Here is a 143,407-nt window from a genome sequence, read left to right as displayed (position 1 = left end):
TGATGTTTTAGGAGCCACAACCAATTTTATAAATACTTCGCAATCTCCAAATATTTGCAAGCAATTAATATTGTGGTCTGGTAAACTAATACAAACAAAGCCATGTTAAATTGTGCTTTCTTTTTAACTGTCTTTTCTGATCCCATGCTACTGTATTTGAGGAAATTGCCACTAGCCACAGGGGTTTGTGTTTGTCACAGGCTATAATTTTCTACAGGAAGTTAAAAGCCTTTGGGTTGGTGAGGCAGGGAGCTCTCTTACTGCCTTGGTGTACAGCACTTTTCTCTAGAGGTCTCTGCCATAAGCAAGGCCATGCTCAAATTGCTTCACTGTCTGCTTTTCCTTTTTGGTTGCTATCATGTGAACTCAGTGCAAGAAATGCATTTTTTGGCATTGGCAGTTGCTCTTACTGTCCTCCTAGCTGGTGCACAAAGCACAGGCAGCTCCTGACTGGTGCCTCCAGGCAGCTCTCAAGCCTCATATCAGCAAGCACTGCCTTCCCACATAAATCCTTTATCTTCCTACTGGAACTCCCTCTGCTCTCCACCACCTCCCAAGCATTCATCACTGGTGACAGATCTTCATTTAGAAGCGTGGTTCCCAAAATTGGTTTACACCAGTATTGCTGCTGGTAGCAGCAGCAGCTCTAGGCCCTGCACTTTGTGCATGAGCAGAAAGAGATGGTCATCACTTCAGACAGTTTCAACAACATGTGAAGTATCTGGTATGCAACTTGTCCAAGAAATCCTAATTAAGACCATTCAGGTCCTGCAGCATTGGTCATCTTTGGCTGGTTGTAGAGAGCTGAGATGTCATGGATCTGCCTCTCAATCCTCAGCTGTGAGCTCTCACTCTTGGTGCCAGAGCTCAAGATACTCTCTGCTTTTCCTGAATCCTTTTAACAAGTTCAGAAACAGGTGACATCTGTCTTGCACATCCCTTGGCATGCAAGTAATGGATCTAATGACCACCCAAGGAGACTTCAAGAGTGGAAGAGGCAACAGAGAGGCACAGACTCAAAACTTTGCAAGAATTTTAGCTGTGTAGCTTCTTGGGGTGTTTCTTTAATTTGTGTGGCTTTTAAAATTTAGGGTTAATTATTTGAAATACAAGCTCAGCAGGCTATGTAATTGCATAAGTCCTTTAGTAGCCTTTGGAAACCAAAATCATTTTGCTGTTAGGTCCTGCTAACCTGGGGAGGAAAATACAGCTATTCTGATCCAAGGAGGAAAATACAGCTTTATAATATCAGGCAATAAAATGAACCTTTATCCTAGCTGAGACCTCTTTGCATATTTGTACAACTTTGCATGATGTTCTGGAAATGTCTAATGTACATAAGCATAATAACTCTCCTGCTGTGTCTCGGCTGTAGGCAAATGGCTCCGTCTCTGAATGGTCCATGCAAATGGTTTGCTATACAAGAGGGGCAAATTGTATGATTAAGCAATTAATAGTAAAAGCTTCACTTTTCCCACTGGAGTGCAACAACATTCAGATGAATGTATTGCTCATTTGCTCTGTGAAGTTCTTTTTTGCTTCTTAAACAGTCAGCACTGGTTGAGTAATCTTTTTTTTTATATATAAGAAAAACAGTTCTGATTGCAGAATCACTGCTTTCTGCAGTTCCATACTGAATGCATCTCAGACTCGTTTCTCCTTTTTGGCCTATGTGTAGAGGAGTCATCAATACAAGATACTTCACAATTACCTCTGCTTGTTCAAAGAAGGCAGTTAATCATGTGATTCTATGTCTTATAAAGCAATGCTTTGTCTTAATGAATCATTTTGCAAATGAATTCTGATGATCCATTGACCACATGGGTTGAAGTGCCTCATGCTGAATCCTGCTGCTGCAGGTGGTAAATAAGGCAAATGGATATATAGGTGGTAGCTGTCTTTCCATGAGGGTATATGATATGGTTGAGGGAGAAGATATTAGCACTGAGGGGAAAAAAGTAATCTTCCATCTCTCACAGTCACTGGTATCCAGAGGTAATTACATGACTGTCTCAATCTTTCCAGTGCCATCAGTTTTGAGAATATGTGCCTCTCTGTAAGAAGCAGTAGAACTTACCTAAAATGGAGTATGTCTTTTTGGCAAGCCATTACTTCTGCTTGGAAGGGATTTTGTGTATTTGACTCACTTGGCATAGGTATGTGATTATTTTACTTTGTTAGATGGTATTTGAAGGTGGTTTTCCAAGACTATTTGATTTGTGAGCTTAAGCAGCCCTGTAACTGGCACAGGGAGTAAATAGACTGGAGGAAGATGTTTAATCTGTCATTGTTATTAATGAATAAAGTAAAATCTGAAGAGAAGAGTGAGGATGGACTCTATTATGGCTGAATTTGGTCTGGTACTGCAAAGTATTGCCTGCTCACATTGTCTATCTCCGGCTTCTCTGGTACCAATCAGAAGTTGAGATCCCTTGCATGTGTGAGCTGAACTACTGCCCACTGTCTCCCAGACTCTAGGCATGACTGCTTCTGATCAATTAATGTATTGTCCATTATTAAAGAATCAGTCATAAAAGCAACCTTTTCATTTTTAAAAGAACTTAAGGTACGCCTGCATGGTAAACCTGCAGCCAATTTAGAGTTTGAACCAATAGGAGCATTCCATAGGTTATTTCTGCTGACAGATGATTTTTGTGTAGGAAAAGCTTATGCAAGATCAGTTTTCAGTTCTGAATCTCATTATTTTAGCCAGCTTTACATACTGACACTTATCCATTTATCTTAACCTGAATCTTCTCACTCCATCTCCTTTCTCTGCACCTCCAGAAGATATTCCTGATCTTTTTGACATGTCTGACCATATTACTTGGACTCCTGGTTGATGTCAGCAAACATGGTAAGCCCTGGTATATGGAGGAAATAAAAAGGAAGGTGGCTGAGCAGCCCCCTCCCACTCTTCACCTGGCTTACAAGACAGGGTTGTCCTAGAGCTGGGAGAAGACACCACATGCACATGTGCACCCATGTCCATGGCTGGCTTCTCTACAACTTCTCTGTCACTTTGAAGGACATGGGCATGCAAGAATTGTCTGCAAGGATGAGAAGGTAGAACAGACATGAAAGGTGGTCGAAGAGGCTGAGATACCTGGTAAATCTCTGTGGACATTGGATGGTGTGACAGTGTTAGAGGTTTTGATTGTGGGGTGACAATAAAACTGTGGCATTGTTAACCTCCTCTCTCCCCTCTTCCCACTGAGAACAGGCAATCAGAAGGGGAAGAAGGACAGAGAGAAGAGAGTTAGAAAAATTAAAAATGTTTTATGAATGCTACTGACAAAATAGAGAAAATAATACAAAATATACAAAACCAATCTTGAAAGTCCCAGCAACTGCTCTGGCAGATGTTGGGCCGGCACCCGAAATCCTGGACTGGACTCTGCGGCCAACAGGGATCCCTTGCAGGGATGACTCGCAAGGTCTTCTCCTGTTGTCAGCCATAAGGAAAAAGGGATGAGATCCTTGTGATCTCCCACTTCTATATGAAGTATACATGTGAATGGGATGTTATACTCTGTCAGTTTCTAGGTCACCTGTTTCTTGTTGCCCATCTTGTGATATGTCCATCTGTGCTTATCAATAAGTTTGCATTCCATTGCTAGGTTTACCAAAACATGTATCTGGTTTTCTGGGAAAATGCAACTAATATGAAAGCTTTAGCTGACAGGCAAATTCACTAAAAGAGAAACTTTTTTTAACAAAACCAGGACAGGTGGTCACTGACTGCATTCCAGAAGGTGAATGACAGCTGGCCAGAAAATCTGGGACTCAAGCTGGATTTCTGCAGAGCTTTTACAACATCCAGCTGAGTTCCAAAGGCACTCATCCTACCAAAACACTGTGACAAAGCTGGGAAAGCCTTTCCTCAGGCAGGCAGCTTGGAGCAAGAGTGTTGCTTGAGTGAAGGACTTGGCCATTCCCCACATCCTAGAAGTGGTGGGCAGTCAGCAGCTGTTGCAGCAGCTGTCTAGGGGTGAGTACTCTCATGGCAGCCAACAGTCCTATGGAGGTCATCTGTAGGGTCCAGGCTATTGCTGCCCCAGGCAACCTGTGCCATCGATGATCTGCAGAGGTGGCCACCTCATGCTGTTGCTTCACCCAAGGAATTAAAATTTCTCTTGGACTGGAGCTGCCCCTATCCCATGGGGATGTCAGATGGCTATCTGGCAGCTCACAGAGGAAGCAAAAGAGGTTTCTCATGACACAGCTCCCAGATACTCCCTTGTCCTTTTTCCAAAGGTTTATTGGTGTCATTTGCTTATATATCCTTGATATGAAAGATGAAAGAGGGTGCATGAAGGGATTGATCCTGTAATGTAACCTCCTGTGGTAGGTATCTCAGTTAGATGGTGCAACTACCCCATCCCTCCCTTGGCACTGAAAAACACTATTTAAGATTTACTTTGAGTAGAGTGACCAAAACCTACATGGGTGATCACAAGGAAGTCCCTGCTTAAGGCAGAGTCTGAAATTGTGTGGTATGTTTTTCTAAAGTGACTATGGGTGTTATCTTCCCATTGGTGTTGTTTTAAAAGATGCTACAGAATCATAGAATGTCCTGGGTTGGAAGGGACCCACAAGGATCATCAAGTCCAACTCCTGTCCCTGCACAGGACAACCCCACAGTTCACACCATGTGTCTGAGGGTGTTGTCCAGTCTCTTCTTGAACACTGTCAGGCTTGGGGCTGTGACACCTCCCTGGGGAGCCTGTTCCAGTGCTCCATCAGCCTCTGGGGGAAGAACCTTTTCTTCATATCCAACCTGAACCTTCCCTGGCACATCTTCCTGCCATTCCCCTGGGTTCTGTCATTGGTCACCAGAGAGAAGAGCTCAGCGCCTGCCCCTCCTGCTCCCCTTGTGAGGAAGCTGTAGCCCCAGGAGGTCTCCTCTCAGTCTCCTCCAGGCTGAACAAACCAAGTGACTTTAGCTGCTCCTCATACAGCTTCCTCTCCAAACCTTTCACCAACTTCGTGGCCCTCCTCTGGACACTCTCCAGTAGCTTTACATCCTTTTTATCCTGTGTTGCCCAGAACTGCACACAGTGCTCCAGGTGAGGCCACACCAGTGCAGAGCAGAGCGGGACAATCACCTCCCTGCCCAGCTGGCAATGCTGTGCTGGATGCACCCAGGACACAGGTGGCCCTCTTGGCTGCCAGGGCACACTGTTGGCTCATGTGCAACTTGCCATCAACCAGACCCCCCAGATCCCACTCTGCAGAGCTGCTCTCCAGCCTCTTGTTCCCCAGTCTGTATGTACAGCCTTGTAGGGCCTGGGGTTTCAGATGAGAAATCCTCAGTGCTGTCTGAAAACCAAAGCCTTTGGAGCTGCTCTGTGTTTTGCATCTGCCAGAGTTGGAGAGATCCATATTCACAGTTACTTTAGAAAATATGGACTGGAATACTTGAAAACGAATTCTTCATCTTTTAATTTCTGGGAATAATTCTGTTGATTTCACCACTGATGTAGAAGTTGTCAGTCTTTCAAATTCATTACTGTCACTGTGGGTAACGTAGCAATGGGAGCACACTAATGCTTCCAGCTCTTACAATGCAAAGAGAATCCCAGCCTTTTTTGAAATACTTGTTTGCTGTGACTGAATTCGAAGAAAATCCCAGCCTTTGGTTTGGGTATCATAATCAGAAGTCTGGTTAAATGATGACTTCAGGCAATCTTTTTCTGCATATCTAGATTGTTTCTAGTATATCACAAATCAAAACCTAAGTAAAGTGTAGCAAGACTTCAAAATACTGTCTTTTCCAGATGTGACATTTGAGCACAAGATGTTCAAATAAATGTTTGGCTTTCTACAAAGATGTCTAAGACATTTGGGATTAATTAAACTTCGTTAATTGCCAAAGACTAAATGGGGAAAAAGAAAACATTTTGTGCAGTGATAGAAAGTTGTTTTGACTCTTTTCCATTACACTAATAAGGTCTAAGTTCCTTACTAAAACTGATGCAGATCTGTAATAATTATTCAGAAATCAATATCTAACCCATATTTATACTGCTCTTCAGGCAAGGGAGCTGAATATTGCTTAGGTACTTTCTGTGACTTTAAAAGATGCCAGTTATCTCAGATGAGTAACCTCAGATTAAGCTTTTAAAAGGCTTACATTAGTCTTAAAATGTATGTTTATCGGTTCATCATTTCAAATTGAAACAAAGTGCAGAGCAGTCTGTGGAAAATAAAGCCATGTTCTGACTGATGCTGGCTGCATCCTGCTAAAATACTTCCTGAAATGTAACAGTAAGTGGAAACCTTTGTTTACAAAACCAAAAAGCTCCTTATTGGGGAGGCATTGGAAGCATCATATACCATTAATTAAATTAGATTTAACAGCCCAGTTGCAGGCATAGAGCCTTAGAAGTAGTGACCAATGAAAAGGAAGACTTTAAGTAAAAATGGTAATGGCAAAGTCTTATTTTGGATTAATCTCTAAAAGGACAACTTGCTACTTAGTGCTTTTAGTTCCTTTGTATTTCTGTGAATAAATTTCTCACTATACTACCCTAATATTCGTTTCTGTTGCTAACACTAAGAAAATAATTTTCTTTATGCATCAAATTTAATGGAGTGCAGAGCATGCTCCAGGGTTAATTATTAAATATAGTGTATAATACAAATGACAGAAATAAAGCAATTTATATGTGGTATTTCTTGTATGTTAAATAAGAAAAATACTTTGGTCATTTTTAATACAAGAGAGAGAATAAATTCAAGAATTAGAGGAAAGAACACAATATTAGATTTTTAAATATTAGCCTAAATTAATGTTAAAGGAATAATAAATGCTTTAAATGCAAATCCTATCTCCTAAATTGCCCCATGTCGCAAAACAAAGGGACAAATTAAGCATCAAAATTTTATCTTGCAAGGCAGAAGGTTTAGAGCTTTTGTCACCAGGCCCCAAGTTGTGTTTCTCCAACAACGTAGCTGTATGCCTGCCTTTGCATGGGTTCTTTGAAGGCGGAAAATGCATCACAGACTCCTCTGAATAAATAATCTAATTGTGCAGAAGAAATTACAGTACTGAATAAATAAAAAGATAGGGAAATGTTTTTATTGGCCTGTGAAGCTCATTAAACCTTGATTTCAAAATCATAGTACTGCTGTGATTTTGTGTTATGACCTCTTCTTGTGACACGAGTCTGGGACTGTGCAAAGAGGAGAACTTCTGTGAACCTAGTTTGCTATAAGCATTCCTGCCTTTGGCAGAGGCAAAAATAATGCAGCGTTTGTTAAAATTGGGATCTGAAAGCAAAAAGCTGATGATAAGACTTGTACTGGTCACCGGCTGTCATTAAACCTTAAGAAGCTAAAATATGCTGATTGAAATTGTAAATATGCACACTGCAAATTAAATTCTGTAGTTACGATGCAAAATTCTGGTGTGAAGTAGAAATATATTTTAGTCTTCCCTGTTAAGGTCCAGGTAACTACTTGCAGAAAGGTGAGCAGAGTGCCTGGTATCTTGTAGGGTGAACTTTAAGACATGCAGATAGTTTTAATTTTGGTAGAATTTCACCTAGGGGCAACATATATTTTGATAATGTGGTGATTCATAACAACCCTCAGAGGGGGGAATGCACATTTATCAGCATGTTCCTCTTGTGCTGTGAATAAATGGTTGGCTTTTTTTGAATGACTGAGGTGGCAGCACCTCCTTAGGATGTGTTGAGCAAAGGATTCTTTATTTTTTCATTATTATTTCCTTACTGCTATTGTGTTACTGTTTGACCTGATTAAAAGTTTGTTGTTGTATTTTGTTAGTTTGTTTTTAAAGGCAAATGTCTGTGGTAAAGGTCATGGTGGGGGAGGAAACAAAGTAGCTGACAAATCAGCAGCTGGCATAGTCTTAAGACGTATAGCCCATGGTTCCTGGTGCCCCAAAACTCATCTTAGGAAGGAATGAGTCAGGTCTTTCAGTGAAGCTGTGCTGACTTCCCTGGGTCCTACAGGCTTGAGAGCTTCTGGAAATGTTTCATGTCTTGGTGGTGTTTGGGTGCCTGTTACTCATGATTAGGTTTCCAGACCGCTTTGTCGTCATTTGTGTTGTGGAGAAATCTGAGAATAAAAAACAAATACCTCGTCTTTTGTTTTTCACTTGAAATGTTTTTACAGAAACCAAATGAGCCTGCTTTTCATTTTTAACTATGGAAGAAGATGGACTTCTCTGAAGGACAGTATAGGATAGCATGAGAAATGGCATGTTTTAGTATTTGCTTGTTTTACACTAGATGAAGATGGCAGATATCACTTGTTTTCACTTAAAAGCTTCCTTCAGTTAGGGCCACCCTTGTTTCAATGTGGACTTTACCTTTAAACAGCAGCTTACTGCATGAAATTAATTAATTTAAAATACACAGTTTGTATCAAGTCTACACAGAATTTTCAGCTTCTTCAAAGGTTCTTTGACCTGGACAGTCTTTCTCTTTCTTCTGTTCTTATTTATATTCAGTCCAGTTTTCGTTCCACTTACCTCACTGCCTCACAGAGATACTGAAACACATGCTATTCTTATTTACCTTGGGCTGTAATTTCTGTATCTTTGTGGGTTTTTTTTCCCCCACCCCCAGCCAGGAAACAAAAAACAGGGTGTGCTGTTAAAGGCAGGAAGGTTGCTTTAAATATCCTGATGGCAGAGCTGTGAGACTTTTTTTTTTTCTTTTAAATAAAGGATAAAAAGGCATGATTTTCTTGAAGATTCTCCAAATTTGTAGCTTTGTGTAATGTTTATTTTAAGTCCCTTTCTGAGTCTAGAAGTGAAGTTGCTTCCAACAACATAAGCAGGACTTCCTCTTCTCCTCTTGTCCCCCTGCTGTCCCGGGGCCTTACAAATAGCATTTTTCCTGTAGAATAAATAACTTCACCAAAATAGATATATAAACTAGCTGTAAAACTCACTCTGTTTACAGTTGAAATCCAACTGTTATTTTGCAGCTGGTCTCTGTAGTTCATGCTGAACCTCACAGAAGGTTGTTAGCTTCTCCAAGTTCCTTGTTTTGCACATTAGTTCCTTTTGAACGAGAAATCAACCTTGTTCCTGACCTTCCTGAATGCTGATTTCTACAAGCAATAGGTACAGGAAGGCTCAATAAAAACAGCTGGGGCTTTAAGGCTTGCAACCATTTGCCACGTACACTTTACTAACTGGAAACTGCACCAGAGGCAGGATTTGGTGTCAGGGCTGGAAGCAGCTCTGGCAGCCACTGAGGGGAGCGGAGGAAGGTGATGACCCATGGGACTGTGTGATGGGCTGCTGCCCCCGTGGTGGTCCCTAGAAAGGTGGTGCAAATCCTGGCAGCATGCCTCTGCTGCTTCCCTGCCCTTGGACAGCAAGGGAAGCCACTAAAATTGGCATGAACCAGAGCTTGGAAATCGCATCAGACAAGAGAGACGTGTGTGGCACTTGTCCATGGTGCAACACCCATGAGGCGCGCATGTCCCCAGGCTGTGAAGGTTGTTAGTTGTTTGCTCATTAATGGAGTCCATAAAGAGTATCTGTAGCTCAGTGCCAGGCTTCTTTTGCAGCCTAATACTTCACTCATTTGAGACAGGTAGCTTAAACCCATGCAATGATGTTTGTGTTGCGTGGTCACATTTTGCTACAGAGCATGCAGAAGAGTTCAGCCTAGCAGAGCTGGTCCCCTGAAGACTCCTTGTCTGTGAGCACAGCTGGGGCCTTGCAGCACTGAGATAATACAAACCAAGCAAAAGCTCCACAGAATATTCCTTATTGTTGCTCTACTAAACTATGTTGCTTTGCTTTTTGAGGTAGGGGAAGAGAAACAGAGACAAGATTTAATGAAGTAATCTGCACAGCACCTTTTGAGGGTGAGTTCAGGATAGAGCTAGCATCTTCATTTAATAATAAGCTGTAATTTCCAAACTATAGGTCATGGTCATAAAAGGTTCATGATCCTAGAGGTGATGTTATGTGCCTAGAAGCATGAATAAGAAGTGTATTTACAAAGCAAAAATTTTGGGAAGCAGCCCTCTATTTCTGTAAGAGCTGCTCTTAGGTTCTGACCACAAGAAAGTGTGGAGACAACTGGAAAATTATGTTGCTGTTCCAGTTCAGGTAGTGTTGTTAGAATATGCAAGACCTAACAAGATTAGAGCAGATTTGCCCTTTAATTTGAACAGATGCAAGTTGGAGTCACTAGTAGATTTGCATCATAACTCTGGTTCAACCCTGAGTCATGCGATTATTTCATTCTGCTACACTCATTTTTGATGAACCACTTTTCTCTTTTTTTTTTTTTTTTTTTTTGTTAGGGTGGGTTAAACAAATGCTAAATCCTCAATGAAATACTTCTCCCTTGTTGAAACTTGAATGGGATATTTTCCAGAGTGCAATATCAGAAACCACCCTTCACACAATAGCTGTGCCAGAAATGGCTTACCAGGAAAGCAGATTGCCTAGGGGTGGGTAACATTAATGAAATGGGCAAGGGGGGGTGCTTTTTAAGGGGTATTTATATTTTGAGGTTTCTTGTCTTGTGACATTAATTCATTTGCATCGAATCAAGCTGGATGTCACATATTTCTTTGATCCAAGTTGTTGAAGTTCCCAGCTCTTGCTCAAGCAGATTGTCATTCCTGCTTTTCATTAAGGTTGTTTCACTATTTTGTGACATAGAAAAAGTGGATATTCAGATTGTGGCTCTCCTAGCTGTGAACAGCAGATGGGATTGTACCTACCTGACTGCTAAAGCAAGTCCAGGACCAGGTAGAGACTTCATGGATTTTATAGGAACCCATGTGTTCAGATGCCTCCAAGGTGAAACGGGCAGGAGTGCAGCACCTACCTCACCCCAGCTGCACAGCAGGCAAGGGGCATTTGCAAAGAATGAACCATCTGTGCAGTTCCAGATTGCAGCTGCAACAGCATCGTAGGAAAGCACTAAGTTGGAGCTTAAAAACAGGGGAAAGAACAAATTTGGTGCACAAAGAAACTACAAGCTAGCTGAAGGATGCAAAGAGGTTCTTAAAAGGGACATGTAGGATTTTCTTGTAATTCTAAGCTTTTAAAGAGAAGCATTTATCCCAGGATGGAAAACAAGACACAGCAACATGTATAGTTGAGCTAGGCTTGACTGTGGTTGCTAATGTGACTGGAGAATGGATCTTTTTTTTTTTTTTCCAGTCAGTGTATTTAAAGCAGAGTTAAAAGGTCTGACGAAAAAAAGCTATTGGAGCCTCGCACTGATTTTCCTTTTACGTTTTACCTGTGTTTAAATTGATTTTGCTTTTTCCCTAGAAATTTGATCCTCCTCAAAGTAGACTGTGTAGCTATAGGAGCAAGACTGCACTGCTCTTGGAAAAATCTGCGTGCCTTTGTGCTTAGCTTTCCTTGCTTTTGCGTCTGAACTGAGCCCCTGACAACTGAAAATATTTAAAGAAGGAAAAATAAACCCTAATAAATGCGAAAGGCATTTGTAGAAAAACACAAGCCTTCGTCCCTCTGTCTTAACTGAAATACCTTAAAAGGCTTGCATAGGCTATACAAATAAACATCAGTACTCCTTCCATCTATGCTCTGTGCATCAGTTTTGAATGTCTTTGCTTCCATTTCGTCTCCTTATTCTTTCCCAAATACAGATCTGCAAGTAAAGTTTCTGTCTGTGTCTAAGCTCAGCAGCTACGTGGTCACATCTCCTCCGTATCATTTTTCCTGTGAACTTTCAGTTCCTTCTCCTTTACTTGGAATAAAATCAAGCACTCTGTTCATGGCCAGACGCCTGCAGCCAGAGGGCCATACCACAGCTCATCTGGGCCTCTGGATGCAATAGGTGAAATGCTATCACCCTACTGGAACAGTGATGAGTATCTTTAAAGTCAGTTTCCTGTAATAGCAACTTAGTTTAAGAGCAGAAAAAGTGCTGGTCTGCTTCACCACTTCTCAAGGTCTGTTTTTGCCATGTAAAGTCAATTGGCTGTAAGCTGTGGACCCGGCTTGGCTTCAAAGTGTGCCTGGCTCCTCATTCACAAACTAAATGCTCTAGAGAGCTGCCAAATTGGGGAGATTATTCTGTCTCGTGTTCTGGCAAGCTGCGACTGCGTGTATCACTTCATTTATATGCTAATTGAGGCCAAGCCTCCGAATAGTCTCCATAGAATATCAGTGTGACTTGGCTCCATCTGTATGGTTGCTCTGCCTTACAGAAGCCCCGGTGTGTGAGCTCTGAGACGGAGAGGGTTTAGTATGTCTTCATCAGTGAAGTCCTGCATCCTGACCCCAGCATTCAGAAGGTGACAATTAAACTCAAGGAGCACGGGTCACTCACACCAAGGATCACCACATTGCTGTGAAGGTGAGCTCATGCTGTTTCTTGACTGGGACTCTCTACATTTCAGCTCTGAAGAGATGCTGATGTTTCTTAGACCATCTGGGCTAACACGAGGTTGCAGAGGGCACGGCTAATTATGGGGACGATGTGTTGATGGGCCAGCTAGGTAGAGCAGCCTGTTTTGTTAACTCCTCTGCCAGCTTGCGTGTGACTGAATAGCAAAAGCTCACTCTCCTCTGGACTGTCTATTTTTAAGGCATAGTAAGGATCCATGCTTTATCAGCCGTTCCTTGAGGAGCACTATATTCCTGTAGAAAGAGCAGGTACAAACATAGGCATTCAGGACTCCATTTCATTGTTTAGGATGTTATCAATTTCAAAAGCCAAGGGTGAGCTACTCAGTAAATGGGATGCTTGCCTCAAGGTGAATTTTATGGGACACTTCACCAAGGGCTACTGAACTTGGGTTGGGAAATACACATGCCTGTGATACAAATTATTTGAACTTTTTCAGAGGGAAGTATTAGTACCTTATGCTTTAAAGCAGAGATGTGACATTGGTTTACGGGCATATTTTACCACTAATCCCAGGGATTAGAGGTCCATACTAAGGTCTGAAATTCCATGTGATATAATTTCCATACTTTTTAAAACTTTATTTTAGAAACATATAAAGTTGTGTTTAAAAAAAAACAACAAAACAAACAAACAAACAAAAACGTTAAAAGAGAGCTGAGCACTTGAAATGTCAAAAATTCCTAGCTGGAAGTTACCTGCATGAATCCTTTGTGGGTTTGCACTGCAGCACAAGCCATTACAAGCAACAGCAGCTCAGGTATAGGAACACTCAGTTGCAAGAGGTATAAGTTTTAAATATGGAGTGCTTGTGCTGCAACACCCAGCCTTGGTCCAGGTGCCCAAAAAGGGGCTCCGTGGCCTACTGGAGAGAGCAAGCAGACAAGGAAAGGCTGTTGACAAGAACAAAAATGTGTAAAATACTCCTGGGCCGAGCGCATGTTCACCATTTTGAAGTAAACTGTCACTTGAAATCAGGATTCACGCCTTGGGCACAGGCACCTGTGTTGTTTCTTTATACACGGAGGATTTGCTCTTCTCTGACTTACAGCAGTGCCCACTTCTCGTCCAGGAAGTGAAGGGTATCAATTCAGCATGAGCTTTCTTCCTCACCTAAGACAGCTCAAGTTTACACCTTGTGTGCAGGATAATTGGCTTATTTAGTGAATGGATTGGCACGGAGGCATCCTCTGCTTCACCTGTTGATGTGGAGTCATGATCTGGCCAGGAAAGGAAGGAAGAGTCATCAAGCCACAGAGAAAGAAAGCAAGAGAGAGCATGACTTTTCTGCCTAATGATGAGTCAGTTTCCTGGGACAGAGCAGTTGTGGGACCTGGTACTTCCCAGAAGTACTTAAGCATTTTTGCAATCTGCTCATCACTCATCAGATAAATCTTCCACGGGATTTCCAAAGCCTGCTCATGCATTCAGTTTTCTTTGTTCCTGTGAACAGCTTGTGTTTGTTTTCAACAGTGTTTTGCCTTCAGGTTATGACCTGTTGGTTGACAAAAATAGGTGCCAGGTGAGGTTCCCGCCAGGGCATGACTGTCAGAATGAAGAATACCACTGTGCTTGTGCAAGGAAGCAGCTCGTTTATTTCCATGACGCTGTGCTCCTTTGTGTGCTCCATGGAGCAGGTCTTGGCAAGTGGTGCTCACACAAGTCTCTTTGTTTTAAGTGGAAAAGCTCCAAAACTGATAATTTTTCCATGTCAAATGGGCCAGAGAAAGGACATCACTCTCTAAGTCAGGATGGTGTTGTTAGGTAAACAGAGATTGTTCCTCAGCCTGGGAAGTGGCCCAGCCTAGAGGTGAGCATTGGGAAGCTGTGCTAAAGGAGATGATTGCAAAGGGCAGGACCACAGTGAGGGATCAGCCATGCCACAGGGAGGAGAGCTTGCTGCTGTGCTCAGAGCATCATCCTGTGCTTCGTGAGGCTCTTGCAAAGGGCAGTGGTCCTCCCTTCATCACCCCTAGGCCTCTGCCCAGGAAGCAAAGGCACTAAAAAAAGCTGAACAAGTTGGGAGCGCCAAGTTGGCACAAGTCAGTTCCTAGGAGACTCAAATCTGAAGCACCTCCAAAAGTCTGGAAATAGTGTATGAACAGTGGAATCCTAAAGGTTTCTGCCTGAGCTCCATTGCTGTCAGTGCTGCAGCTCTCTAATACTGCTGGAGAATGATGCTTGCTCCTTAGCAGAGCTGGAGGTTTGACATGTGTTTATTCCACATAGGAGTAAAAGGACAATTGTTTGAAATGTTACTTTTTTTTTTTACACACACTTCTTTTCTTGTTAACTTAGCTATCTTAATGTCTGCTTTTGGATGCTAATGCATTGCTTTAATTTGTGAACATTTGTTTTGTGGTATCACACACTGACTTGACAAAGGATGCATCCCACTTTAAAGAGGTAGTTCTGCCTAACTTGGAGCAGAGGTTTTAACCCCAGACCTTCTCAGATAAACAGAGTAGGAGCTTGAACATGGGTGTAGCATTGCCAAGAGCTCTCCAGAGTATGAAAACAGCTTCTACTCATTGCCAAAAATGCCAGCTATGACTGAAAGGTAAAAGTTCCCTTTTATTTTTTTTTTTTCCCCAAGATATTCTGGCTATGCTGTCTCTCACCACATTGAGGCTAGCTGACAATACAGGTTAATTTTGAATTGTGTTCCACAAAGTTACAAGTCTACAGTAAAGGAAAATCCAGCTCTTGCAGCAAAGAGAGCAGCCCATTGGCAGATTTAAGTGGAAAAGGGAATTAGCTGGAGAGAGGAGAGTGATTTAAAGAGCAGGAGGAAGAGTGAAAGAGAATGTTTCCCTGTAGTACTTAGATACTACCTCTGTCAAGGAAAAGGTAGCTGCTGCATTTAAATACAGGGCTTCTTTGCTGCAGGAAGATAGCAGAAGGTGGTCTGCAGCTCCATAAGTTTTATGGGAAGAGATCTGTGTTTCCAAGAAAACCTGTTGTTGGTGGGTAGTGTCCTGTTGAATAGTTCTGAGGAACATAAATGTGACGGCTTGCCTGGGTACTAAAAATGTACATCTTGTGATGGCTGGCAGTTGCATGAAGTGTTGCTGAAGGTAGTGGGTGTAACAACTACCCTCCATTTCAGTCAACTGTAAAGTGCAATTAAGCTTTATGGAATAAATAGCTGAAACAATAGGAGACACCACCCCAAAAATGAGGGTATGTACAAAGCTGTTTAAGAATGTACTGTGTAGGTGGAAGGTTTGATAACAGGCTGAGTTAACATGCAGGTGGCTGAATATTGTTCACGTGGAAGAGAAACGAGAAAGGCATCAGATCAGCACACAGAGAAGGCATCAAGAAAGTTGCAGCAAAAATAAATACTTGCTGCCTGACTGAATAAAAGCTGAGTTTTCAGAAGTGAGGCACCTGGAGCTCCGAGCAAGCAAGGTGTTACCAGCTCTGAAGTTCTCACTGATATGTGAGAACTTCTGTTTAAGTAGTTGCTCTGAAATCAGAAGGCTTTGTATCAGAAAAAAAAGCAGTACCAGTTTCTATCATCTGTCCACCTGCCAGAAAGAAATGAGGCAGAAGTATTGACCAGCTCAGAACGTGGCAACCAATGGATCTCCTCGTTACTGTAGTGGCAATGAAACAGGGATCTCCGCTTCCAGCTGTCATTGAGCAGGTAGATCTTTTATAGGGAATGCAACTTCAGATTTCAGTGTAGAAAACATAAATGGACATCAATTAGAAGGGAAAGGCCAGGTCAGAATAAAACACAAACCAAGCCCACCTGACCTAAGTAGATTCTACTGGAGCTTTCCCCATAGGAATATTTACTTGCTACAGAGTTGAATTTAGCAAAGTGAGACTGCACTTAGGTTTGGAGGTTTGCTTTTTATTGCATGATCAGCTTGATCACAGTTAACTTTTACTCATCTTTCTGATTACTACAGTGTCCCCCACATGCTCCCTCAAATGAACTTTACTTCATTATTCATCTATTTCATTGCTTAGAAGAAATCAGATTTTTGCACAGTGTTTGCTTTGTTGACTGGATTTAGCATGTGAATGAGTTGTCTGGCTGTGACAGAAAGGTTGCCTCTCATGTCTTTATTTGAAAAAGACTTTTGATGGTCTATTTATAAGCATGACATTAAGATATTTCTAACGTTATGAGTTTTGGCTGAAACTGAGACAAAGTTCGAGACCATCTAAACAGTGCCTTCCACAGATAGTTCCTCTGGTTTGAAAGTGTCTGCAGGGTCCACGTAATTTCCTGTACAACAGCCTGACTTTTATTAAAGCACTGTCTGAATCTGACTTTCATTAGTGCCATGAATGCTCACTAAGTGTAGGTTTAGGCGCTTCTTATGCTTACATTGCAGAAAATGCAAAGCAAACGGGCTTAAGGTAAAACTGAAGGAAGGCTGTACATAATTGCATTGCATTCTTCTGAACCCCAGCTAGGTCTCTGGTGGTGCACTGGCTGGAGCACTGGCTTTTCTGAACTTTCCAGAATGCATTACCCCATCTTGAGACTTTTGTATGCAGAAATCCTTTCACATGTAATAAAGAAGTTTTTTTTTAGTCAACTTTTGAAGTGAGAGTATACTGAAGGCAATTACTTATTCCTCACAAAATTGCAAGCAGTGGGATGTACTACATGCTGTATGTGGAATAAACCGCCATGGTCATCTAGTCCAGTGCCTCCAAAGCACAGGGTTAATAGCTGGTTAGACCCCAAAGGTCTACAAATCACCCATTCTGCATATGCCACAAGCCACAAAACACTCCCCAGTGCTCTACAGCATCTTGAGGATATATAGTACAACCCATTCAAAGCCACAGACTGTTGTTTGCCACAGTCAGGCTGTTGCAATCATGGCAAACTGGCATTTCTTATAGTGCATCACAAGAGGATAGCAAAGACATCTAAGGCATTTTCAGCATCCTAAGCTCCAAACACCCTGAAGACCTCTAAATGAAAATGCAATAAGTAATTTATCCTACTGCACTCTTCGGCCAGACTTTTGCACTCTGCTGCTATGACATATGCTCAGTATAACATGCACACCTTGTACTTGAGCATGCATGCACATAAACACATTCCCCAGTGATCTTCCAGAAATTACTCTTCTGTCTTTACAAAGCAATTGTGTTGTGTCTTCTGGCCTCTGCAGAGCCAGAGATGAGAGGTGGCACCTTTGTCCTTCCCAAGCACTTCCAAAGCCTGTCAGCAAGCTGCCTGGGGGCTCATCAGCCTTGGCCATCTTCCAGCCCAGAGGCTTATGGTTTACTGCTCTATTTGATCGCTGGGGAAAGACAAAAGCTCAAAAACTGTGTTTGAGGTGAAGCAAGTTTTATGTCTCAACCATCTGAATAGACACATCTGCTGGGACTTTCACTGTTCAGTTGCAGTCGTTTGGTTTTTTTTTTTTTTTCTCCTGCATTTCCTTGAATAATTGGGTGTGAATTGCCAGGAAGACTGCATGAAAAAAAAACACCTTCTGTAATTTCAGAAACAGCTTCATATGTTCAGTATCCCCATATCTGGATGCTTCTGGCGGAGTTGCTCTGCCCTGCTCTCTGTACATGTGAATAAGAGATATAGAGCATTCTCCCTTGCTTTTCTCACCCTCTCAGACCAAAATATTAAACACAGTAACCAAAAAGATATGTGCTATGCAGTACCCTATAGAAAGTAGGTATGCTTTCAAAATGCTTAATGCTTGGTTGTAATTTTGAGATTTCTTCCAGTCTAGGTCTTCATTCACCCAAAGCAGTTGCATCCTTGTTAATTTCATACATGGAAATAGTGACTCTACTAGGGACCAGAAAGCTAATCCTCAAAAGTTAGTTACAAATAAAATGGGTTCAAAAAAAAAGAGAATAATCTGAGGGTAATACTATTCTGATAGCAGGTAGACAAAAGCTTTGCTTCCCATGGAGGATAGACTTGGTCTATTGGCATCCAAGCAGATCAGCAGTGTGACATTTGTTTCTCACAGGAAAATCCTTTCCCTAGGGCACAGACAGGAAATCCAAAATAAGAGGAGGTAAATACCAAAGGGCTAGTGAGGAAAGGGGAGGAGAAAGAACAGAAAGAGCAGTGTTTGCTTGTTGTGTCAGCTAAGGAAAGGCTCAGGAAAAAAAACTGCGTGAGAAGTGGGTGCTTATTTTGATATTATTTGAAGTGCCCTGATTCCAGGATGAACCACTTCTGCGCTGTGAAGCCATAGTGCAGTTTCCTGTGCTGCCTGGTTAGATCTTTATTTACTGTGTTCTTCATTTCCTTAAAAAGCACTGAATTCCTTTGGGGAAAAATTTTCAAAATTCATCTTATCCAACTAATGCATGTGATAGACACTTAAGTTTGTTTGCAGCACCTGTTTTTCTGACTACTGATCACTATGATCCAGCCATTTCTGTGAAGTCCTTGACTGTTTCACGGTAGAAATCTTGGTGCAAACTCAAGTGATCTGGCAGTGGGCTGGGATTTACAGCAGCACACCCGTGTTCAACTCAGGGACCTTTTGCTGATCGTACGTTGTCCAGGCCGACAGAGCCCTCTTGGGCTGCTTCCCTCTGAAGTATGTGATGCTATATCACAGGTATAATGTGGGGTGGGAGTGACAGAGGCTGATTCACTGAGCTTTGCAATTGCTCCCTGAACGCGTTGATGGGAGCTTCTTTTTGGACAGATGCTGTTGCATCTTCTTGCCCCAGAGCTCAGCGTGCGAACCCCGGGCAGCAATGGGTGGGTGAGGAGAGCTAATTACTTAAGGACAAGGAACAGAGTAAGGATCATTCACCTTGTAAAGAAGAGCCACGCAAGGCTCTTCTGTGCGGAGCTATTGAGATGCTCCCTGACAGCGAGACTGTGAACTGAGGGCTCTGAAAAGGACATTCCTCACATCGGATTTGCTGACTTGAGGTTTTTGTCAGCTGGATCTTTGGGCTTCTTGCCAGCCCAGAAAAACTAACAAAGGCCATTTCTTCAGTTGCATATGATCAGGGAAGAAGAAGAGGAGGAGGGAAAAAAATGAGGGACTGTAATATTTTTAAGAGAGAAACATTTTTTCTAGAGAAGTAAAAATGCCTTATTTATATAGATACTCAGCCTCTGGTTACTGTGAACCCCAGCATAATTCTTAAACCTCTGAAAAGTGGCATGGATCTCATCACTTTAATGTAGTACAGATGCCATTTGGCACTACATGGAAAGTGAGGACAGTCTTGAAACTGAACCTAGAATCCTACCATGGTGAAAAGGATGTAACATTAAGACTGAGGGGCAATTTTTTGAACTGGATTTGTATCCATCAATGGCAAATTTATAATTTTTTATATCCAGTTATAAATTAAAGGTTTATTTCCACTTACTCAAACTTTTTTCATTCACTTTCCTAGGTTCTTCTGAGTGTTTGTGCTGTTAAGACAATGCTTATCAGGGTTGGGTGATTTCTGCACCTTCAAATAAAGAAATAAATAGGGTACTCATATTTTCCTATTCTTCAAAACTCCCATTTCAGTTTTTCAGTCATTTAAAAGCTGTCTGACTGAGCTTGGTTATTTCATGGTGCTCGTAGCCCCTGGCCACAGCATATTTGACAAAAATTGAGCTGTTAGATAGCCTTTCCCCCAAAAAAATCCAGTGCAGCTACATATTCACATTCTCTTCCTGAGCTGCAAGCAGACACAAGTGGCACTATTTTAGGCATTGCCAAATTCAATCCAACTTCTCATAAAAAAAAAAAAAAAAGACAACATTTTTAATAGTGAGTATAACTAACTACTGCTGTCCTTTCTCTGTATAAGCTGTTATCAAGTCTTTGAAGTTCTGCCAGCTTGTTTCCATTACAAGGAAAACCTGATACCAGCTGGAATTTTTGGAGTACAGAGGGAGCGATGGCAATGGTCCTGTTGACTTAAAAACTGTGCATGATGTCCTGGGGTTTATGAACGCAGAATAAAGAAACTGGAAACAATTTTCTTTTTATATGTCTCTGCCTTTTTAGCAGTACTGCACCCCTAAAAAGCTCCATCTCTTTAAACGTCTTTCTAATGTGATATCCACTGCAACTTTTCTCATTCTCTGACTTGTTTTCAAGGCTTTTATTTTTCGCCTCTCCTGCCCATCAGTACTTCAAGCTATCAAATGTTCCAGCCTTGTGTTTATCTGCCCCGTGAGAAGCCTCCCATCTCACATAGCGTGGCTTATACTTCGTGTTTCGGGTGTTAGCTTCTGGCGTTTTTCTGCCATCACTACTACCCCTGAGACTCTTTGAGTCTTCCAGTTTGTTTAATGCAAGCCTGGGACTGAGGAAAATGGTTATTAATGCTTTCAGTCTAACAGCTGGCTGCAACTGGTGACATAAAAACCAGCTGCCGTGTTCTGTGGATTGCACGCATCAGTGGGCAGGTAAAGCTTTATCATCAAGATAATCTGCGGTAAGGATCCTTCCTAGTATACACAGCACGCACAAATAAGCCAAAGCCCTGCTTTACCTACAGAACAGGGTACAATTTCAGCATGTGTACTCTATTAAGCTTTCTTTGCATCAATGTAAAAAAATCAGCAATATGTCATGATTTGAGCCATATGGCGTGTGAGAAACAGGTGGAGCAAAAGCTGAGCAAAACACATAGAAGGAGGAAAAAAACCACTTTTTTAATAGCCAAGATAAAGGACTACACTTGTGGCCATCACCCTTCCAACAATCATCATCAGAACAAGTAGTCAAGCCCTTCCTAATAAAGAACTTATCCAGAAAATGGAGGCTGAATGTAAGAAGTTACCCACCAGCATGCTGCATGCTTGAGAGAGTTGCTTCTAACAGTCCTTCAGGGTATGTTAGATATGGCCATGTCTCTGACATGTGGAGTGTTCGCAATCTGCACTTTTTGCCATGATTTTTTTTTCACCTCCATCAGGGAGTTTTATTTCAATGTCTCGATTGCGTGATTCTCAAGCCTGCTAAGACTCTTTTCAAAGTGGTTGCTGGAGCACTTCCTGAGTAAATATTTGTTGAAGTGCTTATTAGCAATATGATTTCCTTGTATATTTTCTGTTTCCATGAACGTTCTTATTAGAAATGTTAACAGAAATGAGAGGCAATTTGCAAAATGTGTTGATATTTCTAGCATAGTTGAATAGGATCGTTTAGTCAGGGTATTTACAATTTTGAGCTTTCTTTTTATTTTCCTTTTTGTTTGACGTCTGTTTTCCTTTCATAACAAGAAAAAAAAAAAAAGTATGCAGTTGCATGTTCCTATGGCGAGTAAAAGCCAAAGCAGTCATCCAGCTGTTAAAATTAGCGTTAGATCTGAATTTTCTATGGATTTCCCACTGCATGGCAGGAAATCAGCTTTCATTGCTGCTTCCCCCTCCTCCCCATCTAGCCTGCTATTAGATTAATACCAGAAGCATGAAGTAACGTTTAACAGAAAGTTGTTGCTTTTAGCTCTGGGAAAACTTGGCAGCCTCTCCAGAAATGAAGGGGGGAGGGGGAACCTGAAACCTCCGTTAACTAAAGCAGAGATCTGAGGCATAAAGAAACATTTTTCTCCTGTTAAACTTCTGAGGTTTAAGAAAGCACCGCTAATGCCAAACTGCTCCTATGTCTAATGAGGATCTGCTGTCAGCCCTCTCCTCTCTTTATGCATTAATGTCCTGGTTCCTACGGGCTACTTTTGTGTCCCCATTTCATATTGCTGCCTAATTTATGCCCTGTCTGCAAAATGTATCACCAAGATAGTGCACTTCTCTTCTTTGTTAGAATGGGTTTGTCATTTACAGGACAATCTGGGGAGCTTGCAACCAAAATGAAGGTTGTTGCTCATGAACGCTGCGATGCCTCCCTGACTGTTTTGAGGTTTCGGTAGTACAAAGGGAAAGGAAGAAAAAAAACAACGTGCAAACAAGGCATTATAAAAAAGAAGCGAGACCACCCCCAGCTTGCTATCTCAGATTTCACAGTGGTCTTTAAACTACAGTACAAAATTACAATTTATTAAAACAATGTGTTAAAGATTGTCGTATGTTAATTTCCTGTGATACTCTGGGATCAGCAAGCATATTTTATTGCTTCCTGTGGGTCTAATCCTACATCAGTCAGTGGGAGTTTCATTGGAAGCGCGTGGTGTCGTGGCCACAGCGGTGCAAGCCCAGGCTGAAGAGCATATCTAGGGCTCCTTCACACACAGGCTGCCTGGGCTGCCGGGAGCAGCGCTGCGGGATGGAGACGAATGCTCTGGGGTGAGCAACCTAGACAACAATATGAGTTTAAATCAGCAGGCTTTACGTGGTCCAGCTCCTGTAAAATAGCGCTTCCAGACCTCTCATATTCCCCCAATAGCTGAGTTTGTTTGTGTTACAGTTTACTGTCATACCATTAGCCAAGGTGTTGCCCCACAAAGCTTCAGCTTCTGGTTAAAACGCAGGGGCCGTGGCCACTGCAGGCTGGGCAGCTGGAGACATGTGGGGCTTTGAATCTCAAGTACCCAAGTGCTTTACTTTCTTTAGAGGAAGCTCACGGTGCCAACAACTCTTCCAGCAGTTTGCAGCCTCCCTGAAGGGGTGGAGGCCACAGTTTCAGCCCCTGCCCTGTCTGCCAGAGGCCCATAGTGTTACTGACGTGCTGATGGCACCCGTGAGGAAGGTGGCATACGTAACAGCGGGCACAGGCAACAAGCTTTACCTGTAGGATGATCCACTGTTATTCCCCAGGGTAATCCAAAATGGGCCTGACATAAAGAGAAAAGGGAAGAATGTGATACAGAATCATAGAACAGTTTGGATTGGAAGGGACCTTCAAAGGCCATCTATTCCAACCCCCTGCCATGACCAAGGACATCTTCAACTGGATCAGGTTGCTCAGAGCCCCGTCTAGCCTGGCCTGGAATGTCTCCAGGGATGGGGCATCTACCACCCCTCTGGGCAGTGGGCACATGGGAGGTGTATGTGCCATATCATGCCTTGCATGCCAACAAGCTTTCCAGGACAGAAGCTGTACTGGCTGCAGCAGCCAGATTCCTACAGCACACATCAGTTAAAAAACCTGCAGGGAGGTGTGGGTCCATCTTTCCCCTTCTCCTGCACATTCTGACAGGAGCTGAACATATTTGATTCTGTAATCCTTTCCCTTACCTCCCTGTATTTTTAGGATTTTGCTGAAGGTACAGTGGGGAGTTTAGATGGTTGGTTGTCACTTGCCTACTCTTTTGGTTTAGGTTGATTTTGCATTGGGCATTACTGCTTCTTCAGGATGTTTATCTTTGGGTTTTGTACATTTTGTCTAAGTACATAAGACAGTTTTGAGTAAGGGCTACACAGGGAGAAAATGGTTATAATTTATGTTTTTCAGTCGCTTTTATTCCCACATCTATTTGGAGAAAAATTTCCCAAAGCTGAGGCTAAAATACATCTCTGCATCTTATTCTGCCCCTATTAATGCCAGAAAGTAGTAGCTATATCATGTCATCCTTCGTGCTGCTAATGGGACTTAATTTCACATTTGGAGGCCATCTGCTGAGAAAAAACCTCTACAACCCTTCTTAATGCACAAATAAAAACTTGTCAGCCAAGGCAGCTTCATGAATCAGTTGTGAAGATATATTTTATCTAAACTTTGTTAGGCGGAGATTTTTCCTTTATGAAAGCCACTACATCAGTTCCAGCCCAAGTGACTCTGGACAGAATGAAGTAAGTTTTGGCAACCATCTATCCTTTTGGTGGAAATGCATTGTTTTACCTCTTTTAACTCTGTACCAATTAAATGAGTTTGACCTGAAGGGGAAGAATATATTTTGCAGGAGGAAGAAACCAAAGGAGTTTATTTCAACACAGAGATCTATCTTTTCACAGATTAACTGTGAAATTAAAGTAGTATCTTGCATTCTTGTGTTCCACACCTTGCTCCCACTGACATTTCATGTGTAACCTTGGACAAATGGCTTAAATGCTTTTAGATTTAATTTCCTACTAGAGAAAGTACTATCTCACTGACATAACCCACCACATTGGTCATTGTTCGATATATATATCTGCATCCAGATTTGATAAAGAAGGATAGGGACCAAAGGAGAACAGGAAACTTCCCTGACTTGGCATCAGAGGCAAATCATAAGGCCCCAAACTAAGGTGTGTATGGGCATTTAGGAATCAGCTTATTGCTTGCTGGCAAAAAAGAAGAGCAAGTGTAAGATGAAGACACCCTTGCATCTCACCACAGAGAGTATGAAAATGATTAGCTGCCTTAATCTGTGACGATAGTTGTAAACCGGTGTAGCTGTGGCATTTGGACCATGTCTTCTGCCAAACGTTTGCCGACTGACTTAACATCTGTGTAGAGCATGGACTAAGGTTTTACCTGTACACCTTGTGCTTGCAGTTTTCAAGATGTTTGTTCACAGATTGTATATCAAAAACGTACTTGTATACAGAAAAACTTTAGTAAGACTGTGGTGAGTTTAGCTGCAGTATCAGAGTTGGCTAATTAAGCCACTTAAGCCACCCCCATTCACAGAAGCATGCTGATTCCAGCAAAGGGAAGCAATTAATCAGCTGCAAAGACAGATAGCCATACATGAGCTAATAGGGTAGTGCTCTTGTGATTTGAAGCAGAGTAATACCTGGCCTGTGTTAGCAAAAGTCCTTTTGATTACTAAAATGTTCTATTTAAAGAAGAAATAGCATGATCTTTCACTGCACTAAATGGACTAGTTGCTTAAATAAATATGGTTACCCTTCCAACAAATCTTGTCTTGTTTATATCTTTAGGCAATTACGGCTACAACATTGCTGCTACTTAAATGAGTCATTAAGAGTTGTGCAATTTATCGACAGAGACATTTTTAAAGTAACTGCTTATTACTAACAGAAAACTAACCACCTAAATTAGTTGAGTCCTCACTTTAATGGTGGCTCTGCAATGCAGCCATACTCTGAGCTAGGCAGTCAGCATCAAAGGAAGAGCAGACCTCACACGCATGCTGCAAATCCAGGCAAAGCCTCACAGGAGTGCAACTAAAACCCACCTACCAGACCTGTCCTTTGAGCTCTGAATTCAGCTGCAAAAGCAGCCAGCACTTGATGATTCAGAGGAATGCAGAACCTAACCGCTTTCTTGCCTTGCAATTACAACCTAGTTAATTGTGTACAACTGTGCAAAGGAAGAGAGTGAGGAAATTCCTTTCTTGACCCTTCCAGCAATTGACTCGTGCCCTGAAGCATGAGATTTGATTACTCATGTAACTTATTTTCCCAAGGCAGTTTCTTCTTGATAGCTCTTGTGTGACAATTTAAGTAAGTTTTGGACCAAGGCAGAAGAACACTCCACTGGTTGAACTTCAGCTTACATTATTTTATTATTATTTGATATACCTCTCTTCTGTGTGCTACATTAATATACATTTAGGTTTTAACTTGGATGACCAGTGTAACTACTGGGAGGGAGTCTTCCATGGGAATGGTACTGATGAATGCAGTCGTGCTCCAGGTTGCCTTTTTATTGTGCAGAGATTCTCAATGAGTCCTAATAATGAAGTTTCTTTCAGTACCTAGAATCCAGCCTGGTACACTGCCTCAAAATGTCTTTGAGGAACTTACTGCTTGCTTTGAAGTTCTGGTTGTGACCATTGTTATTCTTTTCAAGCTATAAACAATTGTGTAGTTTTATTTTGCAATGGCAAGCAACAGCTGTGTTTCTTCACTGAGGCAGGGGTTCAAAACGCTCTGGTGACACGCTGGAAAGCACTGAATCCTTACAACTTCTTTTGTTGCGACATGTTTGTTCAAAAAGAGTGCAAATTAATAATCCATCGGTGTATTGGTGACACCAGTTCAAGGAAGAGAGGCTCAGTCTCAAGCACAGCTGCTCAGATCTCTGTTGTTCTTCTTCTCATCAACCACTCTAGTGCAACTACTTGTTGGACCTTTTTCAGAAGGGGAAGAAGTGCAGGGAAGGAAGACGTTTCACCTGAATTGTTATCTGGTTTTCATGAATAACCGCGTCAGGCCACCAAAGAAGGTCACAAACTATAGACTGGGAACCCAAATGAATAGTTAAGGCAGGAAAGGGAAGAAACCAGACCAGTTTTGCCACCAAAGAAAAGACTGGGTGTAGCTACACCCAGCCATAAACAGGTAGCTTTATCTCAACTGACTTTGTCAGGTTGGGTATTGTCTCTCTTCCTGCAGGCAGCATAAAGCCTGAGCCGACTCCCAAGGGTGGGCCTTGGCTCATTTGACAGAAATGCAGTCATGTCCGCACCTGATGTGGATAAAATATGCAAAGGTGAGGGACCAGGTAGTGCAGTGGTTGTGATTGCATGTGCCTGTTCAGAGGTGACCTCAGTCCTGAAGTGGCTGAAGAGATCTCTCCTTCCCTGTTACAGAAGCATGGCGCTGAAGTATTTTTTTTACCATTTTCAATGCTCCCGATTAAACCATACTTTTTGCAAGCATTCCAACATTTGATTTCTACTTATACAAATTACCATGGAAACTAAACTTTTACTTGCATACTTTGCTTGCATACTCAGCTGCTATCATATGTAGTACACTTGAGGTAGCCATGCAACTGCCATGAAAACAGTTAAAGCCAGTTAGGTGGACTGTTGAACCCATCTACGACTTGTAACTCTCGTGCAAGTTTCCACCATCTTTTTCCTGACTTTCTTTAATAGTAGTGTTGCTGGTTTTGTTCCAACAAGAGTTTTCAGCTCTTTAGTTTTTGGAGTTTCACTTGTTTGCCAATTTTTAAGTATTTTCTACTCATAATATGTCCAAGACAGTATTTTTTTTTGTTTTTAATATCCAGACTCTTGTCTGTTAGACATTCCAGCTTATCAAGTTATTTTAGGGCCTCAGCTATGGCTGGTTTTGAGCACCTCTTGTTATTTTAGAAATAAGCTTTATTCCTTATTTTTCTCTCCTTTGCTGTCAAGAAACAGATGACAGTCACTCAGATAAAATTTTCCCAGTGCACAAATATGAGGTACAGACATATTTCTGCCTGATCTAGCTTTGCTGTCACCTCACCTACTATGCAGAAACTAACTAAAGGAACATTTCAGCCAGCATATCGAAAGTCCTTCAGAGTAACAGTTTAACCACAAGTGCTAAGTTACTCCTTTCATACTATTAGGCATCATTTTCCCTAGGGAGGTTTTTGCAGATTATTACTTACAGTTTTCCCACTTAAAAGGAGTAGGAAGATCACATGAGATGAAGAGAAGGCTGGCTGCTTTTGGCTCTGGCTGTGGCAGGGTTCAAAGTCATTCTCGCTTCTTCCAGCTGTGAGCATGTCCTTAACTCTGCATTTGTTACACCTATATGCTTTTATTTTTTTAACTGCGTGCAATCCTTCTTGCTTGTTCAGTGAACAAAACAGAAGAGCCAGGTTCAACATTAGTAGTAAATGAAGTAATCAAACATTTGTGGGGGCTTCACATAAGAAGAGTGCATCTAGATTCTGGCCTATTAATTAGTCTCAAAAGCTTGTATTTTTATCTATTTATGTGTAAATTAGGACATGAGGCCTTTTTTTTTTTTTTTTTTAATATTCTCCGGTACCGTGACTGTCACTATACAGATTTCAGAATTTAATGAGTTATTACAAAGGTTTTATTGTGGTAAAGTAATGGTTTAAGCCAACTAAAATATCCCTGGGAATACACAAGGCAGGAACCTGATCTCAAGGAACCCCATTTCCCTGTGGTGGATGGGAAAAGTCAGTGATAGCGATAGTGGTTTACATCTGCTGAGGGCCGTGTGAGCTTTGAGTCCTCTGTTGGGACCCCAGCACAGCAGGTACATGCTGCAATCCCCAAATTTCCTCTTTGGGAAACAAATGGGGAAAGGTAGAGCGACAAGGCCACACAGCAGGAAACACGATCGCTATGCAGGATACTCTGGCTCGCTGCCCTGAGCACAGTCCTCCAGGCTGGCTCGAATCTTTCACCACTGGCGTTTTCCTTACCAAGCTGACACTATACATGCACTTGGAAAGCGAAGGTTTGTTATACACACCCTGAGATCCCAGCATCCACTGAACCCAAGGGTGGGATGACACCTCCCCAGAGGCTCTATACACTTTTCATTTTCCTTGGTAACAGCTGGAAGCCTTGATGCCTTTGCCACTGCGCAGCCTCCTGAGCAGGGACCTCTGAAGGGGTCTGGATTGGTGCCCCCAGCCACTTGCCAAACACAGGGTAGGTGAAGCGCGCTGCTTGGGCAAATACACTTTGCCAAGCTGCTGTTGGTTTGTATGCTTGCTTTGGTTTGAAAACACTGCTAGCGAGGTCTGCCTGGGCTCACTAGCCCACTCTCCAGCTTGGAACAGCAAAATGCTGGTGGGTGCAGCTGCCACCTGTGTGCATCCCTTGCTGATGGGTGGGCCTGGATGGGGGGTCTCCTGGGGGCCATGTCTGTGTACACACACACATATACATACATATACACACATACATGCACCTGTGTATTTTTTTTTCAGGTAAGACTAAATTGCAGGAAGGCTTCTAGCAGGTGGCAGCAAGTGGGGTGAGCAGCAGGATACCCAGGTAACTCAGCTGCCCTCCGGAGTCAGGAGGGCAGAGGGCTGCCCTCACTCAAACACGGCTCCCTGGAGATGAAGGGGAGGCAGAGGGCACAGGTAAACGCAACCCCAGCCCCAGGCAAGGAAAACCGTGCCCGCACCCTCCCAGAGCCGCCCTGTTTGCTCAGCTAATCTCATGGCAGGAAATTGCCTGGCGATTCACATTTATGGAGCGTGAAGCGTCCGCGGCGGCCCCTCCGCCGGCTGTCCCCCGGGTAGCGGCCCCGGCAAGACCCCGCTACCTCCTCTGCCAAGCACCCAGTCCGCACTTCAGGTCCCTCCGCGCCGGTTTCCCTCTTTTCCTCCGTCTACCTTCTACCCCCCACCCCCATTCCCGCTCCCCTTCGGCTGCCCCGCTCCCGCGACCCCGGCCTGAGGGGAGCGAACCATTCCGCCGGCGGGGGTGCCCCACGCCCCAGCCCCGCCGGGGGGCGGGCGCGCCCCTGCGTGGGGCGGTGCTGGCTGCTGCGCGGGGGGCGGCTCCCGGCAGCGGCGGGGGGAGGCGGGAGGCGACGCTCACAGCAGCAGCAGCAGCGGCCGGGCGGGCAGCGGGATGCGCGGCGGGCAGCGGCGGCAGGAGGCAGCGGCGGTGTTGGTGGTGAGTGCGGGGCTGGGGGAAGCGCCGTCCTGCGGGGTGGCTGTAGCGCTCCCGGGCGGCGGCGGCTCCGCTCTCGGCTGCCCGCGGGGATGGGGAGAAGGTCCCTCCCGGGCACGCAGAGCCCGGGCTGACGCCGGCTCAGCTGGTCATAGCTGTCCCCGGTCTTTGGCTACTTTCAGGGGAGTTTGTGTCACCACAACCCCCCCACCCCGCTCGCATTTCTGGTGGGTGACTGCGGCTGGGGTCCCGTCTTGCCGCCCGGCTCGGCGGAGACCCGGCAGCTAAAAGAGACGGAGCTCCCCCCGTGCCCCTTTCGGCGCCGGTCGCGTCTCCCTCTTTGTCCGGGTGTTTCTCCTCGGTGCTGGCGGGCGCTGCCCGCGTCCCCGCCGGCGAACAAAGCCGCTGCCCCGGCCGGCGGCGGGGGCGTCCGTGGGCTGAGGAGACAAGGAAGGAACCGCGGGGCTTGGCTTGGCTTGGTTTGGTTTTCCGTCGTCAATCATCTACCTGGTAGTGGGGAAGACGTAGGACAGGGCTCTTTGTCCGCGCTTCTTTGTTAGGCTGGTGGCTTTCAAAGCCTCCCGCGGCGGTGCGACGGCTGCTGTGCCCAGCGGAGATGGGTTTCTCCCAGGGCTGGGCTGGTGATGGATGCTGTCTCGGCAACGCTGGAGTTTAGCAACGAGAATCCGGCATTACGTCTGATTGGCTTGCGGAAATCAAGGGGTTTGGGCTCGGTCTCCCCTGACAGATTTAGAGCTGGTAAGTCACCCCTCGTGTAGCCCTGTCAGCAACCGGAGCCGGGGTGTGTTTTAGTGTCTCCCGGAGCCGCACGCTCAGTAAGTTCAGCTTGGAGATGGGAGCCCTTTTGGAAGGCTACCTGCTGCCCACCAGCAAAAGGAGGAATGGGCTGGAAAGCAGCGGTCTCTTGTCCTCCCACCCCAAAGCTGCCTGAGGAATTTCCCCATGTGCAGAAATGTAAATAGACTGGCTGTGCTTACATAAAGGCTCGAGAGATGGGCTTTCTGCTCCTGCCACTGAGTGCTTGTGTGATCTTAAACACATGGCTTTTGTCACCAGTTCCTTTTCCCCAAAATGCTCATCTTGTCAACGTGTCGTCACGTCTGCGTGCCTTGACTCTGCACGTGCCCGAATCCTCCGTGTCTGCATCTCCAGGGCAGCAGAGTGGACGTGTTGCCAGTCAGAACATGGTGAATATTTCATCTCTGTGCTGCACATTCGCGCTGTGTCAGGGGAAGAGGGAAACAAGAAAGAGGCAATTTTGCAAGTTCTCACATCTGGTGGACTTCTCAATTGTTTTCTTTCTCTGTATTCTCATAGATGTGGTCCCCAATATAAGATATTAACGTGGGAAAAGAAGAGAGATGGGAGGAGGTAAGGCATGGTAGTACCAAATGGAACTGTGAAGGAGGAGGATGGGCTTGGTTTCCGACAGCAGAAGGAAGCGATGTAGGAGAGAAAGGAGATTAAATTATCAGAACATGGAGGAATGCCTCCCTTTGCTGTCAAGGGGAGGGGTAGGCTCAACTAAGAGAGTAACACAGGAGTTACTTTTAGGGTGGTCAGATAATAACACCTTATAATTTCCAGAGCTAACAGTATATTGTTTTGGTTGGTTTACGCAGTTCCTTTTCCACACTAGAAATTTATTTCCCTTCCATTTTGACAAACTGACTAAAATGACTCTTTTGTGTGTCCGTGTTTTTACTGATGGAATGGAAGTCTGCAACCAGGACAGGAAGAGTAGTAATTTTTTCCATTTTTTCCATATCAGTTGCTGTCTGTGCTTATCAGATACAGTTAGCAACTAGCTCCTTGAAACTATGCAAAGATACCAGTTGACCATTGTTTGGAAGGAGCAAAGTCCATCATGAAAAATTTGGAGTATTTTGTCCTTTAGATAGGAAGCAGAGGATGGGTGAAGTAAAGATTGGAGGTACACATTGAGGCTGGAGTTGGATCAGAAGGGCTAAAGGGTTTTGGATGGGAAAATCTTGTCTATCTTTTCCACTTGAAGATTCAGAGAAAAGACGAAATAATGGAAGTGGGTGGGGGAAAGTGCTGGTGATTGTTTATGAAGGAATTAGTGCTGTGTTCACTACACGTGGTGTGTATTCTCTCAATTTTTATTTGTTAAAACAGTTAATTCTGAGGTGTAGTAACTGCCAGTATAGCAAACACTGCTTCTCTTTGAGTTAACTAAACAGGTATAAGATGATACCCTGTTTGGGGTGTTCAGAGCAGATGCTGTTAATTTAGGTTGCATTGGACTGGTGGAACACATCCAAGGTGCCATGGAGATCCAGGAGGAGTTTTCCCCCATAGAAGGTCCTCCAGAGACTGCAATATGGGAATGAACTCTATAAATGTGACCTGGTGTGTTTTTTCGTACTTGAATCTCATGCAGGTGGGGTCAGTTTTTAAGTGAAGCACTTTATTTAACCGCCTTAATTAAATTAAATGGTGCAACTGCAGGTATTGTACCTGTGTTTTTTGCTCAAGGGAGCGCAGTCCTGGGACTTGCTGATAAACGCTGCCCTGCATTTGTGCAGGCAGGCCCATGGCTTGGTAGCACAACAGCCACAGTGGATGCCACTGGAGCTGTCACTGTCATGATGTGGTTTGCCAAGCAAGTGTGATGAGAAGCATTTAGTCTGAGGGCATGCTCACTACCCTGAGAGCGCTGGAAAATGAAGAAGCATTACAGAGCTGGAGGGGACATTTGGAAATATGGGGCAAGCATCTCTGGAAGGAGACAAATTGTGGAGAAATGGACGAAAGAAATAAGAGAGACAGAAACTGTCAGAATAAGTGGGCACTGGAGGGAAGTGATTGAGGAAAGGAAGTGACAGGCACAAAGTGGCGGTGAAAGAAATCAGCACAGAGGAAAGCAGATCATGGGCAGAGGTTGCCTGAGAGAGTGAGAAAATGCAACAGACAGGAAAAAAGTGGTAAGGACATCCAAGAAGGCCAAAAAAAGAAAAAGAGAGTAGATTATGTTTAAAGCTGTTCTGATTAGTTTTTCTAGCTGCTTAGATTTTCTTGGACTTACCTACCTACTGTGTATAGCAAGCTCTCATTGAATTTGTTAGAGGCATCCTAGAGGCAAGTTTATCCTGTCAGTTAGGATGTGAAAGGAGAAACTTTTCTTTAGGGCCTCTCTGCTCCTGTGCAGTGTGAATTTGGATTCACAATAGTTTTTCACTCAACCGCCTTCCTGAAATTTTAAGTGAAGAAAGTCTCTTATTTCCTGGGCTTCAAGACTGATAATTAATTTAGAATTAACAAGATAGCTGGTGTAGAAACAAATGTACATAAATAATTTTGAGTTTTGTTAGGCTGCACAATGAGTTGTAAGCAATCACAATCCACCAGCGACCAGCAGAGCTTTCTGTTTGCCATGTCTGTGTGCAGTTTTTAAGTCTCAAGTTCCAAATCTTTTGAGCATGCTCAGATTTTCAGTATGAAAGAAGTTAATGAAATAGTGACAGAATAATACCTGGGAGTCCATCAATACTGGAGTGAGATGAATTAGTCCCTGGGTCAGATAACTGACTCTTAAGCTTAACTACCAGAACGGTACCAAGACAGAAAAGATGAGTATGACTTGAGGTTGGATTGTCCTCTGCCAGCCCTGTTTTTCTGCATTAAGAAAGGAGTTCATTGTTTTAACGGAGATCTATTCTAATGCATTTCTGCCTGTTGGTGGATTTTGTTTGGGCAGAAAAGAATCAACTCTCCTTCTTGCCTCAACTGATTTCAGTGAACTAGTCCAGGCGCAACAGTGGTTTGTGTGACTGCAAAGTAAGGAGGAGGCCATGTTGTCTATTAAAATAAGGTGCTTTGAGTAAGCGGTCTAATTGTTTGCCCTCCAAATGCATAGGAATGATATCAGATTCAGTGAAATGTGTACTTTACTAGTTTCAATTTCAGGTAAGAGTAGCTATTATGGCACAGAAGTTACAGAGCTTCAACATTTCCACTGTCATTTTTATTTGGACACACTCAGTAGTCAGTGTCTCTTGTGTCAATGGTTTAAATCCCAATTTGTAGTCACCGAACTACAGTATTTACATGGTAATGAATGTTTTCATTTTTGATGTGCCCTTAAAATTGTCAGTTATCATTATGTGATTAAAGTGATTATGTGGTTTCTGTCTACTGGCAAGAGCAATTGATTTTACAGTGCCTACAACATCAGTCCTTGTCAAGGAGAGAATCATGCTTATACAGCAGGACACAATAATTAAAAATATTGTATTTGGGTGCAATTTGTGGAGTAGTTGGGGTAGTTATTCCAGTAAAATAGATGTGGTTTATCAGGGGAATAAAGTTATTTAGGCTGTTTTCTGTTTTTGCATTGCCCTTTTTCTGTACCTTCTCTAATATCCAACATGATAATTTCTCAGAGGAAGAGATAAGCCACAAGAGCGACTTCCTCTGCCGCTCCCTTTTCCACATCGGAAACCTGCAGGATTGCGGGGGAGTGACTTAGTCAAATCTGATTCACAGATATTTGATATTTAATTTATTTGGTGTTGGCGAAGGTGCCATGCTGTGAGCTTTGGGAACTGAAACTCCCTGTGCCCGTAACCAGATCTTGCGCTCACTTGCCTCACGGGGACCAATGCGTTTCAGACCTGTATGGTGAAAAGCCAGGGACTGAGCCGATTTCAGGGCTGTGCTGGCAGGCAATTAGCTGTAGCCTGAGTCCTACTGTATTGTGCTGTGGGGGAGGAGGAGGAGGAAATGAAGAAGGATGTTTAAGGCAACCTTTAGATAACAGCCTTGCTGAGTTGCCCAGTTTTTGGCAGAGATGGCCATGCTCTCTCTGAATTTCCACCAAATTATGTGGGTGCCTTTCTATGATTATATTGTTTTGGTTTGACACTAGGCTTTCAGGGGCTGGGGAAAGATGGATTTGCACCTCAGTGTTTTTAGAGGTAAACTACAGATCCTGGTGAGTTTTATTCTCCCATCAGTTTGAGCCTATTAGGACTTTTGTTTGTAAACAGAGTAAGTCAGGGGAAATAAACAGGCTTGATTTAATCAGGACAAGTACATTGCCCTCAGATTATGCATGAAAAAGGTAAATCAGCTTTGTAATGGAGCAGTCCATTTAACACCTAGGTGTGCTGTACTGTGGAAAAGTTACATCTCCAGGCACCGAAGGCATCAGCACTCATTCACCAAATTTTGTTCAGGGTGGAAAAATTTAGGGGGCTTTCTTGTTTCCAAAACATCCTGGGTTTTATTGTAAAAGCTGAAACAAGTCCTTATCATTTGGAAACCTTCTGGTTTCAGAACAAATGAAGCTTTAATGATGTTGTGCGGACAGTGGCAATGATGAGTTTTTGTCCTTGCCCTCTGTCACATGAGGTCTCATCTCTGTTCTGTGGGTGTATTATGCTGCTGTAGGAGTTTACAAAGAGGTATCAGAGACAGGAGATGCTGGGAACCACTGGTGATGTTTTGCGAGAAGCTGAAAATGAAGAAACAGTGAAGTACAGAAAAGCCTTAAAGGAGAGATGGCCAAATTTGAGAGCTTTGTTTAAAATGGACTGTTTATTTTCAGTCAGAGGAGCACTTTAGCAGTGCCTGAGGCATTGCAGCTGACTCAGTTGGTAATATAAGGGCAAAGTGGGTGCCACAGCAGACCCTGCCAAAGAGAGGTGGCATCACCCTGGGCAGCAGTAAAGAAAGGGGAGAGAAACCATAAGGTGAGAAAACATCACCCTAACTGAATGGACTAAGCACTGGGTAGAACTGTACCTGTGGTTTGGTTGGGCTGCGTGCCCGTGCTCCTATGCTGAGGGAAATAAGTTTTTACTGTTAAGCCACCCTGTGTTATAATATCTCAGAACTGGAATCCTTTGTTTGACTCGCCGCCTGTTTGAGTTGTGAATCACTGTTTCTTCTGGTTGTCAGTGAAACAAAACTTAATTTGGCCTGGGCACTGTAGAGATGAAACATGATTGGTAATGCTGTATACATTCACTTCAGATGACTTTATAAATCCCAGATGAAATCATTTTGCTTCATTCCAGACAAGGCAGAGCGCCGCATGTGCTCTGTAATGAGAGTCAGGCTTTCTGGTTGTTGGATGAGGCCCTGCATAACCCTCATCTGAAAGGACATGGTTTCATGTGAGCAGATAAACTGTTGATTTTTGAGCTGTTCATTTACTTAGTTCATGAATTCATCAATTGTTGATTGTTTATGCTCACAACAGAGTTTTAGAAAGTTCTTCGTCCAAAAAATCCAATTATTGCTAGGTGACGACTTCTCTGATCTCTCATCCTTTAAGAAGAGAGATGTGTAATGAGTTCTCAGACTTGAACCGAAACCGTATAAATATTTAACCTTAAAAATACATTCTTCGTTTTGCCTGTTAGCGAGCACAGGTATTCACCAAACTGAACTGAAGATAGAATTTTCAATTACTTAGAAACCCTTCCCTCTCAGCTATTCTCTCTTTACTGTTTGTCACATTGATTAAGAGGTAACCATCATCTTATGAGACAGAGAGGATGGGATTTTTTTGTGATCTTACTAATGACTTTGACCATAAAGCAGCAATAATAGAGATGCAGGAAATCTAATTATATCTTTTCCTTTCTTTTAAAGCAACACTTTATTCTGTCTTTTAATTCCAAGTTGTCCATATTGTAGTTTTCTGTTTGATGATATGATTACACTTTTGTTACAGAACAGCGTGAGATGTTGAAAGTCACTAGTTTTCTGTGTCAACTTGAACATGTCCTGAAAAGTTAAATTTTTGGTTCTTTTCTGGGGAGCTCTGGGCTTGAAGTACAGTATTTTTAATAGCGATTACACAAGCAATATGCCAAGATGGCAACATAGAGGGGGTTTTAACAGGATTTCTGTCCCAGTCCTTCATGTTTCGTAGGCAGGCAAAAAGCAGAGAGCTGGTTCAACAAGTGGGTGAACTGCTGTTAGCTCTTGCTGGGTCAACTGCCTGTCAGACCCAGCCCTACCGGGGGTCTGCAGGCAGCCCCCAGCCCCACTCCGGGCAAGGAGAGTGCCTGGGATGCTATGCAGGTTTTGAGTTTGGAGGATGCGAAGCATCTATCACCTCTCTGGGCAACCTGTCCCAGTGTCTCACCACCCTCATTGTAAAAAATTACTTCCTTATATCTAGCCTGAATATCCCCTCTTTTAGTTTAAAACCATTAGCTCTTGTCCTATTGCAACAGGCCCTGCTAAAAAGTGTATCCCCATCTTTCTTATAAGCGTTCTTTTAAGTACTGAAAGGCCACAATAAGGTCTTCCTGAAGCCTTCTCTTCTCCAGGCTGAACAACCCTAACTCCCTCAGCCTGTCCTCACAGCAGAGCTGTTCCAGCCCTCTGATCATTTTGTGGTCTCCTCTGGCCCCTCTCCAACAGGTCCATGTCTCTCCTGTGTTGAGGGCTCCAGAGCTGGACACAGGACTCCAGGTGGGGTCTCACCAGAGCAGAAGGGCAGAATCACCTCCCTTCACCTGCTGGCCACACTCCTTTTGATGCCGCCCAAGATACAATTGGTCTTCTGGGCTGCAAGTGCACATTGCTGGCTCATGTCCAAACTTTCACCCACCAGTACCCTCAGGTCCTTCTCAGCACGGCTGCTCTCAAACCCTTCATCCTCCAGCCTGTATTGATACCAGGGATTGCCCTGACCCAGGTGCAGGACCTTGCACCTTGGCCTTGTTGAACCTTATGAGGTTTGCATGGGCCCACTTCTTGAGCTTGTCCAGGTCCCTCTGGCTGGCATCCTGTCCCTCAGTTGTGTCAACCACACCATTCAGCTTCGAGTCATTCACAAACTTGTTCAGGGTGCGCTCAATCCCACTATTTACGTCATTGATGAAGGTATAAACAGTACTGGTCTTAATATGCACCCCTGAGGGACGTCACTTGTCACCAGTCTCCATCTGGACATTGAGCTGCTGACCCTTACGCTCTGGATGAGACCATCCAACCAATTCCTCATCCACTGAACAGTCCATCCATCAAATCCATACTTCTCCAATTTAGAGAAGAGCATTGTGGGGTACCACATTAAAGGCCTTAGAGAAGCTCAGGTGATATCTGTAGCTCTTCCCTTTTCTGCTGAGATAGTCACTCCACTGTAGAAGGCCACTGAGTTGCTCAGGGAGGACTTGCCTTTGGTGGGGCCATGCTGGCTGTCCTGAATCACCTCACTGTCCTCCATGTGCCCCTTTGGAAGAGACTGTCAGGGTGAAGCCCAGCTCTTGCTGCGAGAGGTGCCTGATGGGGTGGAAACTTTCTGTAGGAGAAAGAAATGACCTCTGCAGAGAAACAAAAAGCACTGTAAGGTTGAGACCAGCGCAGGGGGATTCCTGGGGGAGCAGAGGGGAGAGACAGGGCCTGGCCCCCATGGGAGGGCACCTCGTGGGGGGCAGGTGAGAGAGAAGCCAGAGGTCACAGTGAAGGAGCCTCCGTCTGCAGGGATGAGCAGCCGGCTGGCTCCCAGGGCTGTCCTTCCAGGAGAATAAGGTGAAAAAGCATGGCATGGGAAGTCTCTGCAGCCGAGACCTGAAATGTTGCAGCTGTGATGACTGCGGTTAATTAAATAGGTGCCTCGTCTCTAGATGGCCCCAGACATCTGTCTCCATTCTTCATTTGTTTTTCTGCCGCGTTTCTATTTGCTTGTCCAGAGTTAAAGCCCAGAGGACCTACAGATGGTCACCATTAATTTTGTCAACTTGATGCAGTTTTTTGTCGACCTTTTAAAAACAGATGTGTGTATTTAAAAAAAAATCTTTTAATAGAAGAACTCACTTGAGATCTTCTATTTGGATTCTGATTTAATTTTAGCCTTTAGTGACTGGGATTTAATTTTGGTGTTTCTTTTAAGCCAAGTCTATCTTGTAACCTCTCTTTTTTTTTTTTTTTTTTAATAAACTTTAAAGAGTCACTTTGCATTCCTAGTCTGGCTTCTTTGGAACCTCAGAAATCATTGTACGCCAAAACATTTTATGTGTTTTGGATCACATACCTGTTTTTGCATAGGTTTCTTTGTGATTGCAGGATGCTGGTGTTGTGTGGGCTGAAAGTGAGCTATGGGCTTTCAAAAATAAAATCTGTAGGAAAGTCCAACCTTGTTAATGATTTCTTAAGGCAGCCACAGGAATGCAGACAAAACTCGGGATCTGTGACTAGTAACTGCCTTCACAGAGTCAGCATCATAGATATAGCCTTTAAACTAATAAAACAACTGCAGTCAGTTTTTTTCACAGTCTCCATGTTAAACATGGAGTGCCATTTCCAAACATCTTTTACATATTTCTCTTTAAGTTGTCTCTGGAAATCTGACCATAAGAAAAGCCAATTTTTGTCTATATTATGCACTTGAAAAGTGTTCTCAGAATACATTTCTTAACACAACACTTCTTTTGTTACTTTATTTGCAGGTCAAAATTTACCTTGCTAACTTGAATTAGTGTTGTTTTTAACCATCGTGTAGAAGACAAATATGATGCCGAACAGAAGTAACCTCTCCTCCTTTCAGAATGTTGGATCAGGTAATCAAATAATAAAAATGAAGTTTGTTTTTAAATGTACTGAGATCTTTCAGAATTTGTTATTGACTTTGGTCCTTTAATTGTCCTGACATATGGATAAGATCAGTGCTCTGTTTTTATTCCATGTCTAACTCCATTTACCAGCCAAAATAAGGCTGCTGGATACGCTGCAGATAGCCAGCCCTCCCCCATCAGTTTAATGCCTGGCTGGAATAGATATCAGTGACCTCCAGCTAAACAGCTCAGGAAAGGAAGAAAAGGAATGAGGAGGAAAACAAAAAAAAAAAAAAAAAAAAAAAAACCAACAAAAAAAAAAAAGAAGAAAAAAATGGGGAAAATTTCATTCTTTATAGCTCCAAGGTGCACGTACTTTGCTAAACAGAGGAGCCTTGTGCTGTGTGCCGAAGGTGACCAAGGAAAAGCTGGAGCTGACCTGGATGCAGGATGGGTTCAGGGCATGGCATATGCCAGAGCTCCTGGCCCCGGTCCCTATCGCTGCACACAAAGGCAATGTCGACCAGGATGTGTAACGCATCCTCGCATAATCATGAAGTTGTATCCCAAACATTACCCTAAAAATAAACAAGACAAACAAGATCTGGTTTGTGGGAAGCAGCTATGGTTAAGCTAAATACGTGCTGTAGTCCAGTTGGGATTTAACTGTATGATTGTGGGCACTGGGGTGCTGGAACTGAAAATGCAGAAGAACCAGCATAAGGTATAGTAGAGAAAAGTTGAATCTGGGTGGCTTCACATAGATATTGTGACCTTTTCTTACTGGACTTGTTTGCATTTCAAGTACAATGAACCCTTCACTGCTGTGGTGAACAGGTCTGAAAGTTTCCATGAGCTAACTTGTTTTTGGCAAAAGCATCCAGTCTTCGTAGAATTAAATGTGCCCTACTGGTGTTGCGAGGGAGTAATAAACAATTATTAATGTCCCATTAATGTGTCTGCTAGGTTTTTTGTATGGGAGTCAGTGGGATTTACGCAAAAACATTTGAACTTCAGCTGCATTCAAGTTATGATTTGGACAGTACAATTTTGATATGTGATCAGCTTTCAATTTTAAGAGACATTTGGAAGAGGGAAGGAGAAAGAGAGAGGAGGATGGAAACTGACAAGTATATAAGACATATACCTTATGCTTTATAGCTGTACTCTTAAATAACTTTTACATCTTGTTCTTCCTTATAATGCCACTGGTATGATGAATGTTTTATCTTTTCCAGATGATTTTGTCTTGTTCTGAAAAGAGTTCTGTTGAACGTGGGTCATGTTCCTTCTTTTGTTCATTTGAATTTCATCATTGCTGTTGATCAATAGTTGTGAAAACAGCTAAAACACATCAAGTAAAATGTCAAATTATAAGAAACTCCAGTTTCACTGGTCACAGTGATGATGGTCTGATGGAGAGCTCTGTGAAATTACTGGTTCAAAGGCAGCTTAGTTGTATCATCATAACAAACATGTTAAAATTACAGCAAATAAAATCTCAGTCAGCATAAAAATATGAAATACTGTGTAGCAGTAAACCTGAGGCTTGGTTTTGAAGCTGCAAGTTAATGTTTTTGGCTGCTAGCAGAGTTTGTAATTAACACATGCTTAGCCAGGCCTACTAGGCTGGCTAAGAAGGTGTTTGATATTACTTTTTTTTTTTTCCCCCCACCTTAATGCTGACTCCTTTTATCTTCTGCCTATTCAATTACATTATTAATGATGGTTACCTTTGTTCTGAAACTTAGGGGTTTGTTCCTTAAGAATTGAGGAGAATGTGCTGTTACACACGTAGACTTGCCACAGCTGGCATATAAGAAGCCTGTGCACCAGAGGTCTATTGAATAATGCCCCCGATAGTAACGAGTTCTAGGGTTTTTTATCCTGTTAGCAAGGAGGGTCCCAGAAATGAGGACCGACTCAAAGAATGCACTGCCACCTTCCACTAGATACCTGAACCTAGTGATCCTCAATGGAACTGGATCATGTCAGCTCTGGTGGGGGGCAGGAATGCAAGTTTTGTGTCTAGGTTTGTATAATTGTCTGAAGTGGTACTTGCAAGGGGGTTAAAGTATTGCCTCCAAGGATTTTAAAGGCACTTTACACATTCAGCTGTTAGGTTTTCCTGCCGAGTGACAAGCTGAGATTAGGTTTCTCATGAGGTGGCTGAAGTAATAGGTGAAATGTGACTGAGCCAAGAGTAAATCCCAGATCTAACCCTTATTTTCAGGAGCAACGCTCGCTGGCACTGCAGAAACTGACACCTAAGAGTGGCTTATTAGTTCGAAGCATGGCCTAGCACATTCGAGGAGCTGCTGTGCATGTTAATGGTGCCATTCCTACATCAGCTGAGGTCTCAGTGCAAGCCTGCTGGGGGTCCTGTTTATCTCCCGCAGTGACTGACACTGTCAGGAGCTGAAATCCTGTCTCCACTTGCGGCGAAGCAGGACTCAGCTGCAGGCTGGAGCTGCACTCATCATTCAGCAATAACATCCACTACAGCAGAGGCTTTTTCGGTCAATGTCCTCTTCCAGAATATGAATTATAATTCTGAACAGGCTTTAAGACCTGGAACCTTAAACCCCTGTCAGTGTTTCTGATGGTCGTGTGATTTTTGTTGTTTTGGATGAAGTCATGTGGCCTCGTGTCATAGTTCCTTAAGGCTATCTTTTAACTAAAGTGCTCTTTGCAGATTCAGTTACAACTTTGCATTTTGAGAGCACTGAGCTGAAACACCTTGAAAAATGTGCCTCAGCTTTGTACTTTCCCAAGAAGCTTTGCACGACAGCCCACAGCATAAGCACAACTGTGATAAACTCTTCCAGAGCTTTGAATTGAGCTTATTGGTATTTTGGGGCTTGGATGCAGTAGCTGCACAGGTTAAAAGAAGAGGTAGTCCAGAGCAGTACCTTGTCCTCTGTATCCTGAGCCCGGGGAGATGTATATTCAGTTCTTTACTCTGCTCTTAGCTTTTCATCTTCTCTCTGCACTTCACTTCCTCAGCTGTAAAATATCAGCACAGCAATGCTGCTTTACTTCATGGACATCCTAGGAGGCTCAGGATTATAAAGGCTGAGCCACAGAGTCCTGCAAGAGATGGGACACCAAAGGATGAGTTTAGCCTCTTTCTGACTCTGTTGTGGATTTGTAGTGTGAATTTGGTGTTGTCCTTATATCCCTGCTTTTTTCCAGTCTACATCTTCTGCGAAAATGGAGATGGGAGGGTTGTACATACCCTCCTTTGCTTAATGATCTGAGAGACATTTATTATAAGCACAGTAATTATTAGAAAAAGTGTTATTTTCGAGTTAATGTGCAGACATGCACATGGAAGAGGCTGCTTACTTATTTAGTGAATTTTTTTTTCTTGTTTTCTCTTCCTTACAGATTCCAGTAAGATTATGGCAGAGTATAGCCACACACAAAACCAGATGGAATTACAAAATGCTAGTTTGGGAAAGGGTTCTGTGGCAAATTCCCTTGAAAATGGTCTCCAGGATATTATGGAAAACCTCAACCCGAAGAAATATTCATCAACTCTCAAATTTAAAACAAATGGGGACTATGCTGGCTCTTATTTAACCCTTTCACAACCTCTGCCAGTTAAACCCCATCCTTCCTCCAGTGTTAAAAGTGCACACTCTATTACCAAAATTCAAGGAGTCAAGCAGTTCCCCTGTGAAAGCCCATATCTTTCAGAAAAAAGTATGTCTGTAAAGCATTTGGGTTCTGTATCAGGCACGTCTCCATCCCTCAGCGGATACGGTTTAGGAAGGACAGACTTTGATATTCATGCCAGCAGAGAAAACGAAAAATCCCTTGGACACATGGATAAGTTTCACTACTCAAAGTACAGTCAGAAAAACAAATCATATGACAACGTCTACTTCCCGGGAATGCTGGAGACGAGGAAGATCTCAGGCTCTCTTCTGACCATGTGGAATGGAAGCTCGGGGAATGAGCTGATGCTTTCACCTGCTAGCAATTCAGGGGCAGCCAGCATGCCTTCTAGCCCAAAGCAAGGCAGGAGGATGAATGCTGAGGACAGCCTGGCCCTCCACATGAAACCAGTTAAACACAAGGATGTGATGATAGAGAACCTGGGTTCACGGCCTAGGAAATACTCTGGTGGATCTCTAAGTCATATGGGAATGTACAGTCGTTCCCTACCCAGACTTTATAAATCAACGGAAAGCCAGCTGGTGCCATTAAGTTTGCCCCCCAGAAGCTCTCTGGGTAATATTAAAAGGAAAAAACTTGGAGAAAAAGATCTACCTCAGAATGCTTTAGATGCTGATAATTACCTGAATTTTTCTTGCAGCTCAGGGGTTTCACCACATGCAAATTCTGTAGGGAATAATCCCTATGTCAGTTCAACTCTTAATGTTCCTGCAAGCCCTCGAATTGCTAAGAAAATGCTTTTAGCACCTTCTTCCCCATATCTTCCTGATGATTTCGATAGACTTGGACTCTCAGGAACAAGTCCCAGTAGTTCTTTCTCCCCCGTGGATTTTGACCGGTCGTTCTCTGCCCGAAGAAACCTTTCCAATAGTTCTGTGGAACTCGATGATCCAGATCTGGAAAGTTACAGACAGACGCCAAACTCACTGCAAACGTCCATGCGAGAGCGGAAGAACAGCATTAGCTCAATTTCGGGAAGAGAAGACCTAATGGACTATCACAGGAGGCAGAGGGAAGAGCGGCTTCGGGAGCAGGAGATGGAACGGCTGGTAATTTTTTCTTTTCCTCTTGGTTTTTCACGGCAGTTAGCATGCGGACAGTGTCCATCCTGGATATAGCCATCAGGAGGGTACAGCAAAGCACTGTGCTTTGAAATGTATGTGTTGTCTGCTTCAGATGCCTTGTTTATTATTGCAGTCCATGAAGCTAATGCTGAAGTAGTGTGCTGCTGTAACAGCTTTGATAGACAATACCATCTAGCCATCTCAAAAAAAAAGATGTTGGAACCCATGTAAACTGTGTTTGGTCATCCTGCGGGCTCTGTTAAAATGTCTAAGTACATAAAAACTCACAAATTGCACTGCAGGAATCCAGCACATTTTGTTTTAGATGATCGTACTGTTTTGTGGTAAGTGGGTAAAAAAAATGAGTCTCCGCTAGAAGCCGCTTGGAGCTTTGTGTGCTGTGGAGTCAGGTAAACATTGCTGTGGGTTCAACATCCGTCACCGGAGTTTTGTCTGCTTGGTTGTAGTTTTTCCTTTTGAGTATTTTCATTAAAGTATAGGGTTCCTTGCTTCTCCCCCTTCTGAAATGGAGAGTAGGAAAGTGACAGAGTTTCTCTCTTTGTTTCTAATCAACATAAAGCAGTGCATACTGCTTCAGCTCAGGATTAAACTTGACAGTAAAATGTAATTTATATATTATTAAAACAGCTTTTGGGTAGGAGAAAAATGGTCTTCAGAATACGCAAAGTGTGTTGAAACTCTTCCATATTTAAACTTTCCCTGAGAGTACATTTAGTCTTTCTTTGAGAAAAGTTTTTGCAGTGGCTGCAGAGTCTGTCTCACCCTGTTAACATCCACTCATATCGTACTGATTTTTATTGTCCACATAGAAACTGGGTTCATTAGATGGACCAATTTGTATTACTGAATCTTAGATTTGAGACATTAATTTGAAATTTGTGTGCTTTAATTCAAATCTTTATGGTTTTGAGCAAAATGGGGATAGGATGCTCTTAAACCTGTCTGGTTTGCCTACAGACAGCGAGAGCCTGCAGGGGAGTCCACTTCCCAGGCAGGTGAGGGGGAAAAGCCGTGGGGAGGTGGGATGCAGGAGCAGCAGCTGCCCATCAGAGACCACCAGCAGTGGTCCGGTGCCTGTGCTGTGCCACAGGTCTCACCTGCGAGCAGGTTCAGCTGTAGGACTGTAACCCATTCAGGTCCCTCCCTCCCCTTCCACCTACATCCTTGATGCAAGTTGGTAAGGAGCCTGTTACACAGGCAAGAGCCTGCTTTTTCAGAGAATCATTTTGGTTGGAAAAGACTTTGAAGATCGTCAAGTCAAACTATTAACCTATCACTGCCAAGTCCACCTCTAAACCATGTCCCTGAGAACCTAATCCATGCATCTTTTAAACACCTCTAGGGGTGGTGCCTCAGCCACTTCCCTGGGCAGCCTGCTTCAGTGTTTGACAACCCTTTCCATGAAGAAGTTCTTCCTAATATCCAGTCATCCATAATCCTCTCAGTGCTGTACTCAGTAAGGTACATACTGTTGGTTTGCAATATGTGAAAATGTTCATCTTTACCTGCTTAGAGCCAGGGCTGTAGAGTTGACATGCAGGTGCGAGGGGGCGGCGGGTCCTGCTCTTCTACTGTCTTGGTGGGTGTCAGGGCCTGTGCCCCCACCCTGCCTTGCCCTTTCTACCTCCAAAAACCTCTGTGCGCTGCCCTTGAGGCTGCAGGGGCTGGGCTCCCCGAAGCAAGGAGGGCCAGCTGTGAGGGGAAGTGGCTGGACAGCTCAGAAAAGGTTCCAGGGCTTTATGCATGCAGAAGTGGGGAGCATTGGCAGAAATGTGTTGTTTCTCTTTTCTTCCTGCTTCTTTCACCCTGCCTTTCCTCCACTCCCTTTGAAAACCGCCGCTCTTCTCCTTGGCCCTGGAGTTCTCTGTGTACAAAGAGGTGTTTGCTTCTTATCAGAGGGTTTTCCAGACAGTAGTGCTGTAAAACCTGAGATAATCAGTCATAAAAGACAACATAGTGGAGTGTATTTGTATTTCAAAGAGAGCAGCGCTGCATGCTTTTTTTTTTTGTGTGTGTGTGTGTGTGTTGGAGGATGGAAGGGGTTGTTTTCAGTATTCAGTAAAGCTAAAAATTGTTCTGACTTTCTATTTAGATATGACTGTTTTCCTCCTACCCCACTATTTATTTTCTTGCTGGACAATACTTCCTTCAAGTCCCCTGATTATTTAAAAAGAGCATTTGCCTACTGTTTTGCCAAGCATGTTAAAGTTTTTGAAAAAATAATGAAGTTTCCTGTGTTGCATATAATTTGAACATGAAGGAACTTCCTCTTGCCTTGTTGATCTCTGTTCAGGATCCTGCTCAATACTTTTTTTCCCCTTTTGTTAGAGTTATCTAGTGGAAGAGTTGAATATCAGGACAGTGACTCCTTCCAGTGGTTTGAGAGTCTGAAAAATGCCATAAATAGGTTTTTAAATCTCTGAGAAGAAGGAATATATTAAAAAAAAAAAAGAAAATGCACATGAGTTCTTTGAACACTAGGGTCTATCCTGTTTTGATTTTGTTTAATTTTTGTCCTCCTGGGTGGATCTCGTCATGAGCTTGTCCAAACAGGGTCTTCATATATCCAGCCTGAGCTTCCAAAGAGCAGTTTAGTCTCACCTTGTGTCAAGTGAGATGGTCAAAGGTTAGAGATCCAGGTCTGCTCAGGTCTCCCTTTTTTTTTTTTTTTGGGAGACGGGGGAAGGTGTGAATGAAACAAAACCCAAGCACTCGTGGATAGCAAAACTGTGTGCTTTGGGTTTTCAGTGCTGGTTGAAAGTTCAGATTGAGCAGCTGGTAGGTAGTTGCAGGGGAACACAGTCCCTCTATGCACAAGTGTCAGCCTCTCTGCTCCTGAAGCAAGGCAGGCAGAAGAAAAGTGTAGGACTGCTCAGAGAATTCCATCAGAAACAGAAGCCTCCTTTCTAGAGGATTAGACTGCTCCATGGCCCAGGTAGGAAGTGGAAAGCATCTTTGTTTGCACCAGCACTGCCCCTGTAGCTATCCTGCTGGCACAGAGCAGTTTTAGGGTGTTGTGTTTGATACCTGATATTCACTTCTGGATGTGTGGTGTTTGTTTTGTTTAGGTTTGCTTTTGTTTTAGTAAATATGTGCACATGCTATCTGACCTAGTATCTGCCCTTGGCCTCATCTATTTACTTTCACTTTTTCCTTTTTATTTTCCATATAAATTATTCTATGAGTTTTATCAGTGCGTAGTTTGCTTTTTAAGTGACAAGAGGTTCCTCTGGAAGTTTGCATTTTGAGCTGCTGCTACTGCCAAATGATCTGCTGTCATTGCCTAAGGAAGTAAACAGAGAATTTTAAACATGGTGCAGATAGTGAAAATACACATTGCAGGGATTTTTTTGGAATGATTTAAATGTATGAGTTGTAATTCAGTCCCATGCACCAAACAGAAAAGATATGCACGTGCTTGTGTAGGATTTGGTGTTTCTCCCTCTCTCTGTCCTTTTGGCTTGCCTTTTGTGGCTGGGTTTACCCGCACTAGCTGTGAAGACTGGTGTTTTGCCAGCCTGTTCCTCTGTGACTTGAGGAGCCAGGGGGAACCAGAGTTCCCATTTTACTGAGTACTGGGAACCGGTGGGTGCTGGGGGATGGCACAAGGTTGCTCCTGGAGCTTGCACAAGCAGCGGGGTGGTGGGTCACAATCTGCTGCTGCCTCTTCTCCAGCCCAGCTGACTGGACATTGCATCTTAGCATGGGGATGTTTACACAAGCTTTACTCCAGTTTGCTATTACTGAAGCTGGCACAAGAGCCTTACAAACAAGGAAAAAAAAAATATCACCGTGATCTAAGAATATTTAATGAGATTCAGTTATTCAGTTTTTCATTATTATTATTATTATTATTATTATTATTATTATTATTATTATTATTATTATTATTATTATTATTATTTTTAAATCTCACTCTTTTTCTCCTATCTGAGATAAGAGCCCAGCTATGGTAGCTTCAGGAACTGAAAGGCAGTCTTTCTCTTCAGCCCATGAGAAGGCTGGAGGTGGAACAGCACAGACAACATAGTCAGATATATATTAAGGCCATCTGTTTTCTTTGATACCTGCTCATATGAATAGCCCTGAGCTTGATTTTTTTTACTGCTCTATTTTTAGGCAGTACAGTGTATTTCCTCTAGGTGGTGATAAGTACTTAAAAATTACATATGCAGTATCTGTGTGATACCTTCCATAGTCCCACTGTCTGCACAATCTGTAAACATAGCTTGTTTTACTAGATGCAGGAATTGTGCTGGAAGAGATTTCAGCTTATACAACCGATGCCTGAACAAGCAATAATAAAATTCAGGGAGCTTGTTCCGTAGTCTACTTTTTCGACAGTCAGAAGAGTATTGGATTTCATTAAGTTTATTCAGCAAGTAGGAAATAATACAGAGTATCCCTGCGCACGGTTTTCATTCATTACAGTTTAGTAATATGTGCTCATGTGAGGGGAAAATGAAATGAAAATACTTTGGAATTTTCAAGGTGGTAGTGCTTTAAAATTATAGTTAATAGAGCTTATGTAAATCTCCCATACAGCTTGGAAAAACCTCATATACATGTTTTATAAATTTATATTGGCACAGTGTCTTTTTATATACCCTTTAAACATAAAGTACCCAAGCTGTATGTAAAAGTGTAACTGACTTACCTCTTAAAGGAATCCCAGCCAAGTAGACAAAGGCTAGATCAAGGCAATTTTTCCCACCACTAGTATTTGACAGTCTCTATAGTGTTACAGAATTGCTACTTAACATCAGTTTGGTTTAGTACATGAACAAGTGCCATATAATAGAATTAAGAAACCCCTCAAAATATAACTAATACTGATGAGTCAATAAATTTTCAGAAATATTCAGTTTTAGTTATGTTCCAAAACATTTCTGTGGGATCTTTAATAATCCAAAGCATGGATTACATATACTTGGTTATTGCAGCTATATGTTTTATGCAAATGAACAATATGGGCCAGGAAGAAATAAATTTCAGGAGACCTGTTTGCATTTACAGCACTTAAGTTTGGCACCGGAGCTCTAGTCTTCAGGCTCCTGCCCTCAGCCTGGGGTGTATTAGAAGGGGGTGGTTAGTAGATCGAGAGGGGTTCTCCTTCCCCTCTACTCTCCCCTGGTGAGACCACATCTGCAATATTGTGTCCAGTTCTGGGCCCCTCAGTTCCAGAAGGACAGGGAACTGCTGGAGAGAGTCCAGTGCAGGGCAACAAAGATGATTAAGGGAGTGGCACATCTCCCGTATGAGGAAAGGCTGAGGGAGCTGGGTCTCTTTAGCTTGGAGAAGAGGACACTGAGGGGTGACCTCATTAATGTTTACAAATATATAAAGGGTGAGCGTTAGGAGGATGGAGCCAGGCTCTTCTCAGTGACAACCAATGGTAGGACAAGGGGCAATGGGTAGAAACTGAAACACAGGAGGTTCCACTTAAATATGAGAAGAAACTTCTTCTCAGTAAGGGTAACAGAGCACTGGAACAGGCTGCCCAGGGTGGTTGTGGAGTCTCCTTCTCTGGTGACATTCAAGACCTGCCTGGACACCTTCCTGTGTCACCTCATCTAGGTGTTCCTGCTCTGGCAGGGGCATTGGACTAGATGATCCTTCGAGGTCCCTTCCAATCCCTAGCATTCTGTGATTTGAAAGGAGCATCCCCATAGGTACTGCAGGGGGAAAATGGTACTGCTTTGAACAACACTGATATTTTGGAAGCCAACAGTGTTTCCTCAGGAGCCCAACACGTTCCTGCAGAATCGGCAGCTAATTATGCAGAAAGTCCTCTGCTCGGTTCCTCCCTGGAGTCTGGCTCTACTCACTGACACTGATCTCTTCTGCTTTCTGCCGTTCCATTTCTTCTGTGCCTGCTCCGGGAAGGTAAGGACGAGGTGTTCCAGCCTGGTCCCTGCACCACCTGTCCCCTGCTCCCAGTGCTGCCCCGGGCAGGTGCCTCTGCTGGGAAGGGCTGCCGCACATCACTGCTGAGAGACGAGCGTGAGCTACAGCAACTTCTTCTGGATTCCCTGCTTCTAATGGTACCTTCAGGGCCAAAACAGTAATTATAGCAACAGCCAGGGCTGAAGATGAGAAAATAAATGAGGCTTGAGTGAGAAACTGATGCAAACTGGACAGAAAGGGAAGAAGAGTTGGGCGAGCTGTGATAAGACCCAGTTCAAGTTGCGCTTTAAAATAAACTTCTCAGTATCTGGCAGATGTGAAATCACCAGCTCACTAGAAATGCAGGAAGGAGCGAGAAACTTTTCTCCTGCCTCTTGTCAGTGGGGTGCTGGATAAAGAAAAAGAAACATTTGGGTGTTTCTGCTGCTTTCCTCTTTGGTTTCTCTGCCTCTTTCCTCCCCCATCCTTTTTGACCAGCTGCTGCTCTAAGCTTTTGCTGTGAAGCTGTTTTTTTGCCTGCCCGTGAGGTTTTTAAAGAGCAACAGTGGAAAAGTGCTGCTGTTTGATAGCTGAAAAAAGCAACAGCCTCTTCTTCAGGCAAAGGGAGCCCTGGCTGCACAGACTAGCCATAATTCTCATTAGTGTCGGTCACAAAGGACAGACTGCACATGTATATTTAATGAAATCTGGGGTTATCCAGTTGCTAGTGGCACTTATCTAAAAAGCTTCCTGCTTGCCACAGCTGATTAACCAAGTGTTGTCTTAGTATCTAGATACAGCATCACTTCTCTGCATTTGTAAAATTCATATACGTGACATACAGCAGATGAACAAATCCAGGAGTCACTGATAGGTTTTCTGTTAAAAAAAAGTGGTAGGCATTTATCTCTGCTATTTTGGAATATTTTTCTTTACAGTGTGCCAGGGAGGTCTCTTAATGTCATTGTTAATCAGTAACAGAGGAGGGTTATTATCCCCTTATCCCACCCTTCTCCTTCAGCACCTAAATTTGCAGCCATCCATAGGTGCTGTGGAGCTTTGTCAGCGCCAGGAGTAGTGAAACTGCTCAGGCAGAAAGTGCACAAGACCTGTGTACCCCTTTCCTTAGCAGGTAAGAGCTTCACTGAAAATACATGGATATGTTTTAGTTTGTTGGAAAGGATGTTTTATGGTAAAATTCACTGAAAGGCTTTCAAGGCTTGATTTAGCACCCCTCCCTCCCATCAGAGCCGATTTTAAATCAATTTCCTTCTTTTGACGTACCTTTTTTTCCCCTCTGCTGTGTTCAGTGTTGCAAGATTATTGACTGGATTTTCCATGTGCTACTGCTTTTGCACTTTTCATTGCAGGGGTGCTTTCCTTGCTCGCTGCTTGACTCAGAAATTTGTTCTGGAAACAGTTAAATGCAGGTGTGCTGGAGCTGGGATGAGTTGGCCAAGATGAAATGATGAGAATAGGGCGTATAAAATAACCACAGAGCTTCCTGTCCATAAGCTTCTTGGCACATGTCAGAATAGAAGTGAGAGATATCTTTATTTCTGCCATGTGTCTGAAAGTTCATCAGGATTTTTTAAGACTGGCAAAGGTTTTCCAGCAATTTTTAAGCTTTCCTGAGCATCTGAGACTAGCGGAAAGAATATATATATATATATATATATATATATATATATATATATATACACACACACACACATATTTTTGTTTGTTTGTTTGACTGCTCAGCAAAGGGCAGGTTTGCAGTGAGAGCCCCTGACCTGAGTGCTTAAGCCAGGATGAGCAGCAGCTGTGCTTTGAAATTTGCCATTTCCTATTATTATTGAAGGGATGGAGGCTTGGCAGAGCCCTATATCCCCTGTTGTTGCAGGGAAGGATGGGGCTCCATGTCCTGATGCCATGTTTCCCATCCATAACCATTACGACGACTGTATGAAAGGGCCCGGCCCGGTGCCGTCACAACAGGGAGAGCTGTGTAATTACCGGTGATCCCAGCCAGCCCTTGCACAGCGCTTTAGGAATTGGGATGCGTGGCCAAAAGTCTTAGTAAGAGGGAGGATAGTAGCGTTGGAGGGGTAAGGGAAGAGGCTTAGGGTCTGGCAGTGGTTGCCTGGAGGGAACAAGGCTTTGGGGAGTTATAATTATGTCGATCATTTGGGGTTGAAGGATGCCTGCAGGATCTGCTGGACCCATTTAGTGGAAAATACAAGCTTGCAATTGCTGCCCCACAGCTGCTCCGCTATTCCAGCAGCTTGTCCCTGCTGCTGCCATTACAGGAGGCTTCAGAGGAAACCTGCAGTGGGAACCTGGAAATAAGCTACCTGAAGGCAAAATTTCTGTCTCGCAGCGCTCTCTCGGTTGGGTAGTGCTTGGAAACGGATGGGTTCAGATGGGGTCTCCAGCTCAGAAATGCAGCTCTTAACTGCGAGTGATGTGGGGTGATGTGAACGTGTAGTGCATAGAACCGGGTAATCTCTTGGTAGCTGTGTAAAGGCTGAGTGCTTGTAAACCAGTGTTAAATTTTCATAAAACTCCAGCGGCTTTCTGCAGGGAGAGGGCAGGCAATGCATTGCCTGAGCTGCTTTGCCTGAGCCTTGGTATCACTTGCTGCTGGGCATGGGGAGTGTTGGGACTGTCAGGAATAGCTGCTTTGCAAGTCCTGTTTGCGAATGTAATGCCAGGTAGAACTTGGAAAGTGCATATGCCTGCAGTGGCTCCTGGGGAAGGAGGCTGAGGATTTGGGGTTTTTTGGCTTGCTTTTTCAATGCTACTAAAAATAAGAAGGATTTCCTAGAAATCAGAAATGAGATCATTAGTGCCGGTATTAATGCCAAGCATGGAACTCTCACAGTGGTCTTTTTTTTCCAGCAGAATTTTGAATAGGCTTATGGTAAGCAATTTTTTATTCACATTGTTTTTCTTCTTTAGCAAAAGAAACATGAAATTACATAAAAGCATGACCTCTTAAAAATGAAAGAAGTTTCCTCTGAAATAAAAGTTACAGGAAGCCATGCATATAGTAAAATAAAACAAATGTAGCTTTCTGATACTTTTTATAAAGTATCATAAAGATCTAGAAATTCTTCAGGAATTAAATGTTTATAGCAACTTGGAGCATGGCAGGTAAAACTGGCACAGCCATTCAGATTCGCAAGTCTGAAATGTTAGTATGAATCCATAAGGGAATTTGAATTAACTGGTAAATAAAGATTTCTCTCACTTTTATTTATTTTGACATCTGTTTATTTTAGATGTGATACCTCATTTTTCTGTTAATGCTCCTAAAACTGTGTGTTTCAAAATGTGGACTAATTCTCCACCCCCATCCCCCATAATAATAAAAAAAAGAATAAAAATTAACAAAATATCAAAAAAAGTCAGAAATTAGAATCTGTGATATTTTGCAGCTTGGTAGGAATATAGCATTAAGTATGAAGTGGAACAATTAGTGATTCATACAGTGAGCTCACTGGACCTGTATACATACAAAGGAGGTATGGTTACAACAAACTGAATAATCAATATTAAAATTTTCTGTATTGGAAAGATAAATAAGTGTTAGGGCATCTTATTTAAGTAGCTATTCATTTCTGTGAAATGTACTTTTAATTTTTTAAGTTCTTCCGTATTACTTTTGATATTTCATCTTGCACTGTAATTTATGTGTCTCTGTTTACTATCTCTAAGCGCTAGAGGTGTATGTAGAACTGGAGGATTTCAGTCCTTCACGCTAAAAAACAAACAAACAAAAACCAAAACTACCACCAACAAAAAAAACTCCCTGTAAAAACAGCAAACTTTTTTGAACTTCACCTTTACTTTAGGTCACATGTGATGTTTAGTACTGTTATCTTTTTTTCAAACTAGGAGCGACAGCGGCTGGAGACAATCCTCAATCTGTGCGCAGAGTACTCCAAATCTGACAGCGACCCCGCTGCAACTACAACGGTTGCTGATGTTCAAAAAATTAACAAAGAACTCGAAAAACTTCAGCTCTCCGATGAGGATTCAGTGTTCGAAGACTCCCAGATGAATCTGGAAACGAGGTTCAGAAGCCCCTTGAAGTCATCTGCAAGTGATTCGGATTTCTCGGAGCTGAGCAGCCACAGCCGTGGCACTGGTGCTTTCCTCCCCTCCCGGGCTCTGAGAGTTGACGAGCATTTCGGCGAAGGTGCAAAGCCTCCACCTTTCGCTGCTCCTGGCTTCCTGAAAGATGCCACCGAATCATCCTACCTAAGCATCACACCAAAGGTAACGTTCTGTAGGAGGGAAGAGCATCATCCAGGTTCAACTGCTCGAAATCCTCCTCTAGGAGTCAGCTGTCCTGATAGGGACTGCAGTTAGGATGGTTTAGGTGTGAGAATTAATCTCAGAGTTCATACAAGTTAGCAGCCAGCAAACAATTATTACATCTTCTATGGAAGCTATTGGTACTGGAAGTTGTTGGGGTTTTTTGTTTGCCTTTTTTTTTTTTTTTCTCTCAGAGATATGCACAGTTCAGGAAGATTTTTAGGATTTTTTGGAGTGAGAAGGATTTACTTCAACAATCATAGCTACTATAACAAGGAAGGTTAAATGAGGAAGGTTTCAGGAACCTTGCTGGGATGTAGGAGGGAAGGGAAGCTGTGCCATCTTCTCCCAGCCTGAGGCTCCTGTCTTCTGTAAGAGGAGGATGTTTTCTCATGAGCAAACCAGAACAGTTGCACGGGAGGTGAAGAGGAGTTGCCTGAGCCAAATTTACTGTCCTGTTCCCTTTCTTGGGGCTGGACCTGAGCCACTTGTGAGATAAGCTGTCACCTCTCATGGGCTGCGTGGTGGCTGCCAGCCTTTTGCTGCTCTGACCCAACTCCCCCGTTTCATAAGCTGCAGCTTGTTTCCTGTGTACTTCAAATTGCTGTTTCGTTACTGAAGGGAAACTGCACTTTAAAAAACGAGCTAACAGCATTCCTTACAATATCGCTCAGCTGGGGCAGCAGCAGCCTCCTCTGGGCTGGGACAAGGACCTTTCGTCATCTTGGGTCAGTGCCTCGGCTCTGATGTGCCCACCCAGCAAATCCTGGTGACAGGCAGTGTGTTAAAAAACTATATTCATAATAAGACCAAGCAAAGCCATAAAAGCAGGATTCTGTTAAATGAATTTGCACCTTCAAATATTCTTTGTCTCTCTCCTTTTTTGTGTTATCTACACACGGTATGAGCTTCAGCAAGTTGTACGCCTAATATGAATTGTATTTAGCCTCTGCTTAACTTGCACACTTCTATTGACTATAAAGATATAAGTATGTGTAGAAGAGAGAGGTGTGTGTGATAGATTCATAGAATTGTTTAGGTTGGAAAAGACCTTTAAGATCCTAGAGTCCAACCATTAACCTGGCACTGCTAAATCCACCTCAAAGCCATGTCCCTAAGAACCTCATCTGCGCATCTTTTAAACATTTTATCTTTTAAAGGGGTATCTCTCTGGAAATCTGTCTGCTGATGCTTTTGGTGTTTCCATGTTGAAAAGGTAGTAAGACATTTCACGTACAAGTTGCTGAGCTCTTGCATTTCTTTCTCGTTTGTTTCTTCGTGTAAATAAGAGATCCTATTTTAAATCCTTATTAGGAAGTGGAAATCGAAGATGCTATGTCAGCATTATCCAAACAGGACACCGGACAAAAAGAGGCTTTCCTGCTGGGATTACTAAAGCTAATCGAGGAATACCATTCATTCATTCATTGTAAAGGGCGTTCTGCCTAGCCCTTAGGAAAAACAATGAAAAGCAACTGTGTTTATGAGACACAGCTCATTGTTTTAAAATATCGAGATCAGATTTGTTCAGGATAAAACGCCTGCTCTCAGAATAGCCGCTCAGTAGCTGAGCTGAGTTTCTTTTGAGCAAGGCTGTGTGGTCCAGTGGTTAATGCGACACCATGTGCACAGCTCACTTCTAATTCTGACTGGGGACAATGAGCGAGCAGCCTCACCAGAGTGATTGGATCACAAGCCCCTGAGGTCAGACAAGCATGAAGAATACATTGGAAACTCAATACTCTTTGATCTAGCTTTTGCTGGTATAAGATCAGAGGTATTTTCTTAATAATGTCATTTAATTCTTGGCACAGTCATCTAATAAGTAAATGGCAATGAAAATAGCAACGTTAAGGCTATTGCTTCCTCAGTGCTAACTGGGGAGACAGAACCAACTTTTGTCTCTGTGTTACGGAAGCTGCCCACTTTAATGGCTGGTTACAAAAATGCTCTACCTCCTGACTTTTATTATATGAACAGCTGAAATTTACTTAAAAAGTGTCTTCACCTATATGTGTTATTTTTATAAGGGAAAAATAGATTTTTTACAACTTAAATAGCACAGTATGTAAAGTATTCGCAGAGATTAGGTTTTAATAATTCCTGTAGAATGAATAGTATTTACTGGTAAGTATAGTATTTACTTCCAATGCCTGGAAGTAAAGTATCATGTTTATTTCTCTTGTACACCTTCTAAATATAGAAATAGCAATATAGTGGACATGGAGTATGTAATGGAGTCAAAACTAGCAGTACCATACTTGTCTAAAATGAGCAAGATATGAAAGGGGAAAGGAAAGACAGAGTTTAACTCTTTTTTTCTAATGAACCTCTTGTAATGTGCAACTGCAGATACCAGAATGCACAAGTGATGAGCAAAGAGGGCAGGAGCTTGTTCGACTGGAGGAGGAGCGCATAGTAATACTAAATAACTTGGAAGAACTTGAGCAGAAGATCAAAGATTTAAATGACCAGATGGATGAATCCTCCAGAGAGGTATGAAATATGTTTTGGTTTTAAATGTCTTGCTTGCTACATAGCGTAAGTCTGATGGGCTCAGCAAGTGCTTAGGGAACTTGTGGATGTATGTAGCCTTCATATTCTCTGCTTTTTCACCAGGATTAGGCACAGAGTCACGGACCTGGCAGTCCCCTACTATGAAGATTATTTTTCCCCAGCTGGGAGATGGATGTGATACTCAGATTAGCCTTTCCCAGCTGTAACCGTTATACTCCTAAGTGGAATTAGAACAATCTTGCTTGTTTAGTGGTCGCTCAATTGATCTAAATACCTTGTGTCACTGGGGAGTTTTATAGTGGTATCTCCTGTAACGGTTTAAAGATAAAGGAAGTGAGACAACTTCCTTTCAAACCTCCTTGGCTTTACAGTGGCAGGAGTATGCTGGCACCCTCTTGGCTTCTGGAATCTCACAGTTGCAGGCTAAGCTGGCCAGGCATTTGGGTTGTGCTTACTCCAATTATCAGCGACAGGAAAGAAACAGCTGTTCCAGAAGGGTTTCCTATGGAGCCGGCACACAGGGAGTCGGTACAGTATCATAGCAAGGGGAAGCACAGAGAAGAGATAGAAAAGCAAAAAGTTTTGGGAAAAAGAATCTTCAAACTAAAGTTGGTTTGGACTTTGTTTTGTTTTGCAGTATTTTATGTTGCGGTTTTACTTTTTCTCCAATTTGTGATCTCTTTTTAACTTTTGTGGCAGTAAACTTTTTTTTTTCCTCCTCTTTTTAAAATGTTTCTCTCTTGTGAAAAATCACCAACTCACTCCCTTTCCCCCAGAAAATAATGTGTATCAAGATTTCTTCTTAATCTGGACTGCTTCTGAAAGATGTTTTGTGTTCCTAGTTGGATATGGAATGTGCCCTTTTGGATGGGGAACAGAAATCTGAAACAACAGAGCTGCTGAAAGAGAAGGAAATATTGGATCATCTAAACAGAAAAATAGCTGAGCTGGAGAGAAATGTTATTGGTGAAAAGACAAAGGTAATTGAGTTATTTAAGCTAGCTGTGTGCTCTGTTCCCTTTCATCTTCAAAATACATTTCTTTGATTAACATGTTGATGGAGTTTATTTTATGAAGTACTATCTTTAACTAAATTTACATGATAAATATCGAAGAAAAAAAACTAGTTGTCTCACCATCATCTCCCTGTAACAGTCTTGTTTCCCAAGGTATGCTTGACGAGCAAAATATAGTACACTTAAGTAAAAAGACCTGACCTACTGTGAAGATATTTTTGAATAATGAAAAATCCATACAGGGCTTGGACTTGGATTATCTGTTGTTTAAAAAGAACAGTATTAATTGAACTGTTCCACTACCTTCCATTGCAGGTGATATGTTTTGAATTGAAAAAAAACAAAAGCAGCTCTGGTTTCAGAAGATGGCTTTATTATTGTATAGAATTATATATGAGACATCTGTCAAGTATATAATTTTAAGGCAATTATGTTGGTTTATTTTTTTGGTGGCTGGCAATTTTAGTACTGCAGAACAGTCTCTCTGTGATTAAGTCCAATGAATTAATTAGTTCTCCGATAAAGACAGATACTTAATTGCTCTCAAATATGCAGTAAATATATATAACCATATATTTGCAAAACAGGATAGCACTATAGTAAGATTTTAAGTAGAGAAATGGAAAGGGCCTGCAAGATGAAGCTGTCACCATGCAAAAGGGGAGCTCTGGTTCCCCACAGCAGCCTCTCTGCTGGTGTCTGAGACGGGCAGTTCCCTTCTCCACAGGGGATGAGCCATCACCAAGAATAACTCAAGGTCAGGAAGTTTTTCCAGGGCTTTCAGCCAGTAATATTTCCTTTTTAAATTTTATCCTCTACCTTATAATTTAAACCTGTCACTTGTGAAAATACTCTAGCTAGTCTCTCCGCCTCTTCTTTTTTTTTTTTTTTTAAGCTTTCCAGAAATATCTGGAAGTCAACTGCATTGTTTGCTTTTGCTTAGACAAGCTGTACATTTTTAGCTCTTTCACAGTTCCCATTTAATTAATGCCTTACAAGCTTGCATTGTTTTATTCTGAGCTCCTTACCTTCAATTTCTCCCTACCCTGTCATGAACCTAAATGCTCTTTTGCGGCCGTGCCCACCCAGCCTGTGGCTGGGGAGGAGGATGGTGCTCCCACCTCTCTCTCCTGAGAAGTGGTAGCGCACATCCAGTTTCTGCATGAACTTCCGTGGACTTTCCTGCCTGTGCTTTTCCTGGTTCTTGTGTATCCTTCCATGATCCTTCAGCTTTCAGTGTTGCCTGTGATCACGTTTTGAGTTGTCCATGAAATGTGTTTCGTACCTGCTTTGTAGTATAAAGATGCGTTTAAAGTGGGTAAGAGCAGATAGGGTGGTGCAAGCAGATACCTTCCAAAAGGATGCTGCTAGAAATTTTGTTTGGTACATGGTAACGAGTAACATATCCAGAAATTCAAGAGAGCTTTTGCCTTTTGTATTTGTTCTCTAGCAGCCTCAAAGTTCCATGAAACTAATGCAAATTATTCTAAAACCAGTATTTTGTTTAGATTTCCTTGCAGTGATATGATGGAACGTTAGTGTGTAGCAGTCAGAAAATTAAAATGTCAGGTCTAGTTTAAATTTTCGGTTGAACTAGAACATGGAAAAGAGCCTAGAAAAAGCACTTTTGTTTTGAGTGAACCTGCCTTTTAAATACACTTTTTCAGTGTGAAGAACAGCACTAGTCAGATCAGTTACAATATTTTACTTGTCTTTTGTGGTTTGTTATTTTTTTTTAACAAACAAAAAAAATCCATCTGTGAGTGCGTGCTCTAGACTTAAAGCTATGGCTTTACTGAAATTATCTTTGTAGAAATAAACTCTTGGGGACCCCACAGGTTTCGTTCTGGAAGATGTCTGAAAGCATTGTCTAAAAGTGAAAGTTTAAAAAAGAAATGGGAGACAAGCTTCTCTTCTGCAAACAGGCAAAATATAAAGTGACAGCTGAAGCGTTCTGGAGAAAGTAGTGTCAGCCAGCAAAACAGGTGGTGCTCATCATGTCAACAAATGAAACTTCTGTCTGACTTGAAACAACAGTGTTTTTTTTAAAGCTTGATTTGTGTGTCTGTATGTTTAAGGTTGCAGGCCTGCAGATCTGATCCAAGATAGGCAACATCTTGTCTCTGTACTTGTACAGGACCAGAAAAGGGGTGCTTGGGGAAAAGTGGCCCTTGTTGCTGAAATAGTTTGGAGCTTATGACCTCTTCAACAGAATTAAGGCTCAGGTTTTGGCCGATAGTCTCTACCCTGTTGATGGGACTTTTTGTGGTGTTTCTTGCAAGAACAAGTGTCCCAGTGTCCACACTGTGGTCACAGTTTCTTCTAGCTGCCTGAATATTTCACCCCTAGTGATACTGGTGGTTTCGGTTTTGGTGATGCTTCCTGGAAGGTAGCTGTCGGGTCGCATCGCTTGCACAGTGGTCACATTTCTGTCAGGATACGGCAGTGACACCTGAATGCACTGCATGGTGTTGTCCGGAGGTGAGAAGGGAGGTTAATTTCACTCACAAGGCGATGCTGAGGCGTTAGTGCCGTACATGATGGCACTTGTCTCTGGAGTGACTTGAGCATCTCCCGGAATTTGCCACTGATCTCGGCACCTGTTGGACAGGAAACCCCTGCCTGGCTGTGTTTCATCCTTACCCATGCACCTGTTTGAAAAGCTTGTGAAATTCTTGAAAAGAGAGGTCATAAACTACAATCTAGTTATTAGGCCATGTTATGTACTTGAAATAGACTCTAGGTGGAAGCTCTTTTACTACTTCCAACCTGATTCTTTGATTTTTTTTTTCATTAAATTTTTTTTAATGCACAATTCATTTAGATGAGGACACCAATTTTTGCCAGCTTTTGCACAGTCTTAAAACCACAGCGTCTAGCCCTTGAAAGGCAAGAGAATCAACTGGAAAACACACTTGAAGGCAGGAGATTTGTGAGTTCAGTTTCAACACCTTGCTTGTAAATCAGGGATGGAATTTGAGGGGCACGTTATGTGTGACATGGTACTTTGCATTCTCATCTTGTTCAAGTCCTATGCTCAGCCCTGTATGAACATGTGGCAGCACTAATGGTGAGGAAGAACAAATTAATTGGTGGGAAAGATAATGTAGCCCACGCCCTGTGATGAGTTGAAAGCATTTTCCCTTGCTTTTATGAGTATGCCACCACACAAATTGTATGGAATTAAGCAATTAGTGATGATTTACTTAGGTTTTGGAAATGAGAGCTGTGAGGCATTGCCATTTGGAAAAGAAGATGACAGAGACTTTCAGCATCGTAGCAGGACTGGGCCTAGTTCTGGGTGTGGTGCATCTCTGCCAGGTACAAGTGCTGACAGGACTTGGTTGTCCTGGCTGGGGTGGTGATTTCCAGAGCTGTTTGGCATGGCCTGTGCTTTCAGCTGTGCTGGAAATCATGTTAGTGTGCGGAGGAAGGTCTTCTTTGCCTCCAGGGTCGTGCTTCTTGAGTACAGCTTAAAATTGTCTCATTCTTTCTGGGTTTTTTTTAGCTACCATGCACTACATGTTTGGTTTTATCCACAAAAAAGGTGGCCAACTATGTATTTGAATAGCAGCATTTAAGCTATGAGTTGCAAGGTTCAGTTATGCAGAGGCAGCCCTGGTAAGTTACTAGTAACACAATTTGAGAAATGTAGCTTGGAGTTTTCCACGAAAGAGCTTTTCTACAGATGTTGACAACATTACTTTGTGTACAGCCTGTTCTGGTGAGAGGCAAGCAGGGCACTACCCAGAAACAAGCAAGCAGGAGCCAAATTCCCTTTTCCCCACCATCCAGCCCAGCTCCAAGTTATTACAGCAGCAGTCGTTCATGTTACTGTGCTGTAGGTGTACAGTAAAGATGCTGTTGTTTCAAGTGGAGTAGCATCTCAGGTCCACAGAGCTATTTACAACTATGACTTCCTCCCGACGACCCTTCACTCACGAGACTTGGTTCAGGATTGTCATTTGTCCATAAGCAATTAGGATAAAATCGTATTTAGCCGATTGGATGTAATCCAGATTTGCAAAGTAATTTTTCTTCCTATAATGCTTCCTTAGTCTGTGAAGTTTTACAACATGCGGTCCAGCATATGTGGAGAAGGATGCTTAGTGATTTACCATCTCTGATGTGTCCAAGTTAAAGCATGAGGCTGAAAGCAGCAACACATCTGGGGAAAAAAAAAGAAAGGATAATCGAACATGAATAAATAGGAATAACTGAAAATGAGTAATGAATTCAGCAGGAGTGCTGTGGGAGGTAATCTTAGCTAAATGGGTGTTTTGGCAGAGAGCTTAAAAACAATTACTGATGCAAAAGTTTAGACTGCTTTTTCAAAGGGGGAGGTTATTCTTTTTTCTTCTGGAGGACCTTTGCTTGGTGGAAATTGGCCTTTGTCATGGTGGAAATACATACTCTGGGACTTCTCAACCTGGGTTTCCCATCCATCTTCAAGAGTAGGAATCAGGAGGAGCTGGCAGCAGAGAACTCATCTTTTTTTTTGGAATACATTTAATTTTGTCCATATATTTTGTATTTTTCAGTCATTAACAGAATATCCCAGATACACAAAAACATTTGAAGCTCAGGCTCTTTGCTGAGTTAGTACTGCAAAGACTTGCAAGAATTGAGTCAAGGAAAGAGCAGCTGTTTGATGAGTCATATGAACGGGGACACCAGTAATCAAAGTTAAATATACTGGTGGTCTCTGCCCGATCCTTTCTCTCCTGGATTTAAAATTCCTGCTGTTGTTTATCCTGATGAATCTGACAAGCTTATGCCCCATAGCATAGCCTTTTAAATCTTCCCTGGTCAGACTCCAGGTCAGCAAGATGTAAGCAGGTGTTTTGAATGGATGAGTTACTGTGTCTAAAACATTATTATCCTCCTTAACATGTGATACACAAGATTAGGTATTTTAAAGAATACTTGCATCCACTGGATATATCCACATAAGGATATCCTATAGAGATAACACCGATGAGGAAAAATATGATTATGAAGGGGAGAAAAATTTGAATTCAGAAGCTTTCTTTTAAAACAGTTGTGAGGGAGATAGCAGAATGGTTTGTGCCACTAAGGAAAATCATCATCTAGATGTTGAAGACTATACATATTTTTTTTCTTCTTCTGGTTTGGATGGTTATTTCCTCCTCTTCTACATGCATGAAGGAACAGTGCTATAAAATCAGGGTGGTTTTTTTGCCTCCCTATCTGTTCATGAGGAAACACATTGCAATGGTTAGAGAATGAGCTTAGAAATTAAAAAAAAATTGAATTGTCTTACAAGCAAGTTAATGTATGCAAGTATTCTAAACTTTTTTTTACTCACTGCAGAGGGATTGCTTACTCTGGTTTAAAGTGCTTTTTAATATTAGCTTTATACATGCATGTGAAATAAAACTGTTGAGATCTCATACGGATGCCATCACTGTATAGAGTCTATTATATAGCAAATTAGTTGTCACTCATACAATAAAAACAACTATTGTGAAATACCTTTTTCTATCATATTACACTCCTTTTCGTATGCCTGGCATACTTTTTTTTTCCTGTTAATGGCTTCTTTCTTGAAACACCCATGGATTTAGTGACAAAAAACTGAATTGTGATGAGTTTTATGCTTCTGTCCTGCAAGAGATCAACGAATGAAGGAAAGAGTAGTCTGAAAAATATGGAAGAGGAGCAGGTACACTTTGTGCACAGGAGGATCTGTTCCATTTCATCACAGTTGTATGTGGTCTGATTTCTGTCAACTGTAGCGTTGGAAATGCTTTTTCTATTTGCAGGAGTGTTGGAAGAGTTGGTAGACCCCAGGTTTAACACTTTCCCTAAATGTACCATTTGCCCCTTTCAGCAAGTAAACACTGAAGAGCAGATAACATTTCCTAGTCTGCTTTCTGTTAGGGACTAGACTGTTTGCTTACAAGTTCACAGCAAGGGTTAGGCCAACTCCATCAGTGAGCTGTTCAAGTCAGATTTTCTTGCTCTTCCACTTATTCTCCGTAACATTTTGCTGAATGGACAAACTCTGTAGCATCACACCATTTCCAGGTAGAAAGGAATAATTTCTGTAGTCTGCTCTTTCTCCTTCCCTTCAAATTTTTGCAGTAGACTATTTTGGAGAAGGGGAGGGATGTTCTTTTGGAGTGTAAGAGGAGGAGGTTTGGCTAGAGGTAAAGGCATGAAGGTGAGATGGAGGAGCTTTTCAGAACAAAGAACTGCAGGTGCTTCTCCCACCTGTGAGAGTTGTGAGACTATTCCATACTGAGAGACAGGGTGTGTCTGTATGAAGCCTGGTGTGGGTAATGAAATGCTGCTACCTTATAACATGCTGAGTTGTAGGTGAGCTTGACTGAGGAAGATCCTGGAATATTTCAGACTGGAACATCTAAAGTATAAGAGCCTGTTGGATCGGAAGGCATTCAGTATTTTCTTTTTTCTTTCTTAATTTATTACCTATAGGTTTCTTTGCAGTTTACTTTTCTTTATGAAAACAACACATACATTGCTTTTTGTTTTTATTTTTGGGTGAGGGGAGCTTGGGGAGAGTTGGAAGGTTGTAGAGTGAGCCCAATTCACCTAGCCATGCCATCCATTTCACAGTGACTTGGTAAAAGTAGTAGGTTTCTTGCTTTATTTTTTTTCCAATTTGTATCTGGATTTTTGAGAACCTTTCTCTGTTTCATCTGCATTTGCTCTGACTCATTTCTGCAGAGTCTCCCAGTTTATGCAGGAAGGTTGGTTCAGAAGGCACATACACATACAGACACATGCCGCTGTGCAATTTTAGCCTGCCTGCCTCCAGTAGCAGAATGCGATGAGTGACAAATTGAAAAGTAGGATGATTTCTCTGCAGAAGGGGTGTGTGGAGCTGCCAGGGTTTTAAGTAGCAGTATTGATCAGGCATAGGGCATCCTTAACCACAGGAGACAACACTGAAGCAATCAGTCTCTTTCTTCCTGTTGTTGCCATTCTTCTAAGGGCTATGATTATCTTTAATACAGTCCTTTTCTGTCCTCTGTGTCCTCATCATCTATGTGATGTGTTGGATATATATCTCTCTTTGCCCTAAAATCAATTCTACCAGATCTAAAGGTTGATTTACTTTTGTGACCCATGTTGATCACTTGTGGTCTGTGTTCATACCACACATGCTCTGCTGGCATCCTGTGCTCTCATGGGACAGTGTCGCATGTCAATTCTTGCTACTGCCATCCTTCATGATATTCAGATATCCTCCAAAACTGATCCAAGCTGTGCCCCAGCATTATCAAAAACCAAGTCAGTCCTGCTCTGTATCCTAGCTGACCCTGGGTTCATTTAACATCTGTCTAGAGGCAGACCACAGGGCAAGCTGGGCAGTAGGCTTAGACCAGATGTTATGCTTTATTGAGCTGTATTGCTTTTCTCTGGAAACAGCATGTTAAGAATTCAGCCAGACTACAGTTAACACGACTCTGGATTCAGCGCTGGGGCTGGGAAGCGGTTGTCTGCAGATAAATGTTTAACAAGTACAAGCTCACACGGTTGAGATGAGGATGAGCAGCTGGAGCTCAGGGGTTCTTTTCACAGCTCTGCTATGGGCTGCTCTTGAGCAAACAGCTCGCAGACTCAGCCGCAGGCCTGGCTCAGCAGTGTCTTGCACTGAGCTTGCAAAGTTATTAATCTTTCCCTTCTAAAAGAACTTGCCTTGGTCCATTTATAGAAGAGACTGTATGAAAAAATTCTGGTCATTCTTATATTTCTCTAAATTACTTTTGTGAATTAAATCGACTTTACCAATGCAAGCTTAGAGATGTCAGCAAACTTAACTCCACAGCTGCAAAACATCTAACGCCTCTCATTGCTGAAAGTGGTATTTCCTGTTAAGACTGCACATTTTGAAGGGAGCCAGTTTGGTGGGATGTTAGCACTTCCTATGCTATAAATAGACCAGATGAGTATCACTTTCAATCTCAGAGGAATACATTTCTCATTTCTTGAGGGAAGTAGCAGTTCTCTCTGGCAGGATTCTCAGGGAGTTTTATACTTGCTGATGATGTCTCCTCACACTCGAGATTCAACTTGCTTGTTAATGAATGAGCGTGCTTGTTGCAGTGTGTTGACATTTAGAGAACTATTAATAGCTTCAGAGGGAAAATACTGCAGCTAATGACAGAAACGTCCTTGCTGCTTTAGATTGCTTGGTGGGCAGAAAAGGACAATGTGGCAGACCATAGGATGAATATTAAATGGACACCAAGGTTTATGAGAAGGTGAGCTATCAGTTTATTCATAGATTTCCTTTTGTGTTGGAAGTAAGGATGACTTGGCAAACAGGGTTCCTTGGGGACAGAGATCTAGAGGTAGCCTCTCAAGAATTGCACGTGTCTCACTACAAGACAGACATTGAGGTGCTGGAGAATGTCCAGCAAAAAGCAACAGAGCTGGTGAGGGGTCTGGAGCACAAGTCTTATGATGACTGTCTGAGGGAACCGGGGCTGTTCAGCCTGGAGAAAAGGAGGCTGAGGGGAGACCTTATTGCTGTCTGCAACTACCTGAAAGGAGGTTGTAGCATGGAGGGTGTTGGTCTCTTCTCCCAGATAGCAATAGGATGAGAGGAAACGGCCTCAAGTTGTTCCAGGGGAGGTTTAGATTGGATATTAGGAAAAATGTCTCCAATTAGAGGGTTGTCGAGCTCTGGAACAGGCTGCCGAGAGAACGTGTGAGGTCACCATCCCTGGAGGTATTTAAAAGACATGTTGATATGGCACTTAGGAACATGGTGTAGTGGTGGACTTGGCAATGTTAGGTTTATAGTTGGACTCGATGTTAAAGGTCTTTTCCAACCTAAAAGATTCAATGATTCTCCCTCATTGTGCAGCTTGCACATGCTACATCCTTCGTATTTCTGAGCCCTGCTGCTGCTGTTGTTGTAATGCAGAGGCTAGTACAGGAAGTCCAGGTAATTGAATATGCTGGCTCAGTTGCTCATATTTACAAGCTTAAAAAAATAAAATACTCTTGTGTTCAGCATTTTGTTCATCTGATTATATGAGTTGAGAAGCTGCATGTGTAAATGAAAATAACAGAGCTGGGAATTTGGTTGATATTGGCCTTGAATGACAGTGCTTCCTGTTGTTTTTAAACACTCAGAAAATGAAATCCCAGCCCCTTGATCCCACTCAGGTGTAGAGATAAAACCATAAAGAAAGCAGGCAGCTAATATGTGTTTGTTACTTTGCCTCTGCCATGTGTGCGGGTTTGAGAACCTCGTCAGGAACAGCAAAGAGAAGGTTTTGGGGAAAGACCATCCCACAATTTGAAATGGCAAGTCCTGTATCCTAACGTAAGTGTCTTCTCTATGGCAGGTGCCATCAGGGTGCTGCAGAGTGTCCCATCAAACAGCACTTGCTGAGCCATGCATTTGATTTTAAAATTACATAATAAGTGGGACTGCAGAGAGGACAAATGAGTGGATACCGTGGCAGAATCGAGCCGTTCTTGGAGCACCCGAAAGAAGCTGAATTTTTGGGGCTGACACTGATAATTTTTGAGTGTTAAGGGAGTCAGAGACCATCTGAGAGGAGATGCATAACTATAGAACAAGCAGTAAGAAAAAGGAACTATATCCGTGTGACTGCAGAAGGTAGCAGAACACTGGGCTTCAGGGACTCACTTGATTATTTATGCCTGGCCTGTCAAGCATTTTTTTTTTTTCCCAATTATTAACTGCTCAGTTGAAGAAAATGCATCTGCTTTGTTGGCCAGTGTAGATGCAAGTAAAAGGCATTGAAAAAATTCTTCACACTCTGATTTATTCATTCCCAGACTTCAGTCCATAGATAAGCAATAGTTTACAGGGTAGTTTTAAGTGGTCTACAGCCGTTCTTCACAGCAGTGAATCATGCAGTATTCTATTACAAAGGTTTAAAGGTTAAAGGCTTTTGAGGGTGAGAAGCAGCGTGTGGAGTACTGCTGCTCCAGTAGACCTTGAGGAAAGCTGAACTAGTTGGAGGAGAGCAGGGAGGTCAAGGAGCCCCTTTTGATCCTCCAGAACAGGTTACAGTTCCTGGATCCTGAAGCAAATGAATTAATTTGCTAAATCACTTGGTGTTTCTGCTGTAACAGAATTTCCTGGCTGAGTTACTTCTTTATAAAGCTCTGTCTTGTTCTGATTTTTCACTGCTTGTTAAATGTACTTACCTGTACAGAGGCACATAGGCAAGTAATTACTTCTGGGATGATCTCTTTTCCCCTCACAGCCAGACTACAGTCACTTTCCATCCATTTTCCTTTCTAAAAGCTACTCTCTTATCTCTCCTTCATCAGTTACCTCACTAACATGGCTACCATTTGCTCTTTGTTTTGGTAGGTTTTTTTCATTCTTTTCATTATGTGAGACAAGTGTTTGTGCAGTGGGTTTAATGGCACCATCCAGGTGTGGGTACAAAACAAAGTGTTGAGGGAGAGAATTAATCACCGCACTAAAATGAGTAATGTTTTGTTTTGATCATTTTGCATCTCGCCATTGCATTTCAACTAACAAGAGGTTTCTGTCTTTCACCGACATGCTTCAACTGTTCGTTAAGGTTTTGCCACGCACTGTCATAATCACTAACTGCTTGGGTTTTAAGGTAATTTTCTTTATTTTCTGGTTCATGCTTCAGGAAAAATTAAAACTTGATGCTGAGAGGGAAAAACTAGAGAGGCTTCAGGAGCTTTACTCCGAGCAGAAGACGCAGCTTGATAATTGCCCTGAGTCCATGAGGGAACAATTACAGCAGCAGCTGAAGAGGGTCAGTAGCAAGTTTCAAGATTGCACTTTTTTGTTGTTGATTTTTTTTTTTTTTTTAAGAGTAAAGTGTAATATATTCTGTTTCAAGTATCCAACAAAGTGTCTGAACATGTTTGCAACTTATACTTACTAATAGTCACAAGGGTTATGTTTTTTTGTGGAATGCTTGTAATGGATGATGTGTGCAGTGGCAAACGAGTAGAGTTTGGCAGATTAGAAATAATTTTGTGTTGAATGTTTTTAAAGTGTTGGGCCACTTGCCTGTAATTAGCCGCTTAGGCCTGCTAGATGGTGTGGAAGTGGTTGTGATGTTTAGATGGATGGTGGATCATCGCTCCTTACCTGTGTGAACAAAGATAGGAACTGAACTTTGGTCAGTGGGATCAGCCATTTTAGCAGCACTTTCCTGCCTCTATAGTTTGATCCTGTTGTGGTGTCCCCCTCCTTTACAGTGCTGTAAACAGCTGTCTCAGTGAAGCCATGGATACACTGAAAAAAATAAGTTATAACTTAGATGTTAGCCTGAACTGTCCTTTGCAAAATTCATTTTGAACATTATACCACTTACTAAAATAGCTTTGTTTTTTCCTACATTCTCTAAAGTTCCACATTGGTATCATAACCTTTGCATAAGGTCTAATGGCAACTTGATTTTATTTTGTTTTATTTGCAACTGGAAAAGCTACAATATTGTCTGTGAAAGTACAGTTGTTTTGTGTGGGAAGATTTATTATTCATTAATGTTATATGGGTTCTACAACACATAGACCTAGCTTTAGCTGGGGGGGCAAAATAATTTTCGAAGCATCAGTATGGCAAGCTCAAGAGGCCATCTGAAAGTCAAACTAGGTTGCGAGTTGGTTTTGTGTTTGTGGGTTGGTTTTTTGTTTGTTTGTTTGTTTATTTTTTTCTTTTATTTTTCTTTCTTTGTTTTTCTCCTGGCTTGAGTTTTTATATCAGGAGTAAGGTCTGTAAGAGCAGTGACCAAAAAAAGTATTATGTAATCTCTCATACATATTAAAAGGAAGGGAAGCCTTTCCTGTGCAGTCATGTGCTTGAATGTATAAATTCATGAGAAGCTGTAGTCTTGTTGCTGTGGGATGGTAGTAATTTCTTTTTCACTATTGGCTACCAAGACGCTTCTAGAAATCTTGTTTGTTGTTTTTTTGTTTGTTTGTTTGGGGTTTTTTGTTTGTGTGTGGGTTTTTTTGTGTTTGTTTTTGTGTTTGTTTTTGTTTTATTTTTTCTTTTTTTTTTTACAGTTGGCTTAATAATGATTTTGAATTTGAAGGTGGGACAAAACTTGAAATGTAGGGGTGCAGTTAAATGCACAGTTGGATCTCTTGCATTATTCCAGGCACAGTGTGGTGAAGGTCAGCTGAGGCTGCTGTGATTGAAGCAGTACAAGTTATCACTGAATTAGTGCACAGCATCTCTGAATTGGATACCAAGTGTGAGAGAGAAGTTACAAAATTACTGTATCATACCCAAAATATAGAAAATCTCTTCTTCCCTGCGAATCAGCCCAGGATTAAATATCTGAGTTTGCAGCAGGTTATGTTGTGCCACTTTACTGCCAATGCAGTGGATGTGAAGGTGATGAGTTCCCTTATTGCTTTGTCTCTGGGGCTTCAGTAACTCCATAATTTGTGCCAAGGGGAGCGGGCAGATGCTTTCACTGTGGCAACTGCCCATGGGGTGGGTCTGGAGTTTGGGTTGGGGTGGGCAGTGGGCAGCTGGCACCTTCTGGATGTGTCTTCCTGTTTGTATTGAATAAACGCCATCTCTGTTGGGCTGGGAGGACACTTCATCGGAGATGGGTGAAACCTGGGGGCTTGTGGAAAGCATTGAGGGAAAACATTGATCTCCCTAATGGCTTATTTACAGTTAATTAGCACGCTTCATCCTTCACTGTTTGTATGAAAGCACCAAAGCTTGTTTGGTCTCATGTGCCTGAGTTTATTATAGAGATGTGCATAGCACGAGAATGATAAAGATGCCTGGATTCCTGCAGAGAGCTGAAGAGACATTATCCAGTGCTAGGAAATGCCTTACTCTTCAGATAAAATTCTCCTAATTTTTGCAGATGGTGTGGACCCATGGACTTGCCACTGCATCCTGAAGTAAAGGCCATGTTCTCTCCCACCAAATTTTCTCCCGTGCCATTACAGAAGTAATGGAGATGTTGGAGAAATTTATGGTTTGGAAATCCAATAAAGAATCATTGTGTCTATGGTTTGTTAATCTATTATAAATTACAACATTTTGATGTCCATTGATTTTTAATAAAAGGGAGGGAGTATACTTGCTCCTTGCTTCAGGAAGCCGTTGGCTATAGTGAGAACAACTATTCTTCTGCTGCTGAGTAGCACGGTGAAGACTCGGTGGGCACCCCTCAGAGCCAGACCTTGTGCCCCTACCCTTGTGCCCTGTTCCTGTTGGCTGCCCAGCCCCTCGGTCCCCATGGCCCTGCCTGGCTGCCGATCACACTGCCATGTGCCTGCGGCCGCTCCAGAGCTGAGCTACTACCACCCACCCTGTGGAGGGCTTTAATTTGAAAATGGACTTGGTTTCAAATTAGGTATAGGTGTGTTTTTGTTTTTTTATCTCCAGTGGACACAGTGGTACCAAGTGTGGTGAAATTCTTGTGCATCTCACAAAGAATATAGCTTTTCATGAGCCGAACTGGCTATCACTTGCCTTTTTGGCTATCATTTACCTTCTCTGAAATTTGTCTCTTCTTCTGCTTCAGTAGCAATTAATTTGATATGAAATAGCCTGAACATGTTGACTTCCATGGCCCATGCAAAACTTGTTTGTTTTGAATGCTGAAGATGACCAGTTGGTTTGAATGAAGTATTTTTGTGTTGTAGGTAACTTCTTTCTTGTAATTTTTATCCCACGTCTTTGCTTTTGATCTCTTAATTATCTCCTACAAGTCAAAGGCACATCTTTGGAGAATAATGGGAAGATGTTGGTGTTTTGTATAGTAACTTTGATTCTTCAGTTTCTGCATCCTGTGTCTTTCCCTGGAAGCACATTGGAAGCTGGTTTTGAATGCCTTTATAGAGACTTATCTGCTTGTCTCAGTCACTAACCTTTGCCTTAGGTCAAAATAAAAAGTTAATAAGTTTAATCTGCATTTCTCTAAAATGATAAATTGCTTACAGGATGTAGGTTTTCTTATTTGACAAGTTATGTACAATGTGCCTATTTTAGAGAGCCTTAGCATTTAATAATATTGTGATTATTAAAAACACCTCTTTCTTCAGAAGTTTGGAACTTGTAAGTAGGGATTCATGTTACAAATATATGGGTATTGCGGGAGGAAGATTAGCATTCAATTCTTGTGCTGAAAAGCACCCTAAGTTTTATCTTGACAACCATAAGTGGAAGACAGGTGTGTTGTTATTTCTCAGGTCTTCAGCATTCAACCTCCTTTTCCTGACAAAACCTGGCCTCGGTCCAGGGGAATGCATAAAAGGGGGCTGACACCTTTTCTGAAGTAGCAGACTTACTGCCTAGGGTAGATGGCTAGAGTCTTTAATTGTATATTTCCACAGGGAACAATTGTCAGATCCAGAGCAACTGGTATGGTTGGACATCACAGCTGATGTGATGGCAGTGTGTTGATAGCACACAGCCTCACATATCTTTTGTCTCATCTGCATGTCTGCTAATAAAATCAGTGCTGGTACTTGGGTTAGACCCGGAGAATTTCTGACTGTGGTTCAGACTCCTTTGTTTGAGTGTGTATTCCCAAAATTGATTAATTCAGTGTGCAGTTCTCTAGTGTTACTGGGATGATACTTCCTGTCCTTTTGGGTTGGTAAGCAGGTGCTGTCCCAGTTTGGCACATGATGACCTTACCAGGTGGGTTCAGGCTTTGGTGGTGCCTCAGCAAGGCTACAGCAGAGTCATCTTAAGAGGCACCAGCTTGATATGAACTCTGCAAAGCAGCTCCCTCACTGTGATGGTGCTTCGTCTTTATCAGCGGGAGGACAGTAGGAGTGATGGAGAAAGACACATCGAAAAACAATAGCCATATTTTCTCTCATTATGACAGTAGTTAATTAAAAGTGTTGAATTCCTGTTTAAACATGTTGTACAAGATATGTAAATGCATTTTAGACTGTGATTTTTTAAGTACATCTACTCTGGTGTCAGTGAAAGCGTGATTACTAATTTGTCTTTCTTTCTTTTGCTTAAGGATGCTGATCTGTTGGACATAGAAAGCAAACACTTTGAAGACCTGGAATTTCAGCAGCTTGAACATGAAAGCAGGTTAGATGAAGAGAAAGAAAATCTGACACAACAGCTCCTGCGTGAAGTAGCTGAATATCAGCGTAGCATTGTCAGTAGGAAGGTAAAAGCACAAACAACTTGATTCATTTGTTCTTTATTGTTGAGCTTAAAGGAGATGAAATGGATCTATAACCTGTCCGTCTGTAAGAAATAATGTAAATCTCTCCTCTTTGAAAAAACTTTTGCAGCATAGCAAAGGTGATGGCCCAGTAACATCCCACACAGATCAAATCATGCTCTTCTCCAAAAGGAAATAAATCAATAAAGTTCCATGCCCTGTTTGTATATTTGCATATGAAAATTAAAACCTTTAATTTGCTACAAAAAGTACCCAAGTGTTGTTTTTATTTCTTTAAGAAATGAGATTTGCACACTCTGGACAAAACGACAGTTATTTCATGCTGCTGTTTGATCTTGATGTTCAATGATTTTGTTAAAATAATAATAGAACACCAATTTAAGAAAATACCTTAATTTTTATAATCACTCATAAAGGTCATATCTCAACCAATTAAATACCAGTTTTTCAGAGATCTGAAATTGCATCTCTAAACCAGTTCTATTCAGTATATGGATGCTAGTCACCATATTATCAAAGAATGTACGCAATTTTTCTTTTGTTTCTTGAATAAATTGTCTCTTTACTGTCTAAATCTTATTTAATTATCTCCTTCAGAGCAGTAAGCTGTTTTGTAAATACTTTATTTTCTACTGCTTCACTCACATGGATGGGTGAACTCTCATGAATAGGATCCTTGCTGCAGGTTGTCTTGTGCTTTGAAAATAAAACATGTTAAGTTGTGATTATTTTCTTTTTATACTAGGAAAAGATATCTGCTCTCAAAAAACAAGCCAATCATATTGTCCAACAAGCACAAAGAGAACAAGATCATTTTGTGAAAGAGAAAAACAACTTAATAATGATGCTGCAAAGGGTAAGTATTTATTGTGTTTCAGATATTTTTAGTGTGTAATAAAAGAGCATTTCATAGAATAAAAGAACGTAGAACATGAGAAGAGCATCGGTTGTGCAGAAGCTAGCAAATAGGTAATAATGTGACAGTCATCTTTTGTATCCATTAACCTTTAAAAAAATATTTTGTAATTAATCAGCAGATTTCGTAGGAGAAAACATCAGTGACATTTGATAATTGACAGGGTTTTGGAGGTGCCTCCTTTCCAGAGGTCTCAACCCACCCAGGTGCTAAAGCTTCTGCCTGTGCTCCCTGTGTGGTTGCTGGAACCGCACAAAGAGAGCTTAGATTTTTGGCTTGTAATAGCCCAAACGAGGCCACCAGATGAGCTACTTTGCATCAGCTAACATCTGGCTAACTGGAAGCTGGCATGAACACTTTGCATCCATTTTATGTTTTGCTTTTTTGGAGCACAAGTCTTATGAGAAGCAGCTGAAGGAACTGGGGCTGTTTAGCCTGGAGAAAAGGAGGCTGAGGGGAGACCTTATCGCTCTCTACAACTACCTGAAAGGAGGTTGTAGCATGGAGGGGGTTGGTCTCTTCTCCCAAGTAACAAGTGATAGGATGAGAGGAAATGGCCTCAAGTTGCACCAGGGGAGGTTTAGATTGGATATTAGGAAAAAAATTCTTAATGGAAAGGTCTGTCAGACATTGGAACAGGCTGCCCAGGGAAGTGGTGGAGTCACCATCTCTGGAGGTGTTTAAGAGACATACAGATGAGGTTCTTAGGGACATGGTTTAGTGCCAGAGTTAGGTTATGACTGGACTTGATAATCCTGAGGGTCTCTTCCAACCAAAATGATTCTATGATGCTGTATTTTTAATCATGAGAGAAATAATGTTTAGTTCATTAAGGAGAATCAGCATTTTCAAAGTGCTGGAGGAAGACCTATTTGATTTGTCTGTGGTTATTAAATAAAATCTTTCACTATTTTTCATTCTGTATCTCCATTTTTTGTTCAATTCTGCTGTAAGTGGACGAAGCTGAAGGTCTACTGTGCAGTTTCTGGCCTTCTATCCCAGCGTGTTACTTTATACACTTAAGAAAATGGCTAGCACTTATTTTCAGTATGTGGCTGTTGGTATTTAACATAAACTATCTGGTTTTAACAGGAAAAGGAGAATCTCTGTAATCTGGAAAAGAAATATTCCACACTTTCTGGAGGAAAGGGATTTCCTGTTAGTCCCAATAGTCTAAAAGAGGTAAAGAGATTCACTGCTTTTTACTTGACCATAAGTAACGTCTAATAACACTTCATTCAAAAGCACTATAGTATTTAGTGAAGTCCTATTAATACAAATCATTTTGAGATGTGATGAAATTACTTTGTAAAGTTATTCATGGAAGTCCAAATGCATGGGTGAGCAAAAATAGCTTCTCTTGACATTTTCCCAGATGTGACTAGTATTGCCTTAATCTCTTGCCCTGGAAAAATGATGTTTTTTATGTGGGAGGAAGGGGTATGTGGAGGGGGGTGTGTAATTTTCTCAAAATAGGCAATTAAACCTCATTGAAGTAAAGAAGAATGAGGTCCAGGAATAACTCTGTTCAAGTACGAATATGGTTCAGTCTTATTTTTGCACTGTAGATTTTACCATTGCTTCCCCTCCTTCATTCTAAGGCTCTGCAGTAAAGCATGACAACTGTACGTTTTGATCTTTTAAAAAGCATTGGAGACTTCACGCTACCTTGTTTCTTAGATAACTATTGAGCTATTTGTTTAACTATTTTGAGTAGTTAAGAGTAAAGGTGTAAAATATTTCTTGCTGAAAAAAATGAGTTGGTTTGGGTAAGGCATGATGAGACCCAGAGTTTACCTGCAGCTGTCGAGACTTCATAGGTTTGAGGGCACCACTTTAAGCCTCAAGGTCTGCGAGCAAGGTCCATGTAAGGTAAGCCACAGCCCATTGCACAGATTCGGTCAGCACATGTGATATTAGCATTAACTCCCCATATTTATTGACTTGACTTGATGAATCTGCAAACTCCAGTTAAACATGAAGTTATAAATGGAGAAGCAGAAGATGTAGCATTTAATATACACTGACAGGTATCTATGGCTGCTGCATTAACTTCTGCTTAAGAGGTCTGATGGGACTTGCCAGATCTGCTTGTGTTGAAGTCCTGAACAAGGTCTGAACCATCTAACGATGTAGGTGTCACTGTGGGAAGTTGGGATCTTGAAGCCTAAAGCAACCACATGTCCTCTCAGCACCTGGGAAATGTGATCTTGCTTATTGGGCCTTGGAGTCCCTGGTGAGCCTGGGTGGCCTCCAGCACATGCCAGTGGGGTTGAGCACCCTTCCTCCCTGCACGCCACATTGCAGATGCTTAGACTTCCAGTGTCCTAGGTTGTGCTCTGACCTGGACATCTGACCTCCCACGAGGTTATCTGGCAAGTCCAAGCTTCATTGTTGTTCTTTTGAGGTGGATCCGTTCATTTTCTCACTAGAGAGTGGGTGATCTCTCAGAGTTTTGTCTTTGTATCCATATCATGGTTTGTTTAATCACAGTTATTTCAAAATGCAACTACATTAAGTGATCCTGATGCTCTTTTTATTGAAATGGATTGTTCAGCAGCATTGTTCTGCTCACTGTAATGGAGTCAAGTTAGGACTTACTCTAAGGTAAATGAGAGAAGGAACAGCATGGATTATCTGTTTTAAACTCAGTGTCCCCATAGGCTCTCTCCTATAAACAAAAAGCCTTCGCTTGCCAGACATCGTTTGTCTTGGTTTAGTTTTATTTTTCTCTGACTGTTCAGGCACCAAATGGTGCACAGGCTGAGACAGACTCCCCGCACGCAGGAGCTGATTTCACCACGCAGTTGCTCATGTATCAGTCAAGTTTGTGGTCCGATATTCCCCAGCCTCTCCTCTCCAAAGCACGTTTGTGACTCTTCCATCCATTGAGATGCTCACTCCCCACATGCACAGCAACAGAGAGTAACACGGCCTCACGTAAAGAGGCAGGATGCTTATCCTAGTACTTAAATAACTGAAGAAAATCAATGCCGTTTAAGAGTTCAGCATTGACAAAGATGCCTAATCTGACTTGAAACCATTTATTTGATCTAAAGTAACAGGGGCCTGAGCTAACGCATAGTGAAGTCATTAGTTGTTTTTGTTTGGTCTTTCAACCCGTGGTGAATCCCCATTGAGGTTGTGAATCTGAATGTTTTTCATATAATGATGGAGGTGCTTTTATCATCTATAAAAATGGATGCAGTGTTGCATTCATAGGCTTGCCAAGTTTTAGTTACTGGCGTACTGTTACTACAAGATGGTTAAGCAACTTTTATGTTTAATCGCACTGGACTCTACTGTAATATGGCCACATGTTTTGAGAGGGGAACTTCAGGATCTTACCCAGTCTCCTCATTTAATTGTTTATCACATGGTATCTGAGTCAAGATTTACCTTGTATTTCTAGAGTGCTGTGTTCACAATTTTTCCAAAATTGTGTATCTGCTTGGAATACTTGATAAAATACATTGAAATTATGCTAACAGATAACAGGGTTGGTATTTTTTCAGCGTGCATTCTATGATCAGTGCTAAATGTATGCATTTTTTTAAAAGAAGAAATATTATAGCGGCCTGTGGCTTCTCTTACTGAATTGCCGAAGTATACATACTGGCATGTCAGTGTGCTGGTACAGTAATAGAAACACAGCCCCATCAACACTGTCTCAATTTAAGAGCAGTGTACCATCTTGATTTAAATAAGTGTATTTCTGTCTCATTTTTATGACATTGCTTCAACAGCGATTTATTCTTCCTTTTGCATAGCTTAGTAGTCTATGGATAAGAAGTTAGGTCATTTGACTTTTTACAGTCTGGCATCCTGTACACTATGGATTAGAATCCATTTTTTATAAATAAAATTTATTCTGTTAACACCAGAACACGTGCAACAATTGTTTTCTGCTATTATATCTCAAATCTGCCTGCATAAAGCTTCTCTGCAGGCAGAAGCAGCACACTCTGATGTTCATGACTGTTGGGCTAACACTAACAGCGTCTTACCCTTGTCTCCTGGTGACACCTCAAAGTTAGAAGTGACGCTCAGACAATGCAAATGGAAGGTGTTGTGTCAGTGTAATTTAGAATTGCAGTGGCTTGTCCTTATGTAAGTTATTCCCAGTTTTGACAGTCACTTTGTTTACTCAAACTAGGTTATCAGGCAAGAAACAAATCAGGGTAAGTTATTTTATTTGAACATGGATGAGCAAAAAATTAAGAAAGAAAAAGATGGGTGAACAAGATTTGTTTTTTCTTTTCCCACAATCTGCTTTCCCAAGAAAGAGCCACATAATTTCTAAAGGGTATCTACATTTTAGTGAAGTCTTTTGGTCACTTAATGTACATTTGCTTTTTGATCACACAAATGTATTTGTTTAAATGAAGAATAATTTTCCCAATTGAAGTATTCAACATTTGATAAGTTTGATCATTTTATTTTATTTTTGATGAAGCATTTCAATGATAACAAATATTTGGCTGTATCACTCTAAACTAACTTTCATCGTACTGGATACATTAATACTCTTGCACGTCTTTTGGCTTTTGCTTCTTTTAACTTCTGAATTCCTCCTTTTAGGGCTATATCAGTGTAAGTGAAATTAGTGAGCTGTATGGCAATTCCACGAATATATCCCCTTCCACTCAGCCCCCCACAGATGCTGAAGCAGTTGCCACTGAGCCTTCCACGGCTGTGCTGACCAGCCAGCCACAAAATAAAGAGGTTTGTTTGAGAGACATTTCCCTTTGTTTGCATTGTTCTTTCATGGCTGCCTTTTTCTTTTATTCTTTTATACATATATATATTTTTTTTTGGTAATTCAACATGTAGCAAATTGACCCTAAGGCAAACTGCCGTCTGCCAGTTACGGAGTCAGAGAATGATTTAGTAGTAAAGCTGGGGGACTGCTCCTGTTATAAACTGTCCTTGATGGTGTAGATGAGACTTCAAAGGCCAAAAAACCTGAATGCTTATGACCCAAGCAGCAATAAGTGACAATCTTTGCCTGTCAAACACAATAATGTAATGCACCTTTGGAGAAACAGTCTGTGGACACATTTAATGATTACACGTTCAATGGTGCTTAGGTGTTAATTTTGTATATTTTGTAGCTTTTTTTTTTCCTGTGTGGTAGTAGAAAAAGTGTATCTTGAATACCTGGGGAAAATGGGCAGCTTCTACTTATCTTTCATGAAGTCTGTCCAACCTGTGTCTTCTAGCTTACTCTGTCTTTTCCTCGTTCTTTGTGACGCTTTGTCCTTTGACATTGCCATAGCAAATTTTGATTAAATCTCCTTTTAAAGGAATGGAATAGTCTTACAAACGTAAAGACACCTATCTTTGTGTTGCAATAAGGCAGCAACAGGTTTAGAATTTGACATTTCTGTGCTGCTTCTGGTAGTTAAATATACCTGGAGAGTTGCAATATAGCACATCTCTTTCCTGCTAAATGCTCCAATAAAAACAGTGCTAAAACTGCAGCTTGTATGTGCCGTATCTCTTGAGCAATTCCAAAAAGAAAACTCTGTGTGTAATTTCTCTTTTTTCTATAAAGCTAAGATCACCTCTCTGTTCTGGATTTGTGTTTCCTCACTCTCTTTCTCCTCGCTCTATTGCTCAACTTCCATCAGTCCATTGGCCTGAGGTCATGGCTACTCATGTAGATCCTATTCCTTTATCTGATACACCTCCACCTCTGCCAGCTAAGAAACACCGCAGGCAACAACAGGTAACAGATTCAAAGCTGATAACTTGGGCTTATTATTTTTTGTTGCTTTTGTTATGGTGGCCATGAAGTTGATTTATGTGCGAAGTCATTAGAGTGATATGATAGATCATTAGTTGATTGCTCTTTCAGAGCATTTGCACTTAAAGGCCTTTCACATATAAAAATCAACACAATGCATTATAGAACATTACTGAACAAAAATTCTCCTTATATAAACAGTCCAGAGGCAAATACCAATATTTATGGGCCATTGTAACTGTCAGAAGACTTGTGGCAATGAAATAGAGGTGGCTGTATTTGAAATCCTAAATTTCTCATATACATGTGAATAATGCCTCTCAAAAGCTACATCAGTTTTAAGCCACCAATTCATTGCAATAACTTGTACATAAATGCTATTCTGTGTAATTGGATTCTACTTGTACTTTAGACTTGAGTTTAAAAAAAAATTGTATAGGGACTTGTACACTAAATGTGCACATGAATGTAATGTATTTTCTTAATCGGCATTATTTTAATGTTATATTTGTAGAAATGCTGGAAAGCATTGTGAAGCAGGAGGTACTCTGTGTTTTAGATTTTGTTCTTTCTGGTGAAGTTCCCAGACTATCACCTTCAATATATTCCATATAGAGCATAACTGAGCAAGTAGGTCAATTCATTTTGTCAAAACCGTGTAACAAATTACATTTGAAGCATTTCAGAAATCTGGAAGAGCGAAAGAAGCAGCAGAAGGAATGCATGTACATGAGCGATACTTTACCTCGCAAGAAAACGAGCCCGTCTGTCTCGCCACACTTCAGCAGCGCTACTCTGGGACGAAGCATTGCATCTAAAGTACGTAGTTGCATGCTATTAACAGCCTTCTGAAGTCTATATAAGAGCCTATATTATGTTAGAGGTAAGGCTGGGTAGCACCGTAAGCATTACGTAGCCCCCAACGTTCACATCTGAAATTGACTTTGAAAGAAATTTGAGTTATTAACACACAGTCGTATCCAGGAAGCCTTCCATCCACCGGGCCTTTATTATGACCTCTGGAAATGTGGTGCTGTAATTATCTTGCATCTTGATTCCTGTATCTCAAGGATTGTATTTCCAGGCTACTTTAGTTTGAATTGATTGCAGACACTCAACGGGTTGTTTTCCTTCCTACCCAGGGCCTGTAAATGGTAGAGTTGTATATAAAGTGAAAATACTCTTTATTTCTGATGTGGTAAATCAACAAATGGCAGCAAGGTGGAGATATTACTTTTGGAAACTTTTTGGTCCAGTAGTGACTGTGGGGAAACTAAAATATGCATGGCTGATCGGTATGACTTCACATTGTTACCCATGACAAAACAAGTTACCATTAGTTGCTGATATAAAAAAAGTCTTGAAGTGTAGTTTTAAGCACATATTTACAAAATTTCCTGCAGGGACATTTACCTCTGGGACAGAGCAACAGCTGTGGCAGCGTGCTCCCTCACTGCCTGGCAACCATGACCAAAGAGTCAGAGTCGAGAAGGATGCACAAAGGTAAGGCCTTTTTGTTTGATTCAGTGCTGTTAAAAGTCAGTGTTAATATTTTTTCAGAAAATAAGTCTGAAACTGGTGTTGCTATAATCAACAGGGCTGTAAAATAAGAGTTTCCTTCTTGGTGGAAAAAAAACAAGCTCTAAGTGTAATTTGGAGATATCAGAAGTCAGGATGATGATGTAGGTGCACATGTAGTTCTGAGGTACATGGTCACCAAATATAATGAAGTAAACAAGAAAAGTGTGTTGAAAAATACGCATTGGGTTAACTGCATAATTTCTGTGAGTGATTTTGAGGCAATATTTTAAAGATATTATGAGTTGCCCTTTTTTTTTTTTTAATAATTCTTTTAATGATGTGATCTTAAAAATTTTTTTTCATGGGCATACGTTTTTGTCTGGACAAAGTAATTGCCCAGACAGATATTCAGTATCATGACTTACCTTTGAGAATCTATAACCACGCTCTTGTCACCAGTCTTATATATTTGGGCTACAAAGTAGGAAAGGAGGGAGGTGTTTTACCATGGATTGATAGCTGCACTTTTGTAATATGGACAAGACAATACTGGATACAAAAGCAAGCTGCATCTTTAAAACATGAGCTTGTAGGCTGTGGCATTCTGTGTCTGTTGTTTGTCGACTTGAGTCGATACACTTAATTTCTGCTTTAATGAGATCCATTATTCGTAAGTGTCCCATCTTCAAATGCAGTTGCTTCAGTGCCATCTGTCACTTTCTTTTCTTCCCGGCACCTGCAGCGTTGTTATCAGTGTAAGTGCCAGGGGTCCTGATGTAGAATTGCACTGACTAAGCCTGAGCTGAGACAGGATCCATCCTGTTCCCATAGGACTTGTCAGAGCTGGCAGCTGTTAAAGGTCAAAGATCCCATCTGAGGTCAGCCATACGCACCAAGATGACTCAGTACAGGGCTGGAACGAGCTTGTTGAGAAGGGATCATGACTCACTACGTTCACTTTGTAGTGCTGATCCAGTTGTGATTTGATTTTTTTTGAGCTTTAGTTATGCAGCAGGCCTTCCACGAACCTGCCATGTTGTGACTAACTTATCTTGATGTATTTCGGATGCAATACAAAAGGAGCTTCATGCTCAGCTTGGAAAGCTTCTTTGATATATTGCATTTGCAAGGGTGGAATTGCTTGCAAGTACATTCAGACTCCACATTGTGCAGAAAATGCTTTGTTTCAGTTTGAAAATCAGTAAGGTTGGTTTGGCTAAACTTTGACAAGAGATCACATGTTCCACATCTGAAATATTTCTGCCAAATAGCTGCAGAACAACATTAGTGTATGATGTAAAACACAATGACAAAGTGTTGCCAAGCCTAATAGAGCCAAAGAGTTTTAAAAATCAATTGATCAGTTTTCATGTTACTTTTTTTTTGTCAGCATGCAATTAAGAAAATCCTAAGAGTATAGGTAGATTTCTTGACTTAAGAGTGAGAAAGGAGAAAAAAGAAAAACAAACAAAACCACACACACACACACAAACTAAAAAAACCCAAACAATCCCCCCCCCAAACAAACAAACACCAAACGAACAAAAAAACCACCAACAAACGAAACTAAACACACAAAACAAAACTGAGTTAGGGCCTGGCAAAGAAAAGAGGCAGGGGAGAATGAAATGTATTTGTTAAGGCACTTGGTGCAGTACTTTGTCATATGCCATGAAAAATCATGTATGCTATACTGCCTGCCATACTAGACAATGCCCATTATTGTTTGAAAGATACAATAGTTTGAATGGAAATTCCAAGTTATAAGGAGAGCCTTACAGGATTAATTCATACCAGGAAAGAGGATGGTTCTAGAGGGCCTATCCTGAAACCACAGCTTTGTCAATGAGAAAATGACGCTGCTGACAGGTGCTTTACTTGAACTCTCACAGAATTTGCAAAGTGAGAGATGGAGTCAAAGCAAAAAGGGCATAGGAATGCAAGGATTATTTGGGGCTTGGCTGCCTCTCTTAGTAAATAGCAAAGGGTTTATTCCCTTTGTGTTCAGTGTGGAGCTCTGTGAATTTCTTGCTTTTGGAGGAGCTTGAAGAGTACAACTGCTTTCTCTTGCTCTGAAGTGCCATGTTTAACTTGGCAAGGAAAGAGATGTCCAAGTCAGGTGGTAAGAGGCAGATCCTAGAGCATTTCGGTCCAGCTGTACAAAAGGATGAGGGCGTGCTGGACACATGATCATCCACACTGTATAACTGTCTGCCCTGCAAAATGCTCTGGGCTGCTCGCTCCACGAGAAATGTGGTTTTGAAGGGGGGCAGCCCTATGTAAGTGACATAGCCCCTAATCCAGGTACAAGCAGGGAGGGACCTGTGTTCAGCTCGCTGTGATTTCTGGTTTCCCCTTGCACGTCATACCCACGCTTACTGCAGGGAAGAAAAACAAGCTTTTCTTCCACAAAGAAGAGGAAAACCAAGGTTGTCGTCCAAGTCATGAGTAATGGACATGCTTTTCTGTGGGTCAGTGAGATCTGGGAAATGTTTTGAACATGGTGTAGTATTTAAACATACCACACAGTACAACTGAAATGGAATACTATTGTCAATTAAAATTCTGAAATATTATGTGGCTTCCACTAAAATTGGCAAGATTTGAACCTGTGTAACTAACATTAACTTTAGCAGACGTCCTTTAACACATCGTTGAAAACTAAGCCAAATCTCATGTCACTGGACTTGCTTGGCAGTGTTCTTTTATTCCATCATTGTGATAAATGTTTATTAAAAAATACACTGTATTTCTTACAAAAACATTATTGAAGTAGATCGGATTTGCCTTTTTGGACTAAGCGAATATTTTGTAGGAGTAAGATTTTTCTATCAAATCAGTGGAACTCTGCAAATGTATGGATACTGCTTATACTGATAAATACATGCTCGCTTCTCTTCCCCTTCCAAAAATTAGTTGTTCAGCTAAAATAGGCGTTGAATATAGATATAATAAAAATGGTTCTTGACTTGTCCTGTGTATTGAACCACTGCTTGCTTTCTTTGCATTTCTTTTCCCACCTGACAGGTTTTTCACTCTGTCAGTTTTCTGTGTTCAGGGTGATGTATTGCAAATGACATGGGGGGCTGGAGTTACTGATACCCTGAGCACAGAGCTGCACCAGGTGCACTGGAGCTGGGTGTGCTGGGCTTGGTGGAGATCCAGGATCTCACATGGTCAATGCCATCTCATCCATTCTGGAGCACTGTCCCACACACTGCCATACAAAGAGGAAGGATGATGGCGTCCTGAAGCTGTATTAGTAGCTTGCTGCGGTCCCTAGGGCTTACAAGCATCGGGCAAACTTCTAGGCCAGATGTTTTGGTATGTTCGTATAGATCTGAAAAAAAGTATATTCGATGGTGCCTGGAGGAAGAAGTGGCAGCTATTTTGAAGATATCCTCTGAAAATCATCACTAAACTAGTAATGGTATAAAACAAGTGTTCTCTTAATTTGTTTTCTCCAGTTTTTCTAATTTCAGTCCAAGAAGGTAAATGTAAAAGTCTGAGAGGAAAAATTCTTAGTAAAAAATGAAGTCAGGGAGATGAAGAACAGCTACTTCGGTTTGAACATGCATGTCAATCTCTTTGTCTTTGGGCAGGAACAAGTAATGTCTATGAATAAATTTTAGGTCAGATCCACTACGAAATATTTTAGGAAAGATTTTTAAGTGCTTGAAAGAAACAACCACTCTCAGTAATCATAGTCTGAGTTAAGAACAACTTACAAAATGTTTAAGAGGAGGCATCTTTGATACACATCATTAGTGGACAAAGCTATTTCTTAGCAGGCCTTTATGAGTTAATTTTGAATGACTTTATTTATGAATTCAGCTCCTGTTTAAATGGTTCTGTAAGCAAACCATGTTAAAAAAAAAATAAATTAATAAACTGCTATTTGGTCTAATCTAGAGATCTCACTTTGCACAGGTGGAAGCCTGGCCCCAGGAAGCCCCCATGGGGTGCTGGGTGCCCAACGCCTGCGCAGGGGGAGCCAGGAGTGAGGAGGGGGGTTTGGGGTTCGGTCCCATTGATTGCAGGGGGGAGTCCAGGTGGGAAGAGGGAACATTGAGCTGGGAGTTGGCATGTAAGAGCAGACACAGCACTGGGAGCGAAACTGGATATTTGGATATTCGGATAGAGAAGTTGTATGCCAGCAAGATGATTGTTTGTATTCTTTCTAAGCTCTAAAAAACCTGCCCCAATATACTGAGGACAAGGTATATATGTACAAATTGCAAGCTTTTCAAAACAGTTTGCCTTTTTTTTTAAAAAAAAAAAAATGTTTATTCTTTCTCTTCTCAAACTCAGGAAAAGCCAGAAAAGGTATGAAAACATCCCTTTACCTGGCATTGTCATGTTTGGAAAAAGTACTGATTGCATCAGCACTGTCAAGTTCTTCCAAAAATCTTGGAAAACTTTTAAATAATTGTTAAATAATGACAGCACTTCTATTTTTTTTTTCTTTTTTGGCTGCTGTCAAATAAACTGTCACAATAAAACTTGTGGTAATGCTAATATCTGCGGAGCTACAGCTTTGTGCAGGCCTAATTTTTTGCTTCTTTGCTTATAGCCGCACAAGTAGAGCAGAAAATTTAGAAATCTTTGCAGATCTCTGGGTGACAATGACAAGGTAGACAGACTTGGGCTTCCTACTTTGGCATGTTTCCATACAAAAAATGTATCCTGACACGTTAATGTCAGTCTTTGAAAAAAGAAGAAAGAATGGAAATAAAATAAAATGTTGTAACGTGATCTTTTTTTATGAAGTGCTATTTTTTTCATACACTTGACAGTGCCGCTTTTAATAACAGTTTTCACCCATAGTTAGTTCTGACCCTCACCATAATTTTGTGGCAGCTAATCTGTTTTTTGTGACTCTGCGATAACCCTTCTGGATTTTTAAAAAATCCTATGGCTTTATGGCTATGTGCAATATTTTGCTGAACAGTGTGGCTGTTAACAATGTTTACTGTTTTACTGCAGAGAATACAAGCCAATGCAACAAGAAACATTTTAACTCTTGTATCAGCTTAGATGCAGCTGATACAAGTCTTGGCTTGTGGGAAACTTGCGGTGAAGTGCCATATCTTGCAAGGAGTCTTAATATTTTTGAGTGCGTGCTCTGTGAATGGGCGCCTGAGCAATTAAAAATCCCTTAAGCAGGAGCTTGTGCCCGCACAGTGTGTGAGTGGGGCTTTGACAGGGGCAGGTTGGTTGTGATCCTCCCTCTGCGTTGGTTTGCAGCCGATCCCGAGCTTTGAACCACCTGTTACAGCATGAGGAGAAAATGAGAACATCACGTTACGCTTTGTTTCTATGAATGCATCCCATTTTGCAACCTAACGACTGTGTGTTTCTCGCAGTGTTTAGTTATGTTTGCACGATTACGTAAATTTAACTGATTAATGTTTTGCTTAAAAATGAGTTCTTTATCTTCATGGGAAGTTGACTTTCCTTTAGGAGAGCGTTTGTTAAACTGCTGTGTTTCTCCATGGCCTTTTAGATGGGTTTGTTTTTCAGTGAAATATAAGATACGGAATTAAGATTTCTGAGTAGTCAAGGTTTTGCAAAGGACTCAATAGAAAAACGTGCATTTCAATTTCTTTCAGTAATTTATTTTTTTCCTTTCTTTCCATAATGAATAACTGATAACCATTTCACAGGAGCAGTTAATCATTCCAAAGGTTCAAGTATGAAAGGTAATTGCTTATCTGCAATAACAGCAGCATTTTCCATAATAATGGGGAAAAAACCAAATTGCACGTGTGAATCAGTAACACCCGTGTTATGTGATGCTGTTATCCATGACTGCTGAGGTGGATCTGTGTCCCTTTTGTCTCTTTTACTAACCAGTGCAGTTGAACTTCTATTGAAATTTAGTGTTTGTTCAAATGGCAAGTAAAGTCCTATTAGTTCCTTAGAAACCAGCTTTAACTGTCAAGGAGAAGCCTTTGTGTGGTACAGAGGAAAGTGAGGAGGCAGGAGTAAACTATTTGCCTTGGAAATGCTTTTGTAGGGCATGATTTCCTTAATAATATGCTTTAGTTATTCAGCTTCAGTCATGCTTTTCAGATACCTTTTTGAGAATATTATAGGCTTTCCAAGGTAGAGCTGCACTTTTTGGTTCTCTGAACTGGGACTCTTCCCACTCCAGCATGGCAAAAAATACCAGACAGTAACTGAGTTTATGCAGATAGAGAATGAGAATAAGGCAGGAAAATATTCCCACTTTAAGCATATTTTCCTGATATCAGTATCTTAATAGCGTTTAGTAAAAATTTTTACCTGGACTTTGTACATTTGTCTGCATTTTTCCTGTGTCTGTTTATCTTGAATAATGGAACCTCAGTGGTGGTTTTCCTGTATGGATGGGAGGTTTTCATGTCATCTAACAGCCCTTCCTAATCTCCAACTCTGCCATCAGCTCAGATTTTGGGTCAGGAGTGTGCAGAGGGTATTAGAAACTTGACTGAGTATGAGAACTGTGAGAAAGTCTCAATTCTTGCATTAATTGAAGGAAGAGATGAGCAGTGCAGTTGCATTTGTAATCACATAGATTAAACAAACCTTAAAAGGGCACTGGAAAATAACTTCAGCAGTTAAAATGACAACTGTTATTCTACTCTCCTCTTTATCAGGCAAGCTCAACAGCCTCTCTGTAAGTCTGTATAAATACCACTGCGTTTTTTTACAAAGAGCAATGGAGACATGAGATAAAAATAATTCTGAATAAATATTTTTGGAAGGAGATGTAGATGAAGAACCCTGTGTTCAAGAAGGATGGCTTTTCAGAAGGATGATTTTGTGGAAAAATAACAATGCAAAAACTTAAATGTTGCATAAACCTTATTTTTCTTTACAGACATTGAGCTATAGGGATCTGCTTCAACCATGCAGGGTGAACTGCAGTTTTAAAACTCCATTAAAGTACTTCTACACTACTAACTATGATGATGTGACATGCAGCCTATATTATTTCAGCTGAAACTTAAAGTCCCACTTGCAGTTACCAGAATGCAAAGATCCCCAAACAGACAAAAAAATAATCCACATAAAGTAAAATCAACCAAACAAGTACTCAAGACCATTGAATATCAAGACTTTTTTTTAATGTAATCAGTGTCACTTCTTCTAGATCCTAGAATTTAGCTGCATTGCTTTCCAGATTAGGCCTAATTTTAATTTTAAAATGAAAATTTCATTCATTCGAATTAATTTTTGTAATACACATTCAAGAATATATATTTTAAATCAGCCATACTAATCTGTGCATATTTGTGTCCATCATAGATAAAACAGGCATTTAAAGGTTTTCAGTTATGATTAACTTGTGCAATGAACCATAATGTTGTGCCTCGGTCAGAGTGCAGTTAAGACTGAGATGATGATGTTCAGAATGCTTCTGCTCTTCACGCGTTATGTTCGGGTCACAAAATTTCTGTGTAAAAGAAATATTTTCTCTGTACTCTGTAGGGTATAACCATCAGCGTATCTGTGAAACCCAAAGGCAGAAGTCTCCTGAATTCTACAGCAGGACAGCATCCGAATCAAATGTGTATTTGAACAGTTTCCATTACCCAGATCGTAGCTACAAGGACCCTGCCTTTGATACACTGAGCTTAGACAGTTCTGACAGCATGGAGACAAGCATATCAGCATGCTCACCAGATAATATTTCCAGGTAAATCATCTTTCTTTCTGATGTTCTAATGGTCATAGGGTTGTAATGAAAAAAGAGAAGACGTACATGTTGATGCTACGGTAATGTGAATGGTGGTAACTGGTTAAGAAAATGCAAGATCATTAGACTGGCATAATATTTAGTATTTGTGTAGCCCTTTATCACCAGGTTTAACTATCATCTCACCTGCTTATTTAAAGATGGAAAATAAAAATATGGAGAGGCTAAGTGATGATGTCGAAGGCCACAGAGGAATCGCTGTCAGTCCCAAACTGAAATTACGAAGTTGTCAATGCTCTTTCAGAGTGGGTCATACCTGAGATTCCTGCCCTGGTCACTACAGGGGAGGAATTTCCTGTGACAGGAAATTTCTCGAAGACATCTGCCGGCCATGAATACACTTGTTCTGCAAGTCCAGCACGTTAACTTACTAGAGCCTTATGCTGAAACACTTGGGGCTTTTCCAGTAGTCTCTTCTTTGCCCTTCCCTCTGCCTTTTCTGGGTCAGTAAAAACGAAGAGATGATACTGAAAGGCTCAGAGCCCTCAGCTGCTTTTCTTATCCTCAGAGGCTGTCAGCTCAGACACCACTCTTCAGATAAAAGCAACATCAACGATCTGTGTTTGAAAGAAAAGTCCAGCTGAGTCTCAAAATTGTGTGCAAACAATTTTCTTCCGACAGTCTCGTTTTAGTGATGGTGCTTTCATTTCTGCTCACAGCCCTTCCCCAGCAGTTTCACAAGCCTAAGTGGAGGCTGATAACTAAGTACAACATTGTCACGGGATTAAGAACTCCTTGTGAACAGGACAGCTTTTTTAGCTAGCATGTTGTGTTTTATTCGGCATCTGTTTCCTGTAACAGGGTGTCAGCCCACTGATTTCCTCTTGTGCTCTTTATCGGTGCAATGTTAAGGGTTTCAGAAAATACCAATGGCCCTCATTCTGCTTCCTGGTTATTTTTTTGTTGTTAGTTGGTTTTGGGTTGTGGGGTTTTTTTTGCTGTAGTTGTTGGGGTTTTTTTTGTTTGGTTGGTTTTGTTTTTGTTTTTTCCCAAAGTAAAAACATTAGGACTCAGGTTTTGAGGATTTCTGTTTTAAATAGATACACAGTTGGCAAGTTTCTGATAGCTGGAGACAAGCTGGGAATTAACTCTGTCTCTGCCGTGATTTAACATGGCAGTGGTATGAAATCTGTCTCTCTTTGACTTGCCACTCTGACCATTTTGGAGGAAGATGGCACGTGTCTGAGCTACCTTGGGGCCATCTCGTAAGTGGAATCTCCAGCCCAGATGGGGGACCCCCAGTGGCTGTTTAATTTCAGTGGTGCTGTTTGCCCTTCTGCCTCCCTCTGGCTCTTCTGCAGCTTCCAGCAAATGCTGGAAGTAAACAAACAAAAGCATCCCAAAACTGGAAAAGGACCCATTAGAACAGATCTTTCAGTTTCTCATAAGGCAAACTTTGTGGGAAAAAAAGAGTGTGGACTGATTTTCTTGGTAAAACTTGGAAGATAGGCAGTTAATTTTCCTTGACGAAACTCCTCTTATGCGAACTTAATTCATATTGGTTTAGATGGTGTTCAGGATTCTTTTCTAGCCATATCTGTTTTTAAAAGAAAACAATTTATGATGCTTTGTTCTGACTCATTTGAAATATCTAAGTTATATTATGCCTTGTATAAGCTGAGAGACTTTTGCTGGAAATGCATAAAAACTGTCTATGCTCAAAGTACAGAAGAAACACAACTGCTGTAGGCATTCATCAACTCGCCAAATACTACTTATTCCAAGGTTCATTAGCAATTTATTTTTTTCCATAGCTGAGGTTTCAGAGATTGTGATCTTCTGCTATTCATTAGTTTCTGTGAGCAGGATAAGCAAATGAAGGATGAATGAATTTAAGATGAAGTGTTAACTAGTTTAATATGGAAAAGTCTACAGAAATCAACTATCTTCCAGGTTGCTCAAATGACTTTTAATTTATAGCCCCATTGCTTTTACTGAAGTTTTTGGTCCAGATTCTCTTGGCCCATCAACTAACATTCTTTGGCCAAACTAGTTGTAGGCCTAGTTTTAGAAACAATAAGCTTTTAGAGTTCAGATAGATTTCAGAGGGATTATACCTTGTCTTCAAGCTTAGGTTAAATGAGGTCTGTTATTTTTAGATTGTATTGTATCCTCTCATTAAACATATGCCCAGTACCAGACAGAGAAATGTCTTCTGAAGACTGTGACACTTCTGACAAATATCCTGGTCTTAAAACCATCGGAGGCATGCTCAGAAAGCGAAGGATGTTGTTCTTACATTTTTCTTTTCCTTGCCCAGGACACCTATTTGGACTGTTTCCATTTACCTGTGTCCCTTCACAGTTGGTCTGTGTGCCATTAAGTAGCATGAACCAATCTGCCGCCTGACACCCACTTCCACTCGAGTGCTCAGATAGCATTTTCAGTACAATCCCAAGTCAAGTTTCTCTCTGCCCTAAACATTTTAATCCATTGTATTTCCTTGTGTTGTGCTTTAGTCTAATGGCATTATTAATGGTACTACAGTAATGTTTAACATCAACTGTTTTTCTTGAACAGCATAAGATGAAAAATAAAACAGAGAGCATGCCATGGAAATCCCACAGCTGAAATGGCTGTTAAATTGAGATGAAAAAAAATAAACTGTATTGGACAAAAGACACAAAAAAAGGGACAGGCCAAAGTGATAGCTGTGTTGTGCTGGGCCAGGCTCTAGCACTCTGATTACCCTTGTTACTTTAACTAGTAGATCCTTCCTGACACTGTTCTGTCACTGAATGGCCTTTATGCCATTACTCTTACTCCTCCTTAATTTTATCGAGTATTTCTTGAGGATGAGCTCAGTGAGACACAAAACAGACCATCTATAGCCAGAAAGACAGGTATATTCAGCTGGCTAGTAATGCCAGCTCTCAGGATTGGTAGTGTAACCACCTCCATCCATATTCTGTTACCTGGGAGAAGATGACAAATCACGGGGGACTGACAAGATGCATTTTCAGGTGCTTGAGTTAGTTTTGTTAGCGCCTACTGCACTGAATTGGACCCAGATCAGTATCAGTTCCATTCTTAAACTGTCTAATGTTGGACTGTAAAATATATCTTTAAATACCAAGTATTCTTCTAAATAACTCTGATTATTATTTTTTTTTTGGTGCAGTGCTAGCACTTCAAACGTTGCGAGAATAGAAGAGATGGAGAGACTTCTGAAACAAGCGCATGCTGAAAAGACTAGGCTGCTTGAGTCCAGGGTAAGCATAATTTTATGAGCAAAACTAAAAGTGGGCGTGTTAGTTAGATAATATACTCCTAAACGCAACATTGGACCCTAAAATAGTTTACACCTAATAAACACTTAAAAAATTACCTCCCTCCCTCTAGTTTGGTCTGGTTTCACCCTCATACTATGTTTTTGATCCCATATGGAATAGCTGCTATCTCAATTAGTAAGTTAATGGCAAAATCCCATCAGAAGCAAGGTCAGCATTGCTCCTATACCTGCTGGGAGAGCTGCTTAAGAAGAACCTTAATTTCTAGAGTGGTAATATTTGCAATTCTGATTCCAATTATCAGTCCACTTTGCTGGATGTGTATCTCTGGCTACTTAAGAGGCAAAAATGGATTTAGTCCTAGCTAGAAATTATATTATCAGCTATAGTTTCATATATATAATTGAAGTTCTGCCGGTACTGTGGTATTTAGGAACGGGAGATGGAAGCTAAAAAACGAGCTCTGGAAGAAGAGAAGCGCCGCAGAGAGCAACTAGAGAAAAGACTGGAAGAAGAAACTAGCCAGAGGCAAAAATTAATTGAAAAGGAAGTAAAAATACGTGAGAAACAAAGAGCACAGGTGAGATGTGTTGACATGAAATGGTTTTTTAAGTGCAAGACCTCCCCTTAGTATACAGAAGGGAGTGTGCTTCTGCCAATGGTAAACACAACTGCTTTCAGTTGAACAGATTGATATAGTATTGCTGAGGTGTAACTGTGTTGCTAAGAATATGTTTGGGCTCTTGGAAGCTTAAGTAGATGTTTGAGTATTCATCTAAAGCTAAATAATTGGCATATATATCTATTTAGTATGTTATATCTATAAAGTATAAATATTAATCCTATAAAGTGGGTTACTGAGTATAGGCAGAGCAGAATTTTTTAGCCCGGACAACAGAAATTTGTGTGTTATTTTTATAAACCATTGCTGTTTTTCTTTCTTTTAGTGCATAAAATATCTTGGATTATGAATTGTCACTTCCAAATATTGGACTGGGGAAGAACAAAAAAAAAAAAAAAGATAAATAAGTTTTTCTAGTTCCACATCTACTTTAGAAAGGAAATATTTTTTTTTCCTAATGTTACTGGGATTATAGAATATGCAAAACATTATTTAATTAAAATACTATTATCTCCTACCTTACTTCTTGTTAGGATTTAGAGGTATCTTGAGCTTTATTTAGGCTTAGAGGTCTCACCTGTTGTTTATTCCACCACAACTAATAAGATCTACATGGTACAGCAAATAGACTAGGAAGTCATTTTATCATTAGTATAGTATAGCAATACGATAACTCCATCTTAATATATGTACCTGAGTGCAGAAGATTCCATATAATATTCGAATATCTTTCTGCTTTTATCTGCACTACCTTTTCTAAATCTTTGTTTCATGAGTTATATCTTTTATGAACATTCCTACGTAAGGTGCCTTTCTAATTGATAACACTAAATTAGAACAATAGGACAACCCCAGAGAAACTTTAAACTGTTTCTGCTTAAATATATCCATTCCTTTGTTTTTATATAAAATGTTATTGCCAAATGTTGAATTTTATGCATGCGTTACTTGATGCCTTCTTTTTTTCTAAGAAATGTTGATGACAATGAAAGTATGGTGCAAACAATGATGCCATGCTTATATCTTTATCCCATATTGGAGCGTGCATGTGTTGTAATAGAATGACTTATCAGTTACTGCTAATTGGCAGACTGAAGACTGGTCTGGCAGGAAACCAAAATGTACCTGTCAAAAATAACTAAGATTTTTTTTGTCAACTTTTTTTCTTTCTTTGGTACAGTGAGACCGAATTTCTAATGTATTTATTTTTTTAGCACTTTCTGACACTTAGAAATGTGAACTAGGGGAAGGGACTCCACCTTTGCACTTGCCAAAGCTGGTGGCAGCTTGTATCATACAGGACTGCGTAATTTTAGAAGGGTGTTAAGAACTCTTGTGGGCAACACAGCTCCCATTGCACCAAGAGGTTTTTGAGAATGCAATGAAGGAAAGTCCCTTGGATTTGTGACTCACACTGGGAGTTAACAGGCTAACTTTAGGCATGGAGCAGATTAGGTTTTCCAGCTCACTGACTTCTCTGGAGTTGGAGCGGGAGAAGATGCTCCTTTGACAGGTCACCTAAATTCAGCTTCTGTTCTGAACCGTCCTGTGATGTTGCCTATGTCTGCCTTGACTGCAGCAGAAGACTCGGGAGACCCGTCTTCCATGTTTGAAATGGGAGGGGGTTGTGCATAGACCCTTCAGGCACAGAAACAAGCATGCTCCCTCAGCTGGCGGAGGTGCCAAATCTCTACCATCTCCTGCTCATTGTCCCGACTGATGCTGTCCAGGCGTGATGCAGAGTCTGGAACTGCAACCAAGAATGGGGCACCACATCCTGTGCTGCTTTGCTGCCTCTCGCAGAGGATGCGCTTCAGCTCTCTGCACCATGTTGCCAATCCCAAAGTAGATGCCACATTTCATTCATTCACAAGAGAAATAGTTTGCTTAACATCACGCAAATGTTCTTACACTCCATCTAAAGCAGTAACACATATTTATGTTTAATGTTTTCATTCTAAAACAACCTTTCTATGCTGTGGCCCCTGTTTTACCGGCTTATCAACTGATGATTTCAAGAAACTCCTGTGCTCTAATCTGACTTTTATAAAGTTATCCAACACTTTGTAAAGTTCCAGGTTTTAAGGATTTTTCTTCTAAAGAAAATTAGGGCTGCAGCAAAAGCTTGCTGTTTTTCTACATTCATTCTTGGAATCTGTGGGCAGTTTGCAGTTATGACCTTGCAGCAGAAAGAATGAAGGAGAAGTTAAGACTTCCGTTAAAAATAATATTTTCTTTTCTTTACTGTAGGCCCGTCCTTTGACTCGCTATTTGCCCATTAGGAAGGAAGACTTTGATCTACGAAGTCACATTGAAACAGCCGGTCACAACATAGAGACCTGTTACCACATCTCCCTCACAGAGAAGACCTGCCGAGGCTTTCTAATTAAAATGGGAGGAAAAATTAAAACATGGAAAAAACGATGGTTTGTTTTTGACAGAAACAAGAGAACTTTTTCTTATTATGCAGGTAGGCTGCAGGATCACTACTATGGTACCTCTGTCCCTCTATTTTCCTATCAACCTCAGCTGAGTTATGAACCTGTAAGGGAGTCCTGAATAAAACTTACATTTCCATTTCATCAGATGTTTTACACAGACACTTAGAGCTTGTGCCATCTCTTCACTATAGTGTTCAATCCTAATGCCAGGTAAAAGAGAAAGGAGCATAACAGACAAAGGGAGAGATGTAGATAAGCAAGAGTTAAAAATGGAAGATCATAATTTTCCTAGTATGTACAATAATGGATCCACAATTACTTCCCCCAATGACAGAATGATTTCTTGTACCCTTCATACAAGAATATAATTTATTATACTTAACATGAAAATGAAATGAAATGCTTCTGCAGTCCTGTTGCTTGATGTCCTGAAAAGTTTTTCAGGAAATTAAATATACAGGAGTAGACTTTTTGAGTTTGCCATATTTTGAGAGCCTAATGAATTTCAAATGAACAACATGCAATACTATAAAGAGTTCTCTGTACACTAGATGATGTTATATGATGTCTGGAGCCATTATAAGCATTATGTTAATTGATTATCGTAGGGTAGATCCAGAAATTTTGAATTTTAGAACATGTGTCTCTCCAAGTAATGTGCAAATATACACATGGTTTGACTTCGAAGTTTCAGAGGAAGCCAGAAAAATTACTTTGTGTTCTGAATATTTATTGTTAGGAGTGGGGAGACAGGGCCATACATAGGATGGTCATTGCTAAGAAGCAGAAGAAAACACTGAGTACAAAAAACACCCGAAGAGTTCAGTTTCCTTTTACGACATTACTGCTTTCCAGCAACTCATAAGGAACTTAAAATTGATGGGAGGGTTATGCATTGCTCAGTCCATCTTTATAAGACACATATTTGAATTCATTACATCAATTCCTTACATACCCACTAAATATTTCTTACTAGTTCACAGTAATACTATGAAGAATGTGACACTTTCTGTTTTGTTCTTAACATCTGGTTTATTGGTTAGCAAGGCCTGTAATATACAGTAGTGTTCCATCTGGTACTGATTTTTTTTTTTCTTTTTAGTAGTTGTGCTAATAGTTAACAGTTTTGGTTTTGAGTGCAGTACAGTTGCAATAATGCAATTTCAATTAACAAAACTTTTCATAATGTCTCAAGGATGCCAGCCAACAAACATAAGTTTCATGAGAATTCTGTACCAGCTGCACAAAAATGCAGCTGCTTGTGTGAGGATCCATCTAGATCTTGATATAGTAACTTCCAAAATAAATATTGATGCTGTAAATTCACAGTAATTGAACTCTAAGTGAATATACTGGTATATTGTTTTACTTCTCCAAGTGTACTGAACAAAGAATTTACCCTAAAGTCTGACAATTTAGTGCAGTGACTGAAGTGTGTGCGCTTTCTGACCTGAAGCCACAGGGAGCTCTACAAAGGCCGTTGCAATGGGAGCTTGTGTTTATCTGAAATGTTCTTGTAAGCAAGACCTCAGGTGGGGCTTGAAAAGAATTGGATCACTGCTTGCTTGTACTGCATAGACAGTATATGTTGTGTGGTACTGCATTTAGCGTAGTACAACGTGTGCTATAATATCAGAATCTTGTACCTCAGTACTTGTACTGGTCCCCTGGGAGCTGGCAGGTAGATTCCCAACACTATATGGTTTGGTCTCTGGGATTTCTTTTTGCCATCATATGAAGCTTTTGAAATTGCCTGCAGCTACCAATAGGATGTAAACTGACTTTCATGAGTGTTCAAAATGACAGCAGAATCTCTCATGGGACTGATAGAGATGTTCTGCATGACTGTTCACTGTTAAGGTGAGAGTAACTTCAGGTCACAAGGCATTATATTCCCCTAACAGAAAACTAATGAGAGTGGAAGGAAGTTTGCCCTTCAGCGTCACATGCAGTCATGATGTTTCTTAACACCCTCTGGGATTATTTAACAATTTCTCTTCCACTGCAGGAAAAGGGAGGGCACTGTAGATGCCCTCTGTATCTTTTCCTTGTGAAACATTATGGTTGCGACTGTTAAGATGTTAAGTTCACAGTCTTGTATCCTCCTTTCCCAAATGATGCACCAGCTAACGCTGGGACAGAAGGCAGTATCAGAAGATGTCTAAAATAGTTTAGAATTGACCCCCTGAAAGTGACTGCTTCTTTCCATTGCCTTTAAAGGGATATTAAGTCAGCTGTGTCTCTGTTGTAGATGTCAAAACTTAAGTGAGAAGACTCCCACCCTGTATTTCAGCTTTGCTGTGGTGGGATGTTAGTGCCAGAAACACAGTACAGCTGGATAACAACCCGCTCCTTGTGAGCAGCCCCCTGCAGTAGCTGGCCATGCAGGTGTTCTGATGCAAATGGGGAGTTCCCTTGCACAACAGGGGCAAATTACCTTGGGTGTCAGAGTCAGAGACAATTATGAATCTGCTGCTGGTGTTCAGGAACTTTTAACCCCCTATAAACCTTTCCATCTGTCAGAGCTCATAGAAGCTTGACTGAAATCTGCTACCCTCACATTTGAGTAATAAATATCAGCTTGAGACTGAGGGAGAGTATTATAAATGGGAATAGCCATTTTTCTAAATAAGTACGAGCACAGATTATGTTCTAATGTAAAGCTCTTGCTATCAAATTTTATTTTAAATTTGCTTACCATAACAGTTTTCCTTTGAAGGTAAACTCTAGGTTTTACCTGTGAGCTATATGAAGTCTGGCTGGCTTTCATGGAATTGGAAGACTGGATGTATCTCAGAGACGTCTGTCCTTCTGTTGGCCAATATCGGCCATAATGTTCAGACACTTCAGTGATGACAGTGACTTGCAAATAGATTAGGAATTTGCAAAAGCTTTATTTCCTTGGAAACAAGGTGGAAAAGAAAGTAACAAAACTGACTAACTACTAAGAAAAGTTGAGGGTTTCTGTGGGATTTCATAAGCAGAAGTGGTAATCCAGTTACTTTATCAACTGAACATATATGAAAATGCTAATTAAGCTTGTGCTTCTTGAAGTACTTTTAGTTATCAAGTAATTTTCTCTTTTCTGTTTTAGACAAACATGAAACTAAGTTAAAAGGTGTAATATATTTTCAAGCTATTGAAGAAGTCTATTATGATCACCTAAAGAATGCGTATAAGGTAAACTTCGTTATTGTTGTTCTGAGTATTATATAGCAGTACCCAAAGCATTGTAGCTGCTCTAAAGTCAAAGGGAGGGCTGACTATTAGGAGGAAAGACAAACAAACAAACAAACAACCCAATTACAACACCACCAACAAATCATAAAAGCCTGGAGCAGAAGAAAAGGAAGATGAAGCCAAATCAGTGATTAGCGCTGGGGTTTTTTTATACTGATGAAAGCAGAGACAAGTGTGTCTACCTGTCAAGTGGGATTTGCTGCAAGGAATTCCTTAGTTCTGTGATGAGACCTCTGAAACCAGTGGCTTTAGCATATCAAGGGATGGCTGTACGCAGCTGTCACAGGGAGGGAGTTAACTGCTGCCCGCAGCTCATGGCACCCCCTGCCTCTCACCTGTAATTTAAATGAGCTGCGAACAAACTGAATATATCCTTGGCAGGTGGATTTGTGAAAGCCAAGGTGGTTTTCACCACTGGACAGAGCAGGGGAGTAAGTTCTCTGGGCACGAAACAACAGTTCGGAGCCCTATGCTGTGTAATAGTCTAGTAGAAAGAAGTATGTTGTGAAAAGTGTTTATGGTGGATACAGACACTTTAAACACATCTCTGCTTCCAGTGCTGCAGTGTAGGACACAGTGATACAGCATTTGGCATTTATCTTTCTCCTTCACCCCATTGTAAATCTCCCTGTAAGTAATTTCATTTGTGCTACCAATAAATGGCTTTACTTCCCTTCTTTTGATACCCTGCTTTCTGTTTTATTTCAGAGTCCCAACCCGTTGCTCACTTTCAGTGTTAAGACACATGACCGGATATACTACATGGTGGCTCCTTCACCAGAAGCCATGAGGATATGGATGGATGTCATTGTCACAGGCGCAGAAGGCTACACCCACTTCATGTTATAATAAAAGGGGGCAAGAGGGCAAAATGCAATAAAGTAACAGATGAAATTAGCCATATGTAGTAAAATCTCAAAAGCCAGTGAATATTCAGAAATATCCTCCTTATGATGTGCACCCGAAACCTCGGAATGAGATGGTTTTACAAATGCATTGAAAAGGGGGGCTTGTTACTTGTTTTAGTTGATCTTTGTAGGAATGAAAGAGCTAAAGCTGTTGAGAGAATCCTAGTGCTCCAAAATGGATAATCAGGCAATTAAAATTACAGCATTTTGAGTAAATTACAATTTTCTACGAATTCTCTTATATGGAGAATATCTTCAAAGTCATACTAAACAGTTTACAAATGTGTGTGTTCTCAACAGTATGCAAAAATTCTAATAATGGAACAAAAAGGTGTAATAAGCATATATTTTAATATGCAGCATTTGGCATTTATAGATTATTAGGTGACTTTTTAAAACTTTTAGTGAATTATTTTATAAAAATATAAACAAAAAAGCATCCCTAAGGTACACACTTGCCTTAGTAGTCAAATATTACAACAGAGCCAAAGACTTACACGATTCCCTTATCATAATGTTTTCATATTGTTAGTTGTACCTAACTTTCTGGAAGGGGACAGTGCCAAAACTCTTCAAGACTTTTAATGTAATTAAATTGTTATGATATTCTGTGTGTTCAAACACTCAGTGACACCAGCTGCATGTTTGAAGTTTGCATCAACAGAAAAAGAGATGCTCAACAGAAAAAGGATAGCTTTATAAAGATGCATTTTTCCACAAGGATATGAAAACACATCTGTTAAATTCCTCATAAAGTGAGCTTTTTTAATCTTCCCTGTTGAATATAATGAGCTGATACTAGGCCCTACAGCAATTTTCTTTTCTGTAGTAAGGTCCCAGCGTGGTTCTGACCTTACTCTGTGCCAAGTTAACACTTTACTGAAACCTCTCAAAAGTCGGTCCCCTTGAAGCCAGCATCAAAATCTCTACCTATGCCAAGATTTCAGCCCCAGAGGGTTTTTTTGAAGTGTATATCTGCACAGAATAATGCTCAAAGAAAAGAAAAAGAGGCAAGTTCTAAGCGTTTACACCAAGCAGTGTATGAATAAGAAACGCTGAAAATTTTAAGTGGCAGAGACTGAGATTCCTAAAGCAACAAAAATACCAAGGGTGCAGTGGTTTCCCATTTTAAAATGACTTCCAAGCCCTTGAGTACTATTGCAAAAACATAAATTATTTAATTGAACTGGACCTCAAAAGAGTATCTTATAATATGACTTTAAAGAGGTTCTATTACAGTATTCAAAACGTGCTATGTGGTTTGTGTAATAGAAGAAAGCACATTAGCCATTCTTTTTTCTTGATGACAAGTTAATGGGTTTTGATGGAACAAATAAACTGAGAGCAAAATAGAAGTACGTTGGCAGAATAATTTTGTTACATTTTTTAAACCCTGTATATGTAATGAACAAGTTGAATTTTTCTGTGGTATACACAGGTGATATGGTTGCTCTAGCAGGACAAACATCAGTTTTGACTTGAGTCATGAAAGAAGGGACTGTTATTGCAAGAAAGTTGTTGTAATCTGTGCAGATCACAGCTTGTAATCTAATGATTTAAAACACTATGAGAAATAAATTGCCTTGGTTTATATAATTATTATTTTCCCTGATGTATCTTGATTTTACTCCTAAGTATGGTTATAAAGGTTTTCTAATAATGATTTTTGTATCCTGCATGATGCAATGAAGGCATTTCAATAAACATTTTTAAAAATACACTTGTTTTAAATATTCACTTGCTGCTTAATCTTGAGGCATTTCTGCTTGTCTTTTAAGTAGTTGTATACAGTTGTGCATGCAATTTTGTATTTCTTAGTAATGCTTAATCTAACAATTCCATGTGTTTCCCCATAAAACAGAGAATCATGGAATTGTTTTGATTGGAAAAGACCTTTAAGATCATTAAGTATAACCATCAACCTGGAACTGGCAAGTCCACCTCTAAGCCATGTCCCTAAGAACCTCAACTACACATCTTCTAAACACTTCACAGAATCATATAATAGTTTGGGTTGGAAGGGACCTTCAAAGCTCATCTAGTCCAATCCCCCTGCAATGAGCAGGGACATCTTCAACTAGATCAGGTTGTTCAGAGCCCCGTCCAGCCTGGCCTGGAATGTCTCCAGGGATGGGGCATCAACCACCTCTCTGGGAAACCTGGGACAGTGTTTCACCACCCTCATGGTAAATTTCTTCCTTGTGTCTAGTCTAGTTAAAAACCATTACCCCTTGTTCTATTGCAACAGGCCCTCCTAAAAAAGTCTGGCCCCATCTTTCTAATAAGCCCTCTTTAAGTTACTGAAAGACTGCAATACTGTCTCCCTAGAGCCTTCTCCAGGCTGAACAACCCCAGCTCTCTCAGCCTGTCCTCACAGCAGAGCTGTTCCAGCCCTCTGATCATTTTTGTGGCCTCCTCTGGTCCATGTCTCTCCTGTACTGGAGAGCTGGATGTAGGACTCCAGGTGGGGTTTCACCAGAGCAGAGGGGCAGAATCACCTCCCTCGACCTGCTGGCCACACTCCTTCAGATGCAGCCACGGTTGGCCATATTAAAAATACATATATAACAAAACTTACACTTCGTTACAGTTTGTACCCATACATACACAGGCAACCTGGAGTAGCAGGGTTTCCAGACCAGGTCTTACCAGCCTTGCGGGGGCCTCCCCTCTCCAGAATACACGTGCACCCAGGGAAACGCTCATTAAGTGTTTCCATTGGCAACACTTTGGTTTTTACCCGGCAAATAAGCACCCGGCACTAATCACACCGACCAAGGTCCCCCGACGATCCCCAGCGTACCCACCCACCACCGCCTCACGCGGCGGCGCATGCGCGCTCCCGGCCCCTCCCCGGGCAGGCGGGAGACGGAGCGGCGCATGCGCGGCAGTGGCCATGGCGGGTGCGTGGAGCAGCTGGGCGCGGGTCGGCGGCCGCCGTGGCTCCTCGGCCATGGCGGTGTTGCTGTTGCCGCTGCGGGTGGCCCTGGGGCTCCCGGGTAAGGGGAAAGGCCTGGGAGCACCTGCGCTGGCACCGCGGTGCTGCTCGTCCGCCGCCGGCCTGGGAGCCCGGGGGACAAGGGCGTGTTTGTCAGTCAGTCAGTGAGCGGGGAGAGGATCCGTGTCCGCGGCGGGTGTCTGTGCCGTGTGTGTCTGCACCGTGCGTCACGGCCGTGGGGGGGTGCGTTTGCTCCCCTCTCCCGCGCCATCTCGCTCGGGAAGGGCCCGGCCGCGTCCTTCGCTTGCGGGTGGGGACGTGACGCTCCGGCCCTCGCCGGGGCACGGCGTGTCTGACCGGCTTCTCCTCCCCTGCCGAGCCTGCGGGGGTTGGGTCGGTGTGTGTGCACCGGCGGGGCAGGTGCTGCGCAAACCTCTTCCGGCTGTGTTTAGGTGGCTGTAGGCGCCGCCCGTCGCCGTTGCTTCCCGAGGAGCTGGAAATGATAAGAAACAGGACAGTTTGCTTGCTGGGATGCAACACATACCTGCTGTGCGGCTTCAGCAGGCACCTGAAAAGCTTTGCTGGCATCTGCTTATGATATGGTCCTCAAACACATAGTGCCCCATCTTGCTGTTCCAGACTCAGTGCATGTCTGACCTGTTGAGTTTATTCCTTCCTTTAAATTTGAGAGGCATCAGCTCTTCTTGATGAGGTAATAAACTTCATCTGGGGTTGCTTGATGGAGAAGTAGAACTTGCCACTGAAGGTACACATTTTGTATCTACATAAAAGCTTGAATACAGGGGTTTTTGTTTTGCTTTTTCTTTCCTTGTGTTTGGAATGACAGTATGCTTATTATAGCAGGTTGTGGAGTGTGCTGTTGGGTGCTCTGAGACTGGGCTAAGCAGTAGTTCCTGCTGGCAGAACTGGTGGCCTTCTTGCTACTGTAGCATGGCCAGTTGCATGAAACGAGGTGTGGACCACGTTGAATCCAATATCTGCCAGGGCTGCATTAATTTGCCGCTGCTGTTGGCAGTGTGTGGGTCACAGCACTGGAACATTCCCAACATTGTTCAGAGGATTTCTTTGGCTTTGACTTGTAGCACTGATCGCAGTCACAGTTGCTTTTGACCATAACACAATTAAATTGCACAGTGACTCTGACATGACAAAAATTCCATAGTTTTAGGCAAGGGTCCTGTGGTCTTCTTTAGCTAGCTCCTTCTGTCTGTAATTTGCCTTTATAAATATCAGCTGCTACCTTGCACCCTTCAGAAGTGCTTTCCTGCTCTAACCAAGGTCTTCCACTGAAATCAGGAGAAATTACTGGGTAGCTGCTCAGTTGTTGATGTTTTTGTCTGTCTAAAGGGAAGTCTGAGAGCATGGCCGCAGTGACCCGTGCCCTTGGATTGGCTGGGGTGGGTGCCTTAGGGTTTTGCATTATTCGGTTTAGGATCACTGCTGGTGCACTTACAGTAACTTGTTAAATGTGGAATACTGGTTTGTGGAGTAGCTTAGACAGTGGTTGTGTCTTGTAGCTGCAGTTTAAACCCTGCCTAGTATTGAAACAGTTTGAGGGTGCCCCCAGATTGCTGCAGGGTAGAAAAACAGTGACATCAGACATGGTCATCAGGGCCTAAGAGGGAGACAAATACTCCTGATTATTTTTTGAAGAACTTCAGCACTTCTTGGTGTATCTTCTATGTTACTGGCAGGTGAAGAAGTGAGTGGCTTACTGATAGAGACACACGCAAGCCACAGTTTGGATATGTCTGAGTAAATCTACCTTTACTATGGCATTTATTCCCCTTTATAATAATTGATGTATCAGTAGGATAAAGAGCTGTCCCATTGTTTCATGAAAGATGTAACGGTTTTAATCAATAGTTCAAATGATATAATTTCTGTTAGGAAAGTGCCGAATACTAAATGCAACCTGTGTCTGTTATGCATCCACATTTACTCATGCACATTCAAGTTTAAAAACAAATAAAACCCCCAAGATTCCTTGAATGTTACCTCTGATACTGAGAAAACAGAACTCAAAGCTGCAGAACAGTTAGGTGATGTGATACTGTTGAGGCCTGTTTTTACGGTATTTATCCAGTTGTTATGCCACTAAGAAGCCCTGTGTATTATTTGGGGTTGCATATTTTTTGTAACCTGCTACTGTTTTACAGCTAATCTAAGAATTAAGAGTGTCGAAGTCTTAAAAGTCTCAACCAAGATTTCAGTTTAACAAATTATTTTGCTGAGTGGTCTAATAGAGTGGACTAAGTCATCATAAGACCACTCTGCCAATCATTTGCCCTCACCCACAGCAGAAGTACAGTTGACTGCTAAAATTAGATTGAATACTGTAGCAGCTATTGAGATTCAGCATAGTTATTCATTACTAAGTGTTTCCTTACTTACTCTTTCTTGTGTGAAAGCAACTCCATTTTTTTGATGGTTATTAAGGTGAATAACAGATTCCAACCTAGGGTTTGCTTTCCAAATGTGTCTGGTTTGTTATCTTGAAGTAAAACAAAATCATGTTAAATTTATGCTGATAGGAAAATTTTTCTCTCATGTAATATGTTGCAGATCTCTTTGATGGAAGTTGTGCTGAACAATCTTTCATTTTTTTAAATATTTGCAAAATATTTAGGTTTGCAAAGTGTTATTTCATTCTGGATAAACAGAAAAATATGAACAGTGGAATATGTGACCTCTCCAGCAAGAATACACCAAACCATGTAATGGGACATCTGTGCCATATTTGGAGATGCATAAGAAAATCATAGCTCTGCAATGGTCAACTCTGTTTCTTCTTGTGGGTTGTGTTTAATATGTTGCTCTGTATTTACAGAGAATGTAGCTTTACTTTATATTGTGTACTTCATATCTGAGAAAAAGCCTGATGTTAAGATAGCGTGGTGTTAAAATTACTTTTTTTTTTTTTTCCGTGTTCCTGGCAGTAGTCTTTAACTTAAGCAGAAATAGCTGTTGATTGTATGATGAAAAAGGCTAGATGTTATTTATTTCATTTGGTTTTAAAAGTGCTATTTTTGTTTTATGTTTATCATGTTGAAAAAGTTAGTCACAAGATTCTTTCCGAGTTCCCACTTTTGAACTTCCCCATTGTACATCTCCTTCATAGATCTTGTGAATCTGGGGTTTTGATGCAGCTGCAGTTTTATTGTTCAGGTTTAATTTTAATCAAAAATTTGTCACCTCATGTGCTTGTAAACTTGTCACTGCACAGAGTAATTTAGTCCCAAAATTATATTTTTTTTGAAATTCACTCTGGAAAAACAAAATCAAGCTAAGCAGATGAAAAATCTCCCCATTGCATATAAAATGAGTAAATATATTCAAGATGGTATAAAACATGAGGACAAATGAAGTATAGGGGGTCTTAGCATTTGGCTTCAGTCAACCACTTTGCTAATTGCTGAATGAACTCCTTATGTGGTTGGCATTTAATGATTTGAAGATGAATCACAATCAGTGTTCCCTTTCAGGTTGATCAATACTAGTTAATCATTAAAGAATATAGGAGATACCTTTTTCTTTTTAGCTGTAGTATTGTATTTTCACATAATATGCCCATATTTCCTGAATCCTAGTTTTATAAAATATTAGCATTTCTGGCAAGGTTATAATGATGATTGTGCTAAATAGCTCTTTTCATTAGTTTGCAGGCTGAAATCGTCCGTCAGCTTTCTTACTCGACCAGATCGACCAAATCTTGCATATCATAAACTAAAAGGCAGGAATCCAGGGGTTATTTTCCTTCCAGGCTTTAATTCAAATATGAATGGTCAGAAAGCAATGGCCCTTGAAGATTTCTGCAACTCTCTAGGTCACGCCTTCATCAGGTACATTTAGGGGATTGTTCTTGAGAAAATGGAACTGGTGTCATGGACTGGGGGAAGGGGTTTTAATGAAGATATCTAAACTTTGACGTTTGAATTGGAATGCATGCTGTGCTTAACACAAGCTAAGAAGCGCCTTTCTTCCATTTAAAACATGGGCTTTCTGTTTGTAGCGAGACTGAGGTAAATCAGGAGAATGTAATCTGAAAGGAATTCAGAATATTCTCTGATAAGTTTCTGTTAGTCTAGCCAGTGCTGTGTGTTAAGGGTATAGGCACAAAAATGAAAAAGAAAGGACCTGGAGTTCAAATTTTTAAAGTTACCACTATAAGCAGGCTTCTTAGCTGCCAAATCTTATTAAGTTGCCTGGTATCTTCTGTGGTTTTAGAGGAACAGGCGTATGCTTGGTGGTGCTCTCCTTTGATAGACGAGGTTGAATGCTGAATTTCATAAGTCTTCATATTTGGGTGTACACAGAGAATCTGTACTTAAAATACCTTTAAAATTGAAGTACTTTGTGGGTTTTGTCTGTAGGGGCAATTTTTTTGTTTGGCAAATATCCTGATAAATTTGGATATTGTTATGTCAAATGATAAGAGAATGCTGCATCACTTAGTTTCATTTTTTGTGTTTAAACCTCTTTTCACGTGACTTCTGATGCTAGTGATATGCAGGACCAAGTAAGAAAATATTCAGTGTTGTATCTTGTCGCCTGTTTAATTTGATTATATGGTAGTGTTTAGTTAGCTTCTATGTTGCTGTAGACAGTCCTATGACTTTCATTTTGATGGTTACTTTTTCAGATTTGATTATACAGGATGTGGAAGTTCAGATGGTAAATTTGAGGAGTGCACAATTGGGAAGTGGAGAAAAGATGTTCTCTCTGTACTGGATGAACTTGCTGATGGACCACAGGTTGTATTTTATTTTTAAATATAGAATGCTTTTTGTTCTTGAGGTAGAACATTAATCAAGAATATGCCATAATAGCTCTGGGCAACAGTAGCTTCTATTTAACAACTGATGCCTGCTCACTTTCAAGCTGAGTCTTTTGAGAGGTCATATTCATAAAACCTTTTTTGCAAGCAGGTACATCACAGATTCATGGAAACATGGGTTTTGGCAGGAGCTCCTGGAGGTCATTTATTAGCATCTCCTGCTCAGAGCAAGGCTGTCATCCCAGGGAGTCTGAGAGAGCCCCATGATGGGGGTCCACCTCACAGGTGACAGGGAACTGTTCCACAGCCCTCTTCATGGAAAATGTGTCGCCCTCCCACGCTGATGCATTAATTAAAGGATTTGCAGGAATGTTACAAGATACTCTATGTGATAAAATAGTTTAAAAAAGAGCATCAGCAGAAGCAGCATTTGACTTCTTCAGTTACTTTAGAAATGACTGTGAGAAACTTGTCACGCCCTGCAACCTGGAAATACATAGTATTGTGTTTAAAACACTTGTATGATGATTTGCTTTTGTTGACCTGTTTCACTCCACTGAGCCTTTACCATGTGCATTTGTTTTAAGAAGGAAACATGAAGTATGTATGTGATACTGAATTGTTTCAACTCTCGTTTTGTTTACAGTGTTTCAGTCTCAGACAGCAATAACCAGCCATGCCAAACAAAATGAATAATAAAATACCAGATCCTGTGGTGCTTACTCAGGCAAAATTTCCACTGGAGGTCACAGCAGTTCTGCCTGGGTAAGGACAGCAGGATTATGCCCAAGGATTAAGTAGTTAAACAAAACAAAAACTGATACTTTGCAAAATAAATTGAAAAACTAGCTGTTTCCTGTAAAATAATATTTTATTTTCTCTCTTTTTCAGATTCTGGTGGGCTCCAGCATGGGTGGATGGCTGATGCTTCATGCTGCAATAGCACGACCAGATAAGGTAGCTGCTCTAGTTGGAGTAGCTGCAGCAGCAGACCATCTTGTAACAACTTTTAAGAAGCTTCCCATTGAGGTAAATGGTTTTTTGTGCGATCTAAAAATCCATCAAACATTTAAGAAATTATTTTGTTCCAATTGTACTTTTCCTGCAAGTCTTCCAGCAAGTTTTCTGTGTTTGTGGTAGAGGTAAGCTGAAAATCTACATTAATCTACAAGTCTGCAAAAGACTGTACTTCTATTGCGAACATTACATAGAATGTGTTTATATTACTGTGGCATATAGGACATGAAGTCAAATACCTGCTGTTCAGTAGTCCATTAGATTTCAGTGTTGAATATCTCATATTTGCATACAAATTGGATCCTTGTGCTTTCAAGGATGGAGAAGTAGTTGCTAAAATAATTGAGGTGACATTGGATGGGATCAGTCTGACACAGGTTGCGTGTGTAGAAAGGGAATTCTTCAGATTAGTGTATTTGTAAAGACTGTAAGATTTAGGTGGTGGAAAATGTCTTTCTGAGTTGCTTCTTTGATGATGATCATGCCCAGTCTTTGGCCAAATAAATTAGGTGTTATAATGTGACAAATACATATGCCAATAAAAAACTTAGACTTTAGAATAATTAAAATATTTTCCTGTTTTGTTTTTTACTAAGGCACTTTGTAGTGTCAGTATTACTACGTAAGACTAAGGTAAGATTCTGGAAAAGCAGTATTTAGACACAGGTATTGTGGCAAAGACCGGAAAGACTGATAACTGAAAAATTTCTTTTTCCTAGGACTGTCCTTGTTTGAGGTTCAGTGAACTGACTAAAGCCAAAGAGTCTTACTGTTCATGGTGGCTGTACAGCTTTTCCTTCCTGACAGATTCTGACTGAGAAACTTAATTGCACTGGTGTTTCCTACGTAGCTTAATTTGCAGCAGAGATGTCTAGAGTAGCTTTTGTGACATGGTAGGGGGTTTGTCTTCTCAGATGCTGGAAGGCAAACAGGACTATACCTTCTCTGCTCATAAAAATAAACCAAGTGAAATTTTATGCCTGGGGAAATTTTACTGCATTTAGAACAAAAATAAGTTGAGGCACTCTGAAAAACTTGAAATATCTGTTTTGTTTATTCTTTGCTCTCTTTTTTATAGGTACAAAAAGAAATAGAAGAAAAAGGTGAATGGAAGTTTCCAACAAAGTATAATGAGGAAGGATATTACTCCTTGAGATATGACCTCATCAAAGAAGCAGAAAATCACTGTGTGCTCAATAGTCCTATTCCTGTAACGTGTCCCATACGACTCATTCATGGCATGAAGGACGATGATGTCCCTTGGCAGATCTCTATGCAAGTTGCTGATCGTGTTTTGAGCAAAGATGTGGATGTGATCCTCCGCAAAACTGGCCAACATCGGATGAGTGAGAAGGAGGACACAAAACTCCTTGTGAATACCGTTGATGATTTAATTGACAAGCTGGCAACACTTGCATAAGCTGCGGTGTAGCCTCAGTGCAGGAACTCTACACCTGACTCTTTTCCATGAGTAGCAGAAACCCTGTTCTTAACAAGATGCTGCCAGGCCGGTAACTGTCACAGTAGGAACTGAGCTTTATCTGCTCTTTCCTTACCTCTCTTTCAGAAATACAGATATTTTATTAATGCTGCATTTGCACAGACGGTCCAAAGTGTGAAGGAGTGCTGCTGTTGTGTTAAGACCCTCTCCTTCACCACTTAAACTTTTCTTGCAAGTTTCCTACACTTCTGTACTGAAATGTTGATTCATTTTTGTTACTATTGGCCTGTATGTTGAAAGTTTAATTTCCCACATCTTTGACACCTTTTCAGTATTTTCCTTTTGCTGTAACATTCTCATATCCTATGTCTGAAACTATGTGCACAAGGCAAAATTCTACTGAAGTGTTTACTAACATCATTGTTATTAGAAATACTGAATAACATGAAGCATAATAAACAGATTTTGGATAAATTATTATATTGTTCTCAACTATTATTAAAAGGTGGAAGGCACGCCCTGATGTGCTTGAGGTACTACACAAGGAAGAAGTTAAATTCTAAGAACACAGGGCATCAAAGTGCACATAGAGCTCTTTTATCTGTGCTTGTTAGTAGGGTTTATGTCCTTGTCTCTGGGCTGTCTTTTTGTAAGTTGTGGGTCTGCTATTAAGGGAACAATAATGTAATTTTGGTGCAAACTGAAACTGGATCAATACAGTGACTCTTTTATAGTAACTCTTTTAAAGGGGGAAGTACAGCACCCTAGGGCATCTCTGCCTCTTTTCTGTGACTTGAGAACTGTAGGTTAATAGAAATAGTGTCTTCTGGTGTTGGGAATTTGAGGTGTATGAGTGCGAGCCTGAAAACTCGTAAATGAACTTGATGGCTGGATCCTTCTAACGTAATTCCATAGAATTTAGTAGTAAATGGATTTAATTGCAAATGTGACTATTGCCTGGGTTTTGTCCAAAAATGTGCTGCCATTTACACACTTGAGAGAGAGAGAGAGGAACTTAGGTGAGAGGCTGAAACTAGTTCAGGCTATCATTAATATGAAACATCAGTCAAAAGTATATAATTGTTTCTGACTTCAGTATTTTCAGTACTAAATAGCACCACTATTGCTACCTTAAAAGACTCAAGCACCTGGGTATAGGGTTATTTCTAGAGAGTTTGTCATTTTCAGTGTCAGCGTTGTCAATAGGAGTACACTGTGAGTAGAAGCTTGTTGTATAGAGCTTTACTGTAGAGGTAGTGGTTTTTAATTAAAAAACAAACAAAAACCAAACAAGCAAAAACCTAAAGCAAAAAAACAAAACCAATAACAAAACAAAAAAAACCCTAAATTTCAGATGGGTTCATGTGAAGTACAGTTTTGTTTTAGCTTCAATACTGCAAAACCCAGGAAACCATGATGTAAAAAATTTGAATTCTGATATGAAAGTAAAAAAGATGGCTCGAATTTAGATGCAAAGCTTCTAGTCCAAGTGTATCTATTCCCTCACTTGATTAATCTAGCTCAGGATACTTGTTTGAGGAATTACAACATTCTATGGAATCTTGTTTCCAAATATTTCTGTTTCTGGAATAGACTTTTCTGTCTGTATGAATATGCAATTCACTACTTTATTAAGCTTTAAAACCTCTTGAATGTGTGTTTTAATGTTGAAAAAATGAGCTCCGATAATCTATGCAAAAGTGCTCAGCCACTTCATTCCTGAAGGCTGAGCTGTGTTCATGTTTATGTATTGTTAAAGAGTTGTTGTCTTTATCTGTTTTCATGTGACTTGCATCTGTTAAAACCTGAAAAAGACATTTTGTGTGGTTTAAAGACAGTCAAATCAAACTTACGTTACTTCAATTTTTTCTCTCTCACCTATGAAGATTTTTTAATCCACTTTTGACACATCTCTTAGATTATTTTGTCTCTTAATGGAAGAAAAAGTTGAAAAAAAAAGAGGAGTACAGTAATTCCAAAGTAATTAATTTTAATTAAGGCCCCAAATTACCTCCTGTGATAGATGTACTTTTTGTTCATACGTATTAAATTTATTTCAGTAACTGAAAAGTTTTGAGCTGTTTTTTTTTTTTTTTTAATTGGGAGTTATAAACATTCCATTAACTGTAATATTTCAGACATGGAGAAGTCTTTAGATGTCTGCATAAACTGTAGCTCTATATTTCTCTTGAAAGAGCTGCATTGTATCCATTCAAAGCTTCACCTTAGCCTTTACTAAATAATTGATATTTTATGGATAAGGTCTTTTTGTTACAATGCCTTAGAGCAAGATAGCTGACAACAAATGTGAAGGGGAGCAGCTGCATGAGCAATTTTAAGGCTTTTTTTTCTTGTTTGGTGCTGGTTTTGTTTTGTTGTTTGTTTTGGAGTTCGCTTTTGTTTTGTTTTTTCCCCATTCTGCTGTAGAACATCAGATGGGAGAAGGCAGCATAACAGGATTGACACAATTGTTGAGTATACAAAACTGCAGAATCATTTGCTCAAGCCACAGCATTACTGAAACTTAATCCTAGGGAGGTTCTTTTGTTATTTGTGTGTGCCACTTGTTTTGCAGTTCTGTTTTCCTTCTCTACTTGCTAAATAGAAATGAGTAGCATTTACATTACAAAAATTGTGATATACAGCGCAAATTCAAAGGAAGAGACAATACTTTCTTTATACAGACAGTATTCCAGATGGCATTTTGAGATTCTGTGAATGCCAGTGCACTGTTCACTTACAATTTTCTAAATTTAGTCTATATTCCTTAAATATGAAGAGGCGTCTTTGAGGTAGACCTTATGCAGTCAAACTTTTTCCTCTAACTTTGCCACAGTAGTTCCATTGGTGTTTCTCTTTGCAAGCATGGCATTTTCTTTGTGTTCATGCTGAAAATTACCAGCATTTTGATGATTTCCAACTTGGCATGTTCAAATGCCTGAAAGAAGGTGTAGATGATAAGCAGGGAGATTTACATCCTACCTGTGACTCGCTCTTGACCTATCAGGAAGCTTTGACAATCTCGAATAGTGTTATATCTGCATATTAGGGTGTCATTCCAATTTTACTCAGCACTATGTTTTGTCCCTGGAGTTAATGCCTGTGGCATCTCTTTTGTCTTTTCCAGTTGATGCCTAGGGAGTGAATTATTTTCAATATTAGTCATGTTTAAAAACAAGTATTTCTTTCCGCTGTAGAACTACTATATTAAATTAGTATATTGCATGGTTTTGTAATGAATCCTTATGTCCTTTTTAAAAAAAAAAAAATAATAATTTTTTTTGGGGGGGACTTCTAATTCGCTGCCCAGCGCAGAATATGCTGTGTGCATATCTAACCAACAGATTCTCAACAATAAGTTTGATTTGCAGGAGATGATCAGTGTCTTATGCTTTTGAATTTAGCAGCTCCTTCTTGTGCTGCCTGGAAAGGTTGGTTTTCTCTGGATACCTCAATCTACACTTAAAGATTTTCAGTTGCGCTCTTCACTAAAGTAGTTAGTGTTCTCATAGCCTTTCACTTTTGGCAGGTCTGAAGGTGACTTCTGGGCTCATCTGTCACTGTGTGTAGTACAAGCGTGTTGGGGCTGACGCTGCTGTCGCAGCACAAGGAAGCTCTGGATGGTGACCGAGCAACTCAAGTGCTTCTTGTGTTGGTTTTGATCAAACAATACTAGTTGAATAGGCACCTTGAGGTACTTATCTTGTATGTAATGCTTAGACTACATAACATTAACTCCTGCTGAGGAGTTATTCAAGTTTCATGAGTAAATAACAAAAAGCTTTTAGAGCTGGGCAGGAGGTTGATTAGCATGTTATACCAAAGAAGCAGGTAACAGTTTTGATGAAAAAGGAACAAAAGCATTACCAGCTGACCGCAACTGTCTCTAGTCCTTAACAACATTTTCATTTCAGATCTGTCGCAAAATCAAACTACTTGAGACAACTTGTGAAACAAACAATTCTGCTTTCTAAAAAAAGAAGAAAAGGGTGAGGCTTGCTTTCCTATGTTTGGGATTAAACTCTCCAATAGACCAGTATGTTGAAAGAGTTTTGGATGCCTGTTCAACTTGTTTCCTAATAAACAAGTGCTCTTATTCTGTGTATATTGAGCTGTTCTAGTCAAGTATTCTATTCATTCTGTCTCTTTTGTTGTTGGGCTTTGTATTGCACACTTCAACTTGTTTTTTTTTTTTTCTTTCAGTTAAATGGTATTAAGTATTTCATGTAGTTTCAGTTTAGCTAACTTATTTTCTCTTGCATCAACACTAAATACAAACAAAGCAGTGTTCACAAAAAAACCCTAACTGGATAGGCCTTAGAAGAACTGCCTCCTGCTGTTTCATTTTTATGTTAATTTTGATTATGTGCTCACTTGGACACATTGTTGTTCATTGGGGCTAAGTGATTTATGGTGCCATGCTTTTCATGTAAAATCAACATGCGCTTAGAGAGAAACTTTCAACCAGCTCTGTGTCTGCAGCTGCTCAAATGTTTTCAATGCTCTTGTCATAGTGCAATACAGAATTAAAACCTTTTCTGAACCGGTGCCTTGGTCAGAGTCACTACATTAGGTCTGTGCTTGTCGTTTCTCCTTGGTCCCTGTCCCCTCCTCTGGGGGGAAAATAAAAAAGTAGGAGGGAAAATAATGTCCTGGGGAATAATGAGATTTGTACTTGTCAGTTTTGTGTGTTTTGTTTTAAATTATGTTAAAGGCTTCCCTGGAAATAGAAGAAGGTTATGTGTTTCACCCGTCTTTTAGGGTCAGTGGTCTCTGCTTTGAGCTGAGGTACAAATTCAGTTAGATATATGAGAATGCAGAATTTCACTAAGGCTTGGTGAAAGCTCAGCAACTGTGTAAGGAATGCACACAGAAACACCAAAAAATCAGTGTGCACTCTCACCCTTCCATCCTTGTTCTCAAGCCCAGGAGGGACAGGAAAGGCAGAGGGAACTTAGCTCCGTTGTATAACAGCAGGCAGCTTCCTACAGACACAGTTTTAATGCTGCTGTGCATGTTGGTTTTCTCCTGGCAGGTGTTTTCTAGGGGAAAAGGTTACTGTTAATGGCTGGGAAGAAGAAATGGAGATGAAGGACAAAAATACACTGCTCACAGATTTACTGCTTATAGGTCAGTTTACATAGCTCAGATTTACTTGTGACTATAGGACCTCATCACTCTGCAGTATATATTTGTCTAGAACAGAAGAATGTTAGTTACAGCCTTGGCCATGTTATGCATAAATCTAAATTACAGGACCTATTGCAGTCTAGTTTCAGGCTTAACCTTGTATTTCTCTTTGAAGTCCTGCATATGTATGTTATATGGTCCAATGCTTCTATTCTATTAAAGAGAAATGAGCATCCTCCATATGACACAGTAATTGTAGCTTGTGATCTGCTCACGAGTGAGGAATAAACCTGTTCTCAGCCTGGTGCAGTGTCTTGTTTTGTGTTTGGCAAGGAGCTTCGGCTAGCTCTGCATTTATATTTGGAATGAAGAGCAAAGGACAGCTGCTGAAACTTCCAGTCCCTTGGTCCTGAAATGAAAATCCAAATTTAAAATGTTTTTAGGCTAGCACGTGAAAGGTTGTGTTCTTTTTGGGCCTCCTGACCTGCACCACGTTGTCCACTTTCCTCCCACGTGGCAACATGAGAAGGTCACTGCTGCCGGTTGGGGTGGAAGCAGGTGCTGAGGTCTGTGGTGGAGGTATGCTGGGCAGCAGCACGCTTCGAGGTTGCAGTGATGTAAATGGCCTGTCGGGACTTTGGTGCTGGGAAAGCCATCCCTGAAGGACACTGGACAACAATAACAAGCAATTGGACAATGCCCTCGGACACATGTTGTAAATTTTGGGGTTGTCCTGTGCAGGGACAGGAGCTGGACTCCATGATCCTTGTGGGTCCCTTCCAACTCAGGACACTCTATGATTCTGCTGCCTGGGATAAGGTCTGGGCCTCAGGAGAATCCTCTCCTTTGCTTCTGTGTTGAATGTGGTTTGCTGGCAGAAGGTATGACAGGGTGTGCTGGTCCTTAGGACAGTAACTGTAGAAAATGTCCCAGACAGCAAAGCTAAATCCCTTAATCATAAGAAGCAGCGTTTATTTAGTTAGGGGGTTTGATCTTGCTTCTGTGTTTGTAAATCTTGCTGTCTGTTTTGACCTATGTTTCAATAAAAAAAAGATGTTATTTCTTTTCTGTTCTTCTGGTAAATGTGTATTGCAAAGCAATACAAGGTACTACCTTTCAAACCAAGGTAGTTCTGTTTTTATTGGGGACACATAAAAAATTGATACAATGAAATGTGTTGGTTTTCTTTCAAAGAGTCTGTCAATCAAAAGATCAACACGAGAATTAAAATGCACAATTTACCTCCAAGGTCATTTTGAATATTGGGAATGCGAGCGATTATAACTACGGAAATTGGTTTTCAGTGGTAAGTGATAACTGTTTCTGCTGGCAAGCTGCCTAGAAGGTGGTCAAAGACTTATGAATCCCAGAAACCCTTCTGGTCATGGCAGCCTTAGGAGCCACCATGTTCTGCAGACCAGAACCATTCTGTTCTGTCCCACAAATAGGAAGGTCCTTCCTTCCTGAATTAATTTGCTTTTAATCCCAAATTTGAGGTGTTCAAACTATGAACTTGCTTGGGGATTAACATTTTCAGAGCTGGCAAAGAAACCCTTTTGCAGGTGAGAGACAAGATACTTCCTTAAGTTAGCACTTTTTGTCTTCAAGGCTCTCTAGATTTTAGATTTCAAATGAATGGGGAAGTCAGAATTTTTAAAATTAATGTTGACCCCTGTTTGCACAGTTAAAAAGATGGCAATATTCCAATAGCCTTGTTTCCCCAAGTCTGACTGGTTCTCTTGTGTAGAACATCTCCACCTGTCTTACGACAAGCCAAGGCCTTGAATAAAACCAAGGGTCTGCAGAGCAATTCTGGAAAACGTGGCATCACAACACAGGCGTATATGAAAGGATATCTTTCAGCAGCCCTTCAGAAGTTTCTTTGTGAAGGCAGATGCTGTAAACTGGTTTACAGCTTTGGAAAAGTTCTTTATGTTGGTTGTTTGAACTTAGTTATGAAAGGTCCATTATTGCACAGTGGCAGACCTGGGAAATGGAGCCTGGACTTCCCAGTTGTTCTAATTGCTGGATAGCTTTGTCTGATGGGCCTTGACCCAGCATAGTTTGGAGACAGTGCTTTGGGATGGCTGAAACACCAAACTCTGAGGAGTGAATTGCCAAACAGTGAATCTAACAAAGGGTAAGGGTTGCTCTGTAGCAGGATAAGTTTTAATTTTAACTCTATGTTCCAGTCTGAAGACACTGAAAGCTATCAAGTTACCCTCAATCTAAACAAGTGTAGTGAGCTAATTAATGTTGGTTTTGTTGTTGTTGGCAGCATTTCTTTATAGATTTACGATGATTTTAACTTAATAGGGTAATATTGTCATTATCTGAAAGCATAAGATGAGCCATGGTGCTTACAGGCATTAAATCCCACTTCAAGTCTTCACGTTGCATCTCTACTTATTAAACAGAGTTGTATTTTTAGTTGTTACATCCAATCTTGTGTTACCAAGAAAAATAAGAGGACAAAATCCATTGGAAGAAGCAGGTGAAGTGCTCCAATAGTAGCACTTTTGCTGCTGAAAACCTTTCTAATCACCAGGCTTTGGTATGCCTCCATCCATCAGAAGGAACTTGAGTTCCTTCAGTTCTTTGCTTTGTAGCTGCATGTACTTGCCATTTCTTAACTTATGGTTTTGGTGAGCTAAACAGATAATCCTCCTGAGGTGATTACTGTACAGGCTCTCATTTTCAGTCCTGTGGTTACTGGAGTAACTATTTGAACTTCGTTTTTCATATTTTTCATACTTCATTCTTTCACCGCTTTTTCCGGAGAGTGATCATCAAAACTGGATATGATATTCCTATTGCTGTTGCACATACCATGTTTTATTCAGCCAAGTCCTTTCATCACAGTGTCACCCAGAGTCTGTGCCCACCTTCTCATCTTCTGTCACCTTCTGCATTTTTTTTTTAACATCTGCTGTTTCATAGGACAGGGTGCTACATTCTGAAAAGCACTTTTGTGACGAAGGCTGGACTTTGGCTGCAGTGAGACATGTTTTTGCCTGCTTTCAGGTAGACTGCTTTCAAGGAGTCTTCTTTATCTTTGTTATCTACTCATCGCAGCATGAATGACGTGGGATTTTTCAATTATGGTCATATTATAGGACCTACTAGTTAGCCAGCTTTAATCTCTTTAATGTGTCATGTTGTTTCAGAATCAGTTTAGTTTGCTAATCAACATGTCGTGCAGTAACCAACTCTGAGGTATTGCAGAGCTTTTAGTAAATTGCATCAACACTATCACTTTTTAAAAGAAATTAATTCCATTGTTTTCCCCAGGATTGATGACACAGTAGCAGCCTTATGATTTGATTACTCGTACTTTGGAAATATTGGTTAGGGGGCTGGCATTTTTCCAATCCTCTACAGCTTTCCTGGTTTTCAAAGCCTTATTAAAAATTGATACTGATGGCCAAGATTGCTTTTCAGCTTTCACAGTATGGAATGGTCCCTCGAGAACACGTTACATATCCAACATCTGTGAAGGGGCAGACCTCTGCTCTGCAGCTTAGGAGAGTTAAATTACCCATCCCTGCCCCCAAGTTAGGAAACAGGGTCAGAGGCTGATGCAAAGGTGGGCAGCTTTCATGAAATCCCATTGCTAGTGAGCGCTGAACACCCTGGTGTGACCATAAACAGCCAAGCCACCTGGGCAGCTCCCTTCCAAACAGAAGAATGCAAAAGGATCTGAAAGTAAAAAATAAAGCTCCTTGCTCTTTGTGGGACTGGCCAGAGAGTGTTAAGGCCCAGCCCTTAATTGCTTGTATGGAGAGGGCGCCACGTTCATGTACCGCCTTTTCCTGTCGCACTTTCTCTTTACTCCTTCTCTGATCTCCAGGCTTGGTTTGCAGGCTCCGTTCCTGTGCGCTTGCTGTGCCTTCAGCAGCATGTTCGCTGGGACGGAAAACGCTCAAGCGGCGGCCCTGTCACGTAGCATGCTCTGAGTTATGCAACCAAATATTTCATAGAGTTTTAAAACTACCAGTGCAAAGAAGAGAAAGCACTGAAATGAAATGCCTGTGGAGGACAACAATGAATTGGGTCATCTATTAAATTTTTCATCTCTTGAGTCTGCTCAAGCCCAGCAGCATCTGAAGCAGTATAAATCTGAGAATTCATGGTCTTAAAATGAGAAGGTAATGAATGAAGAGGCCATTATGAGATGGATATACAAGGAGCTGTATTCCTTTTGCCCTTTTTTTTTTCTTTTTAAATGCAGCAGAAGGGCTTTGGTTGGCAAAGCTGACTGTGTACCCACCTCAGGTTTATCAGCCTCCTTTCATATCAAGCTGAACATGAATCATTTGCCAATTTCATAGCAGGGTAGGTAACACAGTATAGGTGAAAGACATTTGACAAAGTCTGGTACAACTCAGAGAGGAGCAAAATGATCTTACTTAGTAAAGGATAAATCTGTACAAATCAGACCAGAAGAAAAGTCCCTTGTCTTAACTCTCCTTCTCTCCCACCACTGCAGTGGTATAACCAAATTTAAACTACTGTACAGGGGCATAACTCCCTTGCTATCACTGGAAGTATGCTGACTCATACCAGCAGAAAATGTGATCCTTGTCCTTTATAGTAGATTTGCTGGTTTTTGGTATTTTCCCCTGGGTTTTAGTGGCTCAAGTTGTATTCTTGCGACACTAATACACTATTTGATAGCCTAATACCTGCTAACGATAGGGTGATAAAATATTCTACTACTTGTCTTCTCTTCCTTGACTTTTCATCCAGTTGTCCCCTTGTTGAAACTTTTTATCAGCACTTGAACAGGAAAGAGGAGAAATTATTTTTCACGCTCTAAGCCTGTTAGCATCATGATGCCGAACAGGGAAGAAAGAGGTTTTGCTTCTGCTTTGTGCTGAAAAATAAACTAGATGCGTAGTAATTTATGTTATCTTGTTTGACAGGGTGAATTCTGATGTTTTTAACACTGGCACCGGGATGCTCGGTGCAGTTTGGGTTAGTGCAGATGAGGTGGCGTAAAGCTGAGCCTGTGGGGTGAGCAGCGCATGAGGAAACATGCACGGAAACAGGCTGCAGATGGGCGAGATGAACAGGCTCCCCGGGCTGTGTCTGAGGAGGTAGGCCGCTTTAATGGCTCTTAGCAACGCCCCTGCTCTGACCCTCCTCGCGTGTGAGGAAAATCAAATCAATACACTGCTCTTCAAACCACGATGCTGCAGCAGCAGCAGGGCATTGTGGCAGCCTTCGGCTCTTCAATTCATTAAGGCTTTTCAGTTCGCTGATCTCTGGATATCCATCCCTGCACCTCTGCTGAGGGAAACCCTGACTGCATCTTTAATTGGATTGCCTGAGCTCCCATGTACAGCCGTCTTCTTATAAGAAAGTATTAGGTAGGCAATTTTAAGGTGCTTTTGGATTTGCAGGCAGCTTTAACATTGATCTGGGAACTCTGTTGTGTTCTCTGTGAACAGAGCAGAAGCCTCTCTTTAAAAGCCTGCACTGTCCTAAATTTTGCTTGTCTTCTGTTTTTGTGGTTGGGCAGGGGGGATTTCTGGTTTTTCCTTCTTCTTCTTTTTTTTTTTTTTTTCCCCTTAATGTTGTAGCTGATTTGTGCTTTTGGAAAAGGATATTCCCTCGCTGATCCCTCCCCTGTTCTGCAGAACAGCTATAACCGGTGCCATGCAGTTACTTTGAGTGTTGATGAACATCTGTTCAACTGTCTAACGTATAGGGCAGGCTGCTCACTCTTTTATTCTTCTGTTTTCTGGTGCTTACTTCAAAGCTGAGGATCAGGACTCTCTGCCCACTAAGTAAATTCTGCTTTGGTTCCAGAGATGGCTAACAGAGGACCAAGCTATGGCTTAAGCCGAGAAGTTCAGGAAAAGATTGAACAGAAATATGACCCGGAATTAGAGTCTAGGCTGGTGAACTGGATTATTGTACAGTGTGGAGAACAGATAGAGCACCCTCCTCCTGGAAGGCAACATTTTCAGACCTGGCTGATGGATGGAACGGTAAGTGTTTTGTCTGGTTATGTACTTGTATGTGTTTGTATGCACAGTGTTCTTATTTTCTGTCTTCATCTAGCTAAACTGGTCTGAGCTTATGGTCAGTGCAGAAATGTATATCTTAGTATCTGATTTATTTCTTTTTGACCAGGAATCTAAATCTCGGAAGATAATTACTAGTGCACTGGGAACAGTACAGCACTTATGATTCTTATGAGTCATGCATATTATGTATGAGTATGATTCATTCCTTCAGCACCTTTTCTCATGCAGTTAAATGAGATCTATTTTAAAGTCAGATGAATACTTTTCTCTTTAAGAAATAACCGGTGTTGACAGGAAAAGGTGAAGAGACACAGAAAATTTGATAGATCGGATTCTGTCGTAACTGTTTATTTTGGGGAATAATTCTGTAGATAAACCATTGTATTCCATTGGTTTATTGAACAACATGCAGATGCTGCTGTTTGCAGTGGGCTGTAAGAATACGCTAATCATTGAATCTCTGCCAAAGTGACTTTAACAATATTTCAATTGACATTGCTTATTTTTTTGGCTTGGGCATGTGGTTTCTTCTCTGTCAGTTGTTACGTAACCTTTACCAGTGATTGCTTTGTTGTTTCCAGCAGATTAGGATTTACGTGGTCTGGCTATTGCCATCAGTTGATGAAAGCTTTAATCCATTTCTGATATACTTTGATTATTATCAATTCACTTTTTTTGTTTTTAATTGAAGAAATTATGTCCCTGACAGAAACTGGCCAGGTCAAAAACATTTTGCAGCATCATTTCTTGTGCAGAAATTGCCTTCTAGTTTGGTGCCTGTTTTCTAATTTTGTTTCTGTATTTATCTCTCAGCTGTTATGCAAGTTAATAAACAGTTTACATCCAAAGGGAAATGAGCCCATTGCAAAGATCTCTGAATCAAAAATGGCTTTCAAGCAGATGGAACAAATTTCTCAGTTCTTAAAAGCTGCTGAAATCTACGGAGTAAGAACAACAGATATTTTCCAGACAGTGGATTTATGGGAAGGTAAAAATAATAAACTTGAAGTCAGCTTGCAGTCTTCATTTTACTTGCTTTGATGTTTTGTAATGGTGCATTTTGTCTAAGGCATATTCTCTAATGTAATTATCTTTTGTTTCTGTTTGCCTTACCTCATTACCATGTTCTTCTGGTGGTGCATTATCTCCTCTGAGGGATTTATATTGCCCTGAGGGCATAACGTAGCCTTTCCAAGCTCATGTGTTATCCAAAAGCCCATAATTCTCATAGAAATCCACAGACCTAATAAAGCAAATGTTCCCTATGCTAATTATTTCCAAGTAAATAGCTCCTAATAGCAAATATGGAAAACCTTTATTTTCTGTTAGCAAGATTTTATTGCAGTTTTCAAATCATAAGCAAGGCTTAAATTAGAGCTATAAAATGCATTCCCAGGAGCATTTATGCTTCTGTGGATCTTATGAGGGCTCATTTATGACTAGCAAGAAGCAAAACTCACTGTTAACACCATGTTAGCTGAGAATCTCTCTAAGGATACAGTCTTTTTAGGGAGGTCACTATGGCAACAGCAAAAAAATTCAGAGTGCCCCTGTGGTTTTGCAGTAACCCAGGTCAGGGCTATCTCCATCCCATGCTCGAAGTGGAAACTGCGTGTTCCAGCTGCTGAAGAGCTGAGTCACTTGTGCATTTGGGTGGCTGGTTTTGCCCACTTCTGTGGCGATGCATCTCTTCCTGGTGCTCTCACCAAATACACTGTATATCCTGCATCTTTCTGGATGAGGTGATGAAAAACGCTTTGTGTGAGGGCTCAAAACAAGGACAGCTGCAGGGTAGTGAAAGGGTCAAAAATCTGCCATGAGAATGACAGAGTGGAAAGAGGAAAGCCATCCATTGAGAAAGCTGGTCATATAGTTTGTGAAGGAACACACATGGAGCAAAAAAAGTGGGGTCTGTTTTCATAGGCTGTTGGAATATGTGGAAGAGATTACTCCTCTGAAGGACAGCTTGAGGAATGGAATACCAGGGGATTCTTTGCAGATGAGTTAGAAGGGAAGGATATACTGGAGTTACTGGGACCTGTAATGTTCTCAGAGTGCCAGATTTGCTTGACAAATCCTACCTTTGGGCACGAGGGCAGGTTTGCTTCTTCTAGTTCAGCCTTTAGGGTTTCATCCAAGCTACCTTTAAATATCTTAAATTAGGGGATTTTTTTCTTCCCTGAAGTAACATCTTCCCCACCTCAGCCTAGCTGATGCTGAAAGAGAAGCCCCATCTATCTTGTAAGGGATGATAATAGCTCATTTCAGATGCTGTTCTTTGCAGTCTTCTGCATCCCATAAGAGCTTTGCACCATACAAATGAAAGTACAGTACATTGATCTTCAGGATTTAAAGAACTTGCTTTGAAGACAAAAAGCTCCTAATGATGGTGGCTCTCTCCTCATTTATCTTCTTTTCACACACCACCTTTTTGCAAGAGAAATAAGGAAAAAAAGCTAGCAACTTCCAGAGGACAGGAAATAAAAACACAACCCACAACCTAAGAAGGAGACATACAAGACTTTTCTCCGCTGTTATTTTAGGATTTCCCAAAACTCATCTATGTCTCCTCACTTTCCCACTCCCTTTTCATCCCTCCTGCTGCTCATTTCAGAGCTGAGATGAAAGAGTATGTCTCTCCAGCAGTGAGTCACTGCAAGCTTTTTGTGTCTAACCGTAACTCTGACCTCTAGCATCTGTGCTGCTTCAGGGCTGAACCGTCTGAACCTGGATGCATCAGCTGGACAGAAAGGACAGTCTTTTTTTCATTATTTCATAATTACAGCACTCCTAAGCTCCAGGCCATAACCTCTTTAGAAAGAGAGGAGATGTCAGTGTATGTTTACAGGGAAAGAAAAGTATGTGTGACTGAAAAACAGCTTTTCTCTGGTGCTAATTGTTTTCCGAGAGCTTTTGCCTTGAAATTCTTAGTAATGATTAATGAAAATGTTTTAGGATGCAATCTGCTGTTGGCTGTTTCAAACTCACTCAGTCCATCTGCTGCATTTTTCTTTATCTCTGCACCTTCTCGATCCAGGAGAAGTATCGCCTCTCTTTTGGACCTTTATTACATAAATGTACTGTGCTGAGTAGCTTTCCCTAATCCATGCCTAAGATATTATGTTTCGCTGTTTTTTACAGATGCCTCCCTGGTGTATTTCCAGGCAGGCAAGAGGCAGCTGTACTTCTGGCTACTTGTTCAGCCTTTACAAAACAGCATTTCAGGAATACTCTGCAGAGCAGTTCTCCGTCTTTGGGTTTGACCCTTCCCCTTTCTGGACCTGGAGAAGAAGGCTTCCCTGCCAGCTTTCCCTTACCATGAGAAGGGACCAGCAGCCCCTTCTTCCTTGTACAGGCAGTGCCAAGATCCTCTACGTGGCTGTGCTAGTCCAAGCACGCTGTAGAGGAGACTGAAGATGCAGAAGAAACACTGTCAGTGTGGGTCCCTGCAGCAGGATTTGGGGAGGCTGAAGCTGGGTGCTGGGCAGGTGGCTCACGTGGCTGTCAATGAGCAAGGACTGGAGCAGAGGGAAGGCACTGACCACAGTTTTCTGCAGTGCCAGAGTCAATCCTGACTTCAGAGAATGCAGATTATCCCTTCTGTCAGGTGGCTGCAGTGTTAGGTGACTTTCTCAGTAGAGATTTAAAATTTTCCGTGGCCCTTTTACGCTGACCACCGAGCCCCTTGTGTCCTTTGCTGGAAGAAGGCAAATGTCACAAGACCACACGGATTTGGGATCTTCCCTCACCCGCAACACCCCTCATATGCAGCAAGGAGTCTCTGTAAAGCAGGGCCATGCCCGTGGCTTTGTTTTGTCCCGTGGTGCTTGGCTCCCACTCGATCTGTTTTTCCTCTGCAGCGTCTCCCACTCACCACTGCCAAATAAAGTGGAGCTGAGTGCAGAGCGTGGGGGGCTGCCAGATGGCTCCCCCAGCCCATCCTCATACTTCGCTACCCGCCTTTTGTTTCTTTTTTTTTTCCCCCTGTGCTTGCTGTCATTATTTGCCTCATTCACTTTTAAATCTGTCTTCACATCCCTCTTCACCCCAGTCAGTCACCGCACTCCTCGTTACACGGGAGGCATCCCAAGGACGTTGTATGCGGCATCTGCTACAGCATATGGTACATCTGCTGCTCCGGGGAGCTCAGGGTGCTTCTGCCTCGTGCTCCTCCATGTGCGCCTGTGGACATGCCTGTGTGAGAGGTTGGCTCTTCAGCTGCCCTCTTAAGCAAGGACTCCATCTGATGCAGTTTGCATTAACATAAAATAGAATAAAATGAGTATTCTGGATGGCTGACAATTTATTTTCAGAGCAAATGGTCCCCCTGCAGATAGGATCGCCATAAACTTTAATAGGCTGTGTGACAGCCACAGCTGGAAGTTGCTAGATGTTTTCAGCTTCAGGGTGTCTTCGTTACCTCAGCCAGTGTGTTACACATTTAGGTTTGTGTGAACTGAAGCCCCGAGCTGTGTCTGCCAATAATCAGGGTGATGCATAGCACAAACGCAGAATGTGCAACACTCCAGCTTGTCTACAGCAATTTGCATTAATATTGGTCAGCTGGAGGTATTTCTGAAATCTGTTGTCATGATAATGTCTCTAGTATCTCATGTTTTTATGAATTACTTATCCCATGTAAAGAACTTCTAGTCAAAATCTGCTAACTAGGTACATGATTTTAAGAAAGAGGAGGAACTGGAACAGAAAGAAAGGGAGGTGAGTCACAGAAACACTTATGGAAGGATTTCAGAAGAAGAGAGAGGCAAAAGCCAGATTTTCAACAATTAACCACCTCACACAATTGGAAATAAGTGCTGTAACTTATAGTCTGTTTGGTCCTGATGTCTTTATGTTCCTTGCCCTTTTTACTAAAAGTGACAAAGTGCAGGAGAAGAACTAAGAAAAAAATGAGCGATCTTAATTTTTTTAAAATGTCTGTCTTGTTTTGTTTTGTTTTGTTTTTAATTCACTGAAGGAATCAACAAAAGCTGTTGACCAAAAAGGAAAATTCATTTATTATCTTAATTTTGGAAGGATAGACAGGAAAAGGGGATAACATTTCTAAATGCAAACCTCTATTGAAAATGAGCCTTATATTTCAAAGGAGTAAGTTGCCCTCTTGGAAACTGGCTGAATTTTCAGCTAGGTGAAAGGTGTACCTCTAAGCAAGTGTTAGGCAAGTTCACCCTTCCCAATACAGACGGGATAAATTATCCCCTGGGAAGCTTTTCTCTCTCTGTTGTTAATGGGGGAAACCTAAATAACTAGTGATGACCAGATTTGTAACTTTTACTTGGCTAAAGATGAGATGAGCCCTAACTTTTTGAAATGAGGAATGAAGTGAGGTAACATAGGGAAAGAGAAAGTGGAAGGCTGGTGCACTGGAAAGCAGGAACTAAAGGTAGGAAACTGCAGAGTGTCAATTTTTGGCAGTCTGAGAATAGGAAGGATTTGGGAGGTGATTTGATGTTAAAATTGAGAAGGACTAATAGAAGTTATCATCTGCACAGGAACTCTGCAGGACTGCTATGAGTTCTGTTAGCACAGGGACTGACTGGAAATGCCAGGGGTTAAAAGGTGGGATCAGTCTTATCAGTTTACAGGTGAAGAAACTGAGGCACAGCACAGTTATTTAACATATTGTTCTCCTTCACCCATGTTTCACTGAGTATATTACTGTTCTTTGTACACCAAAGTGACCTCTTCTTAGGAAAAAAAATTGCCAAAAGGATTATATAGAAGGACTTAAAATAGTATGTGAGAAAGCATTAAAATAGCCAGAGGCCTGGAAATATCTGAATTGTTAGGTTTTATTTTAACACTGTCCCTTTGATGACTTTTAATAAGCTGTTGCATGCCAATACCTCCATTTCAGTAACTGTAAAGTGGCATTTATTATGCTGCTAATGCACTTCTTCAGGGGAGTTGAGGGAATTAGTTAATGAATTGGATAAAAGTGTTTATCAGTGTGCCAAACTATTTGTTGTGCAAGTATTTCTTATATTAATTTCACTGTCTGGCTTTCTAGGGAAGGACATGGCAGCAGTGCAGAGAACCTTAATGGCTCTAGGCAGTTTGGCAGTCACCAAGGATGACGGCTGCTACAAGGGGGATCCATCCTGGTTTCACAGGTAAAATTCAAACCACAGCTTCCCAGAGCTGTCGTCAACAAAGAATCTGGTAGTGTTGTATGCCTCTAGGCTTTAAGGCACACAGCAGCATCCTGCTCCGGGAAGTTTTGTAGCATATCCCTCTTGTTGCATGAGAGGCCCACATTGGTTGCTGAAGAAGAGACGTTATTTTCTTGTCCACTGACCTTATCCCTGACTCCCACTCCTTGGGAGGATAGCAATGAAATTCAGCCACCAGTTTTGATGACATTCATCTATTTAACGGCTTCAGCTAATCCTCTATATCCATTTATGAAGAAAAGGGAATAAAAATGGCAGCAGCCGTGCAAATATGGGTGTCATAAGGGTAGCTGGTAGAAAAGGTGTGCCTTTGCCTCACATCCGATAACAGATGGGAAGACTAATGAAGACAAGGCTGTCACAGATGTCCGCAAAGCCCCGTAAAGTGACCCCTTTACTGAGCAAAGAGACAACATGAACCCTCTTTCTTTTTTTTTCATCAAACCAAAAATGATTTCATTTCCTTTTCATCTTTTTCCTTGGGGAGTACTACTTCTCTGTGAAGAATTCTCTACCTTGGCAAAGCTGTTTATTTGCTCTGAAAGTCCATTTGTTCTCGCTGAGAAGCAGGCACAGGAAGAAAAGGAAATCCTCCCACAGTTAGCCCTCCTGCCCTACAGGCACATTATTGACATGAGATTCTGCCATCCGAGAGTATTTCTTGTGCTGAAATGTCCGAGGCATGCTAGCAAAAAGAGTGCTGGCTGCTCGTCTTCAGTTTCCTTGAATTTTCTGTTGTCTAGGTGGCTCAGCAAAAGCAAAACAAATTTCACTTGCTTTGTCTTAAACCTTGAGCTGCTTTCAACTGAGGCTAAGGGAGACTTGAATTTTAGGTGAATAATTGCAAACTCCTTTACATTCTTTATATGAAATTAGTTTAAATTAACTTAATACAGTCCACAGAGAGATTTGTATTTATCGAATATAATTGGGCTTAAAATCCAAATCCAGTTACAGGCTTTAATATAAACCAGACATGAAATCTCTATGACCCAGACAGGCTTATTTGTTTTATGTAACTAAAACAAAGTCTTACGTGGAAAAATTAATTTTCATCTAGACTCTGAATTGTAGGTGGGAACAGTTTTCATTGGCATAAAGGAAGATGTGATCATCTCCTTTCTCCCCTAGCTGTCTGTCCTGCCCGTGCTGCTTGGATAGCCAACCCATATCTATCGCAGCCCCTAAAATAGAATTTTACAGCCACTGCCTTAAGGAAAACTGATGTTATTTCTATACGGAAATATCATATGGCAGATCAGGAGCTGTTTTCTCTGTAGCTTACCCATCCCTTCAGGCAGATCAAGCTCCCTCACTGCCACCCAGTGTTAGTCATAAGTCAGGGCTTTCAGGCCTATTCTTAATCACCTTAAAATAAACTGAAAGAAGTCAAGATTAAATGAAATGAGAGCATCCATCTACAGTGACTGGAGTACCATCACATTTGAGCTGAGCCATTTAACTTTCCATCACCAGTGTCTCACACGCCCAGTCCCACCAGGCCTGATTCCCCCATCCTTGTGTGCGCCAGCGAGGTCCATGGCCCTGCAGCTGTTTGTTGTCTTGCGGTTTGGCAGCCACAAGCACTGGTGCAAAGTTGGCAGGAAAAGTTGACAGATCCGCACGGTGGGCTCAGTTTGCAGCAAGGGTGCTGCCAGGTGATGGCAGACAGGCCAAACAGAACCTGGAAAAGGGGAGACACGGAGGAGAATAGACTTGCCCTTGCCAATTTTCCTACATCTCTGTTAAGGCCATTTTCACCAACCTAAAAGCAAATAATAAGTACATTTTGTTATCTTTAAGACTATCATATACTAAATGTGGTGCTTACAATGCTAACCTAACAAGATAAGATCCAAACTATCTATGTAATCAACTTGTATTTGCATATCCAGACCTCGCTTTGGTCTCTCTTTCAATTTCTGCTTTGCAGTTCTCATTGTTTTTCCTGTTCAGTGTTAACTTTCCAATTTTCTCTGAAATTACACCACAACACAGCTGAAAATTCTGGGAGGAATATTAAAAAAACAGAATGCATTCCTGGGATTTTAATCAAAATAAAGGCAGATACAATGAACCTGAGATTCAATTAGGTAATGGGAGTAGTTCTAATAACATCCTCTCTTGGAGATCCTGGCAGTAGTTCAGTGTCTGTGTAAGGATTCTGGAAAAGAAATTAAGCAGCAGTGAGAAGGGGTTACATGAAGTTCTGCGTGCCTTCTGGCATGCTTTCTGGCAGGAGCTGTGTGATCCTGTGATGGGCTTCTATAAGTCCTTGTGTTAGTCTGTAACACTGGAGACCCATTCTGAAAAATGACAGGTCAGTACTGGTTTTCTGTGGACCTTTCTGTTTTGCTGGGCTTCTGTGCAGATGTGGGCTCTTCTGCAAAGTCCTGAACACCCTGAGCCTGGCAAAGAGTTTAAGTGCTTTTTTGGACTCGAGCCAGGGTGCTCAGCACAGTGCAGGATCAGACCCTCACAGAGAGGATCATGTTGATAGTTTTCAATCACAGCAGGCACCTAATCTAGTGTTCTCATCTAGTGGTGGGCTGCGGAGGAAAGGGGAATTGTAACGCAATGCCATATTGCAGGTAACCTGATCGCAGGACAGACAGACACAGCAGGCAGAAAGATTGTACCTGGGTGGGAGTCAAGTCTGGTTGATTGAAAGGCACTCTCAGTCTGGGGCTCTACTGATTCTTACAGCTTATTTGGCAGCCACAGACTGATCTTTCTCCCTTGTAATTGATTTATATAAATGAAAAATTAAGGCGAACAGCTTCTTGCAAGGCCACAGAGTACAAACTTCTGTGTTTCTTCTGAACTGCCACTTTTGCCCTTGGTGCTATTTTCAGGGGAAAGTCTCCTTTTAAACTGCAATGAAGGTTCATTGACCTGAAGGGCTTTTGAGACTGGGGACACCAAACAAATGTGGTCAGTATGTTTTGACAGAAGATAAAGGACTGTCCTATAGTTCAGACACAGGTGCAAAGGGCAAAGTCTATTGCTTAGAGGAAAGATCTGGAAATGGCAACAGAGCAGCTGTTCTGTCCTGCCGGCAACCATCATCCACTCTGTAAAACTGAGCAAGTCACTTCTCTGTCCCATTGTTTCTCTGGGTACATTCAGCTCTTATTTACTCCACTGAGTTAAATTATACCAATTTGTATGGTTGCTCTAGATGGATATCAACTTGTATTACAGCACAGTAAGTGCCTCATTGATCAGATCCCATGGACTACAGCTTTTAAGAGCTATAGGGCTTAACACAAATTAATCCTATCATGAGTGTTATATACACTACTACATAAATATTTTACCTGTCATAGCTGCTGGGAACATCCCTTGTGGTTAAGGAATAAGCACTACAGTGGAAGTCTGAAGTGTTGTACGTTTGACTAGAGCATTGCTTCTAGCTGCAGGAGAGCAATTAGCCCAGCCAGTATTGCCTAGCCCATGGGATGGTGCAAATGAAATACTGCGTTACAGGGGACACATCTGTTAACAAAAGCCAATTTCATGTTGCTTTTCATGATCCTCTGGGCATATACAGAATGACAGTATGTTTTTTTATGTGCATCTGGACAGGAAAGCACAGCAGAATCGACGAGGATTTTCAGAAGAGCAGCTCCGTCAGGGACAGAACGTAATAGGCCTTCAGATGGGCAGCAACAAAGGAGCATCACAGTCGGGTATGACAGGCTATGGGATGCCAAGACAGATTATCTAAAAGCACCTCTGTTCTGTAAAGAAAACACTCCTTCTGCAGCATGGTCTGTTAAAAAAAAAAAAAGAAAATTAAAAAAAAAAGCTCATTAGTTCCCTTTCTGCCTGGTTTTTAATAGTTAGTACTCCCTAAGGTTTGGGGTATTTTTGTTTTGGTTTGTTTTATTTGCAGCTGCAAGAGTTCATCTAGGAACTTGGTTTTTCATGGTGGTGTGTGTCAGTTCACAGCACGTGCGCACTGCTGCCTCCTACTTTTCACTTCTGAACTATGCAACGACAATTATTCTGTATTAATTTATTTGCAAAGTGTTATCTTCCATATTTGTCTCACACCGCACTTGTATTTCAACCAGTAACCTCATTCTTCAATTCAGTGATTATATTGTTTGACTTAAGAATAAAGGCAAATTAAAGACACCTTGTACACTCGTTATTTAAAGGCAGTAAAAACAATTAGAACCAACAACCATATGATACAGTGCTGAGGAGTTAAATGTTTTGAGTGGTCGGTCTCGTCTCCAATTCAGAGCCTTTTCTGAGTGACTCCTTGCTTTAGTGCCGTATAGTCTGTGTTGCATGTTCAGTTCTTTGTTTGTCTAAAAGTACACCCAATGTATTTTCCTAAAAAGAAGAAAATATATATTATCCACTGAGTCTGATTCATGTAGTCTCACCCAATTGAGCTTGTATTTCCCTTGACCTCGTGTGTGGGGTTGACTCCAGCTGGCAGCTGGGTGCCCACACAGCTGCTCCCTCCCTCCCCTGCTGAGGAGGCAAGAAGACTTGTTGATAGAGATAAAATAAATGTAATAGGGAAATCAAAAGCTTTGTGTAAAAGCAAAGCAAAATAAGGAATTTATTCACTTTTACCCATTGGCAGGCAAACATTTAACCATGTCCTGGAAAGCAGGGCCTCAGCATGCATGACGGTTACTTAGGAAGGTAAATGCTGTCACTACTGATGTCCCTTTTTCCTTGAGCTTTTGTTGCTGACCACGACACTATATGTATGGGATAACCCTTTGGTCATTTGCATCAGCTGTCCCAGCTGCGTGCCCTCCCAGCTTCTTGCCCACCCCCAGCTCTGGGGGCAGAATGAGAATGGGAGAAGGCTCTGACACTGTGCAGGCACTGTTTAGCAACAGCCACCACACTGGTGTGTTATCAACACTGCTTTAGTCACAAATACAAAGCACAGCACCCTGCAGGCTGCTGGGGAGAAGGTTAACTCCGTCCCAGCCAGACTTAGTACACCCAGCAGCAGCTGAGCCTCCAAACCCAGGGGAATTTTCACCATGAAAGGATAATCTGTCAGACAGAGGTGAGAACAGGCTTTACCTTGTGATAGTTGATATTATATATAAAAATAATTTTTTAAAAATCTGCAAAACAAGTTGTGTTTTAAATGCAAAGGAAGAAAGAGAAGTGCCAGAATGCTTCTGACCTGGAAAACGCCCATAGTTCAAATTCAAATAATCTGTTATGCTTGCCTGTGGTGGGCTGTAAAAGTGTCTGGTGGTTAATTTCTGGACAGTTTGCTGGAGAGTCAATAGAAGAACTGCTTGCTGACGTGGTCACGTGGCTGCAGAAGCTCACCAGAGCAGGTTCAACCTGCTGGTGAGCGCAGGTCACCTCACGTCTGTGCAGCACAGAGTCGAGGGATACACTCTGTCTTCTCAGCAGGGTTTTCTTCCTGTTGTTAAGCATCTCTGCCAGCTTCACTTGCAAAGCCCAGTTGCTTCCTCCCTACAGGCAAGTAGGAAGGGAAATATGATAATCAAATTTTGTGGGCTTTTAAATTCATGACAGACTTCCAAGAAGGCCTGAAAACATAATATCTGGGCAGGTAACAAAATGAAGGGTAATCGGTTCTGACAGCTGTCTCAGTGCCTAGATACAGAGGTATGGATGACTTCTGTCCATCTCATGCTGCCCTGGGTCTGAATCTAGTGACACATAGTGGCAGCTAGTTGTCCATTAAGTAACACTGGAGCAGCGACACACAAATTGATGTGGCTTCAAAAGTTTCTACCACTGTGGAAACTGAAGGGGTGATTCCCCCAGCTCTGATAAAGCTCTATCTCTTCTGTCAGGAAGATGGGAGTAACACCTACCCACTTCAGTCAAGCTTTGCTGAAGCACAGCAAGTGAGAAGTGACGTAAAGGTCACATTTCATAATTACAGCACTCCTAAGCTTCATTACATAGTTGAGGCTGAGGGAATCTATAGCAGCTGCTGCCAAAAAGGTCCTGCCCCCATTTGTACCTCCTCTTACACCTGACAAGGCATCATAGCTCCTCCACTGCACTCTTGTCAAGCACTTGGTGTGTTTACTACATGTTTAGGACTATTTTTCTGTTACTTACATGAATTAACTTAATACAGGATGAAATGAGCACCTCAGATGGTGCATCTAGGGCAGGAACTCACCTTTCAGCTGTTCTGGCATGTTAGCTCAGTGCAAAGTATAACACACAACTTCTCCCTAGATACTACATTAGGTGGAATGTGAAGACAATATCAGTTTTTCTTACTAAAAATAAATAAGCTGATTAAGATAAAAAAGTAAAATCCTTGAAGTTCTCTGGCCTGGCAGAATGACAAATGACTACCACCAGAAATTTCACCTTTGTCAATGTGAACAGCAACTCTCTTCCCTAACAGAAACTACAAAGTCACAGCCACAGCAGACAACACAGCTGGATGAGGGGAGCTGGAAGAACTGCCTTGCAGGTAAGAGGTCTGAGAGGTCACGGCATAAACCTTCTGCCCCAAGCTACCCACGCAGCCGGCAGGAGCTGGGTCTGAACTTGGTGACTTCAGTCACCCCGCTCCATTTGACTGCAGAGTTGGCATTCTGCATGTTCTTCTCTCGGGAAACACCAGTTTAAAATGTCACGTGCCAACTGTGTTCCTAGGGCATGTTACTCCTAATTCCACCTGCCCTCTCTTCTGTGTTAAATTTTCTCCTGACCTTGCAGCCAGCAGGGGGGACCTGGGCAAATTCAGGTTCTAGTCATTAGTGTGGCTTGACTCAGAAGAGCAGACAGAGCATTGGGTCAGAGCAGTGGTTCGCCTAGTCTGGTGCTCTGCTTGTGGCAGCAGCAAGAGAAGAGGTTAATTAGAGAGAGCTCTTGAGCCCATTCACTTTCTGTGGTTCCTGTCCTTCCTTCTCCATCAGCATTGCAATTGTTGCAATAAGGCACGTTCCAGCAGAAGAAAGACTATAGGCCGGTTAAATGTTTTTGTTTTGTTTTTGGTTTTTTTTTCATCAAAGCTATAGTCCCTAATTAAATGAGCTTTCATTGGGTTTGGCATTCTAACAGCCTCATTGAAGTTATAAAAAACATTGTGTTCTTGCACAGAAAAAAAAATACAAAAATAAAAAAATGGTGATAACTTTAACAAACTGTATTAGCAACAATAGCTAAGTAGTCCAGGAAAGAAAATCTATACCCTGTGGCTGCCTGACCTGCTTAGTGTGGGAACAACAACAACAGAAAAGGCTAAGCCCCAGGAACTTATCTTTGGTAACCCCTCCTCAAACTCACAACACATTCTTTCACTACCTTAAACCATCAAATTAATCTAGCTGTTAATATCTGGCAGAAGGTGCTGCGATGTGTACTTTATTCTGTGGGTTAACCTTAGCTTTCTGTATTCCCATATGATGGATATAGAAATATTAATGTTATTCATTAAATATTAACACACTCTGGCCTACTAATGTCCTCCTCTTAAAACATCCTTACTACCAAGTTTAGAAACATCTTAAGCTAAGAAGTAACTTAATATAGTACCAGGATAGTTTGGTAACTAAGTTCTAAGGTATATCCAGCCTTTTAGTAGTATCAATGCAGAAGATTGCAACAGAAATTAATTTGGCTTCTGGGAGACCTGCATAAGTGTTTTTTATGCAGTAAAACCTGCCTTAAAATGGTTTATTGTTAATATAAGAAAAGCAGAAACGTTTCATGCTAACTTGGTTACTAAACTGGCCTGGTACTATATTAAGTTACTTCTTAGCTTAAGATGTTTCTAAACTTGGTATTAAGGGTGGGGGGAGGTGTGCATGTATTTCCTCTCCTAGCTATCAAGATCTCTAAGGCTTAGGGAAGAGTTCTCTCTGTGGATGATGAACTCAAACTGTGAACTCAGTTTGACAGCAAGTATGAACTAAGATAAGACCCTGCCTATAATCCTTTTTGAAGCCTGTCTGTAACTTGGTCAGCTATCCCACCTTAAAACTATAATAAAATGTTTTCGGGAGAAAGTGATTTAAACATCCTCCCCCTCAACAGCTGTACCAGAGAAAGCCATATCTTAGCAGGCTGAACCAGAAACAGCTTAAACATTTCTTCAGTTTGCTGTAGACATGTAAATGACATTTATTCACCTTCATGAAGGTTTTGAGACCATGATCTCATGATGGACAATTGCTTAGTAATTTATTTTTAGCATTAAGGTGACATCTAATGCCCTTCTGAAAGGATGCTCAATAGTTGTATGAGTGAGGAAGAACCACATACATGAGTGTGGAATCCAAGCTTATGCCCATTTATATGAAGAGCAGAAAGAAAATACAATGAACAGAAAGTCAATATTAAGTTCAGCCAGTTCAATTAAGCTGGAGCTGGAGGACTATTAGGCTAGCATAACGTGACATGTTTTAAATAAAAGCTAATGAGGGTGAACCGCATGAAGAGACTTCGCTCTTCGGTAATTTTTTCTGTAGCATCACTTTGCGATGTGCTGCTTCTGGCTGCATCCCCTGCTCTCAGCAGGGGTATGAGGAGAAGGTGCTGCTGGCAGCAACGGGCACCAGCCGGCCCTTCCCTTCTGCCTGCGAGCCACTCTCATGTTCACACATGAGCCTCAGAGCATTCAGACCAAGCTGGCTTGTCCTGCTAACTGCTTAGGCCCAAACAGAGCCACCAGGGAGGAAGGGTGAGGACTCAGGATGTCAGCGTTTCATTTCTATGTCTCTAATCAGTTGCATTTGACTCTGGCGGCATTGTTTTCGCTGATACTTAATAGTGATGGTTTGGACAGCTCACGCCTTAACAGGATTGGCGATACGGTAATGTCTCCCGACTAGAAATAAGCTTTAAATATCTTGAGAAGGGAAGTGAAAACCTTTCAGAGGAAAGAAATTCTGACATTTACTCTAAGCCTGTTCTGTGACTGCCATGAGAGTTCCTGAGCCAAGGAGTGAGGAGGCATCAAGCCTGCAGGTGTGTGGGCACAGACCCTCCATCTAGCTATTTTGTCTTCTATAAGCTTAAAAATAATCATAAAAGCCAATTTTGTAATGCACACATAAGCTACTAAGGCAAACAAGCTGTGGCACCCTAAATTTAAGGCTATCCCCAAATAGACAGGGAGAGGAACACACAATTTTGTCAGTACATGTTTTGTGCACAGTATGCTCTTGGCTGGAAATATTTTCCCTCTGTGTGGGGCTTGGTGTCCTGCTGAAAAGGCGAGTGACATGGGCACAAAGACAGCACAAGCAACTGCTAGGAAAACATGCACAAGCAGCCACCTGTCCCAACTCTAACAAACAGATTTACCACTGAGGTTGTTCTTCCCACCTGAATCTCCAAAATAAAAATGCCACAGTTCTGTGACTAACCTCAACCATGAGGTAAAAAGGGAGGAGGTGGATGAAAAAAAATATATTGACTGTTACTATAGGGGGAAAATCACAGTCCTGGACAAAAGGAGATTCTTCTTCTCTCATCTTTCAGTGTTCAACTGGCAGCACAGTGCAAGATGCTGTGACATTCAAGTTATAATGCCATTTTTCAGATGCAGAAACACATTTGTCTGTAGTCCTATTGGATTTATAGAGGAAATTAGAGATGTGACCTTTCTGCCTAATAAAATTTCTGTTAAATGGCTCACTTTGGTATAAATGTTACTCCGTTATTGGGCAGGAGTAAATCCCATGCTCTGGTGAGTCAGTACTCTGCCAACCTCATGGCAGGGTTAATGCCTATGTCTAGCTTCAGAAGTAGTGATGTCCAGAATGCAGGAGCAGTCTCTGCTCTGGTCTGAGGATCTGCAGGACCAGATTGCCTGGCAAGGGAAGAGGCAGCAGTAGCGGGAAGGAACAGGCACCCCCAGGCACATGGTTGTGGGAGCTTGAAGCAGCACATGTCTGAGGCAGACCGATGACTGCAGGGTCTTTCCAAGCTGGATTTTAAGACAGGGTACGCGTTGTCATCTTGTCAATAAAGATGTGAGGTGGATGAAAGCTTTCGCGTTTTCACAAAAATCAGCTAAATGCTTTGTTTCTCTCATTTCTTGTCAAGGCGTAGAAAAAGAGAAGGACAGAAATGAGCAGGGATTCTTTTTAGGTGCGGGTTTTGCATTAGCATCATTATGAGTCAACACTTCATATTAAGTTTCTCTGTATTAGCTCCCACACATAATGTAGATGAAATGGTAGCTCTGCTGCTTCCAGCTCCTTAAAACACACAACCCAAGACATATTGTTTTGACCAGGCCCCTAAAGATGCTGAAGCACTTCCCCCTACAGACACACCTTAACACTCCCAGAGCTACTGAGCACCAGACCTGGTCTTTGTGAGTTTGGCCCTTGGTGAAAGTGGGACAAAACCACTTCCCTTTCCCTCACAGAAAAACAGTCACATAAATGCAGGTCTGGCTTTAAAATGCTCAGATGCCATGGCAACATTAGTTTTCCAAGTGAAAGGAAAAGCTTTTGATGCAAGGAGGAAAAATCAATACTTCGGGGTAGCAGTGCAAGTGGGATATCGAGGGAACATGTGCATGTGCCAGGAGTGATCATCATCTCCTGCCATCCTCTGGAGAGATCATTTTCTCTGATCTGCTGTGACAGACCTCTACAGTTCAGATGAATTAAACATTGTGCCACAGTTCTAGTGGTTGTGGTGTTAAATCAAAGCAGCATTTCTTGGATTGCCCCTTGGAAGATGGGCTGCAGCGGGGTCCCCACACAAATAGCAGCCAGAGAAGGTTTAGCTGCTGAAAAGCAAGAGTTTGAGCTACAGCCAGGTGGATTTGATTTCTAGATTGCATGAAAAAACTGCAGTGAAAGGTTTAGGCCTTGCCTGAAGACCGATAAGGTGGGGTAAAAAAAGCTCAGGCTCATGTGCAAGCTGAATTGTACCTTGCTTTCCTGTTGTGGGACCTTTCACTGAGGCAGTGTCCCTAAAGTGGCTCAGCGTTGGCAGGAGCTGCTGGGAATGTAGCAAAGCAGCTATTAATATTTCTTGGCTGTTTGTTATTAAGTGCATTTTGTTGATGGAGTTGTTATTAACCAGGGGCAGTGCAGCCACAGCTGAAAGTGAACCACGTAGGAGTGTGGCTGTGTGAAGGCATCTGTCTCCTGAGCACACATGGTCCTTGCAGGAGCTGCTGGGGCCAGAGGACGGCTGGTTCACTTGGGACAGGCTCACAGCTGAGATGTGCTGGCTGCCACTGTGAAGGTCAATGTAGTGAGTTTTAAGGCATGGACCTGCATTTCCTAAATTCTGGGAATAGTTTTTCAGATTCCTGTGAATTCAGTTTAGTTCTCCACCATTTGCATCAATGAGATTTACTCTTTTAGGATTTCTTAGTGTCATTACAAAGCATTTCTGCTCAGATTTCAGTAGAGAGCCACTGAAATAGTAATGTGTGTTTTGTAAATGATTTTCTTGGCCCTGGAGGTCTTGCCTAAAAACAAAAGTTGTTTTCTTTTTCCTGCTGTGAAATGTTTAATTACGTGAATATTTCCCCCAGAAGTATTACCATAATATGAGCTTTTTTATAAAGAGTCAAATACAATGGCTGGAACAGGTATGATTTTATTTTTTTCTGTGTTAGTAAGTCAAGCTATCACCATAACCTTTCAAGACAGAATACAAAGAGAAGTATTATGTGATTTCTGTGGTAGGTTTCTCTGTGTTCCGGTTGTGAAGCACCCATTACCAGTTAAGTCAAACTAAGTAGGAAGAAAAAGAAAGTAGTGTATTTGTAGTAATTGGCTATTTTTCTTTTTTCCTTATTAGTTCTCTGTCTTTTTCTCTCCCTTTTTATATGCTTAATGTAGGATGAGGATCAAAATCAACATTATTGTTTACAGACAGTTTCAGTAGTGTCTGCATTCTGGAAAATGAATCCATGAATGATTAAACAGTTTTCCTACTGTTTGCTTTTGAAGTGGGAGTTGTGGAATAAAAGCAGGCCATAGTACTGCCATGTCACTGAAGCAGGCTGCATAAGTGAAGCTCACTTTGGCAGAATGTGTTCTGTATTTAAAATGTCTGTGGCCATGTAATATGATGAGTCCCTTAAGAGCTACCTTCTGCAGTTGCGCTGTGAATTGCACTCCCACTGGAGTCAAGTACATCCAGGCAAATTGGATTATTAGCTGGAGATAAATGGGCCTGGGGAGCACTTAATTGAAGGAGTGATGATGCTCTTGCCCTTCAACTAAGTATAAACGCTGTCTCCTACAAAAGCAGGAGATATGGAGGTTTCAGTTCTGAACATTGCCTGCTTTCTTCAAGAGACTGTATACTGGTTGTCATGGAATGAATCATACACCTTAGCATTCATCTAGAATGAATCTTCGGTTTTGAAAACATTGAATTTCACAAAATGTTACCTTCTTCATAATGATTTTGAAACAAAAGGAGCGATTTAGCTTTGTGTTTAGGACAGTCTTCTTAATGATATTGTCAGTTCAATCTGTACTGTAGGTATAACATGCAAGACTGAGGCCAGCTGACAACAGTTAGAGTGCTTTGAACATCAAAACCTTCCCTTGCAGTGATATTTTTAGAGCATCAGAACTGGAAAATGGAGGATGGAAACAGCTGGATTTCTTTGCTTACTTGCATTGTCATGGCGGTGAGATGTGAGCCCCAGAGCTTTGTGTGGCCAGCAAGGTAACTGCGAAGGAATGGACTGCAGTGGTCATGACTGGCGTGAGTCGGGGGAGATGCAGGTAACACTCCATAACGGGCAGAGAAAACAAAGGTGTTTTTTTGATTCCTGGACTCCTTAGTTAAATCGGAAAAAGGGGAGGGGGCAGGAAACTACCATCCAATAGAAAAGAAAATCTAAAGGCAAGTATTTTCTACCTGCTACCAGCTTGCTGTTTTATACATGTGGTGGGTATTTAGGAAAAAAATGCTAATCAGAAAGTAAATTAATTAGAAGGAGAAATGGATTTAAAATTGTCTTTCTAGTGAGCAAGCTTGAAATAACCCATGAAATACAGGGAAAGATGGACAGAACAAAAGATGTTCTCAGAAAAAAATATATTAGGGTGGTGGGGATCCCTAGGAGGGGGAACCAGCTGCTCTATTAGGAAAAGGAGGATCCTCCTCATTTGGGAGGAGGAGTAGATGAATGACCTCTACAAATGGAAATATAAACCAGTCAGATTTGACGTCATCAATATCACTCCTTCTGTCACCACAGGTCACCAAGGGTCTCAAATTTTGTTTGTCCCTTTGGTCAAAGTTTGTATATTCTCAGCTAATATTGCTAATTTAAAACCTGTGTATAGCAAGTGAAGGTGAAACTTGTCATCTTGGTGGAGAATGAGCAAAGACGGATCTTTATGTGCATTAGTGGGAAGCTGTTCATAGCGGAGACCGGTAATGTACGTTGCTTAAAGAGAATTGGCATTTGCTTGTTTACTTGGCTGTCTAAAAATAAGACTGCACAGCAAAACACACGTGCTCTCTCCAAAACCTCACCTTTGCACAGGCAAAGCTGCTGCTGTTACATTGTCTGGCAGGAGCTACTGATCTGAAGAAACAAAAGACAGCCTTCCTGCTGCGGTCTTTTTATTCTGAGATGGATGGGTGCCTGTCCCTCAAAAGGAAACCAGGACCTCCAAAAGAACAGCATTTATTTTAAAACTCTTTTGCTCCTTGGAGTGAAGAAAATTAACCCCAAAAATAGCTCATTATAGAACATTACTTATGAGCTGGGTGCCTGTAACTATACTTTGTCCTTTCAGATAAAGGCTGTGGCTATTGCCATTTGCTTGGTGTTTTGCAGAATGAATCATGTTTCCTCCCTTGGGTTTCATTACAAATGCAAAGCACTTCTGAGACTTATTGTGGTGTCTGCAAGTCCTTTAAAATCCTCAGGAGGAGGGGTGCACTGAAAATGCAGGTCCTTGAAAACTACAATTTCTGTAATCAATTTAAACCATAGGAACCATGTTGTACATAGAGTTCACCCCTCTCCTTCTTCCTCCCACTTTTCCTGAGAAATAGGGCAATTGGAGTCTAAATCTATTCTTAAAAATGTTACTAGAGAGAAGTTTGAGAAGTGATCAGATTGAGACAAGTTTGGAAATTTTGTCTCTTGAACAGGATCCTAATGATGGATTTGGTTCAGTGTGTTTAAAGGTATCAGGGCCCTTACAGCTGCCTCCCTTTAACGGTTCTGGAGGAAAAATATTGACAGCTCTGCATGTCACTTGCAAGATTAAGAACCAAGACATCATGAGGCTGTACAAGATCCTAAGCTATGTGAGGAGTGGCCCAGGCTGTCTGTGTAAAAGTGTAAGCATTTTTTGTCTTGTTTGTATTGTGATGTGGCCATGGCAGTAAAAACTCTTAGGAAGGTGGCTCTGCCAACATCTCAGATGATCCTAAGTTAGCTTTCCCCTCCTTTTGACTTAGCAAAACACTATGCGGAATCCATCTTGCCTGTTAAAATAAATCCCTTACAAGTCAGGACAGCCAAATACAGGAAGATGACCAGCCAATGTGGAAGTGGATAAAGGGAGCTCCCTGTGTCTGAAGGTCAAGGCACACAGACATTCAGCTCTGCTCTGTTACACGGAGAAAGCGCAGAGTCTTGGCAGGTTCTGACATTACTGTACACAAAGGATTTAGTGTGGGGATTTTATCCCATGGTTTCCAGACAACAAAGGATACTAAAATTTCGCTGCAGTAGGCAAGTGCAGCTCATGTGACCAGTTATCTTCACTAGGAACAGTACTTGTACATGTGTGATCAGCTTCTGTTTGCTGTGATATCCTCCTGATCCTCAAGTACCAATCTTTAAACAAATATCAGGTGGCTTTCCCAGTTTGGCAAATTGCTGATCAGATTCTTTTCTCCAATGATCTTGATTAGCTTCCTTTGCTCTTTTGTGAAGTGATTTGCACTAACATTGGGAGAGTTGAACCTGCTTGAAAGAGTATGGAATATGGCCTGCTGGGTGGGAAATTCCAGTATTTAAATGCCAGATAAAGCTCTTGTTCACAGGGCTGGCTCAAGTGATGTTGCTGTGAGATGTTGACTGACGGAGCTGGGTAACATGATGGTGCTGGAGTGTTACAGACGATCACGATAAATAGCACGCGCTCATCGGAATAATTGCTTAGAATTTATTGTAGCAAGTGGCAAACGGGCAAAACAGCGCTGGGCAACCGGGGAGTATGCGCTCCACCACGGCGCGCCTTTCCAGTAGCAGCAAGCTTGGTTAAATGTGGTAAAAGATTACATATTCATGGTTATTCCAGGAACGCCTATACATATTCATAACTTTTTCCTCAAAAAGGCCGTTCTTATTAAAATGAGTTCCAAGGAATTATATCTATAGTCTTCACCTTTGGCTCTTTCCTGTTGCGCCTGCACAGTGTCTCCGGGTGGTCACGGGCGGGGGTCTTTGGATGAAGGCTGCAGTCTATCTTGTCATGCACTTCTCATCTTTGGCCTAGCACGCTGGGCTTGGCCAAGGCTCCAATGGCTTGAGCTGGTTTTCCTCCCGCTTTGTGCTGAAGACCCCCGTTATCTCATTCACGCAAGGATGCAACTGGGCCCTTATCTCTGTCACTCTCTTACTGAATGTTCTGCAGGGTACACTAAATTAGGCTTTTACACATATCTGTGGAACAAGTTTTTTACAAAGACTACATACAGGTTGCATTGTTTAATGGCAGCATGTACTAATATGTTATATGCTCAGTTTTCACAGCCACTGATAACATATCCATTTAGACCGGTTTGATTAACAAATATATTGTTAAGTTTATTACATGGAGGAAGGTTCACAAGCTCTTTCACTGGGGCTGTATGGAGACTGAAGGGATAGTGGGGTTGCCTCTCTCTGCTGAGCTTCCACAAGGTAAAAACAAAACAAAAGGCACATAGCTGTAGTTCAACCTATGGTAACTTTTAAAAAATTTTTATTATTATTATTTTTTTTTCCAGTCAGAGCCTTGTGATGACATTGTAAATGGAGCAGACAGGGCTGTAGCTCCCTCCTGTTAATAGCTCTTTGGTTCTTGCCATTTCATCATGTAGTAGTGAATGCTTCTCCCATATGCAGATTATGACCATACCCAACCCTTTGAAGCCCTGCTACTCTAACCAACATACAAACAGCAATCTCTGTAATGCAGAACCTAGAAGCAGGCAGGAGAAACGAATGCGGCCTGTGTGGATCATGGCAACAAGTTTTATATTTAGACTTCGTTTTTCTTTTCCATCAGTCCAGATCCTCTTCACTTCTGCCTGTTATTTCACTGCTTTCAGCCCAAGGGCATGAGCAGGTATTCAAACTGGTGATCAGGCCCTAATGAAGATTAGTGTCCCTGCAGATGAGATAGAGCAGTTGCCTGCAAGTACTCAAAGATGTCAAGGTCAGAGGGGACTGCAATGACCTAGCAGGTGCAACAGGAACATCTCTGAAAAAAAGTTTGAACATGGAACTGTGCAATTTGTTGAGCAGGACTCAGTGCAATTCTTGGTCAATTGTACTGGTTTGTCTGTGCTTGAGCATGGTTTTTATTCTGAGCACCAGATTTTCTTTTTAAATTATCTGGTTGCATTGCTCTGCCTCTGCCAGCACTTAAAATTTTCTTTGTCTCAGCGAGGACCCTGCCAATAACAGAGCTATATAATTCAAATGGTAAAAATCCTTTTGTTTAAACTTTTCCTTGTCAAATTAATTGGACTGTGTCCCTCCCTGTCAAGT

At 41.4% G+C, this 143,407-nt stretch overlaps 3 protein-coding genes across 11 annotated transcripts; all 3 read left to right on the top strand.

Annotated features, from left to right (window-relative positions):
- The first annotated feature begins 29,490 nt into the window (after window positions 1-29,490).
- PHLDB2 (pleckstrin homology like domain family B member 2) lies at window positions 29,491-100,860 on the top strand. 6 transcript variants are annotated; one of them, XM_082047720.1, is made up of 20 exons: window positions 29,491-29,558; window positions 39,011-39,121; window positions 42,506-43,848; window positions 53,653-54,036; window positions 56,428-56,571; window positions 57,435-57,572; window positions 68,258-68,386; window positions 72,596-72,751; window positions 73,515-73,625; window positions 74,778-74,867; window positions 78,267-78,410; window positions 79,243-79,416; window positions 80,113-80,253; window positions 80,838-80,937; window positions 88,432-88,639; window positions 91,821-91,911; window positions 92,363-92,509; window positions 94,802-95,021; window positions 98,087-98,172; window positions 98,941-100,860. In XM_082047720.1, exons 2-20 carry the CDS (start codon window positions 39,073-39,075, stop codon window positions 99,079-99,081), a joined length of 3,996 nt encoding a protein of 1,331 aa, XP_081903846.1. In that variant the 5' UTR covers window positions 29,491-29,558; window positions 39,011-39,072; the 3' UTR covers window positions 99,082-100,860. The 6 variants fall into 6 exon arrangements, with proteins under 6 accessions (XP_081903846.1, XP_081903848.1, XP_081903849.1 ...); XM_082047721.1 differs by lacking the exon at window positions 29,491-29,558 and adding an exon at window positions 30,894-30,947; XM_082047722.1 differs by lacking the exon at window positions 68,258-68,386.
- A 1,147-nt stretch (window positions 100,861-102,007) lies between these two features.
- On the top strand, window positions 102,008-113,881 carry ABHD10 (abhydrolase domain containing 10, depalmitoylase). 3 transcript variants are annotated; one of them, XM_082069927.1, is made up of 5 exons: window positions 102,008-102,043; window positions 105,758-105,941; window positions 106,742-106,853; window positions 107,768-107,905; window positions 108,972-113,881. In XM_082069927.1, the coding sequence occupies exons 1-5, from the start codon at window positions 102,037-102,039 to the stop codon at window positions 109,311-109,313; spliced, it is 783 nt and encodes a 260-aa protein (XP_081926053.1). In that variant the 5' UTR covers window positions 102,008-102,036; the 3' UTR covers window positions 109,314-113,881. The 3 variants fall into 3 exon arrangements, with proteins under 3 accessions (XP_081926053.1, XP_081926051.1, XP_081926052.1); XM_082069925.1 differs by having other exon boundaries at window positions 102,016-102,139; XM_082069926.1 differs by lacking the exon at window positions 102,008-102,043 and adding an exon at window positions 104,642-104,893.
- A 5,592-nt stretch (window positions 113,882-119,473) lies between these two features.
- Window positions 119,474-130,827, top strand: TAGLN3 (transgelin 3). Of its 2 annotated transcripts, XM_082072135.1 has the most exons (5): window positions 119,474-119,836; window positions 120,279-120,460; window positions 121,313-121,487; window positions 126,531-126,633; window positions 130,282-130,827. In XM_082072135.1, exons 2-5 carry the CDS (start codon window positions 120,281-120,283, stop codon window positions 130,421-130,423), a joined length of 600 nt encoding a protein of 199 aa, XP_081928261.1. In that variant the 5' UTR covers window positions 119,474-119,836; window positions 120,279-120,280; the 3' UTR covers window positions 130,424-130,827. The 2 variants fall into 2 exon arrangements, with proteins under 2 accessions (XP_081928261.1, XP_081928260.1); XM_082072134.1 differs by lacking the exon at window positions 119,474-119,836 and having other exon boundaries at window positions 120,109-120,460.
- Window positions 130,828-143,407: the final 12,580 nt, after the last annotated feature.

This window comes from Streptopelia decaocto, assembly GCF_964273445.1.
Source record: "Streptopelia decaocto genome assembly, chromosome: 1".
NCBI classification, from domain to species: domain Eukaryota; kingdom Metazoa; phylum Chordata; class Aves; order Columbiformes; family Columbidae; genus Streptopelia; species Streptopelia decaocto.
This window is presented reverse-complemented; position numbering and strand designations above follow the sequence as displayed.

Coding starts and splice junctions, on each gene's coding strand:
- TAGLN3 (XM_082072135.1), top strand. CDS start 120,281: ATGGCTAACAGAGGACCAAGCTATGGCTTAAGCCGAGAAGTTCAGGAA. Junction 120,461..121,312: donor CCTGGCTGATGGATGGAACG/GTAAGTGTTTTG, acceptor TTTATCTCTCAG/CTGTTATGCAAGTTAATAAA. Junction 126,634..130,281: donor GATCCATCCTGGTTTCACAG/GTAAAATTCAAA, acceptor GCATCTGGACAG/GAAAGCACAGCAGAATCGAC.
- ABHD10 (XM_082069925.1), top strand. CDS start 102,037: ATGGCGGGTGCGTGGAGCAGCTGGGCGCGGGTCGGCGGCCGCCGTGGC. Junction 102,140..105,757: donor GGTGGCCCTGGGGCTCCCGG/GTAAGGGGAAAG, acceptor TCTTTTCATTAG/TTTGCAGGCTGAAATCGTCC. Junction 106,854..107,767: donor AACTTGCTGATGGACCACAG/GTTGTATTTTAT, acceptor TCTCTTTTTCAG/ATTCTGGTGGGCTCCAGCAT.
- PHLDB2 (XM_082047720.1), top strand. CDS start 39,073: ATGATGCCGAACAGAAGTAACCTCTCCTCCTTTCAGAATGTTGGATCA. Junction 68,387..72,595: donor TACAGCAGCAGCTGAAGAGG/GTCAGTAGCAAG, acceptor CTTTTGCTTAAG/GATGCTGATCTGTTGGACAT. Junction 79,417..80,112: donor AACACCGCAGGCAACAACAG/GTAACAGATTCA, acceptor TTACATTTGAAG/CATTTCAGAAATCTGGAAGA.